The following is a 143698-nucleotide window of genomic DNA, read 5'->3' on the forward strand; positions in this document are numbered from 1 at the left end:
TACATGTCTGTAACTCCAGAAAATTACTGTGTACCTGAAGATTTGATTGCATATCGAATTTCAGAATAAAAAATCCAGGAAATTATGAAAAAAAGATAAACTCCAAAAAAATAATTAAAAGTCAAAATTATTTCCTCAACCATAGAAAAGAAAGAGATTGAATACTTTTACAAGGAAGTACCAAGCTGTAATGTATTAGATTGAAAGGACACCACTCAGTGTCAAATATAAGTTGAAATTTTGTCATCACATTCCACGAATTGCAGTCAAGCAAGGAGTATGTTAGTTTCTTCATTAGATTTGTACAATTTCAATGGGAATAGCTAGTGAGACTACAAATTATGAAACTATTGATACGTACCTAGCCCGTGTGAATACACGGGTTAGTGACTAGTATTAAGAAAGGACAATATATCACCCTTTTCATCAACATCTTAAACAGTGTACATGAAGGAAAGAAAGGCCATGCATCTAGAACACGCCATCACATAAGCTAAAATAATGGCCATCGGCCTGCCAGAACGGCCAAAGCAACCAACACAACTGGATTACAATAGGAACGCCACAAAAGAGCTAGTGAGTTAGGAAAGCTCTCCTTTGTTGATCAACGCCTTCTTAATCTTGAAGGTCACCTAAAGGGCTGGTGTTTATCTATTTTCATATATTCCACCAAAAAGTTTATGACCAACCCATCGAATTGTTTCTTTAAAGGTTTGCCTACAGTCTTCGCTGCTTGTTGCCACCATTCTATAAGGCTCAGGTAATGCTGAATATCAGACAAGCCCCTCAGTCCCATGAGGATTTTGTTTTGCATGCGAACCCATGCAAAGAATCTGTATTTGGGCTCTGTTTTTGCTTGCCAAACTGACTTCATGTTGTAGTGTTGATATGCTCCCATGAATTGTATCTTGTAGGCACTTTGAGTAGACTATTCTCCATTACTTGTCTAGCGCCACTGAATTGTATCGGTGACCTATGGTGTTAATGTCTGGTCTTGTAAATCTTCCCATAGTCAGACCAATTGGTCGAGTTCCTCTCGTGTTGATATCTAACAAAGATTTGTCATCCAGTTGTGGTTTGGTAAAGCTTTGTTGACCATGCAGTTTTTTCCTTTTGGTTTTAGCGTAGAGAGCCAGAGCAATGCTTCTTGGGGCCTGTCCATGCACCCAGCTGGAGTTCCAAAAGTATGTTTTTTCCCGTTACCGATTGTAACAATTGTTGTCGCATTGAAGAGGTCAATGTCGCCTTGGTCGCATGGTATGGCCTGTCTTTCCATGGTCTATCTTCCTCTTTCTATTTGAACCACAACCATCGTAGATGCGTCGCCCTTGCAAATTTTTGGAGATCGGAGATGCCTAGGCCACCAAGTTCCTTTGGTCGATAGACGATTCCCCAATTGACAAGTAGTGTCCCCCACTCAGCTTTTCTGGTTCTTCCCCTGCCCAAAGGAAACTCTGGCTTAGGTGATCTATCTTTTTGGTTAACCATTTCGGTAGTGGGAAGACTGTCAAGTGGAAGGTCAGTTGGAAAGATAAGACCGATTTTACCAGAGTCTCACGGCCTGATGGCATAAGGAATTTCCCTTTCCAACCCGGCAATCTGTTGCCAAGCTTGTCTAACATGGGTTGGACATCAACATGTCGGAGCTTCCTTGTGTGAAGAGGTAAGACTAAGTATTTACAGGGGAAAGCACAAAGTTTGCGTGGGAAGTTTACCATGATTTGTTCCATATTAACTTCTTGACATCGAACCGGAAAGATCTCTATTTTGTGTAGGTTCGTGATTAGTCCCGAGCACTTTCCAAAGATGGTGAGGATCTTATGGAGGGCATGCAGCTTTGTATGATCTGGGTTGGCAAAAATAGCCGCATCATTCACATATAAGGAGTAGCGAAGGTTTGCTGATCTTGGTAAAACTAGCTTTAGGATGTTATGTTGAGCAGCAAGGGAGATAATTGTTAGATTGATCTCTAACCCTAACTGGACCCAACGGCCCAGTTGGGCCCTTGATCAGCGCCCTGATCGGGGGCGCCCAGCCCACTATGGCTGGAGGGCCCCTGTCACCCTGCGCTATATAAAGAGGTGGGGGCCGGCGGCTCTTTTCACGAGGTTCGACTGAGCCGTACACCCCATCGAAACCCTAACCCTAATCCGATCTAAGAGGGGCGCAGCCAGTGACGGGAAGCCACCAGCCGCGCCGCCCTGCTCCACCACGTCGACGGCTACACCGACACCGTCCCCGACCGTCGCTGCCCGTGCGCAGACTCCATCAACGAACGTGATGGAGGCATCTGGGTCATCTACTCCGGAGGTGTCAGGTTCGTCCCTCTACCTCTCCTCTCTGTCTCTCTGTCTCTCAGTAGGTCTTTGATTCAATTGATAAGCTAGAACTCTCTCGGGTCTACCCTAGATAGATCCTTCAGTTCAAACAATAGTATCAGAGCCTCGGTTGCTAGTCAGATCTCGACAGGGGCTAGAAAAGAAAGGGAGGCTTACCTCGCCGTTGCTGACACCGCCGTAGCGCGGCTCGCCGGCGCGCGGGGAGAAGAAGGCCGAGCCGGGGCGCTGCCCGCCGGGCTCTGGCCAAAAGGGGCGCCGCAGCCAGGCCGCTCGACGGCGGCGCGCTCACCCGCTGGGGAGCGCGCTTGCCGGTGAGAGGGCCGGCGACGGCGCCGAGTCCTCGGACTTCGCTCGCTCGCTCGTGCTCCGCTGCGGCTGAGAGAGAGAGAAGAGAGAGGGGCGAGTGAGCTAGGGTTTCGGCCGTCGCCGGCCGAGCGCCGTTTTTGTTCGCGCGATACGGACGGACGATCGTCGGATCGGTGCGGACGGCCGAGATTGAACGGGCCGCTTCGCGGCCCAGGCGGGGCGCGCGGCAGCAGCACTTTGCCGGCCCAGGCCCACGTTGCGGCCTGGGCAAGCAGTGCGCGCGCGCACCAGAGAGGGGCCGGGCTGGGTGCCGAGATGGGCCGAGCCGGTTGGGCCGAAAAGGGAAGAGCAAGAGCTGGAAAATTGGAAAATGCAATTTGGCTCAAAAGAAAATAAAATAAAATAATAATAATAATAATAATAATAATAATTTTTCCCTGTGGGTAAAATTCATGAAAACAGTTCTTTTTTTTTCCGCTGCGTATTTAAAGATTTTATTTTCATTATTAAATTCGAACCAACGAGAGAATTTAATTTTGAAAAATGGATATGTTTATTATAATGTTGTTATTATTCTGACCAACGTTGATTAATGGCAATATTATAATGAGATTAATCATGCATTAATTCTATTTTTGCCCAACGGTGATGTAGATTTAATGTATAAACAGTTGTATGTTTTAATTTTGACCAACGTTGGAATCAAGGCATGCAATTGTTGTTATTATTTATGTTCTCACTGTATATGAATTGTGTTTTCAGGCGGATACAATTTGATGAGTTGTATCAAAGAGATCCCCACTCTCAAAGGTGACAACTACACGGAGTGGAAGAAAAAGATAGACCTGGCCTTCATCTTGGCTGAGGTGGACTGGGTAGTCACCTCACCGTGTCCCACTGGGCCTGTGGCACCGGTGAGGGAGACAAACGAGGCTGATGCCGCTTGGGCAACTAAAGAAAGGGATTTTGAATACCAAAAGATGTCCTATCACCTTGAGCATAGGAAGTGGTTCACTGCCAACAAGAAATGTTTGGCTGTGATAAAGAACACGATTGAGCCTGCAATTTTGGGCTCAATCCCAGAGTATCACACGGTCACCGAGTACCTCGATAGAATAAAGAGTCAGTTCACTGGCTCTTCAAAGACATATGCTACCCAGCTAATAAAGCAGCTGGTGACAGAGAGGTACTCTGGAAATGGTGGCGTAAGAGAGCACATACTAAGGATGAGCAATTTGGCATCCAAGCTGAAACCAATGGATCTGACTCTCAAGGAAGAGTTCCTTATCCATCTGATTTTTGCTTCTTTGCCAAAAGAGTTTGACACTTTTGTTGTCAACTACAACATACAGCCCGAGAAGTGGGACTTAGAGAGGCTCATGGCTATGTGTGTGCAAGAGGAGGAGAGAATAAAAGCTGCCAATGGTGGCACTATCAATTATGTAAAAGACAACAAGAAAAAGAATTATAATGCTAACTCCTCCTCAAGGTCAAAGGGAAAAGGTCCACATCAGCCTCAGCAGAATAAGTTCACAGTGGAGAAAAACCAGTGTCTCCATTGCAAGAAGACGGGACATTATAAGAAAGATTGTCCCGATTTCTTAAAGATGATCATGGCAAAGAAAGGTGAGAACATTATTACGTTCATAAATGATTCCCTGTATATACAGTATTCGAAATCTACTTGGTGGATTGACTCAGGTGCAACTGTTCATGTTGCTAATTCTTTACAGGGATTCCGTTCGACGAGGACTACGCAAAGAAGAGAAAGACACATTAAAGTTGCAAATGGAGTCCGAGCAGATGTTGAAGCTGTTGGCGATCTTTCTCTAGAGCTTGCTGATGGCTTCACACTTTTACTTAGAGATGTCCTTTATGTTCCCTCTTTACAGAGAAACTTGATTAGTGTTTCATGCTTGGACAATGATGGATATGATTGCCATTTTGGAAATGGCAAATGTAAGATAACATTTAATAATGCATGTGTTGGTCTTGCTATCTTACAAAATGAGCTTTATTTATTATCACTACGTGATGATGTGAATGTTGTATGCGATGATGGGAACGTTGCGTGCGACAATGAGAATGTATCCTCGTCTGCGGATGTAAACAGAAAACGAAAGAGAACTCACGATGCGTCGTCGAAATTATGGCACTGTCGTTTAGGCCATATTTCGAGGGGGAGAATAGAAAGACTAGTTAAGAATGATATTCTTCCTTCATTAGAGTTCTCAGATTTAGAACAATGCAGAGAATGCATAAAAGGAAAATATGTAAAGAAAATTAAGAAAGATGCCAAACGAAGCACAGGAATTCTACAGATTATTCATACAGACATCTGTGGTCCGTTTCCTGTAAAGAGTGTGGATGGTTATGATTCGTTCATAACATTCACAGATGATTACTCCCGTTATGGCTACATTTATCCAATCAAAGAAAGAACAGAAGCATTGAATAAATTTAAGATATTTAAGGCAGAAGTTGAAAACCAACATAATTTAAAGATTAAGATAGTCAGGTCCGACCGTGGGGGGGAGTACTATGGTCGGCATACCCCATATGGCCAAGTTCCTGGACCTTTTGCAAGGTTCTTACAGGAGAATGGCATAGTTGCTCAGTATTCTACACCGGGTGAACCTCAGCAGAATGGAGTAGCTGAAAGGCGCAATCGTACCCTGATGGATATGGTGCGCAGTATGATAAGTTACTCCACCTTACCGTTGAGCCTGTGGATGGAGGCGTTAAAATCCGCCATTCATATTCTCAATAGAGTACCAAGTAAGTCGGTGCCCAAAACACCGTATGAGTTGTGGACAGGAAGAGTACCCTCACTAAACCACTTACGTGTGTGGGGGAGTCCTGCTGAGGCTAAAGTATTTAACCCAAACATTGGGAAACTAGATCCCAAAACAGTAAGTTGCCATTTTATTGGCTACCCAGAAAAGTCAAAAGGTTTTCGTTTCTACTGTCCAGACAGACATACAAAGTTTGTAGAAACGAGACACGCTGTCTTCCTAGAGGATGAAATGATGAGGGGGAGCATGGTAGCTCGAGAAATTGACCTTGAAGAGAAGCGGGTGTATGCACCCACTCCGATGATTCATGAGCCATTTTTCTCACTACCTGCTGTCGCTGCACCGACAGTGCAAGATACTGTGGTGCCAGCACCTGTTGTTATTCCACCGGTGGCAATAATGAATGACGATGAGGAACCTGTTCTTCAGGATCCTGTAGAACCTATTGCCACACATGAGGGGGAGCAACAACAGCCTCAAACAGAAGATGTGCCAAATGTGGAGGCCCCTAGAAGGTCTCAAAGAGTTAGAAGATCAGCTATTCCTGCTGATTATGAAGTGTACAACACTGAAGAATTTCAAATGGAGGATGATCTCACCTCATTTGAAGAAGCCATGAGAAGTGATCATTCATCAAAGTGGCTTGAGGCCATGGAAGATGAAATGAAATCTATGAATGCCAATAAAGTTTGGGACTTGAAAATAATTCCTAAAGGAGCCAAAACAATAGGCTGTAAATGGGTCTACAAAACCAAACTTGACTCCCAAGGGAATATAGAGAGATATAAAGCGCGACTTGTGGCAAAAGGCTTTACGCAAAGAGAAGGGATTGATTACAATGAGACCTTTTCTCCAGTCTCATGTAAGGGTTCCTTCAGAATCATAGTGGCGTTAGTGGCACATTACGATTTAGAATTACATCAGATGGATGTAAAGACGGCATTTCTCAACGGGGACTTGGAGGAAAATGTTTACATGGCACAACCGAAAGGATTTGTCATGGAAGGAAAAGAACGAATGGGATGCCGCCTAAAGAAATCCATTTATGGATTGAAACAAGCTTCAAGACAGTGGTACTTGAAGTTTGATCAGACAATAAGGAATTTTGGGTTTAAAGAGAATGTAGAGGACAATTGTATCTATGCAAAGTTTAAGAATGGGAAGTTTATCTTCCTTGTCCTGTATGTAGATGATATCTTACTTCCTAGTAGTGATGTTAGTCTACTACTGGAGACAAAGAAGTTTTTGTCCTCAAAATTTGATATGAAAGATCTTGGTGAAGCTTCGTTCGTTCTAGGGATCGAGATTCACCGAGATAGAAGTAAAGGGGTATTAGGACTATCACAAAAGGCATACATAGAGAAGATCTTAAAGAAATTCAGTATGCACAAATGTAATCCCTCATCTGCTCCTATAGTCAAGGGCGACAGATATGGGGATTTTCAATGCCCCAGGAACCAGTATGAGATCGATCAAATGAAAACGGTTCCATATGCTTCAGCTGTCGGAAGCTTACAATATGCTCAAGTATGTACGCGCCCTGACTTGGCATTTGTTACTGGGTTACTTGGCAGATTCCAGAGCAATCCTGGAACAGAACACTGGAAATTAGTAAAGAAAGTCTTGCGTTATTTGCAAGGAACGAAAGGCCTCATGATGACGTATAGAAGATCAGATTCACTCCATATAGTGGGATATTCTGATTCTGATTATGCGGGAGATGATAGAAAATCCACGTCTGGATATGTATTCACTCTCGCAGGGGGAGCTATTTCATGGAAAAGCTCAAAACAAACCGTCACTACATCGTCCACAATGTATGCCGAGTTTGTAGCGTGTTATGAGGCAACGGGGCAGGTGAACTGGCTAAAGAAGTTCATACCCGGTTTGAAGGTGGTTGACGACATCTATAGACCACTTAAGTTATACTGCGATAATAATCCAGCAGTACAGTATGCTCACAACAATAAGTCAAGTGGTGCTGCCAAACACATTGACATAAAGTATTATGTTGTGAAAGATAAAGTCCGGGATCATGTCATAAGTCTTGAGCATATAAGTACCGAAAAAATGCTCGCGGATCCGCTTACAAAAGGCTTACCACCCAACGTGTTCAGAGAACATGTAGCCGGCATGGGTTTAAGGGAAAGCCTATAATTCCTGGACAAAAGAAGGCCCAAAAGTTAAGTATCTATTTCAGAACAGAGTGGTGTGTTTTAGCTGTTAAATCTATCGGCAATTGACCGTGACGATGAGACATGCTCTATGCGCTAATCTGTAATGGAGTGAACAAAAGTAAATGATATGAAAATGAAAGATGGAATGAGATCAAGGGGGAGATTGTTAGATTGATCTCTAACCCTAACTGGACCCAACGGCCCAGTTGGGCCCTTGATCAGCGCCCTGATCGGGGGCGCCCAGCCCACTATGGCTGGAGGGCCCCTGTCACCTTGCGCTATATAAAGAGGTGGGGGCCGGCGGCTCTTTTCACGAGGTTCGACTGAGCCGTACACCCCACCGAAACCCTAACCCTAATCCGATCTAAGAGGGGCGCAGCCAGTGACGGGAAGCCACCAGCCGCACTGCCCTGCTCCACCACGTCGACGGCTACACCGACACCGTCCCTGACCGTCGCTGCCCGTGCGCAGACTCCATCAACGAACGTGATAGAGGCATCTGGGTCATCTACTCCGGAGGTGTCAGGTTCGTCCCTCTACCTCTCCTCTCTGTCTCTCTGTCTCTCAGTAGGTCTTTGATTCAATTGATAAGCTAGAACTCTCTCGGGTCTACCCTAGATAGATCCTTCAGTTCAAACAATAATCTGTTGAAGCGGGTCAATGGCCAGAATAAATAGCATGGGTGACAATGGATCCCCTTGTCTTAGTCCCTGTGCATGGCGAAATGGCTCCCTGGGGTCCGTTTAGCAGGACCTGGGAGGAAGAAGTGGCCAAGAGAATGACAATCTAATCCCTCCATTTTTGGCTGAAGCCAAGCTCCCGTGGCACTTCAAGTAAATATGGCCAGTTTATGAAGTCAAAAGCCTTTGAGATATCAAGCTTTATAAAAAACGTCTGGTGTTTTGCCCGGTGCAGTTCCTTGACAACATTTTGGACGTACAAGAAATTGTTATGTATGCAACTTTTTTTCACAAATGCACTCTAGCTCTTGGATACTAATTTGTCCAATCGTGGGGCCAGCCTATTTGCAAGTAATTTTGTTATGATCTTGGGCATGCTGTTAATAAGGTTGATCGGCCTATAGTCATCCACACAAGACGCCTCCGCTTTCTTTGGCTTCTTTGGTAGCAGAACAATACTAGCACAATTCACCAAGTGTATCTTATCTGACCTTAGATGAAAAAATCGTTGATCGCCGCTGCCAAGTCCTTTTTTATGATTGTCCGGCATTTTGTATAAAAAAGACCGATAAACCCATTAGGCCCCGGGGATTTTTCGAAAGGCATTTCCATTATGGTGTCATGGATCCCCTGCTCTTCTATAGGTTCTTCAAGGTTAGAGAGGTCTGAAGTTTGATATCTAAGGTTTGCCCAGTTTATACCCAACTCCCTTCTTGCGTTTGAGCCTAGGTGGTCAATAAAATGCCTTTGTAATTCAGCATCTTTATGCTGTTGTGTTACTGCAATGCCCATGTCTGCTTGCAAAAATTGTATGAAGTGTTTTCTTCTTTTTGCATTTGCTCGGATTTGAAAGAATTTTGTGTTTGCGTCGGCTTTCGGATCCAAGTCAACCTAGAGTGCTGTCTGGCTCTGCTTTTCTCAATGACCGCCAAACTAACTACTCTTTTCATAAAGAATTTCCTAAATTCTCTTTCTTCGTCAATCAGTCCTCTAGTTTCTTGAGCTACATCAAGCTTGTAAACAACCTCTTGGGCGATTGCAAAGCGAAGTTGGATGTTGCCTATTGTGGGTCGTGCCCAAATTTTGATAGCTTTAGCTGTCCTGTTTAGTTTGACATGAATACGAAGAATGGCATCTGAACAATGTACCGGCTGATTCCAGGCCTGCTACCACTACATGAATACGAAGAATGGCATCGCGAAGCTGGACTTCAACCTTGTTATGTCCCTGCACCTCAAGGAGCTCAGGGAACTCTCCCTGTAAGTCCATATATTAATCCTTCAAATGTTTTTTAACAATCTCTGGTCTGCACTAGCTAGCAATGTCACTGGATAAATTGCTGGTTGAGCTAATGAATTAATTTCATATGAAGATGGTGGAGGGCGCTCTACAATGATGTGAAGCTACCTTACGCCCGAGACCGCATGGTGGAGATCTTCTTCTGGGCATGTGGAGTGATCCCCAAGGAGGAACACTCTCGCGCGCGAATTATATTCTCAAAGACGTTTGCACTTACGTCCCTGATCGATGACACCATTGATGTCCACGCTACCTTGGAGGAGGCCCAAAAATTCAACGAAGCTATGCAGAGGCAAGTTCTATTTACAATCAATTTAAAATTTGTTAGCAGTCTCTCAATCGACTTTTATTATATATGGAATATCCTCATCATTTGTATTCCGAGTCGATCGTCTCCCTTGCCCTAGCTCGCTCATGATCCCTTTATGTTTCGCTTAACACACGTTGTGTGTTGCTCTTTAGAGACCAATTAGGCTATAGATTAGTTCAATCAACTAATGTATATATATCATTGTTGCACGCGCAGATGGGATGAAAGCGCAGTTTCTGTCGTACCAAAATACCTGAAACTCTGTACCTAAGAACGCTTAAGGGGTTCCAAGAATTTGAGGATACATTGGAACCGAACGAGAAGTACCGTATGTTTTACGTCAAAAAAGCGGTAAGCAATAATATATCTGTATTCATCAGATGCAAAGGTCAATTAACCAGCTGCTAGCTAGATCCATCATTTAGTTTTGTTGTTCGATCGGGTCTCTTCCATGCTTCCAGAAGGGTGCGTGCTAATTCTTTATAACAATGTACACACATGCAGTACAAATTGCTGTCAGAATACTACATTCAGGAAGCCACATGGGCGAACGAAAACCACGAGCCGACCTTCAAGGAGCACGTAGACGTGTCGACCATATCGTCGGGCCTCCCGATGCTGGTCCCCGTGCTGCTGCTGGGCTCAGGCCAACAGGCAACTCGGGAAGCATTTGAGTGGGCAGATAGCGCGCCTGATATGGTCCTCGCCAGTGGAATGGTCGGCCGCTTCCTCAACGATATGGCTTCTTACACGGTAGGTGCCTGATCTGCTTCATTGCATGCATGGATTGAAAGACATGTGTTTTTTACGCACGCATGCATATCTGCAGCTGGGGAAGAACAAGAAGGACGTCGCCAACGCGCACGAGTGCTACATGAAGGAGCATGGCGTCACAGGAGACGAGGCCTTCGCGGTGATTGCGAACATGACGGAGGATGCATGGAGGAGGATCAACCGGGCGTGCATGGAGATGGACCCCGCGATGCTGCCGGCGTGTCAGATCGCCGTGGTCAACTTGACGAGGTCGATGGAGATCATATACCTCGGCGGCAGGAGGGACGCCTACACCTTCGCCAGCAACCTCAAGGATCTCGTCACCTCCCTCTTCCTCAAGCCGCTCCCGGTTTAAGCTTCTGATCGATCATCCACAGATATGCAACCATGGGAGAAATACATATCGATTACTGCCAAGTGTTTAGCTTGTGAGAATAATAATAATTAAACGTCCGTGCCGGCGTCGCCCGAGCGATATATAGGCTGTGGAGACATATATTCAAGTCACTGCTTGATTTGTGATCTTGTCACTATCGACAATATTCCTGTTGTAATCGACCTACATCCTGCAAATGACAAACATTCGGCTTCTTATATATATTTATATAGCACATATGTATCCAAGACACATTATATACATTCAGCACTAGAACACACCACTACCGATGCTGCGCTGCGCGGACTCTGGGGTGGCAGCTCGCTCTCCCCCCTACAGGCCGCTACAACCGTGATGCCAAACATTCAAACAAGTTGCTCGCTACCATGGATGCTACTGAGGCCATGGTAGCACATGACACTGCTATGCCTGCAGGCACAGTGGCACAGGATGTTGGAACACACACACAAAGGCAAGCAATAGCACACGAAGAGGAACTCACAGAGGCTTTGTGGCACAGCACAACTCGTGCCTTTTTCTCTCGTTTCTCTTTTTTTACTGAAATGAATACACGGTCTACTATTTAAACACACGTGCATACAGTAGCTGATCACCTTGCCGTATCCCACGACGTGCACATCTGGCCGTAGGAACCGGTATGCAACAGCCACTGCCTAAACTAACTCGCCTACCTGCAAGTAACAACTAGCACACGTCCAGCAATTTTACTAGGTCCATCACCGTACCAATGCATGCGTCCATGCAAAGCTCCACTTGACTTGTTCTTTCTCCTGGACGTGCGCCATGACTCGGCCTACCACGACTTGGCTGCAACACCTGACACATGCATAGCTGATTCATGTAACACACTCGTGCACTCACCTCCTAGCTGGCGATCAGCTCTCTACGCACTCCTGATCTGGCCACTACACCATGCCGCACGTATACATGTATACAACCACTAATGCAACTCGCTAACCCATGAATACAATAGCATGCAACTAATGCAAATACAATAAGATTAATCTAACAATCACCCCCTAATCTTGTTGCCTTTATTTCAGCACCTCATCGCTAGGCTTCAAAGTAGCGCTGGCTCATCGTCAGCATCTGCCATGATGAGAAACACTTCTTTCTCCTTCTTGCATTTCTTCTCCCAAGAGTAGTGTCCGTACTCTTGGCAATTGTAACAGGCACATTTGCCTTGTCAAAAGTGCCTTTCTTCTTGTTGTTCTTCCAATGTGCTTTCCACTCCTCCATGAGGAGCCATAGGCTACAACCTGTTTCAGCTTCATTATTATCAATCTCATACCTCTCCTCAACGGACTTGAGACGGCCGGTGAGCTCTTCAATGGACAACGTCTTCAAGTCAATAAGCTGCTTGATTGAAATGGCCACCTGGGTGTATTTGGGGGGACAACACGAAGGAATTTCTTCACCACGGCCTCATCTTCCAACGTGCCTCCCAAAGTACGGATGTTGTTGGCGAGGCCCGTCAGTCGCATGGCGAAATCGTACACGGACTCACCTTGCTTCATGCGGATCAACTCAAACTCTTTGCGTAGAGACTGTGCCTTAGCCTCACGCATGCGCTCAACGCCGATGCGCATTGTGCGCACCGTCTCCCACGCCTCCTTCGCCGAGTTCTTCATGGCAAGTGTCGATAACATCTCCGGTGGCACTGCTTGGAGGATAGCTGATAGTGCCATCCTGTCGATCTGGTAGTCCGCACCGCCGGGGTCGATGGCCTCCCACACTCCTTGAGCCTGCATGTTTACCTTCATCAAGAGAGACCACTCGATGTAGTTCGTGGATGCCAGCACGGGGTAACGCACAGTCACCCCCGCCTCCTTCACGTGCTGCACCACCAGCTCACGATTGCCGTCATTGCTGCTGCCGCTCTTGCCAGCACTACTGTCAACGACACGCGCTTGAGGCGAGGATGGTGGCGTCTTCTCACCGGCATCCACCATCACAGGCTCACGAATGCCTAGCTCTGATACCAATTGTTGAAACACACACACAAAGGCAAGCAATAGCACACAAAGAGGAACTCACAGAGGCTTTGCGGCACAGCACAACTCGTGCCATTTTCTCTCGTTTCTCTTTTTTTTTACTGAAATGAATACATGGCTAGACACCGTACGCATCATCCTTGCTGTTACAGCCAACCGAGGTTGGCAAATTCATCATCTGAATGTCAAATCGACATTCTTAAATGGTGAGCTCGAAGAGGAATTATACGTGACCCAGTCGGAGGGATTTGTAGTGAAGAACAAAGAGCATCTTGTGCTCAAACTCAGCAAGGCGTTGTATGGACTTCGGCAAGCGCCACGGGCTTGGAATATCCGGCTTGATACAAGATTGAAGCAACTTGGATTTGTGAAGTGTGCTCAAGATCACGCCGTATACACAAGAGGAACATGCCGACATGGAGTTATTGTTGGAGTATATGTTGATGATCTCATTGTGACAGGAGAAAATCCAGAGGAGATCATGGGATTCAAGCAGCAGATGATGAGTGAGTTCGAGATGACCAATCTTGGATTGCTCAATTACTATCTCGGGATTGAGGTAACACAGGAAGATGGGCGAATTACAATCAAGCAAACAGCGTATGCGAAGAAGGTTCTTGGTCAATTTGGTATGCTGGATTACAAACCCACAAAATTCCCCATGGAACAGAGGGCGCAGCTGCATAAGGATCCAGATGGACAACTGGTTGATGCAATTGAGTATCGTCGCATCATCGGTTGCCTAATGTATTTACTCCATACAATACCTGATCTTTCATTTGCTGTCGGGGTGGCAAGCAAATTCATGGAGATGCCCACGGTGATGCATCACAAGGCAGTGAAGCAAATTCTTTGGTATTTGAAGGGCACTGTTGTTGGTGTATGAACACCGCAAGCGGGGATCCCGAGGGACCCCCTTTTGAGATTCGGTCGGGGAGCTGATTCTGGAACCACCTCGTGCGTGGGGTTAAAGCGTGTGTATGGGACTTAGGCGGGATGGATGATCGTCTGCTAGTAGTAGTGAATGCACCAATGATTTAGACAGGTTCGGGTCACACGGAGGCGTAATACCCTACTCATGTGTGTCTAGTGTATTATCAAGGCTCTTCGAATGCCTTTCTCTGGATCTCTAGCACTATGTGTTACAAGGTGCTGTTGTTCTATCGGCTGGGTGAAGTCTTGACCTTCTTGTTGTCTGTCTCTACTTTCTAGTTCTCCGGAGGGGTCTCCAGTCCGGTCCTAGCCATCCAGTCCTCTTTCTACGAAGTGCTCCCCCCCTTTTATCTACCGGGGGAGGCTCTCCAGGGAGTGCCCAGAACGAGGGCACAAGTTCCCGTAAATAATAAATGGGAAACAACCATCATGGGTCTACAGTTGATGTTACAGAGGGTTAAAAATGCATCCCTCGGATGGTCCTATCGGTCTTCACGTCCCAGCTTTAGCAGGCAAAGAGGCGCCCACTGGCCAGCCTTCTGAGTACCCTCTCATGCTCATCTGGTCAGAGTAGGTCTGACACTGTCTGATGCAACAGGGCGATAAGTGATGAGCCTCAAGCCCATCAAAGATATCTTCAAGCCGTCCTTCTTTATGGGCCCCGCGAGGGGACATGCGATGGGACCCGCCGTATTAATGGTGCCCACACTTTCCTGCCAGGTGGTGGCAGGGGCTGACGTATTCAATATGACAGGTGTGAGGGAGAGTGGTTGGATGTGACCGTCCATGCTCCCCCTTAAATGCAGCATCGGGCCTCCCACCGATAGACACCTCATCGTGGAGTCCCTATGGGGTCCACCGGCATGGGGCTTCTCGGGTCCTCAGGGAACTCTAGGTACTCTAGGACCACTGTTCCTTGCCTCGAGCACCCCCTCCCAGACTTGGCTTCTCTCGAGTCCTCGGGGCACTCTGGGTACTCGGGGACTACTGTTCCTGGCTCCGAGCACCCACTCCCGGATCTGCTTCTTCTCGGGTCCTCGGGGCACTCCGGGTACTCGAGGACCACTGTTCCTGGCCCTGAGCACCCCCTCCCGGACCTGCTTTCCTCGGGTCCTCGGGGCACCCTGGGTACTCGGGGGCCACTGTTCTTGGCCCCGAGCACCCCCTCCTGGTCCTGGTTTCCCTCGGGTCCTCGGGGACCCCTCGGGGAGGTGGCCCCGGGGGAAGGCGCCATGTGGCACTGTGCTTTCCTAGCCTCGGAACTCGAGGACCCCCCAGTCCCATTTCACCGACAACTGTGCATTATGGTATTGTGTATACCAGAGGAGGAGAAACAGAGGTGATCACCGGCTACACAGATAGTGATCTGACTGGTGACATGGATGACAGAAAGAGTACTGGAGGTATGGCTTTCTATATTAATGATAGTCTGGTGTCATGGAACACGCAGAAGCAGAAACGGTGGCTTTGTCTTCCTATGAAGCTGAGTTTATGGTGGCAACGGGGGTGGCATGCCAAGCACTGTGCCTTAGAAGTCTGTTGGGGGAGCTGGTAGGAGAAGAGCCCAAAGCAGTCAAATTATTTATTGATAACAAATCAGCGATTGCTTTGATGAAGAATCCAGTATTTCATGGCTGCAGTAAACACATTGACACCAAGTTTCATTTCATTCGTGAGTGCGTTGAAGAAGGTCAGATTGAGGTAGATTTCATCTGCACAAAAGAACAGCGAGCTGATGCTCTAACGAAGGCATTGCCGACGGTGAAGCTAGCGGTCATGTGACATCTTTTGGGAGTTCGTGATCTAGACCCACGACAAGATTAAGGGGGAGTATGTTAGACTTAATCCTTGTCATAGTCCTCGGGGACTCGTTTCACGATAGTGCGGAAGCAAGGAGTTCGTATACGGCTATAGCATCGTTCGTATGTGTGCAGAGTTTGAATCGGAGTTAGAGTCCAGAATCAGATCATGGGATGGCACGATTTGTGTTAGGATTCAGAATTAGCAGGTCACTATAAATATGAGTTGTACTCTAAATTGTAAGCAAGACACAGAGTCATGCAAGTCACGAGTTGAATAGAGTCTAAAATTTCCTCCAGAGAGTTTTTGTCTTGTTGTATTGTTCTAGTCGAGATACGCGAGTTCGTCCTTTTCAAGTAGTACACGACTCAGGAGTAGCTAGGTGTTGCTGGTCGATCGGCGTGATCGAGAGTAGCACGTACACGGCGGATAGCCAGACTAGTCGTGGTCGAGCACGTATGACTGGTCGCTCAAGCTAGTCGTGACTGGTGGTTGTGAGTTGGCATGCTTCCATCTTTGGTCGCTCGGGTGGTCGAGAAACCTAGTCGCTTGTGTTGTTGTGAATCCGGAGTGGTCACGCATGTGATCCAATGGTCGGACCCAACAGATAGCTGAAGATGGCACTCCGGATGAGTTTATTTTATAGAAATATTTTGATCTCTTCAAGGGGCCTCTAACATAGATTGCCATCAAAGCGATCATTGCTCTATGTGGCCTGGACCGTGATATTATAGAAAAAATGCCAGTGGAAGAACAACAGGCTTGATCATCCTAAAGACAAACCAGAAGCGATGTAGTCCATGTATCCCCTTATCATCCATGTATCAGTTCTACGGCAATACTCCTCCTACTTTTGTATGCCTTTATGGGTGCGATCAAAGTCTTATGGGTGCCAGTCGAATCTGCGAGTCTTGTGTGCCTCATCTACATATGTTGTTTCCTTCCATGATGTTGCATCAGTTCTTCAAATCTGTAATGTGCAATGTGGCAAAAATTACGTCCAAGCTAGTATCCCTTGCAAAATGTGTTCTCCTTGCTCAATGTTGCTATGACATGGGTGCTAGCCGTGCTGCCATGAGTTGTTTGCTATTCGTCCATCAGTCGTTTGTAAATCATAACGATGTCGCAATCTAACTGCAAAATCCTTTGTTGGAATGTAAGAGGCCTCAACAACAATGCACGTAAAGATGCAGTCCGAGAGCTTGTTTCCACCAATTCTGCCACAATTATTTGCCTCCAAGAGACCAAATTATCCAACATCGACCGTAATACCGTTGTGCAAATTCTCGGGCCACAATTCGCTGAAAATTTTGTTTTCCTCCCAGCACAGCAAACAAGTGGTCTGCTGTTAGCCTGCTCAGAGAATAATTTTGAGTTTTCTGACACTTTGATCACAAATAATGCTATCACTGCAACTATCACATTGCGTTCCAATGCGACAAAATGGCCTTTCACCATGGTGTATGGTCCACAGGGTTATGATGAGAAAGTGGAATTCCTATAGGAGCTGCCAAATATAGCACATGCCATCAAACAGGAATGGATTATTATGGGTGATTTCAATCTCATCTACAAAGCGGAAGACAAAAATAATAACAATCTAAAATAGAAGGCTAATGGGTTATTTCATGGCGGTGATTGACGATCTGGCATGGAAAGAGATTAAACTTCACAGGTGCCAATTCATCTGGTGTAATAACCAGGCCAACCCAACTCTCACCCGCATTGATAGAGTTTTTTGCACTCCGCAATGGGAGGCTCTCTTCCCATCTTGCTTCCTTCAGCCTTTGTCTTTGCTTATGTCTGACCACTGCCCATTACTCCTTCATGCTGACATATCCTCTCAGCCTTACAAAGGCTTCCGCTTTGAGAATTTCTGCGTCTCAATGCCCGGCTTCCAGGAGACGGTAGCACAAGCATGGAATAGGGGAGTAAAGACACCAAATGGCATCAAGAGCCTGCACATCAAACTTTCTCACACAGCAAAGGCCGTCAAGATTTGGAGAAAGTCAACAATTGGAGATACACGCCTACAGCTGGAGATTGTTAAAGAGCCGATCCTCAAGCTCGACATGGCATAAGAAACTCGAATTCTCACAACTCCTGAACGACATCTCCTGTAGCGCCTCAAAGCATGCATTCTAGGCTTGGCAGTCATTGAGAAGACGAGGAAGAAGCAACGCTCGAGGCACACTTGAGCTCGACACAGCATTAGAAACTCGGATTCTCACAACTCCTGAACGACATCTCCTGCAGCGCCTCAAAGCACGCAGTCTAGGCCTGGCAGTCATTGAGAATACGAGGAAGAAGCAACGCTCGAGGCACACTTGAATTAGGCTTGGCGATGCTAACACAAAGTTTTTCCAACCCAAGGATGCAGGACGCAAAAGGAAGAATTATATACAGTGTCTGCAAACTGACCATGGGACCGTGTTCTCCAAATAAGATAAAGAACAAGAGCTTCTATCAAAATTTAGTGCCCACCTTGGTCGACCTCCGATTAGAATGTACATGCTGGACTAGGATTATCTTGGATACCAGGCCATTGACCTCAACCATCTCGAGCTCCCATTTACTGAAGAAGAGATCAAAGCTACAATATTTTCGATGCTACCAGAAAAAACGTTAGTTCCCGATGGCTACACAGGCCTCTTATTCAAAACATGCTGAGAAATCATAAAAATGACCTTTGACAGGCTTTCCAACAATTGCACACTTGCAATGGGACAAGTTTTGGTCTCCTCAACTCGACACACTTGGTGTTGTTCCAAAAAAAAACAAGATGCTATGAGGGTGGCGGATTTTAGACCGATAAGCCTTATGCATAGTATTGCAAAAATCTTCTCCAAATTAGTGGCAAACATATTAGCCCCCTAGTCTGGATGACTTGGTCTCCACTTGTTAAAGTGCTTTTATTAAGAAGCATTGCATCCAAGATAATTTCCTTTATACGCAGAATGTGATCAGAGACCTTTACAAAAAGAAGATTCTAGCAATCTTCCTCAAATTGGACATCACCAAGGCTTTCAACTCAATTCATTGGGGTTATCAACTAGAGATACTGCAGAGACTCGGTTTTGGGAACAAATGGTGCGAGTGGATCTCCATCCTTTTTGGTACTGCTTCCTCCAAAGTTTTGCTAAATGGGTCCCCGGGGCCATCCTTTGACCACAGGTGAGGGGTGCGTCAGGGTGACCCCTTGTCCCTGATTTTGTTCATTCTTGCCATCGATCCACTATAAAAGCTCATGGACCGAGGCACACAGGAGAACATCTTCACAATGATTCAGTATTGGGCAGGAAAGATGCACACCTCCCTTTATGCTGACGATGCTGTCATCTTCGTTAATCCAATCCATGACGAAATCCAAGCTGCTCAAGACATTCTATCCTTCTTTGGCCAAGTAACAAGGGTGGTTACCAATTTCTCCAAAAGTGCAGCATATCCAATCCGATGTGAGTATATTGACCTTCATGCAGTGTTGTAATCCTTTCCGGGCGAGACAAAAAAATTTCCTTATCGCTATCTTGGGATTACACTACACACCAGGAAATTGAGAAGGGTGCATGTGCAACTACTAGTTGAGAAAATGGGGGCCCAATTGCCGGGTTTGTAAGGGAAGCTCTTAACAAAAGCCGGAAGAACAACTCTAATCAATTTGGTCCCCTCCTCCATTCCAACATACCACCTAACAATCTTCCCAATTGCAACCTAGGGGGCCTTGGCATACTGTACATAGCCTAGTCAATTGGCCCACGGTTAGTAGACCGAAGAACCTAGGGGGCCTTGGCATACTGGATTTACAGAGATTTGGTAGGGCTTTAAGACTTAGATTGCTGTGGTATGAATGGACTGCCACCACAAAGCATGGACCGCACAGAATTACCGTGCGACAACACGAATAGACTACTATTCAACATGTGCACCATTGTGAATTTAGGAAACAGGGAAAAGGCAAGATTTTGGCATAGTAGATGGTTGGAGGGGGAAGCACCAAAATTCCTAACGCCAAGTTTGTATGCAATAACTAGGAGGAAAAACAGGACCGTGTGTAAAGAGCTCACAAATAATAACTGGATCAAAGCCATTCAAGGGAGTATCACTACCTCAACGCAGCTGCAAGAATTCATTACCCTCTGGGAAAGGTTGCATGGCGTCCAACTCGTACCGGGCGTTGCAGACTCCATCTTTTGGCGTTGGACAACAGATGGTCAATACACTACCAAGTTAGCCTACCATGCGTCCATGCCCAATTTTGACGATCCTACTCTCCATACACATGAAACTCATTCAGAGAGCAAGAACAGAGAACAAATATAAATTTTTTGCTTGGACTCTGATCCATGACAAACTTCCCACATCGGACAACCTGACCAAACGTGGATGGCCACACCAAAAAAGTTGCGTCTTGTGCAACGACGTACAAGAAATGAGCCTGCATATGTGCCTTAATTGCTCGTTCATGCCTAAAGTTTAGGGCCTCATCCTTTCTTGGCACAACCTCGGCATGATACTGAACACCATCATGGGTTCCCATGAGAGCATATACAAATGGTGGTCCAATGTGTCAAATTTGTTCCATAATGAAGAAAAAAGAATGCTTAACGAAATTGTCATATACACAATGTGGAACATTTTTAAGGAGCGATATCGCCGGATCTTCCAGGCAATTTCAATGACAGCATATGAGGGTGGCCATTCTAGCAAAACAAGAGATATATCAGTGGAGGAGATCCCATCAAAACATAACCACTCAGTAGCTATTTTGTTTGGATAATCTTTTTTTTGGGTTTATTTTATGTGTGGCTGGACAGCCCCTTGCTTCATGTATTTGTCTTTCATCTAATCTAATATGAGCGGTAGAGCTCCTACCTTATTTCCAAAAAAGAGCTCCCGGTCCTCATCTTTCAGTAGACCTGCCCATCTATTCATTCAGTTTATACCTATCGAAGGTCATTGCGTTTTTGATCGGTCACAGAGCACAACTAACTACCGCAAAACGTATACGTCACATGAGATTAAGTAATAATCACTTGACAAATTGGAGTATTGGACTAAATCCATGAGCAAGAATTTTCCTAGTGTGTTTTTGGTCTAAAGGGCTGCACATGGACAAGTTTGATCACCTTGTCTTCCTCTTTGAGCTAGGTTATTCCGCATAAGCATTGAATCCTTGCACTTAGATTGCATATCTTGCACAACAAGACTATTAGAGATATCCTTGTATACAACTCTAACACTTAAATGTGAGCAAGAAGTACTTGATCTTCATAGGTACTAGGGGAATGGTTCATCGCCCAACAGCCATTTGGGAGCATCTAGCGGTCCAAGGCCTTTGTCGAAAGGGAAGGCCCTTTGCTAGGAGAACAAATTCTACAAGACCTTTGTGAGGCCCAAAGAGCTCATAGATGAGTACACCTTTGGGCGAAAGGGTAAGCACTGAAGCTGAAGGCACCATATCTAAAAGACTTATACTGATTTAGGGGTAGGGAAATGTACCAGGTTATCCTTTGGTTTAGCATAGAGGTGGTAGTTTAGTAATAGCACAAGGAAGGAGTACGGTGTTTTACCTATATGCTCTTAGTCCTAGTCCACTCCTACTAGTGTAATTTTGTGATCTTCCATGGGGCGGTTTAGGCTGTAAATACCCTCATCCATGATTATATAAGAGATGGCTTTCTTCTAAGGTTTTAGCTATTAGTACAAGCATCCTTGCTAATTGTTGGTTTCTTTAATACCCTAGTCCATTAGTGTTTTGGTTTCGACCCATGTGGCATAGGTGTTCTCATGTTGTGGGATGAGTCCCACCTTGGTAGTCTATATAGGTTGGGCCAGGTTATAAGTGTTGTCATCGCTCTAAACATAGCACCTCCAAGTTTACCTTTTTTTTTTACAAGAAATGCGAATGAAACTATAAGAGAAATGCTATGTGTATGTGGGCATGCCCCACATGTGGATTAGGTAGAAGCAGATTTTGTAAGTCGGTTGTTACATCCTTCTAGCATTCGCATTCTTCATCATATCTACTTGTTTAGACACGCATGCCTTGTTTGGATGTTGCAGTTTCCTAAAACTGTAGTATTGAGAAACCATAGATTTAAAAAATAGAGCCATATAATATCATAGTATTTACAAACTAGAGTTTTTATCTGTTTTAGGAAAACCATGACGTGTTTGGCTACTTGTAGTATTTGACGGCAATGTCGCTTCTAAAAACTGGCTGGCTGTGTGGATGCGTGTACACATGGTGGGTGCTGTTCTGTACGTATAAATTTATCCCTAAGATACTAGTAATATAAAGATACGATGAGCATTCAAACTTATCCTTCTTGACCGGATCAGACTTGTTTGTGTGTACTAGTCCTACCATAGTTTCCCCTTTCGATCAGATATTAAAAGACCTCTGTTATCTCCATTCAAACTAATCACAACTATGTTTCGGTAGTGCTTCATCCATGGTGACTGCGTCCATGAGTATTGGTCCAAACATCTAAACCCCCCTAGTTCATCAATCATCACAATGTGGGGAAATTTCGTCAAGCGAAAGCAAAGAGATGACGACGAATTTGCTCTCATCAATGGCTATAATCTTGGTAGTGCTTTTTCATCAGATCGTACACCAATCCATGATTCTATTCTTATAGGAGAGCAATACATATCAGAAATTTTGAAGGGTCATGAGTTATGCTGCAAACGAGAATTTCGAATGGAGAAAGTCATCTTTCACAAATTGGTGGATTTGCTTTGAGAGATGAATCTTCTGCAAGATACAAGAGGAGTCACTGTTGAAGAACAGGTAGCTATATTCATGTATGCTATCTCAAAGAATGCAAGCAATCGAGATCTGCAATGGTGCTTCCAACATAGCGGCGAAACAATAAGTAGACACTTTTGGTAGTACTAAAAGCAATCGTCAGGTTAACTGGAAGCTTGATACAACTACCAACGGTGAATATTCCACTCAAAATTTCAAGAAATTTAAGGTTTATGTCATACTTTAAGGCACTATCGATGACATTCATATACTATCGTACATCTATTTATGTTCTGCAGTTTCAAATTTTAACCAGAGTTATATTCTATAGGACTATATTGGAGCAATAGATGGAACACATGTTCCAGTTTCCACAGCTCCACGTCTACAAGATCCTTATCAAAACAGAAAAGGGACATTGTTGTAAAATGTCATGGTTGCATGTAATTTTGATAATCAGTTTGTACATGTTAGTGCAGGTTGGGAAAGCTCAACTTCAGATGCGAGAGTGTTGCAAGATGCACTACAGAATAATTTTTATGTGCCTGGAGAAAAGTATTATTTAGTCGATGCAGGATATGCCAATACACCAAACTTTATCGCATCATATCGCAATGTAAGATACCATCTATAGGAGCAAGGTAGAAGCAACCAAAGGCCACAAACTTATTATTGGTGTCCTCAATACACAAATTATTCAATCTAAGGCATGCAGAGCTCCATAATCATGTTGAACGTATTATTGGTGTTCTAAAGATGCATTTTCAAATACTAAAGTGTGCTTCGCATCATCCTATTGACTACAAGTAGACATTTTGTTACCATGTTGCACACTTCATAATTTTATACGTAGCCATGAGGGAAGCGAGCAATGGATTGAACAACCTAGTTTGTGTATTGAGGAGAAGGAAATAGTTGATGTTCCTAGTGGAGATACACAGTATACAAATGATGTGCAATCTCTAAACCAATGAAGAGCTTTGGGCAGTGCAAAGAGGGATAAAATAGCTGATGACATGTGGAAAGACTACAATGTTTATCTACAGCTCAACAGAAGAAATGATGTATGATTTTGTACTTATTTTTCTACAATAAAGGCTATAGTCCAACCTTCTAAAAATATATATATAAATATAGTTTCCATTGTTTGGCATAATATGTTCTTTTCTGAATATGCACCATTTGAGATAGAAATGATATAGGAGGAAACAACTGAACCAATTATAAATAAGTACTGACATGATGGTACTTACTAACACAAGCAAAGTAAAAAAAAAAAAGATCCAGCGACAAGATGCGAATAAATGAATAAGAGCTAAATAGTTTTTTAATACCAAACCTGACTACTGTTTTATAGCAAATCTCACCTAAAATTCAACATCGGAAACAACTTCTTTAAGGAACTCCACAATATTATGATTACCATTTACTGTCATGAGTACCTCCTAGTTTATTTTATCCTTCTTGAGATAGTTGATTGTCTTCATCAAACAAATATAAAACTTGCCTTTGAATACCTTCAAGTACCGCTTCTTTCTTTCAAATTTAGAGGGTTGCCAACTTTTATATCATCATCACTCAATCTCTTCTTGATTCTTCATGTGATTGATGTGAATCATCAGTAGCTTCACATGACCTCGCACGGTATAGGCGCAAAGCCTTCACTCGCTCTTCACAACTGTCTTGGTCCTTTGGTGTCAAGCCATTTTTTTCCTTCACCACTGGATGGTCCATCGTAGCCGAGTCTTGCTTGCCCTTCTCCGTCTTGTCATAGAAAAACCACTTTGTATTCGACATCTTCAAGGAATTCACTTTATTATATATGGAGTCCACTCTTGTTCTTCACTCTTGGTATATATGATTTCAATTCAACTTATGTCTTCTTATGGATTCTAACCCCAACTCACTCTCAAGCATAAAGCACATGAGTTAGTCCATAAACTTAATTGATAACTTTATACCTTAAGTTACTTGATCTCCACAAGTAACTTATTATCCTTCACACATATTGTCAATCTTTATATGGAACCTAACCCCACTCATTCTCAAGCACATAGCACACGAGTTAGTCTATAAAACTCTGTTGACAATATCATATTTAGTTACTTGATTTCCACAAGTAACTTAGTATTCATATTTATTGTCAATCTTCTTGAGCTCCTCCTTCATCTCATGAGAATCACTAAGTGCTCAATCACTTTGATGCAATTCTTTGAACTCATGGCAATTCTCAACGAATAAATGCTTCATCATTTATGCATCTTTTATGGAATATCCTAATAATAATTCTCAACATAATTGTTAGTCCATAGATATTGTTATTAACTTACCTGAGCATCACTTAGAACTCATTCATCTTGATATATATCTCTCCTCCATGCATCACCTATGGAACAACCTACTAATAATTCTCAACAATATTGTTAGTCCATAGGTATTGTCATTAATTACCAAAATCACACTTAAGGACTAGATGCACTTTCACCATGTCTCGATCTCTTTAGGTATTTTTACAGAGCCAGGTTGCAGACTAGGCCGACCACTGGGAGCTACAGATTCTGCCTTCACGACGTCATCGTGGGCTCCTACCTTGAGGTGGGCCATAAGTTGTCATGATCAGGCTGGAGGTAAGAATGGTTCTATCTCAAGACGGAGGATTCCTTGGACAACATCTATGTGCCAAACAGACAGACATAGGTCTCCAAGAGCTAGGGCAACTCCCCCACGACCACTCCAGAGCTGTTGAGCCTCGCAGTCGGGGTCAAAAACCTCGCGAAATTCACTAAATTGCAATCATGGCCATTTTCGATAGTGAGATGCTACTAATAACTGATAATTTGTTGGTTTTTTCTTAATTAGAGGGGAAGAGACTGATAAGAAGACCGGATACAAGGACGAACGCAGCACTCATGGCCAGGATTCGAGCCCCCGTTTGAGCAAGGGTGAAAAACACCCATTCGAAAAAAAGGAGAGTGATCGGGCACTTAATTGGTCATAAGGGGCGCAACATCAAAGTGTATTGGCATTGGATGCATGGTTTGCAAAGAAAAATGTAGTTTAAGCTTCTTTCGGACACCTTTTGTGTCACACCAGGATTCAAGTCTGTTTTTAAGCTAAAATTCATTCTTGGGTCTATGAACCTTACGCAAGCAAAAGTTATGCCACCATTGCACTACATCAGTTATTTTGGACTGTCAAATTCGAATGTGACTACGCATCTCACTATTATCCGGACTGGAGCCCAATAATTTTCACCATGGAGTTCAACGGTCTACTTTTTTTTTTCCCCCATTATTTGTTTCTACTTTCCTTTTTCTTTTTTAGAAAACCCTTTGATTTCTATTGATAATAATGCAACAATGTACAATAGTACTCTATCTTTTACATTGAAAATCCTAGTCAAACAACTTGTTACCATCAAGTCCATGATGCCATGAACGTGTTCAACCTTTTTTTGTCTTCCTCACCAAAGACTATGGATCAACAATCACGGTGTTCGCGAGGTTTTTGACCCTTGCTCACTAGGGATATCTCTCTAGGTAACATCGTAACTGCTTCCATGGCGCTCTTTGTTTATTCGTGTGGTGTCTTAAATATCCCTCTTATGCAGATCTCTTTGCCGAGTCCGTTAAGTTGTGGGTCACCTTAAGGCGGTAGCCTCAAGGAAGGATGGCCCACCATGAGGCGCTCCTCCATTGTGTGACCTCTCTCCGTCAGAGAGGGCTCGACTTAGATTCATATGTTTGGCCTTTTCTCAGAACTTCCATCTTCAAGTCTTCTCCTAGGTTAGGGTTTCATGGTTCGTGTCACCGCAGGGTCTTCCCGAAGTTGATGTTCTGCGTCTGATAATCGATGAGATCACGGAGACCACCCGAAAAGTTGATCTTGCTACCAGCATGCCTTCTCCACCTCCCAGTGCCGCTCTGGTCAGCCACCCATCTGGTCACGATGTCAACCCAACTGGTCGAGGAGGCGACTAGACTGCTCAAAGTCGGGTAGTGGCTACAGGTGGTGGTTCTGTGGGCGGTGCCGGTCTACAGAGGGTCAACCAGCATCACCCCGACCAGGAGTGCCCCAACTAATCTTGCTCTGACTAGGCGCACTCCGGCCAGATTAGGAGCATCCAGGACACCCCTGGCCCAGTGTCGATGCAAGGGGGAAGAGACCGACGGAGGGCCCGTGTACCATGAAGGCATCAAAATATGTTCGCGGGACGTCAAGCTCCGGTGGCTCGATAGTTGGGCTGTCCTCCCCGACCAGACGACCTAGTGGCTTCACGAGGTCTAGGCTCATGCTTAGCACTCCACCGCCATGGTAAGGTTTTTAGTTAGACGTAGATACTTCGAGTTTTCTTTCTTTTACTGATTTCGTAAATCTATTGTAACTGTAGGTCTTCGACCCCGCCCACGGCCTCGGTTGTAACTCCTCAACCAGTGCCTCAGTGACATGTTCTGGCCCCCTGCCTGTAGCAGCTCTAACCTCGAGAGCATTGATCATGGCTCCCGCACTTGTTGAGCCTGTCATGGAACCCGTTTCAGCCTCTGACGCGCTCTCCCTATCCACCTGCTTCCCGACCTCTATCCACAAGTTGATTGATGATAAGGAAGCAGCAACCAGTAGGTGTATTGAACTGGAGAGGCAGTTGGCCGAAGAAAAGGAGGCACGGCTCGTGCTCCAGCAGAAGTGTGGTGAGCTCCAATGAGAAAAAGCCGCGCTCGCTGCCGAACACACCCAGCTCAGGGAGGACAAGAGCACCACTCACAACATTCTTCAAGATGCTTTTAAGGCGTTCAAGGAGCCCCTAAGGAGCCTCGAGCTGGATATCATCGAGCGGAAAGACCCGCGCACAGCCTAGGCTTGGGCCTATGCCACCAAGGTTCTCTTAGAAAAGTTTTTTGATCTCTCGGGTATTCTGGCGGCGAGGGGTGCTGAGGATGTGGTGCATGCGGTGAGGGATGTGGCAGGGTACGTCCTCCGATGCTATTGCAGTCGTGATCCCAACTTTAACCTCGACCTCATTCGGGAGGGGGTTGCAGTAGCCGGGCCTGTAGCCGATGAGAGACTGCAGGAGGAGTGCCAAATGGCGATGGACTATGTGGGATCCATCTTCTGGGTGAAAGCCACCGAGGAGTAAATATCAAACTGTAATTTAGGTTATGTATTATGTTTGGATGAACTTTTTGATTTCTCTGATGAGTTTTGTTGTCGCCACTCTGATCATAGAAGCCTTGAAATGAATGAAAATCCCTCCCGCTTTGACCCCCCAACCGCACCTACTGACAATGCCCACAACCAGTGCTGGCTAGAAGAGGCACAACCCGAACTGGCCGACTCACTTGGTCGGCTCGAACCCTTGTCAACGCTTATTAAAGATTCTGTTGACTTGTGTATCCGGGAAGCGGTGGCCGAGTGTGACCTAGGATATACGATCGAGCGAGGGAACCTGCAGGGTGATCTTCGAGGTGCGTCGGTCCTACCACCACTTAGTCACGCGTTAGTCCTAGGCTAGCCGGGTGAGACCCAATCGGCTGGCTTCTGTGTGATCTTCGACCTGTTTTATTGACTAGCTTGCTAGGAGGAGCTGCTCATGGCGCAGAGAGACTTGGAGCAAATGGCTAGAGAGAGCGACCAGCGGCGAGAATATTTCTATGATCGCCTCAGCCGAGCTTTTACACCTTTCGACTCGCTGCTGTGGTCTGTCGGTGTTCAGGTTTGCCCAACGCCTGGAGGCACCGTGATTGGTCAGGTTGACTGGTTTTTAGTGGCCTCCGAGGAGGCGAGTGGCCTTGAGGACAGGCTACGCATGACGATCAGCAACCATTTGCTGGATGTTGGAGCCACCAGCGCCTGTCTTGCCTTAGCCTATGTCCATAAGTACCTCCTGGATACAGACCTCATCCTAACAGTCTCTGAAGGCTTTGCTGACGTCAGGATGACCACCGAGGAGCTCCATGAACTCGCATACTCATATATGCTCGTTGTTCGCTCCCTTCTTTGGTCTGCCGGTTCAATCCACTGCCCTATGTTTTTGGGTCTCACGTGTACTAGGTAGACTGTTTAGATCTAGCCCTCGGGAGCTACCCCGGTGGCCGCTTTGTAATGAAAGGATCAGTCTTTATGTAAATTTTTCCTGTATTCGAGTGGCGAATAGGTTCAGGGTGCTTGCTAGCAAGGTTACTGACGCTTAGGATGGCCCTTAGTTCGACGAGCCCTTCGGAGGCGACCAACGCTCGATCCGATTTAGGACTCATGGCCTCATGGTCGTCATCACCACGACGCTCATCTGGCTTTAGGCCTTACCCCTTGGTGACTTGGTGGCTCTGTCTGGGAGCTGATCAGGAGCATATATTTGGTGGAGCTTCAACGTGAACTAAGGGTGGTAGTTATGCTATCGATACCACGAGATAAAAATCTATTGTACTGAGTTTACTCTCTCTACTTTATTTACGTTTCCGCATTTACATATTTGCAATCTACCTTTACACACTTATTTTCATAGAGGAGTTTGCTATGATTGGCTATAGGTTGCAAACATCTTTTGAGCGGTAAAGTATGCACACTAGATAAATTTGGAACACATTTAGATAGAAATTAAGATATATTTATCTTATGAAGTTTTTTTAACCATTTATGTTTTCTAAATATTATAATTTATCCTTTCTTAAGACATCACCGATCTTTTAACATATGAGTGTTTTGTTTTGTTTAAAGATGGGCCATATTATGTTCGCACTTGATAAGGGAAGGTGAAAGAATAAAAAAATGTGAAAAGTTAATAGAGTGCTAGACGGAGCAATGGATCATAGCAGTAGGATGCTATTTTTGTAAGGAAAGAAAAAATAATGGTACAAGGGGAAATTGCATCTCCCAGAGTGCTATGAGGGCTATTTTGCCATAAAATGAATCACTCCATAAAATTGTTTGGACAATTATTTGTATAACCAATATTTTTTGTCAAAATAATGTATAGTATTTCAAATTACTATATACAAAAGTTATATTAGAAAAAATAATTCTACATGTTAATTCAAACGTGTCGAACGTTGATCGGGCGAAATAAAGATCTCACCCGATCACTAGATGAGATGAAGTTCTCACCCGTTCAGCGGGTAAGATCAAGTTCTCTTCTAGTGAACTGACGAGATATTGCTGCAACCGGTTATTTAATACACTGATCATCGGGACCAATGAGATCTCATCTGTTGAATAAGTGAGATCTTATTCTCGCCTGATTAACAAACGACAATAACCTATACGTCATATTTTTTGAAACATGTATGTATTTTGTAAATATTAAAGAATATATACCCCACGCGAGCTGTGATGGGCCATATCGACACGGGCCGTCTAGCCCTGACATTTGGGCCTAAACTGTTCGCCTCGGGTTTTCCCTTTCGAAGAAGTAGAGGGGGATAGGGAGAAGCCAGGGAAACCAAGATGCTGCTGCTGTCCACGATGGCCGCCGGCGCCGCCAGGTCGGTATCCGTCCGGCTCAACGCCGTCGCCGCTCTGTCGTCCTCCACATCATCAGGAGGAAGGAGTAGGAAGGGCCAGCGGCGAGGTGATGCCAAGCCTCAGGCCCCGCCTCCGCCCCTGCCGCGGCACGGCGAGGCCCCGAGCAAGAAGAAGCCCAGCGCGAGGCCGGCCGTGGGCAAGGAGAACCGCGCGGTGGAAGAAGCGCGCGTGCCTCCGAGGCTGGAGGGCGAGGCGAGGAAGGGGGTGCAGCAGCAGAATAAGGCGAAACGGGTGGTGCGGTGGAAGTGCGCGAGCGGGTGCGGCGCCTGCTGCAAGCTGGACAAGGGCCCCGACTTCCCCACCCCCAAGGAGGTCTTCGCCGACCATCCGGACGACCTCCAGGTAGTTCTGACGCCTGCAGCGTTTTGCTGAACATCAGCAAACTGATGGAACGTTTCTTGACGAAAGTTGCAATTTTTCTGTCAGTAGAGCGGATAAATCGTTACACGTTAATCGAGCAACTGATGCCGATGATGTTGGTCGTGCGTGCAGCTGTACAAGAGCATGATTGGCGCTGATGGATGGTGCATCAACTACGACAAGTCCACCCGCACCTGCAACATCTACCAAGGTAGTTGCTAGTTACAGGCGTGGTAATCCTCTTTGCGCAATGCACGTCTAAGTTGGTGTCATTCTGACTGATATCCTGCGATTGTAGAGCGGCCTATGTTCTGCAGGGTGGAACCGAAGGTTTTCGATGAGTTCTTTGGTGTGCCACGCAGCAGGTTCGACAGGGAAGCTTGCAGGTCTGCTATTCTGTCCTGGTTTATGAATCTGCCGGTTTGTTCTTCAAGTTCAAGATGGTGATCTGATTTAATTGCTTGTTGAGTGTTGTTTTCAGTGCTTGCGTGGATAACATCAAGATGGTGTACGGTGATGACTCTGCGGAGCTCAGTAACTTTAAGCGTGTGATAAGGGAGGAAAGTAATAAGGTGGAAGCAAGCAAGAACCAAGATAAATTGTTGGATACGTAGCTCCTGGCATTGATCTGCAATAAAATCTCCCAAGTACGCCCCGTCGTATCTGTAAGTCAGATTCTGTTCGATTGTGTCAGATGCGTCAGTGTCACTATTTTAACGAGTCCCTACAGTTGCCAACTCTGCCAAAGATGGGATCTGATTAGCTTGTTGACTCACTCTGAAAAATCTTTTCATGAAAAACGAACAGCCAGTAAGGTGTTATCATGTCCATCAACACAAGTTTAACCTCAGTAATCATGCCCTTCATATCATTAGAAATTATGTGAGCTACCTCATTAATTAATATTAGATTTTCTTTGGTTTTCGTATCTCCTGCACATTACTCTTCCATTGTGGTATATGCATCATTATAATGATTTTCGGACAAACACTGACCATATATTCAGAAAAGCATCAAATACTGAAAAATTATCTCGAGCAGTTTTTGGCCAGATGGTGAACCAGCAGAAAACATTCCAATATTGAGATCTTGAACCCTGGTTGGTCCTGACTTGCCACCGTCTATCATATTCCTATAATCTAGGGAATTTCTCAAGATATACCACTCCCCCAAGTCGAGTTTCAGGATGTGCCACTCCTGTGTTCTATTAACATATCGGTCCAGTCACTCTCCTAAGTTGAGTTTCATGATATGGTCCCATGACCCACACATGTCAATTAGACATAGAGTGGCATATCCTGAAACTTGACTTAGGGTATCATCAAAATCCCTAAATCATGAGCTAATTGGTACAATTCAAGCGCTGGCAACTGGCCAATGGAAAACCTATTTGCTCAAGGAACTAATTATGTCGGTGAGAATAATATAGTGGAAGAAAGGCTATACAGTTATCTTCGTAGATAATTTTCAGCTGATTCAGTACAAGTTTCCTTTTGTTTTGCTACCAGGACTCGGTATTGATTATTCTGTTGGTTCTTATTTTACTTTTTGCAACATTACTGAGTACCCTGATTCTATTGGAATGTGTTAGATTTTGAATTTTGCATGTAGTTACACAATTAACATTAAACAGGCAGTATATTTCATACAGGAAAGAAACATAACTTATCAATCAGCATATTAGGAATGAATTGGTTTGTATTATTTTGTAAGGTGCCATATTTCTGTGCCACCCCAACATATTTTTTAATATTCCCAGATGGAGATGATTTTATTTCAACTTTTCTTTTTCCTTTTGTTTGGACAGGGGCCAGGGGCGTACATTCTTGTTAACTTAGACATGGCAGTGAAGGTAATCTTTAAGGTTCCATACAATGTTAAGCGTTTTCATGACACCTTTGCTGATGTATAATTTTTTTCAGGTAAAACTCTATCAATGTTCTTACGTTAAGATTGAAAAGTGGAACATATTGAGTGAGATACTCAGTGGAGGTAACCAAAACTGGTGTTATGGCTAGTTGGCCACTGACATGCAAATGTACACTTCAGTTCAAAACCAATCCACGATGCTTCGGTCTAGAAACCTGGTGTGTTCAGAATTGTGGTATTCACAACATTGTAGGTTGGATTGGTGTGGGATTGTTCGTCATTAAATTGTGACGATCCCATCCTAATATCGCTCAGTTTTGCTCTGCGTGACTAAGCTATTACCCTGTTTCATCTTGGACTCTAAGAATTGTTGGTTCTTTAAAGAAACATATTTGTCAATCTCTTTCCACACCATATTAGTGCTATCTGATCTTGTGCCCCTCAACATTTTCATTCGGAATCCGCCACTGCAAATCTTAACAATGGTTTGAACACTAGAGCATGAGAACCACTCGTCTTACATTCTTGTTTACACCCTAACAAAGCTTCTAAGTTTGAGGGTACCTGAACCGCGCATTGCAAATTAGTCAATCATAGTATGCTAAGCTTCTTGCATGCACCAACGCAGCAATAATTTTCGGACTTTCATCCTTTATTTCAACATATACAAAGCGCAAAACTAAAGATGCAAATAATCAAAGAAAAATGCTACAATATCAACATGATTCATAGTATGCCACTCACCACGGAGGTTTTTATATTTTAACCTCTTATCAACAAATATTTTTAAAATAACCCAGACCAACTATTTTTTTTAAATAATCTTTTTGATCATGCCAATGTGACAAGTCAATGTTGCCTTCCCAAACGTTGCACAACGCTCCTGCTTGTTACGCCACCCTTGTTGGTGTGACAGAGTTGTCTGTTGCATGATTTTCAATCCTGTGTAGTTAGTTCTTCTTTAGAACATAGAAATTTCATAGGAATTGTCCAAAAATTTTACAGGAAAAATGCAGGATTCGAGAAAAAATCTCGCGTTCCATAGGAGGCCTTAGTATTTTTTTAAAAATTTTGTTTGCATGCAATTAGTGGTCATGCATTTCAACTTTTCAGCTGTTAGTGTATTTTTTATTTAGCAGTTAATGTATGATTGTTAGTGTAATTTTTATATAGCCATTAATGTAGTTTTTTGGCTTATAAATAAAGGAGAAAATAGAAAAGCTAAAAGCAGTAGCGCATCACAAAAATTCATGCATATTCTCGCATGTGTCTTGCTGGTGTTTGTGTGTGTTTAGCTAGGGATTTACAACATTTGGTATCAGAGCCCCACCAAATTTACCATAATTCTAACATTTGGTAGTAGATCTTGTGTTATCGATCTAAATGCAGCTATGTCATCATGGGCTCCTGGGGGCACGTAGTCGAGGACTCCTTCACGCCGAGGCCGTTGTAGCTCACCGACACCTCCTCCGCACCGGTCGCGACACCGTGACGATGGTGGTCGTACAATGCGTCGTCAAGGAGGCATCGGGCTTGGTGGTCTACCCCACGCTCACACGGATGAACTACACCGAGTGCGCGCTCGTGATACGTGTGAAGCTGCAAGCGCAAGGCCTTTCGGAGGCAATCAAAACTGGCGGCGGTGACTACCACGATGATAGGCTGGCGCTGTCCGCCATTCTCCACATCATGTGTCGAAGATGCTGTCCACTCTCACCATCAAGGACACCATCAAGGACGCCTCAGACGCGATCAAGATGATGTGCGTCGGCGTCAAGCGTGTTAGAGAAGCGAACACACAGAAGCTACGACATGAGCTCGGCGAGATCAAGTTCAAAGATGGCGAGTTTGTAGACGACTTCACCATGAGGATCATGAGCCTCGTCAACAACCTCTGAGTATTGGGGGATAAAGTCACTGATGTTGAGGTGGTGCAAAAAATTCTACAGGTCATTCCAGAACGTCTCCAGTAGGTCGCTATCTCCATCGAGACCCTCCTTGATCTGAGCACGCTCTCAATCGAGGAAGTGACCAGTCATTTGCACACTGTGGAGCAGAGGTATAAGCTCGGCTCTTCGGACGGTAATGGCGAGCAAAATCTACTCTTCATTGAGGAGGAGTGGCTAGCTCGCATGAAGAAGCACGATGGTGAGGGAGGGTCCAGTAGCAGCTGGAATGGCGGCTCCCATTGTCGTCATGGCAAGAATCATGGGCGCGGTCGTGGCAATAGGCGCGTGATGGCAATGCCAACACATCTGGCCCAGGAGGTGGTGGGGACCAATGTCGCAACTATAGCAAATTTGGCCATTGGGCCAAGGATTGCCGTACCAAGTCAAAGCGGCCTGAGGCCCACCTGACACAGGGCGACGACGACGAGCCCACGCTTTTGATGGCCAAGGCTTGTGTTGCATCGCCTATCACGTCTACTCTGCAGCTGGTCGAGGTGAAGGTAATCGCATAGCTAGATCGAGAGGAGGACAACGATGATCGGATGTGGTATCTTGACACCGGTGCCACAAACCACATGACCGGGTCGCGCGCTGCCTTCTCCAAGATTGACTCGGGAATTCGAGGCATCTTCAAATTCGGCGATGACTCCATCGTCGACATTGAGGGGCGTGACACGATCTTGTTCGCCTGCAAGACTGGTGAGCACTGCATGCTCACGAGGGTGTACTTTATTCCCAAGCTCACCACCAACATCATCAGCATCAACCAGCTTGACGAGAACAACTACAAGGTGCTGGTCGATGGCGACGTCTTGCAGATCTGGAACTCAGATCAACAACTACTGGCAAGGGTGAGGTGCTCCCCTAGCTGGCTGTACATGCTCAGCCTCGACATCGTGCTACCGTTGTGTCTATCGGCAAGAGGCTCAAAGGACTCATGGCGTTGGTATGAAAGGTACGGGCACCTCAGCTCTAATCCCTATGCAAGCTCTCCAAGCAGGCCATGGTGTGAGGGATGCTGTGGATTGATCACATTGATCAAGTTTGTGATGGCTGCCTCACCGGGAAGCGAAGGTGAGCATCATTCCCAAAGCTGGTGAAGTATCACGCAGAGCACATCCTCGACCTTGTGCACGCCTATTTACTCGTCTAAACTCATCACACAATGAAGCGCTTTTGAAAACCTTCCCCAAAAAAGTGGGTAAGCGGCGTACTCTAGGGGAATATTAGGCTCTATCGAACATACAGGGAATCGGAGGTAGCATTTTACTTATGTTAAGTCATGGACTGGTTTCTTCAGCCCTTTTTCTATGTGTTGGTGTTCTATATGACCGACATAAGACTCGACTTGTTAGATATTATGGAGGTTTAGTGAGCGCCATACCGAATTTCTCTACCATTTTCTTCTTTTTTACTTTAGCCAACATGAGTTTACCCGGCACTAGCAGCTTTATCAGGGAATTTCTAATCTTAGTAAGAGCTTTCCAAAGAAATAGCTTAGTAGCCACATTAGCAGCGCTTGGGATGATTTTAGGCGCGGCGTATTCCCTTTGGCTATATAATCGTGTGGTTTCTGGAAATTTAAAACCCGATTTCCTCTATAAATTCTCCGATCTAAATGGCAGAGAAGTTTCCATATTTCTACCTTTTCTTGTTGGAGGGGTGACCGTCCGTTGAACTACCAAAAAAGGGTAAACCAATGTGATCATAACATTGTAGGTGCTTGCGATGGGACGGATGCGACTTCCCTCATAAGTAATGGGTGGCATACGGTCACCTCTGTGGGCTGATCACGCCAACGACGCCAAGCGGCAACTACTACTTCATGTTGCTGCCGGTGGATGACTTGAGCTGCTACATGCGGCTGAGTCTCCTCACAAGCAAGGACCAGGCTCCAACAACAAAGGTGGTTCTAGGACATGGTGGAGGTGGATTCGGGAAGGAAGCTCAAGGTACTCTACACCGATTATGGTGGCAAGTTCATGTCGGTGGAGATTAAGGACTACTGAGCCAAGCGTGGTGTTCAGCGGTAGTTCACGACGCCCTATTCATCGCAACAGAATAGGGTCATTGAGCGTCGCAATCAGATATTGGTCACCATGGGCCGAAGCATGCTGAACGCAAAGGGCCTCCCTGGAACATTCTGGGGTGAGGCCATATCCACCGCCGTCTTCATTCTCAACCGTGCACCGACTCGAAGTGTCAATGGCAAGACTCCGCACTTCCTCTGCACCTTCGGTTGCATCATGCATGTCAAGAATGTGAAGCCTCACCTGAAGAAGCTCAACGACCGCAGCACTCCGATGATCTTTGTCGACTACAAAAGTCGGTCCAAGGCGTACCGGGTGGACGTCTCCATCGGCAAGCGTGTGCACGTGACACACAACGTCATGTTCGATGAATTGGCACAGTGGAAATGGAGCTCAGAGGAGCACCAGGTGAACAGTGATGACCCCTTCACTTTGGAGTACATGATCACCAGGGAGCCAATGCGCGACACATGTATAAGCTCCTCGAACCATGGCCAAACACCTTCGTCGGCAACACCTGCGGCTGCGGTAGATCAAACTCTGGTGGCGATCGAACACGTCACGTCACCCACACACAACTCCGAGCTTGATGCGGCTACTAAAGAAGACAATCCCTAGCACTACCGCACCATCGACACCATCCTCGGTCCGACAACGCTCATCACTTTTCTCTGGGAAAACATGAATGTATTTTCTTTGAGTCCGTCTGATATGTCTGGGGTCCCTAGGGATGTGGTCGAGCATGAGTTATTAGTGCGACTTGACGCGTGACCAGTGAAGCAAAAGGCCTGTCAGTTCGCACCCGATCGAAAGGAAGCACTTCATGAGGAGATCAATAAGCTCCTGGAAGCAAGCTTCATCCGAGAGGTGCAGTACCCAGAGTGGCTGGCTAACCCAGTCATTATCTACAAACCCAATGGTAAGTGGAGGATGTGCATCGAATTCACCGACCTCATCAAGGTGTGCCCTAAAGATCTGTTTCCTCTGCCCCAGATCAACCAGCTTGTGGACTCGATTGTCAATAGCGATCTGCTAAGTTTCTTAGATGCCCGTTCAAGGTACCATCAGATTAGTATGAATAGGGTAGATGAGGAGAATACTGCTTTTGTAACACCCTTCGAGGTCTTTTGCTATGTAAACATATCTTTTGGTTTAAAAAGCATCGGTGCCACTTACCAGCAATGTATTCAACTCATCCTTCGACCACATCTCGGTAGAAAGTCGAGGCGTATGTTGACGACGTGGTCATGAAATGCAAGACCAAGGACGACCTGGTCACGGACCTCTAGGAAACGTTCGACAACTTTTGAAAGTACCGCATGAAGCTAAACCCATAAAAGTGCATATTTGGAGTCCCATTAGGGAAGTTGCTTGTTTTCTCATGTCTAGTCAGGGAATAGAAGCAAACCATGACAAGATCGAATCATCGACCAGATGGGATCCCTAACTAGGTTAAAGGAGGTTCAAACTGGGTGAGTGGCAACTTTGAGCAGGTTCATCTTAAGGATGAGAGAAAAGGGGCTTCCTCTCTTCAAGTTCTTGAAGAAAAGTGACCACTTTCCATAGACGCCAGAAGTGGAGGCGTCCTTCCAAGGTCTCAGAAGGTACCTCTCTTCCCTCATGTACTAACTGCTTCTCGACCAGGCGAGGATCTCTTGCTCTATGTTGCTGCTACCCTACAGGTCGAGAGCACGGTCCTAGTCGTCAAGTGTGAATGTCTTCAATGACCAGTGTACTACGTCAGTGAAGTCCTATATGACTCGAAGGCTCGGTACACATAGGTATAGAAGATGTTATACATCATACCGATGGCCTCTCGCAAGCTCGGACACTACTTTCAGGCTCACAAAATCAAGATAATCTCATCACTCCTAATTAAGAAAATCCTCCATAGTAGGGATGCAGTAGGAAGAATGAAGAAGTGGATAGTAGAGCTTGAGGAGTTTGATATTGAGTTCGTTCCCTGAATGGCTATCAAGTCTTAGGTGTTGGTTGATTTTGTAATCGAGTGGTTGTCCTTTGAGCCCGAGCAGGAACAACAACCAGAGGCGGAAGAGCACTATACCATACACTTCGACATGTCATTCACGTTAAAGGGAGTAGGGGCTAGAGTGATCTTGACCTCACCTATAGGCGACACCCTCAGGTACGTAGTTCAATTAAATTTTCATATCACTGACAATGTTGCAGAATATGAGTGCCTCTTATTACGAATGATAGCAGGCTCTGCACATGGTATAAAATGCATGCTAGCGAAAGGGAACCCACTACCGGTCGTAAACCAAGTGCAAAAAGAGTTCTAGTGCTCTGATCACACAATGGTGGCATACCTCGCTAAAGTGAGAAGACTGGAGTGACGCTTTATCGGTTTCGAGGTTAAGCATGTCATGCGCAGGAACAACTTCCCCGGCGATAAGCTAGCCCGTCTAGCTTCTTTCTCGTGCACCTATCCCGGTTGGAGACGGCATCCAGGGCTTGGGGCAGAGACGGCTGAGGCAAGGGCGGTGGCAACGCTGGCTGGTGTTAGGCGGCGGACAAGCATGGTTTGGGGCCTGGGTGGCTAGAGTGGAAGCTGGGCTAGAGAGTTAAGTTGGTCTGTTAGATTTTGCAACGCAATGTAACAGCCCACTAAGTGCTATTATAGCCTGCAAATCATGTGGACGCATCCAAACTGTTTTTTCTTCCAAGTTGCAGATTCAACAAATTACAAGATCGCAAAGATTTGGATAACAATCTCACGACACCTCCCCTCCTGTCAAAATTTCGGCAACCAAATCTGAAAGGATTAAATATTGTACTCATTTTCCATTGGTTGAGTTTTGTCTCACTGAGTTTTCTCAACGTGTGTCTTAATTGAGACAACCTGTGGAGTTATGTGTCTTTTCTTCTTGTTGTATTTTCCACTTGGCTTTCGAAAAAAATTTAACGAGACATGAACATGGCGTTATCAAATGTATCAAATGTCTAAGGGGATGTTGTGGACCCTTGCCTAAACGAATCTTTGCAGATTAGAAGAAGGAATGATTTAGGACTTGTTTGTTTTAGGTTGTTTCTAGCTTCTGTTTTTGTCAGAAGTCCAGAAGTCAGAAGTCTAAATAAACGGATTTACTAAAAAGTGATTTTTAAAAAAGGTAAAAGTCTGTTTCTGATGAAATAAACTAGAAGCTGAGAGTAGCTTTTCTGAAAAGTAGCGTGCTGAGAAGCCAATTTTTTTTTAATCCAATAGCTAATATTAAAAATAGCTTTTCAGAAAAACTAAAAATATAATTTTTCGAAGAAACCAAAAGCAGAAACTCAAATAAATATACCTTTATCCAATTACCTTTTAGCTTACTTAGTTCTCAAAGGACCCGCCTGAAGCCCCTACGTGAAGGAGGCAAGGAGACTCCCATTGTACACATAGACATTGATCAATAAAGTTGAGTCTTTATGATAGTACATTATGTAAAAAAAAATTATTAGTGACAGATAATAACTGATATTAGTGATATGTCAGGTACTAGTTACTCTTATCATATCATTAATGATAGGTCATTAATGACTATGACCCATCACTAATGATCTTATTAGTGACGGATCGTAACCGTGATCTGTCACTATTGATTGAACATTAGTGACGAGTTGTAATCTTAATCCGTCACTAATGACTGATGGACATTTTTTGTATCTATTAGACGTAAAAAAGTCAAAAAATATTTTTTCACCCGAGCCATCCTAACGTAGGCCCATCTCATATGCCTCACAAGCCACGCTTTTTTCACATTGTTTTCAAAGTTTGCGTTCTATGGGAATCGAACACACGACCTCCTCATTGCGTGTGTAGTCACTTAACACCTCTGCTATCACGTAGTTATGATAGAAACCGGATATTTTATCCTTTTAACCTTTTTTGCCGAAGGTCATTAGTGACGCGTCATAACCATGACCCATAACTAATGACTAATTTTGCCAAATTTCGTCGAGCGTTATAATTTGATAGGTGACCTAGAGTGCATTTGGTAAAACGGGCATAACTTTTGCATGCGGACTCCGATTTTTACATTTTTTTTACTCTAAGGACATCTAAAAAAGTTGCATCCGTTTATCCCCGATTTTATCAGGTTTAGAGAATTTTTTGAGACCAAAAATGGCTTGGAAGATTGAGTTCTCACTCTGAAAGTTTCTGCACCGTTTTGGAACGCACGTTTGTGTCCATAGCCGCCACACCTTCCATCAAAATTGAGCAAAAATGTACAATAATTCATATTCTAGTGTTACTGAGGTGAGAACAAATAAGAAAAAAATAAAATAAAAATAAAAAATATTTACGAATACCGTCATTAGTAACTGGAGTTGGTCATTAGTCACGGATTATAAATTGACCCGTCACTAATGACTGGCATAGGACGGCCATCACTAATGATTAGATCATTAGTGACGGGTCAAGTTGTGACCCGACACTAATGACTGGCCAAGGACGACTTATCACTGATGATCTTATTATTAGTGATGAATCACAACTTAACTCGTCACTAATAACTAGCTTAGGACAACCTGTCACTGATGATCTAGTCATTAGTGATGAGTCACAACTTGACCCGTTACTATTACTACCAATGATGGGTCATATTACGACATGTCACTAATGACCACTCGTTAGTGATGAGTCTATATTGGTCCTGATCAGAAGGGACATTAGTGATACGTTCTTATTAGATCTATCACTAATAGGACATTAGTGACGTGTATTGAGTAGCCGTTACTAATATAGTATCTCCTTTGCTAGTTTCTTACATAGGGGTATACTAAGCTTCTTGCATGCATGAGCTCAGCAACAGTTTTGACTGCCCTGCTTTGTTTCGTCATATACAAAGCAGAAAACCACGGATGCACCAGTTGGAAATAATCAAAGAAAGAGTGCGAGGACTAAAAACGTTACAAAATGTCAAAGGTTATATAAACAATGGCATATAAGGAATCGCCTTCAAAGTTAAAAGTAGACCGAAAAATGGCCGCTTCGCTATCTCATCAATGGACAGCTCTACTAATCCAGGATTCTATCTACCACAGGTGCAAGAAACACAAAGAAGCGGTCGCCAAGTTACTTTTGGTTATAAATTAGAGTCCTAAACAAAATAAGTTTATGTTTCCTAGTTAAAGTAGGAGTTGAGTACATATTCTAGTCTAATTCTAGTAAGTCTAACCTTCATATATATAAGTAGAGTAAAGGGTCTTCTTTTTTTAACCAAACAAGAGAAAACAAGAAACACAAATAAAGAAAGAGTAGGTGTGATACATACCTCTGGCAAAAGTGTGATTTGATCGGGTTCTAGCATCCATGAGTTTTACGTGAGTTGCAACGTATACGTGAGATCAGCGAGAGTTCATCAACTTGTCGTACCTTGTTGTTTTTGTTGTATTCGCAAGTGAAGCTCGAGTCCGTTATGCAAGTCAAGGCCGTGGGCGAAGAACCAACAATTAGTATCAAATCCTAGGTGGGCGAAGTGATAACCGGCAACGAAGATGATCTAACAAAGAAAGACGTCATCAAGTCTAGAGGCACCTCAGTCCCGATCCAATACCCAACGCAAAGCAAAACGAACTACAACATACGGGCTGTCAAGATGAATATAGTCTTGCATTTGCTAGGGGTATGGTCAATAATCAAAGGTGGAGACAAAGATGATGGCAAGAATCAAGGTGCCATGGTGGCCATCTCTCAAGCTGTACTAGATGACATGATGATGGCCATCACGGACAAGGAGATGGCGAAGGAAGCTTGAGAAGCGATTAGAAAGATGCGAATTGGCAAAGATTGCATCAAGAAGGCATGCACATAGGTGGTGAAATGGCAACTAAACCAGTTCCGCATGAAAGAACTCAGAGACAATCAGTGAGTACTCCATGAAGCTCACCTTGCTAGTGGGTGAGATCTGCTCGCTTGGCGTAAAGCTATACAACAACGACACTGTCAGGAAGCTATTTGGTTTGGTTCTAGATTAATTTCTCCATATTATTCAAACAATCGAACAGTTTGGTGACATTGCAGGAATGTTAGTCTAAGAGGTGATTGGCCATCTCAGGACCTTTGAGGAAGAGTTCAAGGGATGGAGACACTCAAAGGACGGAGGAGGTGGTGCCGAAGCTCAGCAGCACCCAAAACAAGGCATGGTACCTTGATACGGGCACAAGTAATTACATGACTAGTTGTATAGAGAAGTTTGCAGAGGCACGACAAGTGGGTGATGTGTTTACGGTGTATTATCCTCCCAAGGATGTACCCGACACGGAGACACATGAAGATGAGGTTGGGGGACCCAAATCCGATGCAGACTCCCCATCTCCTATGCAACATTCGCTTAGCGTGCTAAAAACATCAAACATGTCTGGGACAAGCATGGGGTTCAAATCCCTTGGATCGTCTTCACCATGCACTCTAGCATCTACATTAGGTGCATCGGCGTTGCACAGATCTCCTTCGCCTATGGCATACGAAGGAAGCTCATCGGAAGAACCATGGTAGGAGCATGACATCCAAAGTTTTTATGATGCCACATCCCCAATAACATTGAAGTATTCGAGACTTTGTTTGCTGTGTGATGAGGAGCCTACAAATTTTGAAGAAGCTAAAGGACAACCCGCGTGGGAAAAAAGCTATGGAGGAGGAGATGCTCTCCATTCAAAAGAATTGAACATGGAAGGTTGTTCCATTTCCCGATGGCCACAAACAAATAGGTTCGAAGTGGTTGTTTAAGCTAAAAAAAGGACATTCAGGGCAAGATTGTGAAGCACAAGGTAGGGCTAGTAGCAAAGGGATATGTTAACGATAAGGTGTTGATTTTGATGAAGTGTTCACCCCAGTTGCTCGACTAGAAATAGTGCATCTGCTCATTGCAATTGTGGCGTATGAATGATGGGAGGTTCATCATATGGATATTAAATCAGCCTTCCTAAATGGCGATTTTGTAATTTGCACAATGTTAAGCCGATGCCTGATTAAAGGATGGTTGAATGATCCCAAAGAACTAGAGACATGGCACAATCGAGAGGAATACCAGTAACTTATATTAGTCCATGTTTGGAGTTGTCTCCTTCCTTTTCTGTTGGAGAAAGTAAAAGCAGAAAGCCACATGTCCCTTCTGAACACACTTTTAGGTGGAAAGAAAATTTCCATTAGCCTATATGGATGCACGTCTTATAAGACTATTCTATAAGACTATTCATATATGTTAAAGGGTATGTAAAAAATAAATAAAGTAAGTGAGTGAATTAAAGGATGGATGAATATTAAGTGAGTGAAATGAAGAGACGAGATATGTCATTCGTCCACAAGTGGAGTTGCATTTCCCTTTTAGGAGAAGAAAGATAGGCTGTTCAAGCTGATTTTTAGAAAACCATAAGCTGCGCATGAAGATGCAAAAGCTCCCTCAAGCAGGGTTAAGGGGCATAAGGGCCTGTTTGGTTTAGTTTTTCTAGAATTTTGCTTCTCGCCAGAAGCTAAACTAAACACCCTAGTTGTGAGTTAGTTTTTGGAAAACTGAAAAGCTGGCTTATGAGGAAATCAATTAAGGGTATGTTTTGTTGGGTTGTTGCTTTTGGCTTTTAGGCTGAAAAACTGGCTTCTAGCTTTTAGCTTCTTGCTGATGGGTTTTGGCTTTTGTGCTAAAAAACTAGTTCCTAGTTATTAGCTTCTTGCTGATGACTTTTTACTATTTATTTTTTAATACATTTTTAACTTCTCAACACATCAAAAACTAGAAAAGATTGTCTCAACTTGCTTCTCAGCTTTTAGTTTATTCACTCAAAAAAATAGCTTTTTAACTTTTCAAAAACCAGCTCAACAGCAAGCTGTTTGGTTAGACTTCTGGCTTCTGACAAGTAAAAGTCTGTAGAAGCTCAACCAAACACAACCTAAAAGATGAAAAGTTGGTTGAGATGAGTTTTTCTGGTTTTTAATATGTTGAGAAGCTAAAAATCATTGCAAAAGCTAATAGTAAAATATCAGAAACCATAAGTCAGAAAAGATAAAAACCAAAAATTTCAGTCCAACCAAATGTGCCCTATAAATCCTATCCTCGAGAGTTTAATCGTAGTGGGAGGGAAAACATGCATATCGAACTTTGTGGGTGCACGAGGTCAGCATCGGTTCCCAGTTTTTTGGACTGTCATCCTTTTGTTTGGTCATATGTACACCACAAATCTGCCGAGGGAACCTACAGAAACAATCAATAGCATTAAGTAGGCAGAAAAAGAAATCTGCCAAGTGATAAGATTGTCAAGAGAAGTCACAAATCTGAAAGATAGAAGGAGAACTGCAATTTGCGTTAACAGAAAAAGAGAAGTTTATGTACAGAATAGAGAGATGGCGCGAAGAAAGAAAAAACAGAGAGACAATAAAACACACCATTTTTTCAGAAACTACCGATCCCTCTTGGTGAAAATGCGCGATACCCATAAAAACAAAAAAAAAGGAGCAAATGAAGACGGCAACTCAGATTATTTCCCAATGGAAGTATCTGTATGTAAATTAGATGAATAGGGAGTCACTCAAGCGTATGCTATTTGCTCCACCATTCCAATGGCTTCCGACTAATTGTTGGCTCAAAATCCTTGCAAGCGCACGCGAGCACTCCTCGTGACCTCTCGCGACCATTCACGCAAGCACAACGAGCACACACACGAGCACAACAAACACTCCTCACGACCACTCACGCAAACACAGCGAGCACAATAAGCACTTAATCGAGCACATGCACGACTACTTGAGCACTCAATGAGCACACACCAGCACTGCTCAGAACTCATGAGCAGTGCTCGACTACTACTCGAGGAGCTCACACGACCACTCGTAATCACACGGAAGCACTCAAGCGAGTGCACACGACCAGACATGCGAGTTTCTAAACCATTCCCGAGTAGTGCTCTAGCACTTGGAAAAGCTAACACTGTGAAGAGACTAACACTGTAGAGAAGCTAGCAAGCAAGATACACGCACGAATACACACACGAGAATAGTTTTGTGGCTCTGCACACCAGAGCCTTTTTCTCACTTGTATTTCACTTCACCACACTATGCCACGATGCTAATGACAGAGACTTATATAGACAGGCACGCACACACTAGGCAGCTAAGCCACGTTTGGCCACACGACTTGGCCAACCACTCACGTAGCTTGCCCACTAACACCTCTCTACATGCAAGCTGCTTTTTCTTGCATGCAGAGCACTATCTGAAGCCCACGCACAGCTTCAGAACGTGTCCACACACTGATTGTGTCCACACGATGCTTGCTCGGCTATTTGACCCCGCTGATCCGCCCACCATGCACACATACTCTTGTGTATCACTAACAGCTAATCAACTTCCTAAGCTATGCAACATGCACACTAATTTAGACTCAACTCATAACTCTGACTCAACGCACATTAAGAACACGTAAACAACAAAATTAAGTCTAACACTAATGTGTGCTAATCTTCAAGCTTCCAAATTATTTTTTGGGAACCCGTCCAACAGGGTGGTATGGGAAAGACACAACTCTTCCTCCCACTCAGCAGCCATCTCATTGTAATCTTTTGGGTATATGTTGCCCAAGTCCTGAAACTTCGACGTATTCCAATGACAGGCTACGGCTCTTCTCGATGATATATTTAAGAAGTAAGGATGAAATCCAAAGAAATGGACATGTCCCTTGGAACGCCCTTCAACCATATCTTTAGTGTCAAGAATACTATCGTCGTCGGAGTTCCATTCGTATTTCTTCTCTTCGGCTGTCCCCTCATGGTTATAATATTTACAGTAGTAAACATTCTGTAAGTTCCAGGGTCCACTAACTTGTTGATCATTGTATTCACGTGCAAACAACTTGTTTGCAAATACTAAAGATCAATGCCATGTTTCAACATCCATTCCATCTCGGGAGCATGCTCTTTGATTATTGTGTTATCTTCATGTGATAATAAGAATTAATAAAATCTCCATTATCAACAAAAAGACACCCATCCCATCTTACCGTACGACATCGAGGAGCCAAATCCAAGATCCGTCCCGAACATATGCACAATACACCCCCTTGTCTGATCTTCCCAAATGAAGCATTGTAGAATACATGAATTCATAAATTGGCAATTTAGCTATTTTGAACTTGGCGTTTGACAAAGATATTCTGCGACAAGAAAATCATTGGACAGAAAAAGCCAAACATCTGGCACAGTTATTATATCACAATTACAGGATGAAACCAATCAATATAATGCTTAAGGAGAATACTTGCCTCATAACAAAATCATTTTCCCAATGTATGTAGAGTGCTCGTTGCCAGTAGGCAGCGTGGTAATCCAGGTTCCACGGTGAACTCCTTTTCATGCCGGTGATGATTCCTGCCGCCTCCCCCGGCCTCTCGTTCAAAAGGCGTCTCCACCCATTGTCCTGTTGTTGATGAAAACACTTGCAGCATGTACAATGACGGTGGCCATTCAGATTGCAGCAGTTGGGGGTCTAGTTTGCTCAGATTCCCGCTATGGAGGAAGGGGATCAAAGTCACCTCGAAGTGCAGTGACACAGTGGGGTCAAACATGAGGTATGAAAGCTATGTATCCATGTATTTGCGGATTCTGTACCTGATGAGTTCAGGGTTGAAGCTAGATTTTTAGCTATGAGTATGACAGATCGGGTCTTTAAAATGGGTTGGGTTTTTATTCTCACCTGTGGGTGTCCACATATTACCGAAATCATTCATACATAGATGTCCAGCCCAACTTAAGCAATCAAGCTAGACCAACTCACTCAGGTTATCAAACGCACACCCGACGCCCCCCATGCGTCACTATGGCTTGCCGGCCTCCCTGCCCCGCCCAACTTCCCAGGTACCCCCTCGCCCCCCCCCCCACCGGCAACCGTGCCACCCGACCTCCCCGACGCCCCACCTAGCCTCCCTGGCACTCCCTCGGCTTCCCCACCGCCACTCCACTGCCTGGTCTCCTTGACACCCCCTCGGCCTCCCCGCGACCACTTTGCCACCCGACAGTCGCAGATTCGACCTCCCCGCCACGGCGTCACCTCGCCTGGCCACCCTACCGCCCCCTCGGTCTCCTTGACACCACTCTGTCGCATGGCCTCCCTGCCACCCGGCGGTCACAGATCCAGCCTCCCCGTCGCAACACTGCCTCGCCTGGCCACCCTGTTGCCCGACTCGGCCTCCCCGCAGATCTGGCCTCCCCACGAACATCCTTCATGCTCCTTGGGGGTCAGCAGGGGTGGATCCACGACTTCCGCGCTCGGGCTCATCGGATTCGGCTGGCACTCAGCGGATTTGGCGGTGGCACGTCGATTTTGGCTAGCTGCGCTCTCTCTAATGCTGCTCGGCTCGGTGGGAGTGAGGGAGGGGAAGGGAGAGAGAGAGACAGCATAGGGGGAGAGAGACAGTAGAGAGAGAAACCCAACGAGCACCGAAACCCGATGGGCACCCAACGGGTGTGGGTTTGGGTGCTAGCTTTCACCCTTTTTCGGGAGGATGTCCGAGCGTAGCAGCCGGTGGGCGTCGACGACGTCGCGCCACGCCCTGCAGACGCACCGCGACATGGCCAGGACGTGCGGCGGGAGGCGCCGGAGGACCTCGGGGAGAATGTCGTCTGGCAGCTCCGGCGCCATTACCATCACCATCCCCTCCCTACCTTCTTTCGTGTTCGACATCGCAACCGATCAAAGAAGGCTTGACAGTGTAGACTGTACTAGAATCGAGCAAAAAGGCTCGATTTTTAAGGAGGCTGGTGCGAGAATCAGATGGAAACCCGCACGTACTGATCGATGGACGAACATTGCCGAGCAAGTCCAGTACTCGACCAGGGGTTTGCGGCAGACGAGCAACTTTTCTACGCGGGACGGAGCAACCCGGCAAGGCCGCAAGGGGAATTGTAAACTTTTGAAATGCCGTAGAAATTGATGCCGTTCTAAAATGCCGTAGTTAAACTTTTGAAACTGTTTGGATTTATCACGTAAGATTGATATCGGTAGATTCATCATCAAAAGCTTAACTGTCACTGCAATTTTACTATTTTTGTAATAGCATATTCTTTAAAAAGCTAATAGTGAAAGCGTCGACAGACCGTGAACGAAATAGAAGTTACTAAATCAAACCCAAGAGAGTACATGGTGTATCAGAATTTACAAGAGGTGCATATTCCGAATCCATAGAGGGTAACGAGCGCATGTACGCGCTTAATCTTAAACTATCATGTGCTGGCTTTGAGCGACTCCTGGATTTCTTCCAGTGTTCTTCCTTTAGTTTCTGGTACTAGCCTTGCCACGAACAACACTGTTAGCAAGCTCGCTGCAGAGAACAAAAAGAATGTGCCTGCATACAGAAACGAATAAGAGCATCAAATAATTTAGTTAACGACAACGAAGAACTGCTATGTGGTCTTCATAAACCAAACAGATATTACAACTTCAAACCAGACATATATGTAGCTAAATTCAGCTGCCAAAAAGATTTCCTATTAAAACGTCTGTTCTTATTTAGCTGTCCCGTGAACAGATTATAAAAGAAATTTCTTGTTTAGCTATTTATTTCCTCACTGTCCTAATTTTGCAATGGTAAATAATTTTACCTGCGGAGTTCCAATCCATAAGGAAGTTGAATGAATACGAAATTGCGAATGAACCAATCCAACTAACCAGGGTCACCAAGCTTCCAGCTATTGCTTTCATGTCAATCGAGAATATCTGGGACAATAAATCAGGAGATATCATCAGTTAAAAGCATGAGTCCCATACATACCATAATCATATGATCATCATCTAAAATTAACTTCCCACTTTATTTTTCATACCTCAGACATGATAACCCAAGGAACTGGTCCCATTCCAACTGAGTATGCCGCATAATATACCTATTTTAAGAAAACAGGATCAAAATGTCAAATTTCCAAAAGTTCAAGGGTGATTGTCAGGAAGTGTCCATTTCAGAATGTAGAGGGTTGATCCCGAGTAGCAATGTTTCAAGAGACTTCTCTAAGAATGAGCTGGTAGTCATGGAAAATGTAAATAATTTTAAATTTAAATTACATCGATTGTAGGAGTTTCAGTGATTGTAATTTCCATACCAATATGCCACAAAGAGCCAAAGTAGGAACCAACTGTGAGTACAGTCCTTGTGCCTGTAAGATCATAAATCAAAAGAGAAGGAAAAGTAAGTACTCTGTTTACTACATTGTTTTCTAGACAGAAATACATGGATAGATCATGGACATTCACAAAAATGATAATTTGGTTCATATTTATTCAACTATTTGGTTCTGTTGGTTTGGTCGGTTTCATTTTGTTGATATTTCAGGCTTCCATCAGGTTATTCAATGGAGCCTCGCACATGTGAAATCGGAGTGTTTCATAGTGCTAGTCTTGTATTGTTTGTCCCATCTTCAGATATAAGCTGCGAAAAAATTAAGGCCCCGTTTCGAATGCGGTTTTTTTCCTAATCCCTATGGAAATCGAATAATTTCCTATGAGACTCCCTGCTTTCCAAATAGGGCTTGAGTAATTCAAGGTATGCAATTTTCATAATCGCAGCTACTTTATAGTTTGAGTGCAAACACTAGCACTCTCAGATAATTAAAAATTGACCAAAGAAATGAAAAACAATTTAGTATTGAAGGAAGCAATGGATAATCATGGAGGCAAACTAGAACTTGTTTGTTATGATCCGAGATCATAACGGGGATAAATATCCACCGGGAGGATAGCCGGACCGCGTCAGCTGCTGGGGATGAGAGATTTAGATTATAGATGAGGGAGATTTAGAATATTTGGGAAGATTTAGATTAATTCTCATTGCTTGCTTCGTAATACACAGTCATTGCCAACTATATATATAGCCGGTCAACTACCAAAGTCTCAATTCGAATTCAACTCTACTTATCTCCTTCCTAATTCTAAACTGAATCTAACTCTTTCCAATCTTAACTAATCCGGACTCCCTAACTTATCTCAATCTGGACTTGACTTTTAATTCTAATTTATTTCCTTCCTAATTTATCTAAACCAATTTATCTCCTACCTTACTTAACTCTCGCAAGAGAAGGGTTTTCAAACTCTTCGCAAAGACGTTGTTCATATGCACATGCAAAACTCATGTCTTCCTTAAGATCCGATGGATTATGATGCTCAACATCGGTGCTAAGAGGTTTTTCAAGTCTTATGGTGAATAAGTTGACTTGTTGCTTCGGAACGAGAAATGGAGTAACTCGAGAAAGAAGGGCCAAAAACTTCTTTTGATATTCATGCAATGAATCAGTCTTTCTAAGAGTAGCCAACTCACCCAAAGGATTGCTACGAGAGTTAAGTAAGATAGGAGATAAATCGGTTTAAATAAATTAGGAAGGAAATAAATTATAATTAGAAGTCAAGTCTAGATTGAGATAAGTTAGGAGTCCGGATTAGTTAAAATTGGAAAGAGTTAGATTCAGTTCGGAATTAGGAAGGAGATAAGTAGAATTGGATTCGGGTTGGGACTCTTTTAGTTGGCTGGCTATATATAGTTGGCAATAGCTATGTATTAGGAAGCAAGCAATGCGAATTAATCTAAGTCTCATAATATTATAAGTCTCCATCATCTATAGTCTAAATCTCTCATCCCTAGCAGCTGATGCCACCCGGCTATCATCCCGACAGATGTTTATCCCCGTTGTGATCTCGGATCATAACATTGTTATAAAAGTTGAACAGCTAACCATATTTTCTTTTTATAAATCTTAATGTCGTTTGAGAAGTTTCTTCCAAAAGTTTCTCAACTACAAGCAATAATAAATTATTGCTAGTTTCAACATTAAACTAAACAGTTCCTATGTAATTGACAGACTAAAATGTTTATGTTACCTTAAAGTAGAATGATAGTCCAGTCAGAAAGCAGCCTAGAAATGTTCCAGACGAAGAGACCTAAATAATAGAAGAATATCAGAAAACATTAATAGCACTCTATTTTTCCTTTGTGTGCATCATCTCAGCTTTGGAGTGTTTATACCAAAAGAAGGGCTCTCCTTCCACTCCTATCCATGAGAAGGGCTCCAAAGAATGTGATTGGAATCTAAAATAATTGTAGTTATTGGAAAAATGCTATAACCAGTTGCTTTCATTGAAAGAGAATGGCTTAGCCTGAACCTGAATAATGCCAATCAAGATGGTTCCAAGTTTTCCAGAAAACCCTGAAGTTTTAGGAAACAACTGTTAGATGAGCAACTAATTGTATTGCTGAGCCCCAAAAAGGATATACAGTGTATGGTACATATACAGAAAACACCCTATACTAGAGAATAAATACACAACTATGCATATACATTTAACACCCCCTCCCCCCCCCCTCCAAACTCATGGTGGATCTACAACACTGAGTTTGGAGAGGAAAAAGTTGTGTTGTGCCCTCGTCTATGCCTTCGTGAAGAAATCTGCTAACTGAAGCTCTGAAAGCATATAGCGAAGAGAGACAATCTCGCCCTGCACCCATGATCTCATATAGGAAGCATCAATCCCGATGTGTTTGGTAAGTTCATGCTTCACGAGATCCCGAGCAATACTGATTGCATCGGTGTTATCAGAGGAGAGAGAGGGGTTGGTGTAGTAACCGTCACACTGAAATCCTCAAGGAGCCACCATAGGCAGGTGACCTCAGCTGTCAACATTGCCATAGCCCGCAACTCAACCTCAGCACTCAAACGGGAAATTGCAGTCTACTTCTTGCTTTTCCAAGCAATTAAGGAGTAGCCAAGAAAGACACAATAAGCAGAGAGAGAACAACGATTAGAGGAATCGCTAGCATAGGTCGCATTAGAATACGCCTGGAGCTGGAGGGAACTGGAGCGAGGAAAGAAAAGATGATGAGAACTGGTACCACGGAGATATCGGAGTACATAAAGGTGCGTGTAGTGGATCAGAGATGGAGCAAAAACAAACTGACTCAGGATGTGAACAGAGTGAGAAATGTTAGGACGAGTGATCCCAAGGTAGGCAAGACTCACAACAAGATGACGATAACAAGTAGGGTCAGCAAGGGGTTCACCAGCAGTGGAGCATAGGTGAAGACCTAGCTCCATGGGTGTATCAACCATGATCAGTGAGAGCAGCTCGAGCAAGAAGGTCCTGTATGTACTTCTCCTGGGAGAGATATATGTCGCAGGTGTGGATGAGATCTCAATCCCAATAAAATAGCGAAGAGGACCCAGGTCACTGAGACGCAGCTTCACAAAGTCAATAAACTGAGAGTCATCACCAGTGATTATCATATCATCAGCGTAGAGAAGAAGAAGCGTGCGGCCATGAGAGGAAGTGTGAACAAAGAGAGCAGGGTAGTGATCACTAGGCTGAAAATCAGCATCAGTGACAACTGAAGAGAAGCGCTCAAACCAGGCACGAGGAGCCTGCTTGAGGCCGTAAAGAGAGCGACGCAACCGACAAACCATGCTATCAGGGACAGAGTACCCCGGAGGTGGCTGCATGTAGACCTCTTCTCGCAGCTCGCCATTAAAGAAGACATTCTTGACGTCGAGTTGAGAGATAGACCACTGACGAACATAAGTGACAACTAAAAGAGTCTGAACAGTGGTTATGTGAGCAACAGGAGCACATGTCTCATCATAGTGATGACCTTGCTCCTACTAGAAACCCCACGCCACAAGGCGAGCCTTGTAATGCTCAAGGGAGACATCAAAGCGAGTTTTGACCTTGTAGACCCACTTACAAGTGATAGGTATGACATGATGCAAAGGGAACAAGATCCCAAGTGCCAGTACGCTCAAGGAAGCGATCTCCTTAGCCATGGCATGCTACCACTCCTGGTGGATAGCAGCCTCATGATAGCTCGTGGGCTTGACAAGAGTAGCAGTTATGAAGCCATAGCGCTCGGGAGGTCGAATGGCACAACGACCACAGAGATCGTACTGAGGGGGCGCCGAAGTAGGTCCAAGAAGGGAAGGAGAGGAGTCAGGTGGTGAAACAGGGCGCTGATGACGAGTATAGTAGTGAGTGATCTCACGAGAAGGAGGAATCGCCGGATGCGGAAAAGAAGTAATCGGAGGTGGAACAGGAGACGATGGGCATGGAGATGTGGGTGGTGATGCAGTTGGTAAGGGTGGTGTTGGGGAGGAGGTAGACGACAACGGAAAACGTGAGGATGGCAGCAGAAAGGACAAATCAAGAATAGAGAAAAGAAAGACTCATCAATACTAGAGGGAGCACTAGTGGACGAACGAGGATAGTAAGAACGGGATTCGTCAAAAGTGACATCCCAAGAAATCCCCATCCGACAGGCAACATGATCGTAGCAACGATAACCCTTGTGCTACGTATTGTATCCAAGAAAGACACACTCAATTGACTGAGCAATCAGTTTGGTACGCTCACGAGGAGAAATGAGAACATAGCAAACACACCCAAAACAGCGAAGGTGACTATAAGGAGGACTACCAAAGATGCGCTCATATGGACTACATCCCTGAAGAACAGTGGACGGCCGCCTGTTAATGAGAAAGACAACAGCAAAGACCGCCTTAGCCCAAAAATAAGGGGAAAGGTCAGAGGAGATCAGAAGAGCGTCAGCAGTGTCAAGAATGTGACAGTGCTTGCGCTCAACCACACCATTCTGAGCATGAGCACCAGTGCAGGAGAACTGAGCAAGGGTACCCTGGTCAAGTAGATAACGACGATGCGCATCGGAGATGTACTCACCAGTAGAGTCAGCACAGAAAGCTTGAATGGGACAGTCAAACTGAGTGCAAATCATAGTGGCAAACTGCTGGTAAATAGAGAGGAACTAACCATGAGAAGAGATAAGATAAATCCAGGTACAACACCAATAGTTTTAAATAAAGATCACATAATAGGAGTGACCCCCTTTCGAAACAAAAAGAGCACGACCCCATACATCAGAGTGAATAAGATCAAAGGGACGCTGAGACATAGAAGCACTAGAAGGATAGAGGAGTTGCAACTGTTTGCCAAGCTTGCAACTCGTACAATGAAGAGCAGCATCACCAGAAACAGGACCTAAGACACCACTATCAACTAAAGTAGACAGTCTAGAACTTGATAGAAGACCTAGACGATGATGCCACTACACAAAAGTGACAGCAGAAGAAGCAACTGACACGGAAGCATAGGAACTAGATGACTGACAATTCGAAGGATGCGAAGGAAGACGAAGCCAATCAAGCTTCCAAAGGTGTTAGGAGTCATGACGCCTAGGACCAGTCCCCACTAGAAGACCGATACGAAGATTCTGGACACAACAAGAGTCAACCTTAAGAATGATACGACATCCATGATCAGTAATCTGCCCAGCGAACATCAACTGCATAGTGAGCTAGGGCACATGAGAAATAGTAGGAGCATGAAAGGATAAATTAGAGAGTGCCCCGGCCAGTAACAGGAAGAGAAGTGCCATCAGCTGTCTGAACAATGAGAGAAATAGGAGAGGCCAAATAAGACAGCTCAGTCGAATTAGGAGTCATATGAAAAGAAGCACTAGAATCAAGGAACCATTTGGATGGTATACCTGGGTGGTGAGAAAGGGTAGGAGGTGTTGAACCAGAATCCTGAGCAGTAGTCCTGTGTGCTGAGGTAGCAAGGCGACAAAACAGCGCGAGGACGTCCTACTCGACAGCGAACACCAAGCGAGGACTTGACTGGGTGGAGGGACCGCTAGAGCCCGACACACCTTAGCAGCATGACCCGGTCTATCGCAGCAGTCGCAGACGACTCCAGAAGGTGCCCCCGCCATAGTCGGGAAGGACGAGGGCGGTGAAGAAGGTGAGGGCACCTGGGAGGAGGATGTGAGCCGGAGACGGGACTCGGGCAACCAGAACAAAGGTGGACTACTGAGCACCACTCACACCTGCCTCTCGAAGACGCATCTCCTCAGCCCGCAGCTCAAGCATCGCCTCATCAAGCGAAAGGCGCGGACGGCGTGTCAGCACCTGTGACCTGACAGTCTCAAACTCGAGCCAGAGTCGAGAGAGGAACTCATGAAGACGAAGGATCCCCCACTAATCCCGATGGCGATCACAACACCTGCACTGCCAGTACCACAAAACTCGGCACCCAGGCTGTCAAGGCGCTGCCACAGAACAAACATCTAACGGTGAAACTCCTCCACGGTGGAGTCGACCTGGTGAAGAGACTGAGACTTCTTCACGACAGTAATGTACAATGCCTCGTTGCGGATCTCATAGCAACGACGAAGGTGAGCCCACGTCATCTGAGTAGTGGTGAGGCTCGTAATGGACATCAAAAGATCAACCTCCATGCTAGGAACCAAGATGGCACTCGCAATCCTCTCCTCACATAGCCAAGTCTCGTAGATGGCGAGATCGGATTAGTAGGTCTCCTTCTCATTCTCAAAAGCGTCGAGAAGAACAGCCTTGGCAGCATCATCAGCATCTGCCGGGTAAGCGGGTGGAGTCCGCAAAGTGGGGCAAGGCAGACGGGGCTGCTCCCACGCTCTTGAGCACCCATGTGGATCTCCATGTGCACTGCAAACTCTCGGAAGTTGGTGCCACTGAAGAGGACACCGGCGAACCGAAATGGCACCCAGTTTCCTGGAGGATGCCATGACGACCGGAGAACAAAAAGAAACACTCTGTTTTTTTTTTAATAAAAGAGGCCGACAGAGGAGGGGCGTCGGCAGAGCTCAAACGAGCAAAGTGACGGCAGGGCAAATCCAGTCGGCGTGGTGGCGTGGTCAGCGGAGGTTGACGGCGACAGCAACAGGGGTGACCGAGGGGGCAGCGGCAGCAGCGCGGATCTCGGAGGCAGCGGCGCAAGAAGAAGCAGCGGCGGCCGCTCGAAGGTCGGCAACGGCGACGCGAGAAGAGGCGGCGGCAGCCGCGTGGATCCTGTCGGCGCGGCCGGCAGAGGGAGCATGCGGATCTCGTCGGCGGCGCGAGAAGAGGCGGCGACGGGTCCCGTCGGCACGACCGGCGGAGGGCGGGTTTTAGGGAAGAGAAGAAGGAGAGGAGAGAGGGAGTTGCTCTCGCTGGTTGACGGTGATGGCTCACCGGTGACATGCTGGTGGCACACCGATGATAGTGAGGTGTGGATCAGGAGCACCATGCGCTCTGTACCATGTTAGAAATGAGCAACTAACTGTATTGCTGAGCCCCAAAGGGGATATACAGGGTATGGTACATATGCATAAAACACCGTATACTAGGGAGTAAATACACAACTATGCATATATATCTAACAAGAACAATTACAGATACCTCTTTTTCTAAGGGGCAAAAAAGATATCTAATTCAAATACCTGCAGAGGAAAAAATATAGCTTGTATAGAAGCCTAAGGCATTTATTCCTCCCAGTTGCTGAAAAATCATCAGGCCAACGCCCACCTGTGTCAAAGTTACAGAATTAGTTCTGAACTTCTTTCACACCTTTCCAAAAAACAGTGGTTTACACCATGAATTTCTGGATTTCTGATTTTAGGAGAAGCAGATAAGGTCTTTTGAAATGAAGTAACTGAAGAAAATTCTTACAGTGACTGCATATATATTTTTGCTTTGAAATAAATCTTGAATCCTGGCCTTAGGTAAGCTACGAATTGATTCGATATAATCCTGCATAATATGTTCATTTTGAATATCATATGGTCCACATTGTTTGATAAATGGAAGCTCTTTTGGGAAGAAATAACTTTAATCTCAGTAGCCTCTTCAGATATGTCAGAATCTTCCCCCCTAAGTTTTTGCAATGAAGCACGAAATTCTTTCTCTCTTCCTATGTTGGCCTGTCATCATCCAAGAATGAGCTTTAGAATGAAGGGTACAATGAGAATTCATAACTTGAGTCAAAGTTTGTTGTTCATAAAAGAGGTTATGTATCACATTTGATTATTATTTTGATATATTTCAACATGCGTGGTAATCAGAAACAAGTCATGAATGTAACAGAATCTTGTGGTTGGAAGGTAAAATGACCAAATGCAGAATTTGTTTTCATATATCCTATGGAACAAACGGAACGGGAATAATCACCCATTACATGCTTGCCATCCTCAGATGATAACCATGGAAAACAGTTATTTCCTCCAAAAAAAATTAGAAAATTAAAAGGAAGGCCATATTACACGCATAAGTAAGTTACCGTCTCACCAGCCACCTTGGAGACTCTGGAATGAAGAGAAGTCCTACAAGAAGGATAGCACAAGGTACTAATCCTGCATAAAATGCTACATCAATTTCTCTTGAATGATGGGTATGTGGACATACATATACAGATAATGATCATTACCTACTACAACCAAAGAGCGCCATGAAAGAAGTGCACCAATAATATAAGCAGCTGAACACCCTGAACAGATAAACAACTGCACGTGCAGAAGAGGCTATATAAATTCTTAAGATTCACTAATTTAAAAAAATAAGAGGCTCTAAAGCTCCAATTACTCCAACCTGGTTTGAGGTTGCAAGGCCCCCTCGGACATCCTTTGGTGCTATTTCAGATATGAACACAGGCACCTGTGTTATTATAACACAGGGAAATGTTAATGCAAAAGAATATTATGTTGATAAGGGGCTAATAGTGTGTTGCTAAAAAACAATTAGATAAAACAGTGTCTTAAAAATGTTTTTAATAAAGGAAGAATGAAGAATCAGGTTCATATTGAAAACCAAAGCCCACCACATAGGAAAGAACTCCGGTACAATAGCCCAGCAAAACTCTTCCAGCGTAGAGCATCATAGCATCCTTCATGCCATTTAAGGGAAAAATTTAATGTTAAAAAATAACATCTGAAGCAAGAAAATAGCTGATGGAGGAACATACCTTGGCTAAATATATAGTAAGCCAACCAAAACAGCCTATAACTGCTGCCAGCCGCATGGTCTGTGGCAAATGCAAATGGAAGAGATATTGTGAGGATGAATCAGAATAACAACAAAGTTAGTTACCCCAATCATCAATTCAGTTACTTCACCATTTTGCGTCCAAGTATGTCTGCCAGGCGACCGCTAGTTAGAGCGCCAATCATTGCTCCAATCGTCAAGACAGATCCAAAGACACCATACTACAGGTTGACAAGAATCAAAATGATTTGCTGTTGAAAACAACGGAGGCCTTCTGTTCAACATTATACGTTATATGTGAAAAATCGAATTTCAAGGGGGAAAAAAGACAAGTTCAAAAGGATAAGTATAACATTTTAGATCACAATATCTACTTCATCAACTAAAGTTTTGAGAGACGGTCACAATTTATTCATATTCTGCTTTGATCAAAAGAAGTTACACTTTCTGCCCTGCCATGGACATTGCTTGACACACAAATGAATTTGATCCACAGCCAAAAAGGCAAGATAGATAGTACACATGCTCTAAAAAAGGAGGATAATTGTATTCCATGTGCAAACCAGCCAACCAACCTCTGAGTTGGACAGCCCAATGTCGCTCACAATTCCGGCTTGAGCGGGTGCAGAATACCCGACCTGCATACCAATATACCATACACTAGATCATAGGCACATTTGAATCAAATGAAGAACGGCACAGGTTATGCTTCTTGAAACTTTTCTATTTTTTAAAAAAGTAATTATGCTTCTAGTTTTCAAGGGGAAAAAAGTATGCTTCTTGGAACTAGGAAATCATATGCCGTAAAATGGAGAAATCAGAGCCCTTACACAGGTGCCGAACTCGAAGGAGCCGCACACGGCCACCGCGGTGGAGAGGAAGACCATCCACAGAGACCCCTGCCCCTCGCTGGCTCTGTAGGGAGCCTCCCCCGCCGCTGCCGTGGCTCCGCGCGCGCCATTGTCTCCGGGAAGCGCTGCTGGCGCCCACCGTGCGCCCGGCAGCACCAGCTGCGCGCCGCAGGCGTCGTGCCGTGCAGCGGGGCGCTGCCAACGCCCGCGGCGGCGAAAGGAGAGGGAAGGGGCAGCGGAGCGGCGGAGGAGCAGTGGCGATGAGGCAGCGGATGAAGGGAGCGTTGCAGCCATACGTGGCGGGGCAGGAATCGTCGAGTGATGGCGCCACCCGTTTTCCGTTGCTAAATCGTTTATACAACATTTCTTTTGCGAAATCTTTTCATACAGTACATTTGGAAGAAAACCCGGAATTTTATGGTCATTTCCTTAGAAAAGCCCCCTGCAGAATAGTGTTGAAAGAACCAATGACAAACTTAGAGGACTCCAAAGATTCATGTAGATATTTCTCTTGAATATATATACTCCGTGCTAGTAAAATGAAACTTTTAAGGATGAGTAAATTTTAAAAATCTATAACTATTTTGACATATGTTAAAAAATTGTAATCTTTAGTATTTATTTCAAAAATATATAACTATTTTGACACATGTTTTAAAAAACTATAATTTTATCACCCTTGATCTACCTATCATCCTCTGGTAACATGTAGTCTCATAGTTAATCCTTCTATTACATATCATAGAGAATAATAGTTGGATGTATAGTGAGAAAGTTGTAGTTTTTTAATACGTGTCAAAATAGTTATAGATTTTTTAAATAGACATCAAGAGTTGTAGTTTTCTATAATATATGTCAAAATAGTTATAGTTTTTAAAATTTACTTTTCAAGTATCTAAATCTAGATTTTTTGAAATAATATTATTTTATTAGAAAATTACAAAAATATTATTCAAAATAGGAAATTTGTATAAATAGGCGTCAACTCTAATTGCCGACTAACCACCTACTAGCAATCAAAGTGCTGACATCCCATTTATCACACACATGGAGCCCTGTCGACACTCCAATTACCGATAGGTCATGTGTCCCGCAGACGATATTAAAAAAAAATCATAACTTTTTCATATCATATGGAATAAAGATGATCTTTATATGAAAATTGTACCAATAAACAATATATATATAACTTTTTAGTCTAGATCTAGTTTTTCAAATCTAAAATTTATAACTATCTTTTGGGCATCTAAACGAATTTAAATGAAAAGTTGTTCAACAACAAAATTGTATATATAGTTAATAGGTACAATTTTTATATAAAGATTATCTCAATCCAAGATCATATGAAAAAGTTATGAATTTTTTTTTAAATATCATCTGCGAGATACAAAACCTGTTAGCAATTAAAGTGCTGACAGGTCCATAGGGAATTACATATCACTATCTGGTTGCCGATAAGGAACTAGTCGGGTACTCCGATTTTCAATAGGTGGCTAAGTGCCGACTAGCATATATTTCTACGACTTTCCTATTTTAAATATTATTTTTATAATTTTTTAATAAAATAACATTATTTCAAAAAAAGTCTCTCTAAATCTAGACTCCTATATAAGTTATCGGTTATGACTGATCGGATAGATCTCCACCATCCATCTAACTCGAGCTAACAATCCACATGCAAAAGAATCGTTTTTGTTTCTAAAATAATCTCAATCACCCTTTAATTACCTATCATAATATCAATCACGCATTAAACACCTCCTTCCATCCTTATATACTTCTCTAAAAGTCTAAGGTCCAAACCCTAAACATCCATGTCCCAACACGCCGCCGATGAGACCCCATTTGGAATGAAAGAATGCAAAGCAGAGAAAGAGTGAAAAACGCAGGAATATAATAGAGTGAAAAGTGGAAAACTACATGAATTCAAAACACAGGAATAGAAAGTTTGGATTGTAGGAATTTTTTTAATTTTCAAGTGTTGTGTTGCTTTCTTTCCTCTCTTATTCACACACGCGGCCTCGGGTATATACCAAGAAAAGAAAATCAAGAGATCGGAGTGGATTTTTATTTTCCCGTGAAATGAGCACCTAACCTTAGTAAAACAGAGGAAAGTAATCAATACTTCCTATGTTCCAAACTCTTTAACTTCTTTTCCTCCTGTTCTTGATTCCTGTGAGTTTCCTTTAGAAATCCTTCGACCCAAACAAGGTCTGGCAGTCACTGCCTCTCTCCCTCTACCCGCTCTCCTTCTTGGTAAGTAAGGGTCTATTTGTTAGAGCTCTTCCTGATTTAAATTTTCTGTGGGGAGTGATTTTCTGTAGGAAGTGATTCTCTAATATATGGAGAAAGTGAATCTGTGCGTGAAGTGAATCAAAGGAATCTGCTTTTTTCAGCTCCCCCGATTCTCATTTCAGATAATCATTCCCACATATTTTACTCAGAGAGTTAAAAGCTGAAAACTGTTGTTTGGCAAAGCTCTCCTGATTCTAGCCGAAAAACTACTCTGAGAGCTCTGCCAAATAGACCCTAACTCTAACTTGGATTTGAAGGATTCCCAATCAAATCGAATCGTTGTTTCTCTTCATCCAGTTCATTGTGAATTCATGTGTTGTGTGATGCCCTACTAACCCAGTCCACCTATCCATGCTTCGATTAGGTTCTTCTCTTCTTCGTCAGCGTGCACAGGAGGGATTACTTGGTGCCTAATTGAGTCACTAGTGCAATCCATTTGTGGGTTGAAGTGAGCCCCAATGCGGCACCCCAAGTCCAACCCGGGTAAGAGGTGGGGCCGTGCCTCCCCGCGGCGACGCCTCAGAAGCAGCAAGCCATGATGGCAAATGTGGACCAGTACACCGGCGCCAAGATCCCCAAGAGCTTCGTCTTCTCCCGCGACTGATGTCAACGGAGGACGAGAAGCTCCTCAAGGAGGCAAAGAAGCTATCATAGAATGAACCGCTATGGCATAAGAACTAGAAGGTGTGGAACGGCGCGAACATCAAACTCACCGCCCTCTGCGACTCCATCACCGACCCCAAAGACGCTCGCCTCCGCGAGTTCAGTCAGTATGCTCCCTGTGCCCCCGATCTGCCCCTATTGTGCACTTGAATATGCGCTGTGCTCGATTCGTGCGGTTCCGTTTAGAGATTTCTGAGGACTTTTTTTTAGTTCTAGATCTGATGGGCAGCGTTTTTTCCTCTTTTCTGTTGTGGTGGTTATGGCCATTTTAGGAAGATGGTTGCGGACTAGAATGCGCCCGTGTAGGAGAAAGCATTGGACGCCCTTCTCGCATGCCAGCGAGTGGTTGATGTCGACGCGTTCAGTTGTGTGTTTTGACGCTATGCCATTGCACGTTGTGCTTCTGAATTCTGATTGTTTTTCGTTTGCAACGATTTGATTGATCTTTTCATCAATCGCGGTGCTACATGGAGCTGAGACCCTGCAAGCAGGTAACTCTAAACAGGAATAATTGAAGTGTTAAATATCTACCATTGCTAATTTTGATCCCTTTCAACAGTTGTCCTTTATGTTTAAAATTATGAAAGTATTTGTAGCCTGCAAGAATGTATGCCTATGTTAGAATATCATACAAATTTTCACCCTGTACTATAAGAATTTTATTCAATTGATTTTGAAGGTGTGATAGAAGTTGCACGCATAATTGTTTTAGCTCTGTACTACAAGGTTTTGCTTTGTTTTAACAACTTGTGTTGTGTGGGGACCTATTCTATTCAAATTAATCAAATTAGATGATCATTTAATAAGATGAGAGGAAGCACATATCCATCTCTCGACATGCCACGTGCTAACTCGCATTTCACCACAAAAAGCGCAGCAACTAAATGATTAAAACACATTCAATCTCGGCAGTCCCAATATGTGTGTTTTGATAATTCTCAGAGAGCTATTATTCACACATATATCTATCAACATGTACATCAAAACATCACAATTAAACAAGGATTTAAGTGATTACAAGTTGATAAAATAACAAAAGATAAGTGTCATCTAGCGTAAATATACATAAATTGCAGTGGAATAAACATCTAAAAGAAAATAAAGACCGGTGGCACTATTTACCCACAAAGCAACCCACCAGGGTTAGTAGTAATATAGAAATCACTCATCCCCACACCGCTCTCGGCAGTGGCGGACCCAGAATTTTTTCATAGGGTAGGTATCTAAATTTTTAAGACCATAAATTTGATAAAAGAGTATAAAATTGGACAAAAGACAATACAAATTTGGTAATTCAATATCGTAAATTCAACAATAAATCCCAAATTTATAAAACCGTAATATAAATAGTCTCAACATGATATAAGGTCTTATATAAATGGATGATTACATCATATTACAATATTATTCTAGATTCTTCACTTTGCGCTTTCGCATGGTCATAAAAGACTTGATTATGTCATCCTCACTTACCTTGGAGAAGATATCTCGCTCGATATATGTGACTAAACAATCATTCAATAACTCATCACCCATTCTATTTCTCAATTTATCCTTCACTAAACTCAATGCCGAAAATACTCTTTCAACACTTGCCGTCGCCACCGGTAGGATCAATACCAATTTAAGAAGCAAATACACCAAGTTATAAATAACATGCTTATTTATTTCAACAAGCATAATAGAGAGCTCACCAAGATTATTTAGGCCTTTGAATCTATCATCTTTCCTCATGTCATCAATGAAGTTATCAAGTTGGAGTTCAAGTCTTATCAATTCCACACTTGAAAAGTCCTTGGGATAAAACTTGGCAAGCCTAAGGACTTTATGTGCATCATAAGAATCAAAAGAATTGAAAGGATTCAAGGCTGACATGCAAATAAGCAACTCCATATTTACCTCATCAAACCGATTGTCAAGCTCTTGCCGAATTTGATCAATGACACCAATATACACTTCTCTTCTATAATGATCATCAATTGTTTGAACCGGATAAAACCGTGGGGATCTTGCATGAGGCACATATCTACCATCCAATGCAGGAATATCAATATCATGTTTAATACAAAATAATTTAACCTTTTCTTCAAAGAATTGTTCCCACCCATGAGACCTCATTTGTTGCAGTCTTCCCTTCGCCAAAGTCACAAGTGACATTGCATTAACAATATCTTGATCCATTTTTTGCAAAGATTGAGATAACTCATTTGTGTATCCAAGCATGATAAGCATCAAGTGTGCATTGAAAACAAACTCAAATGACTCCAAAACATCAACCATAGCATGTATGTTCGGCCAATCATCTCTTTGTTTGGGATCCTTTCCAAGAGTTATAAGTACTTCTCAAATTGTAGAATACATATCAATAATATGCAAAATAGTTTTGTAATAAGAACCCCACTGAGTGTCACCAGGCCTAATTATCACCATCTCTTGATTTAATCCACTCCCACTGTCTATTTCACCCAACTCAAGTGCAATCTTAAGTTTTTGAGCTCTAACATCTCGAAGCATGTCATGACATCTCGAATCTTAAGTTTTTGAGCTCTAACATCTCGAATCTTAAGTTTTTGAGCTCTAACATCTCGAAGTATATGTTCCTGGTTGGGTAATCATGGGCATAAGGTTAACATGGACCTTTTAGAATATATCCTCTCCGAATAGCATTTTGATCATTGACATTATAGCTTGCAATAGGTACTCTTAAGCCAGGATCATGTTCGAGATGATCAACATCACAAATTGGTGGTGGTTCTTGTTCTTGAGGTCGCTCTTCAGCCACAACCGGAATCAGAACATGATGTAGTTGTTCTTGATATTGCTCTTCAGCCATAGCCGGAACACGAGATGGTTCTTGTTCTTGAATTTGAATGTGCTTTTCAGCCGACTCAGCCGCAATCTTCTTTGTCTTTGCTTCATATTTCCGGAAAAATGAGACAATATATCCCTGCCTTTTCATCTGTGCAGGGTCGTCACCTAAACCTGATCATACACGTACAAGGGTAAGTGGGTAACATGGCACAAATCGGTGAACGGAGAGCTCACTGATGCTGTGAGCATGTGATGCACAACATGAAATCAGAAATCACGGATGGCATGAAAATTGAATTGTTGAAACAGGCTAGATGCAAGCTCACCTAGTCACTGCAGCATGTGGGAAGATGATAACTTGACAAGATGTATTGATGTAGACAGTACTCAGTAGATTAGACAAGTCACCCTGGGCGTGTAGCGTGCTAGTTCACTGATTCACTTTTGTTTGACGCTCGCCGCTCGCCGCTCGCCGCAGCCCGCACTCCCGCAAGCGTACTGGCGTCTGTCGTCTGGGCGTGGGTGACCGGGTGCCTGGCGCAGAGCCGCTAGCCATAGGCGTAGCCGCGTGCCCGCGTAGACGTAGGCGCAGGCGCAGAGCCGCTGGTCAAAGGCTACTCGCGTAGGCGTAAGCTCAGGCGCGTTGGCGTACCCGCGTAGGCGTAGGCGTAGGCGCAGAGCCGCTACCCGCTGGTCGCAGGCTAGCCGCGTGCCCACCGCAGCCCGCAGGTGTAGCCGCGTCCCGCGTCGTCTGCCGTCCGCAGCGGCGCAAGCGTGATGCGTCTCATGTCGTCCAGCCGTCCGTAGTGGCGTAGGCATGAGAAATCGAGGTCGCAGCCGTCCACAGGAGGCGAGGACTACGAGGAGTCGAGGAGGCGAGGAGGCAGCCGAGGCGTCGATTCTGACGTGTGACCGCTGACCGTTCGATATTATTTGGATTTTTCCGAATTTTTTTAAAAAATGAGACTAAACTTTGGGCTGGATCAGGGTAGTCCTGGGCCTACCAGGACCACCCTATGGGTCCGCCCCTGGCTCTCGGTGGGGTATAAGTAGCCAACTTCTAAACTTTTTCTGCAAAATAATCAACAAAGTATGGTGAGTATGAAGTACTTGCAAGTCTTACACGTATGGGTATATATATTCCTGACTCTAAGGATAATACATTTGGATGAATTAGCAAGGAATAGGTTATAAGGTTAAATTGAATTATGTGAAAAACAATTCAACCTACAATTTAACATGTAAGCACTTACATAACTTAACACTTAAGCTATCATGTCATGACCATAAGAACATAATCATATACAACATGTGAATATGATTATCTCAACATAGAGCATAACCAAACAATCTTATCTCATCCCACATAAACTACACACCACCAATACCAAATGAGACTATACGGTGATGTCTAATGAGCATTAAGCTTGCTCAGAGTGCAATAATTTGAATTGATTTTACACCATGCAGTGAGTGCATATTTACCCACACGATACAAGACCACTCTCCACACAACCTGTCGGTTGCAAATGGTGATTCATATGACAATCATTCATATACCCACCCGGAACCTTTATTCTCATGCCCGAGTATGCAGAGGTCGCCTAGGTTTACTCCCGGAGCAACCTCAGGCACCTCTACAAGACCTCTCGCTTACATCAAGGGCGCATGAGTCAAATGAACGTGGTGACTTACAATACTTGGCTCATCCTTACCCTATTTGGGTGTGTGGTAGTACAGAAATGTGCTTAATTAACAGCACCAACGAACAATGCTTAAACGATGCAAACAGTCTATGGTATCTAGGTTCCTCTCTTGACTTGCCCTTAACACCGTCCACATCTCATCTCATTCTCACAACTCACCATCTCAACATTGTTTTCATCGTGAAAATAATTAAGCATATAACTCGCGAACGATGGAACGTTCCACCGCACGACTTCTACAGATAACCTATGCATTGCTAAGTGTTTAGACAAAATTTAAGTTATGCATTAATATTGCTATCCACATGTTACAAGGGTGAACCAAGGTAGGAACATATGCAACAAGATAGGTTCTACCCGCTTTCTAACATCAACTAGATAAACATGCATTTACGATACATAGTAATATCTAATAAGTTGACGAATAATTCACTAAAATATAGGAGAAATATGTATCGATGTTTGCTTTGGTGCTCAGCTTCACAAACAAGATCAACCACAAAAATCTCCTCAAAAAAACTCATCACTCTCCGGTTCGTCGATCACTAAAAGAATGAAAATACATCACAATAAATATGATGAAATACTATAAAGTATGCTTTATGATGCATGAGATCTGGTGGAGATGAAGTTCATCATTTCATGATTACAATGCAACAAGAATAAATCACTTTGGGTCTTTATAAAATCCTAATGGAATTATCTAAGTTATTCAAGCTCAAGCAATTATAGCAAGAAAGGCATGCTAAACAGATTGTACATGTAAGAAATATTTTTCCTAGTTAGCACATATCATAAGAAGATTAGTAAAAAATGGTTTCACAAATTTTAGACATGTAAAGAATTAGTGGTGAATTAATGAAACTTTAACATAATTAATTTATCTTAGAAACTTAATTAATTATTTCATGACTGTAGATATTTTTAATATGTATAGAACATTATTATGAAACCAACAAAATTAGTTTCACAATTTTTTGAGCTATAAAGATTTATTATGAAATTTACAAGTTTCTGCAAAATAGTAAACAACAATAAAACGGTTCAGTCAGACCGCCAATATAGGCGGTCAGACCACTAGGAAGGGCGGTCGAACTGTGGAGAAGGGCGGTTGAATGCCTAGGAAGTGTGTCGATTTGATACACAGCAGTCAGACCGGCCCGAGGGGTGGTCTGACTCCTGGAACAGCGGTCATACCGCAATGAGACACGATCGGACTGCTGTGCTCGGTCAGTGGCACTTGGCGAGCTTGTCGATGACAATTCCGGTGACTCCTTTGGGCAAGCCGGTACCTAAATGCTCTATGCAATTATTGGGATTTATTTTAGGTGGTTTGAGCGATATGCATGGGTCAAATCTTCGGCCCTATGGATCGGCGTCCATAGTTAGGTGGAGCTCAGTTCTATGGCTATGGGAAGTGGGGGAACTGGGGGGAGGGGAGAAGGGAAAGGGGTTGGGGAGCTTTATCTTGATGTAAGGAAGCTTTCTAAAGGATTGACTAGCTCCGGGGAAGCTCCGATGTGGAGATCGACTTCGGGGTGCTCCAACCGGCTTAGAGGTGAAAGAAAGGCTTGAGGCTTGCTCCAGCTCGGGGATGACGTGGGGAACTCGTGGGTGGCCTCTTCCTTCAATCTTCAGCCTCCGTTGAATTCGAAGTGGAGGAATGGTGAGTGAGCTCTCCTTTCTCTCTCTTTCAAGTGAGGGAAGAAAATGAATGAGTGAGAGGTGGTCGATGGGTCTTAAGTGACCGCTTTGGGCCCTGACGGTCAAACCGTGGGGAGCACCAGTCAGACCGTGAGTTGGGCCCACATGTAGAAAGTTCTCTTTATTTTCTCAGTTTCTTCTAATTCATTTCCCATTCTTTCCTAAATAGTTTTGGACCATCTAAACTATTTCAAACATAAGTATATGGTGGGAACTCGCGTTGATTAACAACATAACATTTCCAAAATATTTTTGAATACTTAAAACGAAACCAAAAGCATAAAATATGATGTCATGATGCATATGCGTGCTTAATGACTAGGTTAGAGTTTTTGAGGTGTGACATGTTGCCAAACTGTATATTAGTGATACAACATGTAGATCCTAGCTAATTGTTTATTATTATTTCATTAGTCCGGTGAACATTGAGGAGGGAGGAGGAGGGATAGAGCACTGAGTCGAGATCTGCTATCCCTGGTGATCTAGCAGCAATGGAAAGGTCTAACAACAATGTCATCCTGGCAAAGCAGAATTTCTAGAGTTCTTTGTTCATGGAAGTTTTCAGAATCTCGGCCTGGTGCATTTGGAAAGTGTGAAATGAGAAGATGTTTTTAAAATGGCCGGTCATCTCAACATCTTTGGCTTGGCAACATCAAAGAAATTGTAGCCCTTCACATGTATAGAGTAAATTCTGCAACAAGAGTTGTAGTCTTCTCCAGGCTTGACACCTTATCATATTTTTTTTAGTTCTCTCTCTCTCTCTCTCTCTCTCTCTCTCTCTCTCTCTCTCATGTTTGTTTTCTTAAACCCTTCACATGTTTTTTCTATTTTATTTAATATAAAAGCTTGTTGGGGATTTTCTCTCTTCTTGTAAAAAAATCATATTCGATAGGCCTAATGAGATGTTACTTTTAGGAAGTTTCAACATGCTCTATATGTGTGAAATGTCTGTATGTTTTCAATTTTCAGATTTCATAGTGAAGTTATGGAAGTGTTGATGTGTGATTTTGCTGTACTTTGAAAATACCATTTGTCAAGCTCCCTTACATTATGCTAAATGCAAGCATTAGCTAAAACCTAAGTTGCACAATTGTCCTTTATGTTTGAAATTGTGAAAGTATTTGTAGCCTGCTGGTATCTATGCCTATGTTAGACTATCATACAAATTTTCACCATGTACTATAAGAATTTCATCCTGTTGATTTTGAAGGTGTGATAGATTGCACAAAGTATGGTTATCATCTGAGGTTCTTCCATGTGCATGGTTTCATAGGATTCAAGATAAGCTCTTTGTGATTGTTTGGTCATCTCCATTTCCATTTCTATTGCCTTTTCATTTGACTTCATCATTTAAAGCTACATTTCCTTTGTCATTCTGCAAGCTCCAATATGGTTTCTTATGGGATTCCTGACACTCACACAAATTTATATACAATTGAAAATATTTGTTTGGGTTGCGATCTTCACTTTTGTTCAAGGTTCAAGAATTTAGTGGATGAGTAGGTGAACTTTTGGTTTCGGTGAATTTGTAATGCAATACCATACAAATTACTGCACAGTACCTCACCGGTACAATTTGGTAGAACATACATCCAACACAGTAAGCATTGTGATTAGGGATGGTAGGAAGAATGCTGAGGATATCCCTTTGATCTGGGATCCAAGGTGAGGCTAATAGTCGATAATTTTTTCATCTGACATAAAAGAGTGTATAATTATCGGCTATCAGAATTTTAGCACATTGATTGATGTTTCATTATTTTCTTGATATAGAACTTGAATTTGGGAAATGTTTGCCTTTTGTGGTTGTGGATTATAATATTACTATATTTTTCCTTATCATAGTGCGAGATTGGTGTGAGACCACAATAGGTTATAATTTGGCCGTGCTTTACTAAAATTTGAACAATACATAGGACACAGCAAGGTCCGCTCTTCTGTAAATTACTCACTGTTGGTTAGTAAGTGTGCAGTGTGTGACTTTTGTGTCACAAAAATTTGTATCAAGTGTAGTTTTTTGCTTGTTTATCTACATTAAATGATGAAGAGGAGTCATCCATTTTACAAGAAAATTGTGAAGGGGTAACCGAAGAAAATTATTATCTTTATGTGTGCGGAATGGCGCAACATCTATGAAACCGCGTAGGAGACTTTGCCCCGAAGAAATTGGTATATATTTTACCTCTATGGTAAATCAGGGGGTACGGAGCAGGTAAAATGGTTGAGGTTGTTAGAGATATATTTGTTATATTTTGTGCCTGTGTAATATCCCCGTGAGGTTCTTTGTATATTGCTCACATGTGTGTGTACATTGTATATCTATTATGTGCCTAATCGCACTGTAGTTCACTGTTGCGTCATCCCGCAGTTATAATCCAAAAAAATAGTATAGTTGCGACTCACAAGATAGTCAGTTACTACAAATATATATGGTCGTAACTGGGTATCTTATCTAGTCGTAATTATGCATTTTTTGTCATGTGGTCGCAACTGGGTTACCTCTGCGCATACCCTAGTTACGATCCAAAAAGTAGTATAGTTACTATCGTAACTGATTTTTTTGTCATGTGATCGTAATTCAACTATTTGTGCTGTTGTAACTGACTATTTTCTTAGTTGTAACTGGGGGTGGTGCAACAGTAAACTATAATGCTTCTCGTAATTATACACTTTTTATCATGTGATCATAACTCACATATATGTGCCGTCGTAACTGATTAGTTTCTTAGTTGTAACTAGGGTGTTGCGAAGATGGCTACAACAACTGAAGTGATGCGACGTAGTTCACTGTTGCGGCTAGTCCTAGAATAGACTCACTGTATACACACACATATATATTCCTTAGAACATCGGTTCAATCAATTAGATTATTCAGGTAGATGTATCAATTTGTTATTTCATGATGGGATTTTGTTATTACCTTTATGTGTGCGTGGACGATTAACAACTACAACCATCAATTTGCACTGTAAGTGTTCTCAACAGGATTGTGGTTTACATTAAGTAATTGGTTGTCTGGTTGTGCACTTTTTTAACAATTACAATGATATATAATACACTTACAGAATGGCATGAACTAAGAAAGAAGTTCTTGCTTTACTTGCTGAAATACAATAGGAATTTGTTAAACGTATCAGGGATTGGATGGTTCAGAATGAGAGATTAGTTATGCTATTATTTTTACTCATGACTATTGTATCGTTTATTTTTCTCGTTTACATATTTTAAACCCATCTAAGTATATGTTAGCTTACCCAAAAATGCATAACCATATCAATTATTTGACTTCAATTATGTACAGTTATAATAGATTAGCATAAATTTCTACACTGTAGTTTACTTTTAAACGTGGGGTCTGTATACATGTGTGCAGCACACGTGCATGGTTACTAGTATTTCATAGGAATATACTAAAGGGAACATTGGTCGCAATATCATGTGACACTACGATTACATGGTATTGTAAATTGAGGTGCCTCCTCTTGCCATGCCATGCCACACTAAGGAGACATGAAGACGGGGAAGCTAGGAGAGTAAGGTAGAGTGTGTTAGAGAAGAGAGAATTGTGGACTCTTGTTTCAACTGTGATTTTTGAAAAAATTGATTCTGGGTTGTAGCTTTGGAAAACCTGATTCTCTAAAAAATATTTATAAATTAGGTTTTAATGTAAATGAAGTGTATAATGCATGTAATACCTCTAGTGGCAACCTCATAACATCATGCCGAGGAATCCACAAAAGCAACTCCACATCATTTTGTGTATTCTAGCAGTATATCTAACTTTTTTATTCTAACAATCGATTTTCAAAATCTCTTACACACTTTTTGTGTAAAGAGTGTTGTTGTAACCAAATATCTTTTCTAAGGGTTAGCCTGTTGGTTAGGCCACATAATTTCTAAGTACATAGTGACACGAGGAAAGAAAGAAAATGCATATTCTTATATCTTTTGCATGTGAAAAAGCGTATCCTTCAAGTTCTCTGGATACACACCCGCTGAACTCGAAGGCCAAACCGGTATCTACGTTTGAAAATTATTGTTCATAAAAATTCGAGACTCACACTGCAGGAACTCCATACCCACAAAACATAATTGTATGATGCAGATAACTCCTTTTTACGGCTTTGAGCAATCCCAATACTCTAAACACTGTCCCTGTGTAAAAGTAAAAGTGAACTGCAGATTAGATCGGCAGGAGCCAGACCACGCCTACAAATAAATTAAAGCATTTGCTTGTGTGTAAATCGTAAGCAATGGGATTCTATTGGTGGGATGGTGGAGGCATTGGGGCACCAATCCACCCGTTAGGGTTTAATCATAACACCTCGTTCTTCTGATCCGCTGATCACGAAGATAAAATGTTCTTGCTTCCCAGTGGAATTCCCTCATGAAGAATATAATGGCGCTTTATTTACTGCTCAATAATCTGGAGAAACATGGTACATAATCTCAGTCTGCGTCGTCCTTAACCTACATGGTACACCACAAACTACAGGGAGAAGCAATCGAGAAGGAATGTGAAGAGAACGGGGAGAAGGTGAAAATTTCTTCTTTTAATCTTCTGCAATGGGCAGAAGAACTGCAATGAAGGCCGCAGTTGAGGCGGGTAGAGGAACGTGTATATCATTTTCCTTTCCATCATTAAATTCTCCTCTAGTGTACATCCTTTATCAGTTCATTTTCTGGAGTTTAGAGAATCTTGAATCTCCTCTAGTGTTCTTCCTTTGGTCTCAGGTACTAGCCTTGCCGTGAACAGTATCGTGATCAAGCTCGCAGCAGAGAACATGAAGAAAGTCCCTGTACAGAACAAGGGGGAACAAAATGTAAGTAGGAAAGTTTACGTGCCATGCTCTCTTTTTCTCTGTTTAATTTGAAAGGTTGCCTCTAATGAGCCAATTTTCATAATTGGACTGCATTTTATTTTCCAAGGAAGGTGAAGTGAAAATTGCAAGTGAAGTGCATTACCTGCAGAGCTCCAGTCCATGAGGAAGCTGAACGAGTAAGAAATCGTGAAGGAACCTAACCAGCTAACAAGGGTCACCAAACTTCCACCAATTGCTTTGATGTTAATTGAGAATATCTGCAGGCAAACAGTTCGACAAAGGTAAATTGCTAGCATACTTGTTGTACCATTTGTCGACCACGCCATTGAATTATCGAAAACCGATCCAGATTCCATTTTACCTCGGACATGACAACCCAAGGGACAGGACCCATTCCGATTGAGTATGCCCCAATGTACACCTATTTCAGGAAGCAGAATCAGAAGACAGAACTTCAGAATACTAGTAGAAACAAAATGCATGACTTGTTGTTTATATGGGAATATATATATCTCTACAATGTACCATTGTATGAGATATAATACTTCCTTGAATGATTCATATACGGCAACTGAACAAAATGGAAGTGCAGGGATTCAGTATCTCTTACCAGTATGCCAGAAAGAGCCAACGAGGGAGCCCATTCTGGGAATAGTCCTTGTGCCTAACAGATGATGAAGCATTCACCATTATATACAGATACAAAGAAACTTTATCCTCCTTACCATACATACTCTTAGTATCATGAGTTGAAACTTTTACCAGTAGATTATCAAGTGACTGCTATTGAGCTAACTTATGACAGTGTCATATATGTTGTTAGTTTCAAAAGTATTTTTCCCAAATACTAGATTAGAAGCATTATAGTTACCTTTAGGTAGAAGGATATTCCAGTCAGGAAGCATCCCAAAAATGTTCCAGAGGCGGAGACCTAGATAATAAAAGGATCTCACAAAACATTCTACCTAACATTCTTTCTTTGTATGCATCAGTCAGCATTGTAGTGTTTATACCATCAGAAGAACCCTTCTTCCACTCCTATCCATGAGAATGGCCCCGAACAATGTAATTGGAATCTGAAATGATCATTGTTATGAACAAAATGTTCTAATTAGTAACTTTTACCAACAAAAAGCGGCTTATCTCAAACCTGAATAATGCCAATCAAGATGGTTCCAAGTTTTCCAGAAAATCCTGAAGTTGTGATACAATCAAGATATTCATAAAGGACTGTTAGAAAAAGACAGCATAATATTACAGATATTTGTGTACCTGCAGAAGTGAAGATATAGCTTGCATAGAAGCCGACACCGTTTATCCCTCCCAGTTGCTGAAAAGTCATCAAGCCAACACCCACCTGTGCATATAAGAGTTTTATATGATCAAACTCCATATACAGTGAACAAAGAGAAGCATATTTTTAACAGGACCTAGTTGAAGAAGTGGTTTCTTACAACGACTGCATATATATTTTTGCTCAGAAACAAGTCTTGAAGCCTGGCTTTTGGGAAGCTATGGAGTGATTCAATATATTCCTGAATAGAATGACTATTTTGAGCATAGTATTCTTCACATTATAAATTCCAATCTATATAATCTATTAGGACAGAAACCAACTTTAATCTCAACCGCCTCTTCAGATATGTCAGCATTCTCTCCCCGCAGCTTTTGCAATGCGGTGTGAAATTCCTTCTCCCTTCCAACACTGGCCTGTAGTTTAAATGCATAGTGAAACTCAATGCAAAGGGTTTTTCATAACACAGATGAACTTAAAGTTTCATGCTAGTTGACAAGAATTATTATGTAACTGATGAGTTCTTTTTTGTTGTGTTTATTTATCTGCATGCTTTATATTGTTAAGTAATTTTGTAAGTCCTGCTAACACAGCCCTTAATTAAAGCCCAGCGTGGGCTTCTTTTCTTCACTACTGTCACATCCAAAAAGTCATGTTTCACAGGTCATTCACCTAATGAAAAGGTGTCTTACCAGCCATCTCGGCGACTCTGGAATGAAGAAGAGACCAGCTAGCAGGAGAACACAAGGGACTAAACCTGCACAGATACTTCTAATCATTTACATCCAACATGAATCTGAAGTAGAATCGTGTATCTTACATTGATGTGAACACAACTTACCTACAAGTACCAAATTGCGCCATGCAACCAGCGCCCCTATTATGTAGGTAGCTGAACTCCCAGAACAGATCAACAACTGCACAAGCAGAAGACAGACAGAGGAAATTATTAACACTTACAAAATTAACTGCAAGTTACGGAACTCTCGAGGCTTAGTTTTCAAACCTGGTTTGAAGTTGCAAGACCACCTCTGAGATTCTTTGGTGCTATTTCAGCAATGAACACAGGCACCTGCCAGATCCAGCGCAATGTCAGCACACTAAATATGAAGTTGGTAAAGGGGAAAAGTTAATGTTGAAACTGATACAGAGAGGAAGACATAATAGAGTCAGCAGGGTAGTGTATCTGAATTAAGAGAGGCATACCGCAAAAGAGAGAGCTCCAGTACTGAAGCCCAGCAAGATTCTCCCGAAGTAGAGCATGATAGCACTCTGTACATTCAGAATAAGTTATGGATAGGAAACGGGCAGTGTTCTCACGAAGGATAAAGACTCGGCACAAGAATCATTATATCAAAGACCAAACCTTAGCCAAATGTATAGAAAGCCAACCAAATATGCAAATAGGGGCTGATATCCACAAGGTCTGTTAGAAATCAAAACAGAGGACACAGTGAAAAGGTGATCTTCAGTAATAGTATGGAAATTGGCCCAAATAACAATGGAGACACTTTACCATTTTACGCCCAAGAAAATCTGCTAAGTGCCCGCTAGTAACAGCACCAATCATTGCTCCAATTGTCAATATAGATCCAAAAATTGCAAACTGCGGGTTAAAATGTGACAGCACACGTCGCAGGTATAGGAAAGGTCAGAGCTGAACACCGTCTTGTACAATTTACTAAAATAAAATCAAGGCACTACATAGAAATTAATGGTCAAAGTTGCATTTTAAAGACCGTGTCACTGTGCATAAAAACTATTTTTTCGACCAAAGGATGTAATTACAAACCTCAGAGATGGATAGTCCAACTTCATCCACTATTTCTGATTGAGTGGGCGCTGAATAGCCGACCTGCAAAGAACCATGGCCGAGTAAATTAGGCTCTATTTGGCATTGTTTGTACTTTTGCATAATCCGCTTCCTAAAGAATCCTGTGAAAAACAGATTTTATTTCTCCGGATTGTGCAATTCATTCTCAGAATCTACTTATCATAGATGGTCAAATGGGCCATTCGGACCGGCATGGCACGGCCTGTCATGCATCGTGCCGTGCCAGGCCGATCTGGGCACGATTGCAGCCCGACGGCACGGCCGGCCCAGTGAGCACGACGGACATAGTGCCACGGGCGACCCAAAAAAATAAAAATAAAAAATAGCTACAAAATTTAAAAATATATATAGAAAATAGATAAAAATGAGATAAAAATATAGAAAATAGATTAAAAAAATAGCTACAAAATTTAAAAATATATATAGAAAATACAAAACAACCGGGTCCAGACATGCCGCATCGGATCGTGCCTGTCCGTGTCGGCTCGTGCTGGGCCGTGCCCGTGCCGACCCGACTTAGCCAGGCTGTGCCGTGTCGGCCCGCCATGCCGCACGCTCGGGCCGTGCCACAGTGCCGAGCCTCGAACCGTCCTAATAGGCACGGCCCATTTAGCCATATCTACTGCTTATTGATAAACTACTGTAGAATCATACTGTTTAACACAGCTTCTGCAAAATCCTCCAAAATCTACCAGCAGAAGCTATGCCAAGAGCCTTAGGCCGTGTTTGTTTGAGCTTCTGCTTTTGAGCTTTTCTGAAAAGCTGTGCTTTTGGCTTGTCTGAAAAGCTGCTGTTGGAAATAGGTTGTTGGTTTCTACAATAAATTTTTGACTTCTCAGCACATAGCTTCTCAGAGAAGCACATCTCAACGAGCTTCTCAGCTTTAGTTCATTTTCCTCAGAAGCAGGCTTCTGGCTTCTCCAGAAGCCACTTCTCCAAAACCTCGTTTGTTCTGGCTTCTGGCTTCTGCCAATAGCAGAAGCAGAACTAGAAGCAGCAAACAAACACGGCCTTAGTCATGTTTAACACACGCACACGCTGGAAAAAAAACCCTTCACAATTAGTACATTCTCAATGGATCAGTCACAGATAGTATTATATGTCCCAACGACATAATTGGAGAAGGAACACTTGTCCTCTAGCAAGAAACAAGGTTCTTTAGCTGAGAAACATCCAAATCTGACAAACTGTTCATGCCACTATGCTTTGTTTGTTGCAAAACAATGCAATCCATGCAGTTTTGATATTTTTACATTTCTTGAGATATTTTTTCCCTTGGATGCAGTACACTAAAACCGACGGTGACAATTGACCAAGGACCTGTAAAAATAAAGGCAGCACTAGTGCTGCTACTATAATTAGTTTTCTCTCTCGTCAGTAATCAGTTGTAGTAGTGCAGTCATGTCTTCGTTTTTTATCTATCGATTGCCAAAGTCCATCAGAACAAGGCAAATTGTTAAGCGTGTTGCAGGAAGATAACTTTTCTTCTAAAGGAAATAAGGAATAAAGATTATCCCCAGCCTCTACGTATTGTGGGAAGAGACTTATTACGAACTACGGGTTAGTGAAATCTGTGCAGGCCAGCGTTTCCTTCCCAAAATCCCAGTGCACGCCGCACAAGCAGAGTAAGAAGTTAAAGGTCTGGGAAGGAAGGAAGGTAATTAAGGCGGCGGCTTACGCAGGTGCCGAACTCGAAGGAGCCGCAGACGGCGACGGCGGTGGAGAGGAGGACCATCCGCAGCGAGCCTCCGTCCTCCCGCGCCCCTCCCCCGCACTCCTCCGCCGCCTCCACCCGGATCTTGGACTCCGCCGGCACTGCCCCCACATCCTCCTTGCGGCTGTGCCGGAGAAGCGGCGCCGTCACCTCGCCCCCGCCCCCGCCCCTGCCCCCGCCGGCGCCCACCACCCCGGCCTCCACGTCCTCCGCGACCCGCACTATCCCCATGGATCGATGCAACCAAACGGATCAGGAAGCCACACGAACTAGCCCTACGACCAAACCACGCACGGTGGCCAAGATGGGCACCGCAGAGGCCGCGCGCACTGCTCTCCGGGCTGACGAGTGGGCGATGGATGGGTGTGCGAAAGCGTTGCGGGCAGCGCGCGGTATGCATTTATACGCGGAGGCGGGGGCACGCGACGGTGGGGCCTAGCGCCCGTGGTGGGGACCCAGCGTCAGCGGCCATGGAGGTTTGGCTGGTGATACCAGGCCAGGGTAGTTTGATTTGGAGCTCGCTGGACACATTTATGGAATCATGCTGTTAGGTTACTATCTCCGCAATTTGTTACAATAAAAATATAAATATTGAATATAATAATATTAAATATAAATTAAATATATATATAGATGTATATGTGTTATGGAATGATGCCGAATGAGTATGTTATGAGCGATGTTGTAGTTTTATTTCAGATGAGATCTGAAAAATGAGGAGATTATTTGTTATTTTTTCTCTTAATCAATTTATTTATTTTTATTAGTAAAATATATCTTATATTTATAGGCAATAACGAGACGGAGAGGCTGAAAAATGAGGATAGATGATAAAAGTGAATAAATTATTTGAGTTTTAAGAGTTTTTATTAGACAGGAGGAGAGTAAAAAAAAAAGATAACATAGAAACAACTCGTGTTTTATATGATAGAAACAGAATATGCGCACATTTGATATTAGATTTCCGCTCGTTCCATTTAAACAGGGGCGGAGCCACAGATGGGTTGGCCCCTGTGGTGAGAGCTGAGATAAGCCGTGTAATACATGTCTAAGCCCTTCGTAATTTTGATATCTTTACAATTTGGAGTGGATTTTATCATTAATTTTGCAGCCTAGGAGCAGGGCTGGAGCACAACCGGCATTCCAATATAATGGATTGGGATTTGGGAGTCGGAACGAATTCGTTTGAAATAATCAGTCGAGTTAAAAAAACGGCGAATAACTAAGGCTCTGCGTCCTGCATGCACGGACGATGTCGATCGACGAGCGGGGAGTTCCAAGCAGCTAGCCACATGCTCGATCGGTGTCCTCGGCGCGCCATGTGGGGTGCCCCTGCGAGAGCCAATAATCATGTCAATGTACTCGACGCAACGCACGGCACTATCGAGTGGATGCATGGCCACAACCGAAGCGCAATGGAAATTTAGCGACGAGCCAAACGACTTATGCAATAATACTCTCCAATGCGAGCCGGTCCTAAGCTGGACGCTGGCATTGAGCTAACCCTGAACCTCTGCTCCCTTGGAAATGAATGTAGCTGTTGCTAGTACCCATTTTCTAAAAATAGTCATTCAAAATTCTTACCAACTGAGCTAACCGATGACACTCGATCCCGACCATCTCCAACGGTTTCTCTTCAGAGACTAAAATTCTTTCACGTCGGAATTTTCGTTCACTTCAGTGTTCCAACGATTTTCCTTCACAGTTCCTGTCACGAAGAAATTACCAATGCCATTACCTTCAAAACGAGATTATCTCTTATTTCCATTTACGATTCTCTCGAAAAAAATTATTAAAGATAAGAGAAAATAAAGAGAATGAGAATAGAAAAGTAAATCGAAAAGAGAACGAAATGAAGACCATACGGTTGGAGATAACCTTAAGACAACAATCAACCGATGATTAAAAAAGGAAACAAATCCCTGCCAGGTTGGCACTACAAGGATCTCTCTCAGAGGAACACCGGCATCGCCTTGCAAAATATCTCGCTGGAGCTGTGGATTATTACTCACATGTGATCATATACGATAAGGTAGTACTGTTTTGAGCTGTACCGAATGATTCTCACACGGATGTATACGGCGGTCGGTCCCATGGCCTGACCGGGCACAAGGACTGAACGAATCCGTGCATGTTACCAAAATGGGGCAGCAGAGTCCTGCCGAGTGCCGATGGTCAACAAGGTGCATGCTAGCCTTGGTCAGGTTTCCCATCTCACCAGAAACGGGTTACAGGTCAGTGGCGGATCTAGGATTTTTTCATAAGGTAAGCATCCAAATTTTTAAGACCACAGATTCGGTAAAAGAGTATAAAATTTGATAAAAGATAATACAAATTTGGTAATTCGGTATAATATCGTAAATTCAACAATAAATCCCAAATTTATAAAACCGCAATATAAATAATCCAAACATGAATAATGTGTTTTAAAATCCTCACTACATGTGTGAACAGAGGATTTAAATTCAGTTTTTTATTCGTTTGTGTTTCATTAATGTATGCAGTGCTGTGGGGTTTGTTTGTGGGCCACGGCGAGAGCACTCAGAGCAGAGCATGCGAGTCAGAGAGAGTCCACTCGGATGGTAGCAGAAACACAGAGGACAACAGAGCAGCAGTAGAGTAGGAGCTAGCCTGTTGCAACAAAACAATTACCTATGGGCTGGTTTGGGCTGTGCCAGGGTAGTCCTGGGCCTACCAGGACTACCTGTGGGTCCACCACTGTTACAGGTTACAACCATGACGGATGCACTTTCACAAAAAAATACAAAATTTGCATCCCTAGTTCGGACCGACCGCAGAAGGCTCCGTCTCCTCCTCAAGATTTGCCATGATTCAAAGAAATGATCAGACAGACAGTGTAACTGGGCTCCTGCCAGGTCACGCTCAACAGATAAATTAGGTCTGCAGCAAGAGTGGCGTATACTGATACTACATCGGCAGCGCAGCGTGCCTGCATTCCATTACACTTTGTTGATCAATTTTGAAAATTGGGGACTCCAGGAGTTATTTCTAGATTCCATTTGTACAAGATACTTGTTGTGATGAATATTTTCTTGTCCAATCTATTGAATTAGAAAGAAGGGAAAAAACAACCTTTGGATTTGCACTCAAGAAAATTTCCCCTAGCTTAATTTTGTCATCTGAAGCCAATACCGTAAATCCAAGCATAACATTCTCAATGATCACCTGAATTGATTTTACAATGGTAACAACTTGAAGCAGAAAAGCATTCTCATTCAGCATAAGCACCAAAAGCAAATAGATCCTTGACCCTGAGATGGTAAATGAAATAACAACTTGTTGTTCTATCTTTGTAGATGCATAAAGAATTCAACCCTTATTCAAAACAAGCAGCAGAGGAATAACAAAAAGAAAGGAGAGAGAATACTTCCTAAGCAAGATAATGGGGTCTCCACATTAGTTATCACCGTCTGTTGGAAATCCAAAGGGTCCATCACCCCAGCAAGAACTGGAACCGACAGCTGCTAAAAGATATTCTCCAAGCCCTCAATAATAGCTCATCAAGGAAAAACATAACTAGATGATGCCACATGTGCTGGCATTGCTGAAAATTAGAAGATAGTCCAATTACAAGTAGGCACAAAAACGTTTTTGTCATGTTTGCAATGCAATATGGACTGGGGCGCCGTCCCTAGAACTCTTAAAAAAACAAGTAGGCACAAAAACTGGAACACACTATGTGTGCCTATAGGGTATAAATAGAAATTCTTTCCTTGAAATCCGCATTATTCGATTTATAACTTGCGACGGCTACCAAAAGTTAGTAGCAGTATGCAGGAGCTAGTTCCATATTCAAAGTCATTATATCATCTCCAGCAGCTACTCAATTTTTCATCCTCAAAAATACTATTACAATATCTCATATCACTATTACAACATCTATTATTTTTTCATCTCCAACAGCTACCATACTTTCTACCTTCTACTCTTTTTTTTCTTTCCGGCTCTGCTGTCAGCCTCTGTAAACAGTGTTGCTACAGTACCCGACTCTGTTTTTCTCCCACGGACCCCTGGCAGTCTCCGCGAACATCACTGCTACAGTGCTGCTACAGTGCCCTCGAGTCTGCAGATTTAAAGGCTCTGCTGGAGTTGGCCTTACTCATAGGAGTAGCAGTATACAGTATGCAGGAGCTAGTTCCGTATTCAAATCATTACTCATTGATTCTTAGGCAGTTACTTTATGCTTAGTATAAGAGTAGAGAGCATGACAAGTACAGATGGACAATGTCTAATTAAAACCTTTTGGATAATCAATTGTGTGCAATGGAGGTCCATCAAATTAGCACCAAGCAATTCCCAAGTTAACCAGAAAACACAAGGACTCAACTAATCAGAGAAAGCATTTTAAATTCAACAATGTTTTGAGCATTTTATGCTATATCTGGCCACAATATGAAGACAGACCTTTCATGATTTTTTTTAAAGTTTGAGGAACTGAAGAAGGCATCCTATTGAACTGCAAAACCACTAGGAACCAGTGATGACGGGCCTCCATTCATGAATGCTGACAATAGGAAATATCGCTCAAAGGATCACTCATATATTGCAATAAAAGACTCTGAGCCTTGAGCATTGTTCTCATTTTGAATGATACATGGTGACAACTATTTTTTATTCTTCATGAAGTTTTTGGACTGACACTACTAGAGCTACAACACTTGACAAGCTCCACAACAAATGCAAAAATGATAGAGTCACAAATTAATTACAAACCAGCAATGACATCAAAATTTCCATCACCAGAATCTTCTGCAGAATTGCATTCGAGTATTCTCTCTGACAGCACCAGCAAAAACACCGCCTTGGTGGATGCATCAATATTGGGAAGCCAAGGAAACACTTCTATCATTTGCAGGATAATTGATTGCTGCTAGTTTTTCCACTAGTTGCCACCAAAATATCATCCAACTTGTGGGAGTAAGATACATTACCTGTGCATAGCTTATCAACAAGTATGATACAAGCAAACTTGCCTAGTTCAAATCCAACTTTGAACATTATATTCAGGACCAGCAACGCATCATCCAGTGATCCCACCTAAGAATTAAGCGTCCGTTATCGATGTTTTATATTGCTCTTCAACACACCTGCCAACCATGCCATGCCCTCATCGGATCTACCGATCTTACAATACCCATTTATGACACTATTGTTGCTCTGGACCAATGGCTCCAAACATTTACCTGCATCAACTTGATCAGGTCCACTGCAGCATCCACCTACCCTTCTCACACATGGCGTCAAATGAGCGGTGTGAAGGTGGGCACAGTTGGCTCCAAACCAGACAACAGTAACCTCACGGACATCCCTATCGCCTGGGCCAACTTCCCAACTTTGCATAGACCATGGATCAATGTATTATAAGTGATCACATCATGCCCAATCCCCTTTGTTACCATTTCCACAAACACCTCAAGTGCTTCTTCCACCCTCCTATGAACATAGACATCCAGTGGCGATCATAAGGTGGAGCATCTCGGATACCTTGGCGAAGTTACCTTCGGCCACGAAGGCCGCCATGATGTCGGCGGCGTCAGGTGACGGAGGTGAGCCGCGGAAAGCGCCGTCCCTGAGGAGGCGGAGGTCGTCGAGCGGGCGCCCATCGGCCGCGCAAGCTCGGGCGAGGCAGGCAACGGTGGCAGCGTCGCCAGGAAAAGCAGGGGAGGCGGAGAAGAGGCGAAAGACGAGGTCAGGGCGCGCAGCGCGGCGTTGAGAGCGTGGAGGGAAGGGTGCAGGCCCAGGTGGGACGTGAGGAGTTCGGCGACGTCGACGGCAGGAGGTGGAGGAGGAACGAGTCGATCCCGAGCAGCGGAGGGTAGGCGACGGGGGCTGGGGAGGAGTCGGGAGCGGGGGCAAGGAGGTGGGAGGAGAGGAAGAGGAGGAAGCGGAGGGAAGGGAGGAGGCGGGAGAGCGTGAGGCGGAGGCAGCTCGGGTCGAAGAGGACGGCGCGAGGGAGTAGGGAGAGGAGGCGGGACTCGAACCACGGCACGCGGTGGACGGTGGCCGCCGCGAGATTGGTGGCGGCGTTGACCGTGGATGGTGTCGGGGTGTGAGCAGGGTTGGAGGCGCAGGCAGAGCAGAGGCGCCTGGCGAGAACCGAGCAGCGAAGGGCAGGCGACGGGGGCTGGGGAGGAGTCGGGAGCGGGGGCAGGGAGGTGGGAGGAGAGGAAGAGGAGGAAGCGGAGGGAAGGGAGGAGGCGGGAGAGCGTGAGGCGGAGGCAGCTCGGGTCGAAGAGGACGGCGCGAGGGAGTAGGGAGAGGAGGCGGGACTCGAACCACGGCACGCGGTGGACGGTGGCCACCGCGAGATTGGTGGCGGCGTTGACTGTGGATGGTGTCGGGGTGTGAGCAGGGTTGGAGGCGCAGGCAGAGCAGAGGCGCCTGGCGAGAAAGCGTCGAGGCAGGAACATGGTGGATGGTGGTGGTGCACAGCTGGCGGCGGCGCCAGGTGCCCAGATTTGGTAGGGTACATAGCACCCTGAGACACCTCATTCTCATAATATTGTCACGGTGTCGGATCAGCTTTGATAACTACCAGCTTTGAAAAGTCATGATCCCTCCACTCTGCAGGCATTGGAGCATTACCCTCCTCGTCAGATGAATCCCCATCGGCAACGACTTCCTCCAGCTCTTGATCCTCCAACTCCATCTCTTCAATTATGTTAGGGATATGCTCCCCCTCATCGGCTATACCCATCGATTGCATCTTAGGAATATCCCCAACATCTACCCTGGTTCCGATATTTACCAGGTCTGATTCATCTTTCACTATCTCACTTGGTCACGCTACTGCTTCCGCAGAGTTTACCTCTGTTTGATCTTTTAGGTACGCCTCAGCTAACAAAATCAGAGACATATCACGTTCACAAGATATATCTATATACTGCCTCCAAGTTGATATGGCTTCGATCGGAACAAGCTCGCCAAAGTATCCCTGACTAGCACGGCTCAGGACAGCTTTCATCTTAAGATCATGTTGCTGCGGATCTAGTTAGAAAAACCGCATCAACCACTTGCACACACCCGCAATGGTCCTCCCATTAGCTTTACTAAGACCCTTCATGACATGACGAAATACAGACAAATCTACACCGTTAGGACCGTACCTAATTTCACTCTCACAATAATATATCTGAAAAATTAATTTATCTGCCATCCTTGGAAACATCCGCAAATATAACCAATGTTAAGACCGACGAACTATATTTCTGAGTATCAGAATAATTTTTTTTTACCGACACTGATTCATGCCTAACAATAGATTCTTCAATAATACACATAACCAAACTTACCTACAAATATTACTCTATACAATCTACATTTAATAGCTATTCTACCATAGCTACATTTAATAGCTATTCTACCATGTCAAAATTAATATTCACATTATACTAGTATTTTTAAACCTTAAATCATAGGTCATACCGTTAAACCTTAGGTCATACAGTGCTAATTCCTATGTCATACAATGCTACCATACAATTATTACTCTGTACAATCTACATATTCAAAACTACCATACTATAAATAATATTCTGTATTTAATTACTATCCTACCATGTTGTAAGTAATATTGACAATATTCTACTAAATACAGTATTTTCTAAACTCTATGTCATACATGTCTATACCTATGTCATACAGTGCTACTGTACTTATTAACAATAATAAAAGTATACAAGAAATTATCGAAAAGTGATATTCAAATCCGCGAATCAAATACAGTAGGGTTTCGCCGCGCTCTCTTCCTCTCCTCTCCTCTCCTCTCCTCTCTTCTCCTCTCCTCCCTCTTCAGAGTTTTCTCTTTTTTCGGATTAAAATGATGTTTTTCCCTCAATTTTAGCCCTTTTATAAGGAAGGAGGAGGTGGGGAGGTGGGCGGGCAGCCTCCTAACCGCTGCAGGCGTCTATTTTTTTAATTTTTGCGACGAGGAATCTATTTATTTAAATTTTTAATTGAAAAAATATAAAAATAAAAAACTTTGGACTTTGGAGGAGCGTAGATGGGCCGTGGGTAGATGGGCCGTGGGCCGTCGACCAAGTGGCCCATCATCTCAAGAGCCTTGTGAGGACAACTGCGCCGGAACCCCGGAGAAACCCTAGCAAGGTCGGTTGTTCCTCCCTGGCGCGGCGCATCATCCGCGACGAGACGAGCGATGGCAGGGTACCACAGCCGAAGCCGGAGCCGGAGCTACAGCCCCCAGCACCGGCGGTACAGCCGGAGCCCGCCTCGTCGCAAGCGCTATGACGACCCTCGCGACCGTTACCGCGGGAGTGGTGGCGGAAGATTCGGAGCCCGACGAGGGTACGGCCGGCCGGCCGCGCCGTCCGGTCTCCTCGTCCGCAACATCTCCCTCACGGCCAGGTGCGCCCTAGTTGCTCCCTAGGCCTGGGCTGTTGGCTCGTTTATCCTAGGGTTCGTGACACAGCGCTATTTGGTTGGGTCGATGCATTAGGCCGTTAATCCTACCTTCGTCAGCGGCGAATTATCCTGTAAATATTTACATTGTTTTGTGGTTGCTGGATGCAAGTACACCTCACTGACTCGGTTGTATGATCAAACGTCTATTTTCCTACCATATGATTGATAATTCTATGCCTATTGGCTTTCGCCCTCGAAGAAAAAATCTGTGCCTATCAGGTGTGTTATTTGACGGTTGCGATGTAAAAACAAACGTTTGTTTTGAGTATTTGATATTCAAGTGCAACCGTGGTCCAATTATCCAAATGTGATGATGGATTGTCTGGTGCTTTTACATTCGGGCAAATGCTTGCTGGAAAATGCAGGAGTGGTCTGTTTCACGTTTGATTTTTGAGTGGACAAGTGCTGTCAAATTGTTGCATCAAGAATGTTGTGCTACGAGAGATAAATCTCTTTGGAGGCCATTCACTAATATGGTTGCACATAATGATGATTAATCATGATCCTTGATGAACCAGTTTGCATTTGATAACATCAACACAATGGACTAACCTTGTTTAGACAATTTTCTTCAACAACTCTATCGCCAGTTTGGATTTCAATTGATATATTGAGGTGAAATGTTGTGAATCATTTTGGAGTTCTCTTTAAGTAGAGCAGAGGTGCATGTACGGAGTTAAGACTCATGATTGCTAGAATTATGCTAGTCCAGAAAAATGGCCTTATTGTGTCTCACTTCACATGCTCATAGATATAGTTTGATTCTTCTAGGGGTTGCTTGGATTGTTAGTTTTAACAAAAAACTGATTTCGCTAAGTCAACTTTGCAACTAACTGTCAAAAACCTTGTTTGTTTAGATTAGGATAAAAAGTGGATAATGATTTCTTGTTTCCCCAAAACTACAAATAATGAGTTTTATGAAATCCCATTCTTGGTTGTTATTCACAAAACTGAACAAGGCATAAATAAATCCCACTTTCCACCAAAGAAGGCATCCGCAAGTCAGGATCCTAACCGAGTAACAAACTAAAATCAACTTTACTAGAAATCACAATAAAACATGTTTTGATTAAACCGATCTTAAATTTCTTAATCCAAACAACCACTTGGGTTTGTTTGGTATCTGTAGTCACAACCATTGATTTATGAATCATATAGGTGATCCGTTGCTGCTTATGTATATGAAAGTTACACAGAAGCATATGTGCAAATGGCACTTCACAAGCGCATATATTAACTTAGGGTGTTTCCATGTCTGTACATTAGGGATTGCAACCTTTGATAACCCATCTATTACAGCTTGATGAACTGGAATCTCTTTTTACCTTTTTAATGTTCCATGTGCATTAATTTCGCTTTTTTGTTACTGTGTCAACGCAATGAATTAGTAGTCACTGCAAAGTAACCATTCTTATATAAATTTCACCCATTGAATTAGTAGTCAATGTGATGCAGTCTCTCTTTTTTGTGTATCCAGATGACTTTACAGTGTAAACTAATTATATTCTGTCGTTTGATTTTCTTCTTTTGTAGGCCAGAAGATCTTCGTGTTCCATTCGAGCAATTTGGCCCTGTAAAAGACATCTACCTTCCAAGGAACTTCCACACCAGGTAAGCTGATGAACAGCTTTTTGAACAGTATGAAATGTGTAGTTGAATTAAGTTAAACGCCTAATAATTTATTCCAGAAGACTGATACACTATTCTGCTTGAGTGATTATTTACAAACTTCGATCCAGGACCGAATATTGGTTTGATCCATATATCCATAACTAATAATGTAGTGTAAACAGGTTGAAATTCTCTCACTGAAGTCATTCTTTTTGTCAGAAAAGGTACCGGATGATGTCATGGTAGAGTGCTTGCTGTATATTACTGTTTTGATAAACAATTCTTTATGTCTTTAGTTGTTCTTTTTAGAGTAAAGATCAGAATGAAAAGCCAGTTGCCGGAACCATGAAGTGTTGGTTTGACTAAATCATGAATTCATGATGAGTTCCATAATCATTAGTGTAATTGGTCAATTTTTACAGGGAATTACGTGGTTTTGGGTTTGTGAAATTCCGCTACCCTGAGGATGCTGCAGTGGCCAAGCAAGAAATGAATCATAAAGTCATTGGCGGTCGAGAGATTTCTATAGTTTATGCTGAGGAGAATAGGAAAACACCACAAGAAATGAGCACAAGAACAAGAACAAGGTACATAAAGTCATAAATTCATCCTTTTCAGTTTGAACCATGTTATGTAACATTAGCATTATGGCAGTAAATTTTGAAATTGGAAGCAAGGCAATGAATTTATTTGTGCTTCTGTTTATATAGTGGTAGGTACATGGATGGGAGCTACACTAGGCCGTCACTATCAAGATCCCCGAGGTCCCGTTACCACTGTAAGTGTGAAGCTGTTTGTGAAATTCATGTCTTACGTTCTTCTATTTCATTATTAAGTACTATTCCTTTCCTGGCAGCCTATTCACCCTCACCTTCTCCAGTTAGGCGTGACTTCAGGTTTGGTCTCAATTTTTTGAATATGCCTTGCACTCCTATTTGTTATTGTTTCATATTGCTTCCTTTTGAACGCCTCCCGGCCGAGTTCATTTATCTGTGCATTGACATATTCTGAGGCACAGATGTTATTTATGCTTTTTTTCTGTTATGAATATATGATTCTGATGACGAACCTTGGGGTTATATGCTATGTTAGTTACACTGCTCCTAGTATTAGTTTTAGTACATCTAACTTTGTTCTGTTTTTTTAAAATCCCCAACATTTGCGAAGCTTATACTGAGAAAGATGGGCGAGGGATGAAATATATTTATTGGACCTCTCCTTGTCTACAGATTTTAGTTTTGAGGTGAATAAGTGAAAGGCATTAGACACCGTTAGTCCCATTCATCATCCTCACGATTATTATGCCCTCTTGAATTTTAGGTAAAATAAAATGGAGTAAATATAATATATTATGATTTCCAAAGTATATATGTTGTTTTACCACTCCTACAATTTAAAAATACATGCAGGATGAAGTGGATTTGTATCCCATTCAATATGCTTTCAATTTGATTAACAAAGTTGCTTTTTTCATCAATACATCCATAAAGTTTTATGTCCTAGAGATTCTCATCTTGATTTGATGGATAAGGATAAATGTCCTTGCTTGCTGAGTAGTTGTTTTAATTTTATTACCTCCTTAGTCATGCTCACAGAAAAGTAACTTTCGAGAGGATGTATGATTGTGTTGCTCACGTGGATTGGTAAATTCATTTTTAGTTAATGTGCTTGCAATGTCATTAGCAGTATGGTTTTGTTAAATTTTGTGGTAATTTTATGAAGTTCTGTTATCTATTTCTTCTAAGTAAGGCTATTAATGTTGCTCTAAATTGTGTTGCTTTGGTTTTGTATATTATCCAGTCAACAAAGAATCTAGAGTCTAAAAGACCAAAAGAGAACCATGATGTTTGGAGAATAAAGACCAAAGTGAAAGTATCATGACCTCCAGAGTTGGAGAATGTGAAAGGCATTACTGTTAAAGATAAAGTGGTACTGTCACTCAAGAGTTTAAAGATAATCTTGGCTAAGAAACCTGGGGGAAAGATTATTTTTCAAGTGAGCTGATTATGTTGAGCCAGCAGTGGCAACACCTTAATGCATTGCACATTGCATGTTTGGATCAAATTGGGTAGCTTTGTTGAGATGGGACAGGTAAAATTGATATCTTGCATTTCAATTCAGCTGGCTTGAAGGTAAAAGTGGGTGCTGTACTGCACTACTACTGCTATAGCTGCTGTTGACAAGTGCGCAATTGTCTAAAATTTAGTTTGCTGATAATTCTGTTCTGTTTTTTCTTATACTTGCCAGCTATGAATACGCTTTTGATTGAATGCTCCTTGCATCCTCTGTGTGCTATTCATACTCAGCAATTTGAACTCTTTGACCATTTGCAGGGGCAGGGATTGCCGTGACAATTATTCACCTGGGGAGTCGTACTCTCCGCATCCTCGCGACAAAAGGTACTACATGTCAAATAGTCGATCTCTGAGCCTGGATGGACCTGACCGTCAGTTATCGCCATCCAATAGCAGACATGGCCGGCCCACCAGTGAATGGAAGGAGCCCATCTAAATCTAGATCTCGCTCCTAAAGGTTGCTTTCTTGATTTGTTGCTTTTACACATTTCTTGTGTGAAATTCTATCTACGTGCTTATTGTTTCCTTCACAGTCCAGGATCACTAGCTGTTCGGGGAGCCTGGTTGAGGAGGGGGGATCATGAAAACTACGAGCAGTGCCTTCATTTCAGCAATTTTCACTAGAATAGATCAGTAGGTTTGTAGTAAACAGATGTTTGTATGACAGGGGATGATGTCCCTGTTCGACTGTTTCTTTTGACACTGCTTTTATGCTTTTCAAACTCATCCTGGTTTTCTTGTCAGTGCCATTTTATGAATTTTTGTGGGTTCTCGCTTGGACTCGGTTGTCTTTTTAGCAAGGGCTTGTTCAAGAATTAGGGGGCTGTTTGGTTTTTTGCTAAAATTTGGTTAGAGGCTAAATTTTGGGCTTGGTTTGAGGTCAAGTTAAAATTTAGCTAGCCAAAAAATTTAGTGGACAATTTGGTCATATGAAATTAGCGGACAATTTGGTCATGTGAAATTAGCCGGCTAAATTTTTTAGAGCATGATCAAATTTTGACTTCAAACCAAATGAAGGTTAAATTTTCAGGGTATGGTTAAATTTTAGCTTGGCTCTCTTTGCCCCCTAACCAAATAGCCGTGGGATCCAAACCTTATTAGTTCGATGTTTAACTAAATCTTAAAAAGTAAAGAGCGATCTCTCTTCTACATAGTATGCTTAGCTCACCTACCCATAGGGTTTCATATTGCTGTCACTGTGGTGTTATGGGCCTTCTTGATGACATCAATTCGCCGACTCGAATCTAAATGGAAGTATTGATATTTTAGTGCTGTACGTCTGTTTGGTGAATTGACTTGAGCTGGTGGTGGCGGCGGATCTCATAGGCGTGGTTGACGTACGGCGCTTGGCCCTAGTAATAACAGTTGATGATTTATCTAACAACACTCTGTATAGTGCTGGCACGAAGTATGGTGATGTACTGATGCCCGGCTGCTGGCACATATTCGTCGAGAAAATGTTGTTGTGGGAGTAACGCAGATCAACAGCTAAAAGCAGACTCGCGTATGTGAATCCAGAGAAAAGAGAACAAGAACGCAATAGACGCAGTCAAAAGCCTACTTCTTCCATCGCTTTTGCTCTGTGGCGTTCTGATGTATTTTTGGCTTTTATACGACTTTCGTACTGTTATGCATAGGGCATGTCTCATTTCCACTTGGGCTGAGTGGGACTTGCATTGACCAAGGGTGTTACGCACCTTTGCCACTGGTAAAGAAAGTGCCAATCACAACAAGAGGAAAGACACGTCCAAGCATTTAGATGCCAACTACTCTCTAAGCTAGGACCCGGAGTGCTTAGGTTTCCAAACAATGCCCTCTATTATTTGGATCTTCTCTACATCAGGTGACTAAGATTTTACTTTTGTTTCGGTCACTTTTTTTAACCGCTCCAACAGTTATGACGAATTACGGCAACAAACATAATGCTTATTGCAACACATAAGAAAATATATCTGTTTCTCTAATGTTGCAACAAAGACGAAGAAATATTGCAACACACAAAAATGCTTCTTTGCAACGTACAGTATACCTATTGTAGCCGATAGAAAAATATGAAAACTATTGCAACATACAACAACACCTATTGCAACATGCAGAAAAACCTATTGCAGTAGATATAAAAATACGGAGAACTATTGCAACATAAAAAATAACTATTACAACATAAAAAAATTGACTGAGAGATATGCACAATATCAGGCAACTGAGAACTAGCTACTTTGCTATTATTTACTCCCTGTTTTCTTAAAGATCGTCTAAGGGCTGTTGTTAAATATTATGAATTTAACCATTAATATATAGAAAAGGTCAGCATAAAAATGCTTTTAATAAATTTATCATGACTAATACTTTCAAAAGATTATATTTCTAATACCTTGTAGCAACCTACGTTCAAGAAAAATAATGATAAAATATGTGTGTTTAGAACAAGCTTGTACCCCACATTGTTTTAAGAAAAGACCACCTAGCCCATCTAGATAGGGTATATGCCCTAGGTGCCACCCTCCTTCCTAGCGCCAAAGTGTCGCTTGGATAGCCTAGGCAGCCGCATAGCTTGCCTGATAGTTGTATTACAAACAAACACCTCTTGCAATTATGCATGTGATCAAATATCATTAGCAATACTAACTGCCTTTCGGTTATCATCCAAAGTGCACTCATTCAGTACTGAATGGACATGTTTATGTCCTTTGAACATGTATATATATGTAAAATCATCAATCACAAAAGACAGTTCTGATTCTCTCAATCCCAATCTACTGTCTACTCAAAACACGTTATCAGCAAGCATAGATTCAACCACTGAGCAATCACTGAGCGCCAACATCACAGAAGAGAACCAAGGGTCGATCAGCCACCGCAGGCACCAAAGGACTCGAAGGTCCCTCCCAGACAAAAAAGGTAAAGAAATAAGATGGCTTCACCTTCATCTACCACTGGAGAAGTTCTTCGTTGTCTGATGAACTTGGAGGCAGCAGTTCTCCGGCACATCTCGCCGCTCGACCAACCACGTGCTCATCGCCGTCGCCACGCTCGTACACGTTGTCATCACCGTCGTGGCCACTGCCATGGTCCTCCAAGGGCTCCAGCAGCCCCTGCAGTGACTCCCGTAGCCACTGTTCCCTTCAGCCCACCACCCACGATGACAGCGTGCAGTGGCGCTACACCTTTCTTCAACAGCACTCCGGCGGTGGTGTCCGAGGAGGTGGAGGAGGATCCAGAGGAGCACATGTTGTACTCTCCAGAGTACACTCCGTTGTCTACCCCTATTCCAGTGCCACCCGCTGGCACCTTCACCGACATGGCCAACGCAGCTCCCTCTCCTGCGGTGGCAGAACCGACTCCAGAGATCTGCCACCGCAATTGGATCTTTCGGGTCTGTCGCGGCAGAAACCTCCCGGGAGCAATGTTGGACTACAGTCCAGCCTCTTCTTCCCGGGGCATCAACCTCAATTTGCTAGCCGAGTCATCTTCTGTTGCACCGGCCTTCATTGATTCCAGTTTTCAAATCGAGGACAATATCTCCGACGACTCATCCATTGGTATCTCCATGGCCGCCGCGCCGCCCATCCGAGCCGATGGCTCCACTGTGGTTGTTCCCATTGCACCGAGTAGTCGCACCCTCCGTCGCTTCGCAACAGCGGCGGCCAATCGCCATCCGGGCCTCCGCCTGGGGTCATGGGCCCTTACGGCCTCTGGCCTCCCCTCCGAGGGCGTCTAAACGCACCCAGGCGCGTGCGAGGGGGGAGGGGGCGGTGCACCCCCTCGGTCGGCGACCCGCGCGGCTCCTCGGCCGGCGAGCCTATGTACCTCCTCTGCCAGCTGCTCAGCACCGGTAGCTCGTGCACCTCCTTGGCCGGCGGCCCATGCGCATCCTCGACTGGCGGCCTGTGCCCTCCTCTGCCGCTGGCTCGGCACCGTTCCCACACCCTCCGGCGACTCTCCCACATGGCGACAGCAGCAGCCCATGGGCATGGCGGTTGTTGCATAGAGGTGGTTAGGGTTAGGCAAACCCTAACCGCCTAGCCATTTCCTTTTATATGGGGCGGGGAGAGGGGGGAATCGTATGGGCTTGGGCCGAAAGGCCAAAAAGGTCGGAGCCTAGGTTTTTTGGGCCAGCCGGCCAGAAAATGACTGTACTTTGGCTATTTTCCAGAAAACCCCCTGGGTTTGATCTATTTCATAGCCAATTCTAATATTTTATGTTTACAGTAATTTACAATTTATGTTTTAGACCCTGTCTTTATCTATAATTGTGATTCGTATTGTTTTATGTTGTAAATATATGTTCCAGACCATGTTTTCTCTGGAAATTTGTTATGTCCCATGTGTTTGAACTTGTGCATTCCCTATGATGTACATATTGACCATACACTAAGTAATACTCTAATAATACTACGGGATCTACACTATGTCTAACACATAGTGACTGTCCTTAAAGTGCGTACCCAATATTAAATTTGGAACTAAGGTCTACACCTTTTTAGGTGATTACCTTAATTCATATCTCATATTGGCCATACACAAGGTAATATCTATGTACTATTGTGGGATCTACACTATGTTTGCACATAGTGACTATCCTCTACGTGCATACCCAATTTGAGTATGAATTAAAGAAGGTATACACCAATTTTGGCGATTACCTTCATAGTGTTAACACAAGATTTGCATAACACAAGTTAATGGGATTCAAGGCATCTACTGCATAGTTACAGATTATGCCCCCACTACTGAAAGGTCTACACCATCTTGGTGACTACCTTCAATGTGTTACCAATATAATTTGAGGTATACACTATGTAATTCAAGTATTAACTTGACTTTACAATTTTTGCACTATTACAACATTACCCTGATTCTTTAATTTACCCAATGTGTAAATTCATTCAATCATCGGTCAATTTGTAGGACAAAATGTCCAACGTCGAGTTCAAAAGACTTGAGTTAGATGGCATAAACTATCTAACATGGGCAATGGACATGAAGATAAGTCTATCATCCCGTAGACTTATGACATCGATTAATCCTCCTCAAGAGGGAGATCTGCCACTTCAAGATCAAATCAAGTATGAGGCTTTATACTACATAAGGCACCATTTACATCCAGATTTAAAATCTGAATACTTGATGGATGAAAATCCACATGAACTATGGAACTCGCTTAAAAAGCGATATGAACAGCAAAATGCTGTAATACTACCTGAAGCACAACGTGAGTGGTCCAATATTCGCCTCCAGGACTTTAAGTCCATTGGAGAATACAACCATGTTGTTCACAAGATCTGCTCTAGATTGCTATTTTGTGACACAGCTCCCAACGATGCGAAGAAAATAGAAAAAACTTTATCTACAATGCTTCCTGCCCATAAGGTATTGCAACAACAATACCGTGCTAGGAACTATCAGCACTATTATGAATTAATTCATACTTTACTTCAGGCTGAAAAGTATGATGAACTTCTTTTAAAGAATCATCGCTAGCGCCCTATAGGCACTGCCCCTTTACCTGAAGTAAACTCCAATATTCAGAACACTAAGAGGTTCGATGGCAACAAATACTGCCCAAAGAGCTTCAAAGGCAAGCAGAACCATATCAAGAAGCAGAAATTTCATAGAAACAACAAGGGGAAGGGCATTTTCAAGAACAACAAAGATAAATCTGACATTTGTCGTAAATGTGGTTGCTACAGCCACACAACTAAGAAATGCCCCACCTCAAAACACTTGGTTGATCTCTACCTTAAGTCCGTCGGACAAAGCCGACCAACTCAAGGCAAAAGATTTGAAGCTCATTTTAATCTTCAACCTGACACCACCAGGACGGCAAGTTGTTCCCAAAATGTTCATCCAGAACCGAACAATATGCTTGTGGAATTTGCTTCCAATGACTTATTTGGAGACCTCAATTAGGCTCCCAATTAATTACATGTTATTATATCTATATCCTACATAGTGTTGTAATAGGTTGTTGTCATCTTATACTATATTGTATATCACAATAATGTATCAACACATTGATACTCAATAAAGCTGTATGTATTCTATATATCTATGAAAAATTCACATTAAAATTCTCTATTTCTATATATAGATGATTACGGGAGACAATCCGATGGAAGAGGAGATGTGCTTAGTGGATAGATGTACCACTAACTCTATACTAAGGGAGACTAAATATTTCCAAACTTTGAAAAAGAGTCAAGGAAATGTTTTGACAATCGTGGGACGCGATACTATGATTGTTGGCTCTGGTCGCGCCATAATCACTCTCCCTATGGGTACTCAAATTACAATCGACGATGCACTCTTGTATCCTAATTTAACACGTACCCTACTAAGTTATAGAGATATCCGTCAAAATAGTTTCTATATTGAAACCCATGATGATAACAAAAAGGAATATCTCCTCATTACCAAAAATAATAGATATGCCAAACAAATACTAGAAAAAATTTTCTCTTTATCTTCAGAGTATTATAAACAGACACCTCTTGCAATTATGCATGTGATCAAATATCATTAGCAATACTAACTGCCTTTCAGTTATCATCCAAAGGGCACCCATTCAGTACTAAATGAATATTTTTATGTCCTTATATATATATATATGTAAAATCATCAATCACAAAAGACCGTTCTGATTTTCTCGATCCCTATCTACTGTCTACTCAAAGTAAGTTGCCTATGTGCTAAGCGTCACCTCACCGCCCCGCCAATGGAATATAAGCTCATCTACATTAGTATTGTCATAAGTGGATGAGTGAGAAAGGAGAAAGAGAAAATTGTTCTTCTATGCAAGAGTCGGCCTCTACACGCACTCAAAGAAAAAGACTGTCAGGACTGAACGGAGAAAAAAAAGAGAAAAGAGAAAGAATGTGTCAATATATTAAAGACGACTTGTTGGTGAGGCTGCCTTTTAAATTATCTATAAGGTAATGTGGCATATATCAGAAACAATAGAGGGCTCAGCACCAAGATGCTAAATTAGAAAGGAGTTCTTTTTTTCTCTGTCTATATTTTCACACTGCACTCTCACACTATCTTTCTCTCTCATAGTATTTAAATGCTTAGATACAACCTCCTAGCCTTGGGGAGCATAAAAAAATTGCTTACAACCTAGGCAATATTCAAAAGCCATATTCATTCTCGTCTTAAAGGTCATGAGTGTACCACGTTATGGATAGCTTAGGACTAGGACATAGCCTGTGACAAAGAGTACAACTTGAAGGACAACCAACTATCCAATTTGGTCATAAATATTTATCGTTTTTATTAAGATCCGATCAAACTTTTTAAACTTTGATTGTCAATAACTTCTAAAATATTTAGTTTATAAACATAAAAACCACATATATAGATTTATCTTGAAAAATAATTTCATAACATTAATTTTTATTAGATATTATACCTATATTCTACTAGAAAATAATAACCAAAATTACACGTCAAAAACCGTAAAAAATTCAAAAGCGACAAATATTTATGACGGGAGGGCGTACATAGGAACAATAAGAGCAATAATGTCATTATAAACCGAAGGAGATCACGTATTAGTGACTACTATGACCTTAGATGTTGAAGAACCATGATAGGTGTATGACGAATTGTAACGCCCCGGATTATAACAAACCCGGAACGCTATCGACTATCAACAAAAACCTAACTAGACCGAAAATATAAGAAATTTCGACAGAATTTCCCCTCTATTTACTGCTTTCAGGATAAGCAAAACTCATTCATCCCAGGTAGGATATATATAAATGGAGAGTAAGCATAACAGTCTAAAACTAGTATCCGAAATAATTCAGGATCCAAATATGTTCAACCAAAACAACCACAAGCTGCTAACTGACCCAAGTAACCAAGTACAGCGTTAAAGAGTTATGGATACAACTATAACGTGATTTAAGTGTAATCACTTGCCACTACGTGATGCTATTTTCCCTTTTGAACATGCCGTGAGCAGAGGTGTCTAGAAACCAAATGAAACACAAAGTGTGAGTAAAAACACTCAGCAAGAACATTAAGAATCTAAAAGAACAGACGCATCAACAACGTCAATGAAGAACGAAAATACTTAGTTTTTTCTTTTTCTTGAAAACAACAATAAACCCTTTTAGTTTCCGTCGGAGACGGACGACCTGAATTTAACAATAAACCCTTTAGTTTCCGTCTGAGATGGACAACCTGAATTTCCTTTGCATTTACTGGTAAAGCCGAGCAAGTGGGGCCAGCACTTACTCATAGGAACCTGAACATCAGAATCAAATTGGAACAGCTTGAAAACTGGAATGCTGATATACACACATTCTTAAACTTGAATCATATGATCATAGGGAAATTCGAACATTGAATACGCACAATTGAAAGGAATGAGTAAAAACAACCAACGAACAATTCGTGCCAAAGCACAGGTTCGTCATGCACTTGCCTTAACTGTGGCAAGAAGTCGACTTCACGCCGTAATCACTGACACTCCCAAAACCTGAGGAACAAGATCGTACTCAGAAGCTGACACAAAAGGTCCACATGAATAAACGTTGGATGTCGGAACTTCTCTCTCTAGCCAAACCCCAAAATCGCGACTCTATTTTTCTCTCGGGAATTCGACTAACACACGGGGTTGCTTGCTGTCCGAGCTGAAAAGGAAAATTAAATTACTACGCCGATGGATACTTGCTAAACGACACACTTATTTAAAAGTCTCTCCCTAACTACTTATCCACCTTGAATCAGATCGGCACCACTATAACGATATTGACGAGTCTGGTGATTATCGCTTTAAACACAAAGCTGAAATTAGCACCAAACACATTTAGCTTTTCAACTAAGCCGATGAATGCCGATCGGACTAACCATCCTCAAATCCGGCGATGTAAACAACCATCAAATTCACCGATGAGCAAAAAGGACTATGAAGATGTTACCCTTGACGCGTGGATCACGAACTGACGACAGATTCGGTGAAATCCTGAGAAAAAATCCCCACCTTCCTCCTTTCCTTTTCTCCTTTCTCTTTTTCCTTTTTTTCTTCTTTTTTCTTCTTTTTCTTTCTTTCCTTTCTTCCCTTTATCTTCTTCTTTTCCTTCTCTGCTGCGTGCCTCCCTCTCTCACAGCAGCAGCACGGCACACCGATGAGCAGCAAGGGCTAGAGGTCGACGGCTCTGACTACCCCGGTGGCCGGCAGCGGCGGATAGCGGCGCGGCCAGACGGCCGAACTGCGGCACGGTGCGAGCACGAGGGGCGATGATCGACGAGCAGGTGGCGGCATAGCTAGGCGACGTGAGCTCGAGGCGACGCGACGGAAGGCGGCACGGCGCAGGCAGAGTCGAGCCGCTGCGGGATGATGGTGCTCGTCGGCAACAGAGGCAGCGCAGGGAAGGCGACGGCGGCGGCCAACGCGAAGGGCAGAGGACGGCATCGACGGCGGCCTGTAGCGCGGCGACCGAAAACAGGGCGACGCATACAGAGCCGAACCGCAGCGGGAACGGCGGTGCTCGCCGACGGGGTTGTCGGCATAGGACGGCAGCGGACGGCGCAGAGGGTGGCGACGACGGCTGGTGACAAACGACGGGAGACGACACGACGCAGGCGGAGTCGAGCAGCGGCGGAAACGGCAGCGCTCACCGGCGACGGCAGCGGCCAGGGAAGTCGGCGGTGGGCTAGGGTTAGGGTTCGGGCAGTCTGGGCTCGGGTCCGGTCGGGAGCGGCTCGGCCCAGGCTTACATAGGCAACGGCCGAGCGAATCGGTCGGTCGTCGTTTCTTTCCTTTTTTAACCAACAGTCTATATTTATTGGACTCGCTATGGATCCTAGGATGTCCGAAATGGACGTTTGAATAGCAAAATGGATTCGTTTTAACGAGATCTTCGCAACCGTGGTCTCCGATCGTTCATCCGAGCTACGGATCGAAAAACCACTTTTCGCCCATTTGGAATTCGCACGGCCGTTTCTTCCATAATTTTCGTATTACACATTGCACACTACATCTCCCAAAGCTCAGGTATTACACGAATGGATTCGAACATGATACAGGTATGAATCGAATGGATTCATCGTCTAGAAGACCACCTCCCTTAGTGGATCCTTATGGCTGAACCCTCAATACTCTAATACGGATGTATTGCTCAAGGTTACCATGTAGGAATAACATTGTAAGGACCACTGTCATGTGGCATGGGTCTCAGCCCGTAATTGAATCAAAGATGCAATGTGCCGGGTACCATAAGATGTAATAAGCTAATGTGCAATGATTTGAAATACGTATACTCTGATAAGGTTCAAACTATATATAATGTAATTTTTTTGTACATAGTTAAATTACATTGTAGAAATCTTCAAATTATATATACCAGATCATAATATCTCATATTTGCTTATCTACTTTTTCTTCGATCCACCTATATTACTCTCCTTAGTTTTCATAGCTTAGTAATAAGTATTTCCTTTCTTTCTCTACTTTTTCGTAAGGGCGTGTTTGGATAAGATATTGAAATCCAAACCATTATCGTTCAATACAAATTTAAAGCAATCCATAAAACTTTCAGAGCAGTTCTTCTGTTCTGAAACAGAGTTCACAATTCAAATCCTCATAACTTAATTCATATTTAAAATATTTTTTTAAAGATTCGTAGATCAATCACCACTAACAAATAGCTTCTCTTATTTATCATTCCGGTTTATAGTTATTGGCTTAGATGGTCCTATATTATATTGATATAAGTTATTATAATTAAATGGTTAATCTTTACGGTGCAAATTATCGATTTATTAAAAAAACGGCGTCTCAGGAGTCAGGAGGTTGTTTTGCTTTGTTTCCTCCGGCCGGCGTCGGTTCCTTCGACTGGAGGGTGAGGGGAAGAACCGGTTCGGCCGCGGCGGGGAATCGGCGGCGGGATGGAGGTGCCGTGGCTGCTGGTGGCGCACGGGTCGGTGACGGCACTGGTGGTGGTGTCGTTCCTGTGCGGGCAGTGGCCCATCTTCGAGGGCACCTTCGTCCAGCGCATCAACCACTTCCTCACCTTCGGCGCCTACCACCACCTCCTGTACTTTCTCACGCCTCCCTTCTCCTCCCCCCTACTCTTCGTCGCTGCTCCTGCTTCTGCTTAGCAAGTGAAGGAATTGTTCGCGCAGGCGGCTCGTGCAGGCGGTGTGCGGCAGCGGGGCCAGGGATCTCGTCCTCGGCGTCGAGCAGTACTGCTGCGACCGACCCAACCCGATCCTGCAGGTACACACTACTCATCGGTAGTTCTGCTGTAGGGGAGGTTTTTTCTTTCCCCGGCGAAGGGGTAGGGTGTTTATGAAGATGAGAGACTTCAGGATATGACACTCAACTTAATGCCAAATCAGGATGTAGTGAAAACTTAACTTTTTATTTTTAAAAAATCAAGAGGCTGATGTTTTGTGATGATTGATAGTAGCCAATTTTTCCTATGATAGTGGGATTGGCCGATAGGCGATTGCTAGTGTGTGCTTGCTCGGTTGCTCTGTTGCTGAGTTGAGGCAGCAAAATTGGAGCTTTTGGCACTGGAATGCGAACTATAAAATATGTTGGAGGTATTGGGGTTCTTGGTTGGTTACACACGGTTTAAGATTTATCCTGCATTGCCAAAACCCACGGCATTGAGAAGACATGTAGCTAAAATATGCTGGTTGACAGAGGGGTCTTGAATTCTTTCAACAGCATGAAACTGCTAAGGGCCTTTTGCTTCTCTGCTTCGTCCCTGGGGCAGCTGCGACATGTGATGTGTTTTTGTGGATGTTGAATTTTAGTGGGCTTAATGTACTTGATGGGTGTCTGGACCATACCTGTTTGGACTTTTCCATCCGATGCATGGAAACTATATATGAAGTGCATGGTTGGCTGCCTTGTAGATCACAAATGGTCTATTGCAGTCGTCACACAATTGTATGAAGTTCGAAACATTAATACGTTTGTATGTGTATGTTGGGGTGGAGAGAGGGCAGAAAACAGGAGAGAGGGGAGGAGAGAGAGCCAGATTTGGAAGGAGAGGAGTGAGAAAGTCTGGAAGAGAGATGACATGGGAAAACTGGTAAGAGGTACCAGTGCCTTGCTGGCGTCACTTGACATGCATAACGTCGTGCTTGAATAGTTGCTGATCTGATTTTAAACTCTCTGCATTGAATAGGGCAGAACAGCAGTTACTATGATTAGCTCTCGATACATATTTATGTCCGCATAGTCCTGCAGTTCCTTTTATCAATGTATCATCATGATAGACAAGGAATTTTTGGGTAAATTACTATTCCTCTAATATCCTTCGGCACATGAGCTGGCACAAAATACCTGGCATGACATCCTGGGTCAAATCTGAAGCTTACACTCATATGAAACTCCTACTGAGCTATCAACAAGTACATGCTGAGAGTTTCTGCTCCTATTGTGTTAGCTTAATGCACAAAAGAAAATAGATTCAACTGTAGTTCCTAATCGGTCATTTGCGATTTTGCTTCCTCAACTGCAGGTTTTTTATGTTGCCATAATTGGGGTGACATATTTTATAGTAGTGCAGACATCTTTCAAGTACATTCCTGGGTATTATGTGAGTGGATTGCACAGGTAGCTTGTAACCACATTAACCAATTTGGGGGTTATTTCATTATCCATTTTTAACAACGAGAGGTCTTATGTTGCAGATATTTGAGTATTGTGGCTGTTCTTGTTGGTTCTATACTCTTCGTGCTCACTAGCTTTTCTGATCCTGGGACTATTACTAATGAGAATGTCTCGCAATATATATCGTTCTACCCATACGACAATATTATTTATGTGGAGAAAGAATGTTCCACTTGCAAGATTACCAGGTATAATTTACTTACTACTAGCAGCTAGTCGTTTCTTGCTTAAAACATGCAAAACCATAATCTGTAAAATGGTAATTGGTTGTTTCCTTAAGTATCCTACAAAATTTCATAGACTAGTTAGCACTGAGTAATCCTGCACAAGTGCAACAGATAAAAATGATTACAATGTTCTTTTGATTTTGTTAAAGTTCAAGAGTAAATATCTACCGTTCATTAAATATTCAGCTTATCAGCTACCTTTATTTCATATCTTAGAGTGATTCATTAATCATTTATGTGCAGACCAGCCAGGGCAAAGCACTGTAGAATATGTGATAGATGTGTTGCTCGATTTGATCATCATTGTGGATGGATGGTATTTGTACTTGCTACATGATGATATTGCTTTTGCTTCATTTCTGTTCTGATTTTGTCTATGTTGATACAGAATAATTGCATTGGGGAGAAAAATACTCGCTATTTTGTGGCCTTTTTAGTTTGGTGAGTTCTGTTCCAGTTTCTTTCTGGCATGTCTTTGTGTGTCCTAAATGTGAGATCTCAAGGCAAAATATCGTTTCTCATATATAATTCTTTTACGCTATTCTATGTGTACCTGTTTTTAATAGCCTAAATAGAATTTGCCAACAGGTCAATGTAATTTCCCAAAGAAAGCTCCTTTCTTCTATTATTATGCAACAGTACCCCAGTCTTCTGGATTTTCATTGTTTCCCAGTACCTAGTATTAACCCCAAGTACAAACCAACCATGGTCTAAAGAAAAAACACTACAAACACCAATCATAGGAACATCAATCAATGTGACAAATCCCCTAGGAATCTCAAAATAGCTATATTTACCTGAAAGGTATATAGAGCTAAAACATCACAGCAGGAAATGAGCTGCATTAAGAACATGACTTATCTTGAAGATAACTTTCTTACAGTAAGTTGTATTATTGTCTCCTTTTTATATTCTTTATTTTTTTTCAATTAAAAACTTAGCCTTCTAGAACTTGACAGCATAGTTTCTGATGTATTGTCCAAAAGCAATTGTTTAGATGTTGTGTTTAGTAAATTAGTGAAATAATTCATTTGTGCTGCAAGCTTTATGACTAGATGGCTAGATTTCGGGTTTGGCTATAGGTTATCTCAACCTTTTATTGGCAAACTAATCCCGGGGGATTGATCAGCTACTTGATTGTTAAATCTAGTCAAACACTAGATTCTTTTCGTCTTATGTATCATTGTGTCTTTAGTCATAAGTAGCAACATAATTAATCATCAAGGTGACTCACTGACCCGAAATAATTCGAAAAGTTTTTTTTTTCTCGAACACACAGGGGAGCTACATGCCATTTAATTAAACAAGAAGAATGACCAAACCCCCCCCCCCCCCCCACACACACTCCAAACACGCTTAAAAACAATCGCGCCATAGGCAGGTAAGGAGCGACCTACAGAGGGACTAGGGGAGAACCTAGATTACTCAGGTAGTAGGCTGCGGAGATTCTGGGCTCCAACAGTGCACCACAACGATCCCTTGTTCACCACAGACCGCACCACCGTATTAACACATGGAGTGGTGCTATGGAAGACACACTCATTGCGATGCTTCCAGATTTTCCAAGCCACTAAAATTATGAGGGAATTGAGGCCTTTCCTAAGATGTTTATCGACTCCTTTGATCGCCCGACACCACCAGCTAGAGAAGGCGTTTGTGTCTGGTTGTGGTGCCACAATCTGTAGCCTAAGCTTCTGAAGGATGGATAACCACATTTGCCTTGAGAAAACACATGAAACCAAGATGTGTTGCATGGAATCGTCAACTTGGTCACAGAGTGGGTAGGATGCCAGATGCGGCAACCCTCGCTTGGCAAGCCGATCCACTGTCCAGCACCGGTTAAGAATTGCAAGCCAAATAAAAAACTTACATGGGGGTGGAGCCCATGATTTCCAAACACGTTTCCAAGGCGCAATTTGATCGACCTGATAAAGAATGCACCGTAGGCTGATTTGCTTGAGTAGACACCTGATTTACACAATCTCCAATTATGATGATCTTGCACTTTGTGCTGCAAATTGATCTCTTCTAACAGAACCCAGAGTTGAAGATATTCATCAAGGGCCTGCACCGAACATCCCTTTTGATATCCGATACCTACTTAGAGCATTTTCAAGAGACTCTAAAACTCACTTCCTGTATCCTCATATAGGGAGCAATACCAAAAGATTTCCTCCCTAAATCACCTTCATCTCCAATAGACCTCTAATACCTCATTCCCTATATGTCCTCTACTATATCACCGATAGATGGACTCCACTCGTCATCTCTTCCTTTCCTCACGAGCAAGCAGAGCATCCAGTGGTCATCCCTTTCCAGTCGCGGATGTACACACGGTGGGGCGGACCTCCACCTGCAGCTTCATCTCCACCCAGCTCAACCTTAGCTCCCTGCCCCACTCCGGAGGCGACGACATCTACGACGCGGCACCATCCGCCACCAAATGGGCCTCCAAGGCGGCTTCCGCAATGCCGCCGCATCCCCAACGTCGTCATGGCCAAGAAGAAGTCCGCCAACGGCAATGGCCACCACGCCGTCGCGGCCGCGGAGGCGACGCCCGAGAAGGAGGATGTGCTGAATACACGGGACCGAAGGACGAAGTAGCTGAAGGCGCTCAACACCATGCTCCTTAAGGAGGCGACGGGGCCAGGTGGCAGCACTCACCGCCCGCCTCGACGAGCTCGCCACCGATGACGCTGCGCTCGTCGCCGCCGAGCGCGTTGTGGCGCAGTCTACCCTCGCCACGCCCCTCTGTGCCGCAGTGGACGAGGTTGCCGCTCCGGTGATGGTAGCGGAGCTAGAGAGCATGAACTTCGAGCTTGTGCGGAGGTAGATAGAGATGAGCTCGAGGCCAACGGGTGGGGCTCAGGCTGTTGGGTGGATAGGGAGTGGGGGGGGGGGGGCGTTCCCCAAAAGAAGCAAGCGGGAGGGGGTTTTTAGGGCTCGGTAAGGATAGAGACTGAGATAGAGAGCCTGTTGGAGATGAGTTTAAATCCTTATATTTAGCTATAGGGAACCATTTAGGAGATCTCTTTGAGATGCTCTTACGCTGATGTAGCGTCTCATCCATAGTCCTCGCATTAGCTGTCCATCGAGGAACAAGAGCAATAAGGTTGGGAGTCACATATGCGATGGTTTTTCCATGCAGCCACCTATCGGTTCAGAACTGTGTTCGTGCCATCCCCGACCGTGGTAATAATGGCCATTGCGAAAAGTGCCCTCGCATTAGGACGAACCTGCACCAGCAAGCTAGCCCAAGGTCGAGTTGGCTATGCCTTCCGCAGCCATAACCAACGTATACGAAGGGCCCAACCAAGAGTAGGTAGGTCATGAATGCCTAGTCCTCCAAATTGAATCGGGCGGCATACCCTTTGCTAAGAGATCAAACAATTGCCGCAATTAGCTTGTTCTTGGCCCTTCCAAAGAAAACCACACCTTTTATCTATCACCTTGAGGACCCATTTTGGGAGATCCATTGCTATCATTTGTTAGATGGGCGTCGTCGTGAGAACTACGTGCACCAAAGTTAAGCTGGTAGCACGGTTCATCAAAGAGGCCATCCTGGCAAGAGGTCCGCCACCTTATCAACTAAAGGCTAAACCTCCGACTTAGTCAACTTCTTGATGGACAAAGGAAGCCCTAGGTACGTGTGGGAAGTGCTTCACTTCACATGGCAACAGGTCATTAATGATCGCCAAATCATCATCTTGACATTGTATTGGAGATACCAAGCACTTGAGAATGTTCGTCTTGAGCCCCGAAGCTTTACCAAACACATCTAGCACTTGCTTGATCAAGTCCAAATCTTCGATGGTTGGCCGTAGAAATAAAACCACGTCATTTGCGTATAGAGATAGCGGTGCTACAGCCCACATACAGAAAGTGGCTGAAGCAATCCTTCCTGACAAGCCCGTCCAATCAATGAGTTTAACACATCCATTACCAAGATAAATAGCATGGAGGGAGAGGGAATCTCCCTGCCTGAGGCCGCGGCAGTGCATGATTACCTCCCTCGGCTTGGCATTAAGTAGCACTCGAGTGGAAGAGGTGGATAGAAGGCTGAACAAGAGATTGCACCATCCATGACCGAAACTCAAGCTGCGCAACAGCTCCAATACAAATGACCAAGAAACTGAATCAACGGCCTTCGAAATATCCAATTTGAGGAGGATATGCGGCTCCTTCCGATTATGCAAACACTTTGTTGTTTGTTGGACGAGAAGGAAATTGTCCTGAATGCATCTCCCTCGAACAAAAGCGCTCTGATTAGATGAAACCATGGAGGTCAAGAGCTTCATCACCAATTTAGCAAAATTACATATCAAACTTCTAGGGCGAAAGTCCTTCACGTAAATAGCATCCAATTTCTTGGGTATGAGCATGAGAAAGGCAATGTTTAATAACCTGAGCTTGGAGATATGCCCTTGCTGGATAGCCAATAAAGCACTCATCACATCACCTTTGATATTGGCCAACATGATTTATAGAAGCGCCCGATAAAGTCATCCGGGCCTGACACCTTATCTGAGGGAAGATCTTTGATTGTGGCCCAAACCTCATCTTCGAAGAACAGATCATCCAAGGATTCCAAGTCATGGTACTATGCATGGAACTCAGAGAGGTTCAATATCTCTATGCTCAGCTGCACCAAGGAGGTTAGAATAAAACTGAAAATCGGCAGTTTGTTCTCATCATGACTAGTGACGATCTGATTATTCACCATCAAATTAGACACAAAATTCTTCCTTTTCCTGAACCTTCATTAATGTAGAGAATACGAGAAAGCAAGCGGGCAATCGTGCGCTCAAGAGAGGCCAAACCGAGGCAGTGATGTTTGAGTTTCTTCCACAACCATTCGTCAACAACGGACAATTGCCGAGAGTCATGGTCAATTTCCAAACAGTGGAGCACCTCCTTTGCCATGGCGATGGTCAGAAGCAGTTGACGCCAAGCTTTGTAGAAGTGAATCAGGGAAAATCCCCTCCTAGTTTGTTGAACAGAACGCCTTATCCAGCAAAACAAGAGTGGGAGATTCGCGTTCGTTAGACCATGTAAATATGCGGCCTAACAGGGGGATCTCCTTTAGCTCATTATCATCAAGCAATCGGCGAAATCGATCCATCATAGCCTAGTTTAGATTTGAATTATTCTTGTCCGTCGACTGATAAATAAGATTAAAATCACTAGCCACAAGCCAAGGACCATCACATAGAACCCGTAAATCACGAAGCTCCTGTGGGAACAACAATTTCTCAGCATCATCTTGAGGACCATAATCTCCCGTAAACCACCAATTGCGACCCTCCTGTTCAGCAAATTGCACTGACATGGAATGAGCATCAATCCGAGTACCAAGAGTTTGGCATATTGCCTCTTTTCAAGCCACTAGAATGCCACCTCTTGTGCCCTCTGCCGGCAGGGCCACAAACTGATCAAAATCTGACCCGAGCACATAGAGCAAGAGAAGGCAGGATATTACGACGATCTTGGTTTCTTGTAGACACACAATATCGGCATTAGAAGACAACACAACATCATAGACTGAATTGCGTTGGTCGGTTTGGTTAAGACCCCGTGCATTCCAAATTAATATGTTGGTCGGATTCATTGGGCCACATGACAAACGATGACAAAAAAATATGAGCAATTGGACTAACTCAGCGCTGTCACCTCATCAGTTGCCTTGGCCTGAACAACCTCGTTGGTTGTCCAGCCAAAAATGGCCGCGAGCGCGGTAAGATGCGTCTGGGTCAGAACCCTCCCAAACAACCTGCAATATGCATCTTGAGCCTGCTGGTCCACCTGATCTCTCTTTGAGACAAGGCCTAAAGATCTCATCACGCGCTTTTGAGCATCAGTGACTACCAGGCCGGGGGAGCAAGGACTGACATTGGCCACCCGCCGACTACGTCTCAACATTGAACTAGGTGGCACACCTTTCCTTCTACGTTTTTGGATGACGGGATGGGGCAAGAGACCGTCCATCGACTTGGATAATCTTGAGATGAGCTGATCAGGAGCCTGAGTGCACAGTGAAGAGGGATCAGGATCAGAGGGCGCCAAATGGTCTTTTCGACTTGCTCTGCGACACTGCCTGGAGTAGACCTGCTTGAGCATAGTGTTGCTCGGAGCCATGATTGTAGGCACGCCCAAAGGTGTGGGAATGGTGGTCGCCGGCTCACTCATCGATGTAGGAGTAGAGACCCTCGGATCCACTGGGGCGCTGGCAGAAGCAGAGGACTGATGCTCCGACGTCGACAAACGGCACTAGACAGACAGCTGGCGCACAACCAACCGTGAAGAACCAGCAGGAGGCACCTGCGTCCTGCGTTGAAGACGACCACGACACACCAGGGCACACGTAGGAACGATGCCCCAGGGAGAGGCAACGGAAGCAGCGGATACTTCTCCAACACCTTGCCGCACGGTGGGAAGTCGAGGAATAGTTGAAGCATTTCCCGCGAAGTTCGTCGGGGACACGACCACGAGGTTTGCATGGCGGGCGGAGTCGACTCCGCTGTGAGCGCCGATCCTCCACCACATGCCACTCATCTGCGTCCGGACTGCGCCTTGCCACGGGGGCGTGGTGTATCTAAGAGCGTATGGGGGAACGGGGCCTGGGTTGCCGCACCGTCCATCGGCCAGAGAAACGGAGAAGGGCGCCCTTACTCATAGGTGTCGCACGAGAGTTGAAACAACCCCTGCCATCAGCGCCGCAACCGACGAAGAAGAGGCTAATACTGCGTTGCGGTAGGAGGTTCTGGCCTGGAAGCATTGCCCCAGGAAAGGGTTGTCTGACACGGGGGAGGAGGGACTGGCGTCACGCCAACGAATTCCTTCAAGTGCCTTGCCATCGGGGAGAAGGGTCTGGCCAGCGGCGAGAGGGAGAGGAGGAAACCGTCGCCTGGGTGGGGTGGTTAGCCGGCTTCTGTAGAAGCATAGGCTTGGGGGTGTCACCGGGCCTTGGGCAGACGCCGGTGTGGGGCTGGGAGGGAGGTTGGAGGCGTTGGGAGGGTGGGGTGGGAGGGGGGCGAAAGAGGCCATTCACCGTTTCGAAAAAGGTTTTGTTATCGACTTATTGTTTACATCACCTCCTAACTTTTTTGTTAACTTGTTATAACATTATTTATCCTCCCTTTTCATAACAGGCACTTTCTTTTATGTTTATACGGAGCAGTAATCCTTGGCTTTATTCTTGCTGGTGAACTAAAAGAGAGGAAAGTTGTCTACATACTGACAGGTAACTCAATCCCCTTTCTTGAAGATGTGTTGCTCTATCCATCAGGAGTAACTTAACGTATCTGCACTTTAAGCCTAACCTTCCGCATAGGACAATTGAATTCTTTTTTCATTGTCACATGGGAGGATTTAATTATCTAGACCACTTTTTAGGAAATTAATCACCAGCTTGGTGAGTCTCTGTATTTTCTGATTTTATTATATGACCTGCATACAATATATGGAGGGCATAAACTATACTATATAAATAACATGTATACTTTATTACGATATTCCCATTTCATTTTCCAGAAGTACATATATGTCCTTCCTCCATAAATTCAACTTCTATTTTCCCATTTCTAAGGAACCGTCTTTTGGATTTGGCAGCTTATTATGGTATTGATAACTCATTCTCTGGCCTATTTCCGCATGTCGCACAGGTATGATTGAGGAACATATTGTATCTAAATTTTTATTTAGTGCTTTACTAAATTTTTATATTTTAACTCATGGTCAATTTCGCAGTGGCTGCTTGCTGTACACGACACGCAGATACTTCTGAGTGTATTTTTGGCAATATTGGCATTGCTCCTTGGCGGTTTCTGTGCTTACCATGCACACCTTTGTTTAACAAATACCACGACCAACGAGGTAAGACTTAAGTGACAACCACATTTAAGCATTTGAAATCTCACCAAGATTTCTTGCCCAACACGTAAATTTTGTCCCTTGTCATGGATATCTATTTAGATTAATTCTGTTTTCTGAAACTTAATCTTTGTGCTGGTGTGTTTGTCAAATATTTTAGAGTAGATTTCACAAAACTGCAGCTTTTAGAACAAGTTTCACAAAACTACCAGTATTTATGCCCATAATAACACAAAACTATATTTTTTGCGTTTCACAAAACTACAACTATTTTGCGTGTGTTCGTCAAATATTTTAGACTAAATTTCATAAAACTACAACTATTTTGCGTGTGCTCGTCAAATATTTTGGAGTAAATTTAATAAAACTACAACTATTTGCATCTAATTATCACAAAACTACAACTTTTGGAACGAGTTTTATAAAACTAATTACTTATGCTATAGTAACACAAAACTCCATTTTTTTGCGTTTTTGCAAAATAGTTGTAGTTTTGTGAAAAAAATGTAGTTTTGTGTTACTAGAAGCGCAAGTACTTGTAGTTTTGTGAAACTCGTTCTAGAAGTTGTATTTTTATGATAGTTACGTGCAAATAGTTGTAGTTTTGTGAAATTTACTTAATATTTTAACCAAAAGACTTTAAACTCCCCTTTTGCTGTTTGGACATGATTTTTTCGTTGACACAGAAATTCTTTCTAGCTGAAGCATGTTAATCAGTGTAGGTGGATTTCGTCATAATTAATTGAGGATGCCTCTCTCAAATAGACATGAAGTGCTATACTAAGTTAAATAATGAATTCAGCTTTTTGAAAAAAGAAAGGTTTCAAGCATGTTTCTAATACAATACTGCCTTTGTGGATTCTCCCCCTAAATTTTTCTCTGAAAATCCTGCAGACATTCAAATGGCAAGACTATATCATGTGGATGAAAAAAGAGAATGAAGCAAAGGCGAATGCTGCTGCATTCAAGGCCGCCATAGGCTCGGTAAACAGCGAAGCACACAAATCTCCTCCAAGCAAATGGAGGGCATTCTTCTTTAGGTCCCGAATACCGGGTGAGGAACCAGTTGTGAAAAATAACATATATGACAGAGGCATGATTAGAAACTTGGGCGAGGTGATCCTCCCTTTATCAGAGCGGAGGTCGTTTTCCCGTAGGAAATCAGATTGAAACTGACTGTTGTTTTAGCTGTTGTATCACCAAACTGTTGTATATCCGTGTAGAATTCGTGAAGCATTTTTGTCACAATACTATAAAGGAAATATTCTTGGGATCATCTTGATCAGGTCATAGGAGTTAGAAAGTGCTGAAGTTGATTTTTTTGTCCTTGAAAAAGTATATCTCCGTTCGCTCAAAAATAAAAAATAGTGATCTTCATGGAAGTCCTGGGGTTCTGTAGACTTGCCCAGGTAAGATCTGTCCTCGAAGTTAGAAGTAAGTTTTATTCCTCGGGCCATCATCCATCTTCTTCCCCGAATGGCTCTTTCTTCCTGTTGGCTGTTTTTCGTTGTTATACTTTTAGACTCACGGAGTTTGGCTCTTCATGCTTGTTTGGGGGTACTTCTGCTGGTTTTCATGTTATGCAAGTTCAAGAGAGATCGTTTTTCGGTTGCTTCAAAAAATGTGGGCTTCCTGGTCTGCTCTCTCAAGTGCTTCGTCTCTAAACACTTTGATGTTTATTTTCATCTTTGGAGAGATGGAGGGGATAAATGGGAAGTAGAAAAGAAAAAGTGGGACCAAGCGGAAGATAGAAGTTGGACTCTGGTCTCTCGGCACAAGAACAGAAAATCCAGCTAGAAGAAAGTTTCTTTCAGAAGGAAAATTGTTCAAGACTCACCGATCAAAAAGTCCAATCCTATGAACTAGCATCTGTGATCAAAGTTGGAGTTTTCTACTGTCCTTTCTCTTCTCTGGAAGATGATTTTCAGATTGGTTTTCTTTCGGGTTCACTTCAGTTTGGAAGAACTGCTCTTGCTGATCAAAGGAGTCAAAGGCAAATTCAAATCCCAGTGAACAAAATTTTTTAGAGGCTCAAAGGTAATCTTTGCATTAACTCCTTTGTTGGCCATGCTTCTTCCCCAGCGGTGTGTGCCCAATCATCTTTACAGAAAGATGGAGCTAGAGCGGCGCCAACACCATCTCCTAAGCAGCAACCAGGTCCGGGTACTATTACCAACTTATCTCCCAACGCTGCTTTAACTGTTTGTAGAAAATGTCTGTGAGAGGGCACTTTGTCAGGCAGTGCCCTTATGTTTTTCGGTGTTTATCTTGTTTCAACTATGGCCATAAGGCCAAGAGTTACTTTAAAAGATTTATGAGATTAAAATTCTATTGGGCCCCTAAACCCAGCAACATCATTGGTTCTTTTGAGCTTGCTACGAAAGCTCAGAGCCTTCACTCTGACCCCACCTCGTCAGACTCAGAACAGGGGAATGTTATCTCTTTTGACAGGCAGGTGGATGCTTCGATTTCTCTGTTTTTGTCCTCCTTCACCCCTCATAACAACACAGCAGCCACCTTTCCTAAGCTTCAGACTCCCTCTTGCTGCATTACTCTTCCACCATCTCTACACCCCAACTCAAGTGATAACCAATGCCACACCTCTATACATCCTCAATCTGAAGCCAATGATCCAAGAGTGATGGCCAACTTTGCTGTTAATACATTCAGGTTCATCCCGGGTTGGATGAATGTGGAAGATGGAGGTCCTCATTGTAAGGTCAAGGGAGTTGCTTTCGTTGGAAATGAACCAGTCAAAAACCATGAAGAGTATGCCATTGCTGTCACAGAAGAAGTCCTTACTCCAGTGCAGACACTGCAAATGATGCATCATATCAGGCATTATATTGAAGTGGAGGTACGAAAACATGTTCAATCCTGCTATCCTCACCCCCATGGTATTGCTCTGTATCAGCTCAGAAACACCTGTGAGAGAGACATTTTGGTCACTAGTAGCCCTCACTGGATTGGGGATCATGAATTTAGATTCGTTAAGCATGATGAAGCTAATAACTATAGAAGATCTCCTTTTTCTAGAAAGGGTTGGCTGTTATTCCTTGGATATCCTTTAGATTTCAAAGAATACTTTTTCTTAGATCAAGTATGTGCTAGTTTTGGCAAGCTTCTCCACTGGCATGATGAAGATACCAACTTAGCAAGAGTTCTTGTAAAGGTGCTAATCGATGATCCTTTGGAAATACCAAGAAGCATGAGGATCAAATGGGGCAATGAAATGAATGGTGATGGCCGTTCCTAAATACAGAGCTTGCGGGTGCTAAACCTGATGATGAAGACCCCCCTCCTCCACTCAATGGCCTGTACTGCCAGGAGAGCCAGAAGCGACAGCACATATGGCTGATCAGCAAATGGATAAGCTAATCTAGTTAAATTAGGCACAAGAACTACCTGAAGATCAGTTCTCAGATGCAAGCTCAGTTAATTAGCCAGCATCATCTGAACAAACCTCATTTTTTGTTCAAGGACAAGGAATTTGAAGGAAATTAAATTGAGCAATGATAAGCAAGTCTTCTCTTCATTCCAGCAGGGTGAATCATCTTAGGGGCCCCTACAGCATCAGCTGGATAGTCCAGTCACACAAAACAATGAAGATCAGCAGCAACAAGCTTGTACTGACTAGTTTGAGGCCATTGCCCAGTTTCTTGCAACTAATCTCAGAAGACTCATTGGATCCTATGTTCAGAACCCTCAAGTTAGTAGAAATAGGATAATCACTCTTCCTATTCCAGCTTCTCTTATCTATTTACATTTGGACAGAGCTGAGATTTTACAGATGGAAGTGTAAACTCTGAATGCTCACACCAATGTTCAGATGGAAGTGCAAACTCTGAATGCTCACACTAATGTTCATATAACTGAAATTGGAGTTGAATCTCTGATTTTGGATGCCAAAAGGGGGGACTTGATTGAAGAATGCAATACCAAGACAAGAGAAGTGGTAAAAACACCCATCACCAGAGTTTATTACAGAAAGAAGTATAAAATCAAAGATGATCATAGGCAAGGAAAAAATAGCAGGAACTGTACTACCAACATCTTCCCAAGTTTTAATGAAGAACTTGAGCAAGCAAGAACCAATGCCAGCTTTGTTGAAAAAGGAAAAAAGAGGAAGGGTAACCCACTGACTAATGAGGGAATAAGAAGAAGCAGAAGAGTTCAGGACAAAAACAAAGGGCAAAAAGAAAATCAATCATCAGCTTCTCAGGGAAGCCATGCTAAAGGAAGGAGGAGTAGAAAGAAAATCTACTGTTAGAGGCAACTGGCTGGTAATCTCCTAATCTCCAAGTTCAACCTAACTGTTGAATTCCCAGGGCTTTCTAATCTTGAGATTTATGATAAGCCTGGTTTAACTTATCCTGAAATCCCTATTGTGGAAATTCAGAAGGTTGCAATAGAGAAGTGTCAGCTGTCTCCTTCGGAGGTTACAGTAGAACTGCTGATGGCAAGCTTAGAGGAGGAAGGAAGATTTGAGGCTAGAAGTAGGAAGTATTCATTGATACCAACAGATGGATAGATTTATGTGTTTTGCTACTTTTGGCAGGGAATGCCCTGCTTATCATCTTTGTATTCCTAAGTTTGGGTACTTATTTAGCTCTATCAGCAACTCTAGCTGCTCTTTTAGTGGGATTATCTTCAGGTCTGATCTGAATGTTATATGTGGTGGTGATGGGATCTGATGGTATTATTGGAACCTCATGTTTATCTTGATGGAATGTGCTGGCTGTTGAAAGGATCTAATGGCCCTAGAGGGGGGGGGGGGTGAATAGGGCACTAATCAAAACACTAAACCAACTACCGAATCTAGAACAAAGAGTAACCTTAGCCTAGAATGAATAAAAGCAACTAGACGACCTAGCAAGCCAGAATTATAAGCACAAACATGCAAGCATATAGAACATAGTAAAGTGCGGAATTGAAACTTGCATGAAGGAAATGCTAAAAGCAAAATGCGGAATGTAACAAGAGTAGGGAAAGGGGACACTGAGTTTTTCCCGAAATATCGAAGTGTTGGCACTCTCCACTAATCCTCGTTGGAGCATCCACACAAGGATGCCACTCCCCCTTGAGTCACAAAGACTCAAGTGCTCACTAGTGATTACCACTTCTCCATCTTCAGATTGGCGAGCATCAAACCAAGTACACGAGCTTCCCAGGGCTCCCACAAGACCCCCAAGAGCTCACCGAGAACACCTCCAATCTCCACGACTGGCTAGGTGTTGCCAACCACCAAGAGTAACAAGCTAACTAGTTCACTTGATCCCTATCAAGCCTAAACAATAGCTAGATGCACACTCGCTACTCTTGAATCACTAATGTAGTCCTTAATCTTCAATTAAGAACTTGCAAATCACCTCAATTGTGTATGAATTCTTCTGGGTTGTAAGAGAGACGAATGAAACCAAGTGAGGGGGTATATATAGGCTAGAGGTCCAAATCTAGCTGTTGCCCAACCACTCACATTTTGTGAGTATACTTTTTCCACATGCTGGTCTGCCAGTTGTCAGTAGCCGTTGCAAAATACTCCGGTGTTCCTCTACATAGTATCACCAGACAATCCGATAAGTTATAGTCTTCTGCACCGTGACACAAGTCACAAAATGCTTCGGTGTGATATCCATCTCATCACCGAATCATCCAGTGCCTTATAATTCATTTCCTCCAAAAAATACCAAGCTTCTGTTAAATAGTCCGTGATAACTCCTTTAAGTCACCGGACAATCCGGTCAGTTCAACTCAGATTTTCTCTAGAAAAACAATCCTTCTGTTAAATAGTTCGGTGTATGCGTCCTTCAGATCACCGGACAATCCGGTGCATGTAACTTCAAATTTCTCTGAAAAATGACTCTTCTGTTAAATGCTCCGTGCATAATTTCTCCCATCACCGGGCAATCCAGTGAAGTCATTTGAAATCTTCACAGAGAGGGAAAATAGTCCGTTGAGTTTAGTCCTTCTCGTACCGTACAATCCGGTGACAACAAACTTTCTAAAACTCGTCCAATTCAATCAACTTTGAGTTCTAACTTCTCAACTTCTTACCCATAAGCTTCTTTGAGCTACCTAGTGCTAGATTTTCGCAAGTGTGCATCTAACTATGTCTAGACTTAACTAGGTCAAGCTACAACATTTAGCCCCATTTTATAATACGGTCAAAAGACAAAAAGAGACATATGTCTACTCTAAGTGTTCTTCATCATCTTGTGACACTTAGAACTGGAGGATCCTTAATCTTGACGCAAATATCCTTTGATCGACCAATAAAATTCTATGAGGGACTAAGAAAACCCATTCAATCATTGTGAACTAAAAAAATTGATTCCCTTCAAAACATACGCATTAGTCACAATGATACAGTTGTCATTAATCACCGAAACACTTACCACTTACTTAGGGGCCTAGATGCTACAACTGTTTCTGCATTTTTAAATGTCACTTTAACCCCAAAATTTCTCCTTTAGGATCTTCATTCAAAATTGGTTTGGGAAAAAAATTTTGGTTCTCAAGCAATCTTTGGTTGCCTGATAATTCTCTCTCTAGAATCAGTGTACATGGACAACAATTCCAAAAGAGCCTGGAACATCCTCAATTGGAACATTAGAGGACTCAATTTAGAAGATAAATGCAATTCTATCAAAGAGAAAATTGATGAAAGTGCATGTTCAGTTTATTGCATTCAAGGAACAAAAAGAGAACATTTTGACCACTCTTTCATTAGGAAGCTGGCTCCAAAAAACTCAATCAATTTTCCTATTCCCCATCAATTGGTAACTTTGGAGGCATTCTAGTAGGGTGGAATAGTTCTGTCTTTGCTAGAGAACCTATCCTTATAAACAGATTTGTTGTAACTGTCGAGTTCACTTCTCTTCATAATGGAAATTCCTGGAAACTATCCTCAGTTTATGACCCATGTCAAGGTCAGGAAAGAGACAATTTTATGAGTTGGCTAAACAGTTTAGAAATTGAAGAAGACAAAAATTGGATGATAATTGGATATTTCAATTTCTATAGATCTTTGTCAAACAGAAACAAGGAAGGGGGGGGGGGGGGACATAAATAACACTTTCATCTTCAATGAAATAATCAATAACCTTGGTCTCCTTGAAATTCCACTAAAGGGAAGAAAATACACATGGAGCAATATACAGGAAGACCCCCTATTGGAGCAAATTGACTGGTGTTTCACCTCTCCAAATTGGATTAGTGACTTTCCTAACACATTGCTTCTACCTCTGGCCAAGCCACTCTCTGATCATATTCCAATCAAGGTTCAAATTGGCACTTCTATTCCAAAAGCTCATATTTTTATATTTGAAAATTTCTGGGTGGATCACCCAGTTTTTTTGAGGTAGTTCAAGAAGTTTGGAGCACAGAACTAAGGACAAACAACGGTGCCTCAAGAGTCTCTTCTAAACTCAAGCTTCTTAGGAAAGCACTCAAGAAATGGAGTAAAGAGTTCTCACAACTCAACAAAGTTATCAAAGAGTGTGATGAAGTCTTACATGTTCTGGATAAACTAAAGGATTAAAGACCTTTATATCAACAAGAAAGCAACTTCAGAAAAATCTTGAATAATCACATTCTAAGACTTTTGAAATACAAGCAAGAATATTGGAAAAAGAGGTACACAGTCAGATGGACCAAGTTTGGAGATGAAGGGACAAAGTTTTTTCATGCTGCTGCAATTGAGAGATACAGAATCAACACTATTACAAGCTTGGAGACTCAAGATGGCAGGATTGTCACTAATCACTATGAGAAGACAGTCATTCTACTTGACACTTTTAAGAAAAGAATAGGAACCACAAACCATCCAGAGATGTATTTTGAGCTAGAAAACTTGGTCAACAGGCATAACTTGGAACATTTATCATCTCCCTTTAGCAGAGATAAAATTGACAAAGTTATAATGCAGATGCCTATTGACAAAGCGCTAGGCCCTGATGGATTTAATGGCCTGTTTCTCAAGAGATGTTGGCACATAGTAAAGGAAGATTTCTATGCTTTATGTGATGATTTCTTTAGTGGCTTACTAGACCTGTGTGTCATCAATAGCTCATTCATTACTTTGGTCCCAAAGAACATTAATCCAACTGGAGTAAATGATTTTAGGCCAATTTCTTTACTGAATTGTGTTTTGAAAGTTCTCACAAAGCTCTTGGTAAACAGATTGCAAGGCATCATCACTGATATAATCCATGACAATCAATATGGTTTCATCAAAACAAGAACCATACAAGATTGTTTAGCTTGGGCCTTTGAGTACATATACCAGTGCCATCATTCTAAAAAAGAAATTGTGGTTTTAAAGCTAGATTTTGAAAAGGCTTTTGACACTATTGAGCACGTCACTATTCTGAATATGCTAAAGCATCTGGGTTTTGATGACTTAAGGATCAGTTGGATTGAAAAAATTCTTGGCTCTGGCACTTCGGCTATTTTGCTCAATAATGTTCCTGGTAATTTTTTCCACTACAAAAGTGGGGTGAGACAAGGAGATCCTTTATCCCCCTTATTATTTGTGTTGGCTACTAAACTACTTCAGTACATAATCAATAAAGCAAGAACATTGAGAATTCTCAGCTTGCCAATTTCAATCACTTACATTGAGGATTTCTCAATAATTCAATATGCTGATGACACAATCCTTTTCATGAAAGCATCTCAAAAGGAACTTTTTTTTTGCTTTAAAGGGATTTTTGAAACATTTTTTCAATCGACTAGGTTAAAAGTAAACTTCAACAAATCTTGTATGGTGCCTCTAAATGTGTCAGCGGAGAAAGCTGAGCAGCTTGCAGGGGTTTTGGATGTCAAATTGGGCAAATGCCTTTCACTTATCTAGGACTCTCTTTAGGAACAACAAAGCTGAGAATTGAACATTATGCTCCACTTATGTGCAAAACAGAGAGAAGGCTGACATCAACTTCTTGTATGCTAACTCAAGCTGGTAGATTGCAACTTGTAAACTCAGTTTTATCCTCTCTACCAACCTATATGATGTGCACCCTGCAAATTCCTGCTATGGTCATGGAATACATTGATAGATCCAGAAAACACTGCCTTTGGAGGGGATCAGACATTAATGCAAAAAATAAACCTCTAGTTGCATGGAAAAGGGTGAGTAAGCCTAAAGACAAGGGAGGACTAGGGATGACCAATCTCAGAAACCAGAACAAAGCACTGCTTCTTAAACATTTGGATAAATTCTATAATCAAAAACATGTTCCTTGGGTAAGGTTGATGTGGACTACATACTACTCTAATGGGAAAATTCCCCCATGCAGTTCCTGAAAAAGGCTCATTTTGGTGGAAATATGTTGTCGATGACATGGGAACCAGGGGTCCCCGAGTACCGAGGCCAGGACAGCAGAATGCCACGTGGCACCTTCCCTCGGGGACCATCTCCCCGAGGGCCAAGAAGAGCCAGTTCTGGGAGGGGTGCTCGGGGCTATGAACAGTGGTCCCCGAGTACCCAGAGTCCCCCGAGGACCCGACAAGAGACAGTTCCGGGAGGGGTGCTCGGGGCCATGAACAGTGGTCCCCGAGTACCCGTAGTTCCCCGAGGAACCGAGAAGAGACTTATCCGGGAGAGGGCGCTCGGGGCCATGAACAGTGGCCCCCGAGTACCTGTAGTTCGCCGAGGACCCGAGAAGAGACTTATCCGGGAGAGAGTGCTCGGGGCCATGAACAGTGGTCCCCGAACCCAGAGTTCCCCGAGGACCTGAAAAGCCCCTTGCCGGTGGACCCCACAAGGGCTCAACGGTGAGGTGTCATTCGGCGAAAGACCCGATGCTACATTTAAGAGGGAGCATGGCCTGTCACTTCCAACCACTCCCTCCCACGCCTGTCGTACTGGGTACGTCAGTCCCTGCCACCGCTTGGCAGGGGGCATGGGGACATTTAATGTGATGAGTCCCATCGCACGTCATCCTGCGGGGCCCATGAAGGAAACAGCTTGGGGATGTCGCCACTGGGCTCGAGGCATATTGCCTGCCCCCTGCTGTGTCAGATCTGCTCTGACCGAGCGGGCATGCGGGGCAGTTCGGCGGCTACCCGGTGCCCCCCCCCCGCACTTGCTAAAGTTGGGCGTAATTGGTGACAAGACCGCCCGAAGGTGCATTTTCAACCCTGTAACATCAAACTGCAGCCTCATGACGATTGCTTTCTATTTATGGCTCATAGGGACTCGTGCCCCCGTTTCTGGGCACACCAAGCCTCCCCCAACAGGATAAAGGGGGGGGGGTGCACTTCGCAGAGAGGGAGACTTTGAAGAGCAAGACGACTAATAGAGGCCAAGTCGAGACAAAGCAGCTCGAAGTAAGACCGAAGCTCTAGACTTAGAAAAAAAAACCTTGTAACATAGAGATCCAGAGAAAGGCATTCCAAGAGCATTAATAGCATATCATACACACAGGAGTAAGGTATTACGCTTTATGCGGTCCGAACCTGTCTAAAATCCCTTGAGCATTTACTCTCACTAGCCGACGATCATCCGTCCCGCCTAGATCTCACATATTCGCATTAAATCCACGTACGAGGTAGATCCAGAATTAGCCCTCCGACCGAATTTCAAACGGGGTCCCTCAGGATCCCCACTTGCGGTGTTCATCCACTGACATATGTCATGAGATTGTATGACATTTTCAGAGGCATTGCCACCTGCTCTGTTGAAGATGGCAAAACAATTCTTTTTTGGATGGACCACTGGAATGGTCACTTGCTTCAGGATAAATTCCCAAGGTTGTTCTCATTTGCCAAAGACAAGTCAATTTCAATGGCAAAGTTCTTGGCCAATCCATCAATAGGGCAACAATTTCACATCCCTTTAACCATGCAAGCCCATGAAAAATATTTGCAACTGCAGGACATTCTTCAAGGAATTCAGATTCAATCAGAAGGAGATAATAAAGATAAATGGCAATACATTTAGGGATCTTCTATATATTCATCAAAACGTTGTTACAATCTACCTTACAAGTACATAAGCCCCCCTCAGCCATTCCTATGGATATGGCAATCCAAATGCTGTAACAAATTTAGAGTGTTTATTTGGCTTTTACTAATGGACAGATTGAACATAAGAAACCTACTCAGAAGAAAAAATTTCAAAATTGAGAGAAACAACTACTCCTGTGTCCTCTGTAGACATCAGCGGGAGGAAACAGCTTTCCACTTGTTTTTTGAATGCAGCTTTAGTCAATCCTGCTGGGAATCAATAGGTTTGGAATGGACTTGCACTCTGCCATTCTTCAGTATGATACAAAATACCAGACAAAGCTTCAACAAGCCTTTCTTTATGAAAATCTTCATAATAGCTGCTTGGGGAATCTGAAAGCAAAGAAATAATATGATCTTTGATCAGAAGCAGCCTTCTCTTAACTCATGGAAAAATACCTTTGCTGACGAAGTTCTACTTCAGGCTAATAGAATAAGGAAGATTTAAGAACTGAGCTATTAGAATGGACAATCTCAGTTTGCCCTAGTTTAAATCTCTTCTATTAGTGACCTGTTGGCCTCTCCTTTCCTCTGTTTTGGAGTTTCCAAACTCTTTTAGGTTTTGTATAGTCTTCCTTACTTTGTACTTACTTTTATCTTTTAATATATTTCTCAGTAGGGGCCTCTCCTGCTGAGTTTACCCCTTTCAAAAAAAATTGACGAGGACTCTACATATTCATTCCAGGGTCCAGTCTATCAACTTTCACAGGTGCATTTCTTTGCTTCTGCATCCAGGCTGGTAATTTCATTTTATTGACAATTGATAATGTGATTAGGTGCACGCATGCTTGCATAGTTGCATGTGTTGGGTTGGGTCCTTATATTTGTTGGGAATAATCATACTGCACCGACGGTTCTTAGAATCTCAAGACTGCGGCATAATCTGGGAGTAAGGCTCTGTTCCAGTAATCCGCATGCAAGTGGCAGGGTACACATTTTTCGCTTTCCCGAACAAATATTTAAAATAGTCGGTAAATGTTGTTAGTTCCAACATTTTCAAACTCTAGGTTTACGCTTCACAAACAAATCTTTAATGTACTGGAGTAAAAATGTGAGTTCCAACATCGGTGGCAACTTTAGTGAGCAACATATGTGACATTTGAAATCAATATATGCAACAAATGCGAGTGTATAACTTAGTTACCTTCTAAAACTAGTTCAAAATCCAAAACAAACAAATTTACCACATTAAAGCATTGCAAAACTTGAAACTTAATATGCAACAATTTGTGGAAGTATTTGCAAGGAAACACTTTGCTGCAACAACTGAGAACTACCCCAACCAAACAACTGTTGGGAAGGATACAGAGGATTTTAGCGAATTCATGATAAGTGTTTAGAGTAAAAGTTGGTGCTATGAGCATATGCTGAATTGGCATGTTCTCTGCTTGATTTCAAATGAAAATAAAAGGCACGAGAAATTCAATTGCAAGTATTGTCACATGGCATCTGGACATTGTGTTTTTCGTTTAAGTATTTAGAGATGGAGCTCAATTGCGAGCCACCATTGGATGGCACCCCAAAACCAGTAAACCTATACAGAATCTAAAAGAGGGGAAAAGAACACATCAATTTTTGTCATCTCTGCTTCATTCATCTTTTCTATTACATCCTGCCTACAGAAGAATGCTGTAAGCAACTGCAATCCCTCATGCTTTTTGGACGGCAAAAAGAAAAAAAAGAGACTATTTCAAACCCTTTGTTAAAAATGAAACTATGATCCATTTGACCCTGATGTAATCAGAACACGTCACTTGACATAGTCTGCATCATCAAGAAAGCGCGCATACTCTGTCCTGTTTAGCATCTCGCTCACATCCTCCCAGTTATCGACAAGGTCCGGGAGGGAACTGGTGTGGATCTTCACATGCTTGCTGGACAGCTTCCTCACTTGAACTCCAAGAAATTCTTGCACTCGAGACAAAGCCTGCATACAGCATACAAACTAATACTATTGAGCAATCTTAAGGCTAATCCGAAGTTGAGAAGGTTTATGTGTGCTCAGTACATTTGTGTCGCAGATCACATCCTCGTAATAGAGGATCATGTGGCGTGTGCTGCTGAAGTGATGCAAACAACTTCTCATGGAATGTTCAGCATGTCTGATGCTTGCAACCAGAGCTGACACGTCCATTGTTGGCTTGAATCTTGCAAGTATCTCAGCCTGCCCAGAATATAGGGTATGGACGGGATAAAGTATTTTTTAGTAAGAACCAGACAACATAATTCTCAGTGAGAACAAAAGGATTAATATCAGATCAGAATAAGGATAGCACACAATCTGAATATAGAATTGCAGTAAATTAAAGTATGCTCTATTCACGTTTTCATTTTTGTTTTAATTTCTTTCTTAAAGTAATTGAGGGTCAGTTCTTTTATTTCTTTTTTGTCAGATTGACAGCCAAATAATCACCTCTTATAGAGAACACCCTGTTAAATAATCACATACAAGAGGCCAGATGAGAATAAAATGCTGAAACTGAGAAATTTCAGCACCAATATCAGATTACAGGGAATGCGTCAAAATTCAATGGTACGCACAGCAATAATTGACAGTTACGAAATTTAAGCTGAACAAGATGTAAAGAACAGAGTCCACTTTTGAATATTATGAAGAAAAAAAACATCGCTTTCTGATGCAATGGTTTCTACTTCATTGTTTTTCTCAACATTGCTTAGTTTTCAGAAACTGACAGATAACTTTCATATTGGTCATGCTTTGGGCTGTGCATAATTTGATTCATAACTACAAAAATTACAAGAAATTATGTGATAAGTAAAATATTTCAGATATATCTGAGATTGCATATATATGAGAGTGAGAGATACCTCCTCTTTTGAGTGAATGTGTGCTTTATGTATGCCATTCAACTGCTTTGTTTTTCTATCATAGTCGTTAGCCAATACAGAAATAAGCCTCCGTAATGTATTTTTCCGGAAGAGAAATATCACCTTGGCACCTTTCTTGTTTAAATATTTGACAATGTCTTGATAATGTTCCATAAGTCCCTGCAAGTGAAATAAAACCACTTCAATGTAATCCACTGCTTTTATGCTTTATATCTAGCTTTGCTCACATCGATAGCATGATTAGTATAGCTGCATTAAATCATCAAATCACATAGTACAAGAGCATACATAAAGATGGTCTTAGGTGAGTATTGACTTGGTTGATTACATTTGTTAGCACTGAGAAATGTATCAGATAGCCCAAGGATGCACATGCATGTTTGATTTATGCATCCACACAAACATACTAAATACTAACAGAAAATTAGCTCTTCAGCATTCCTGAAAAGGTAGTCTTGATTATTGGCAAGTTCCTAACCTTGATAGCTTCACTTTTTTTATTCGTTTTCATAGTAAAATCAGTTATGTTGACCACAAGTAGGATGGTTGTGCAAGTCCCTTTTGGCGATAAATACATAACCAAAATAATTCGTTAATAGACATTACTTGTAGATGCAGACATGCAGTCCAGGAAGCACAAGAGAATACATGTGCCTACTTTAACTAAGTGGCCAAATTTATATCAATTAAGGTTCCTTGTTATTATACTTGTAAATATTCTTGCAGAATTTTGAGCCTTCCAAGGCCAAATAGGGATTAATTACAATGTGAATGTGAGATACCAGCAGAGTTCTCCATGTTTCCATCAACATGAAAATATGATCAAAGTTCAATAGCATGGAGTGAAGGATACATGCTAGGGCTTAAGGTTTGCCACTTCAGGAGCAACCAAACAATTTGACTTTAGAAGTATCTGAGTGAACCTTACCATGGACCCGGTAAAGGGGGAAATGCAATTATATCTTACCTGATTTAGCATCCACTTCAATCCAAATGCAGCAGTGCATTCATTTTTTGCTGCACTGGTGAGCAAATCCATATTGTACAATTTATCAAGAGTGCTAAAAATAGTTGAGATATTTTCTCTTCTATCTCTCACAGAGAAAATTTCACCATTTGAGCTGACATTAGGATGGCTATTCAGCAAAGTCTCAAACCAACCACTTCCTGATCTTTGCATAGATACAATAACAAAGAAACTGACTGGAGTACATGCGCATTCGCCCCTGTGAACCAGAATATGAGTGTAGAAACATGGTCAGAGAACACAACATACACATCACATATTCACTTATAGAACAAGAGAGCAGTTATCTATCTTCAAAGAAAGCTACCTATCGTAAGTCATAGGCTTTGGAAAGTGCACATATCGTATATGCTCATGTGGAATTGCAGGCCTCCTGCAGATACTTTTTATTTTCTCTTTTTCGCTGGTCAATATTTCTTCATTTTCCAAAGTTATCTGATTAAAGGACAAGTAGCAGACATAGAAGCCAAATAATGCAATGAAAAAAACAAGAATGGATCGTAGAGGAAACGCTGGTCCCTTTGAACTTTTTAATGAGCAAACACTCTGTAAATATGGAAATCGATTATCAGTGATGTTAACAATAAATAAGTGCGATGAAGAAACAAGATTCCCCATCATTACCATTCTCTCTTGCAACAGCATTTGCTACATCAACTGATTGCTTGTTTTCTTTGCGTAGCATGTGAGCAAGAAACCAATGTCTCTGTCCTCATTGATAACACACCTCACCTTTTGTGAATTAGTTGTACTGCATTGCATTTAAAGAATTTCAAAGTTAGCCCTTGAGCAAAGAAAAATATACACATTTTGGGATATAAAAAGATTCCGTTTCCAGGAAATGCAAGGACACTTTGCGCTCCAAAAAGCGTGACCAGGAACAAAATTGATCACAATATTTAGCAGCTTCAGAGCGACATGTTTCTCCATGAAGCACTTAAGAACCTATATGATTATGGGGGGGGGGGGGTGCGCTAAGAAATGCGAAGTACAGGAATCATGGGCATTGTTGTACCTTTACCAATGATTGTGCAGGATTAGGCAGAAGAATGTAATGTCAGGCTTGATTGAACCAAGACTGGCAAATAAATAACAACCCCCCTCCGGGGGGGGGGGGGGGGGGTTGTGCAGCATACACAACTTGTTCAAACTGTTCGTGAAGCAGACCAGGAAACACAGTGTCTCTTAATGTAGGATTGCCTAATACACACATTTATCATCTTTTCCGCATCTCTCTACTACAGAATTCAGCATAGTGACTAGCCCTTTTCCCCTGACGTCAACACCCAACTGCATCATGCATCACCTAGAATTTTGCTGGTAAGAACCAGCCTACTACACAAGCAAGATTTTAAAGATAGTGACGGGCTGACAGCTACACGAGAGATGGCGACCACAAGGCGAACCAACAAGGATGGCTTGTCGAAGCCAACAACTAGGAGTGGGAGAAATTCTCCAAAGGTAATCAAGACCTACATTGCACCTGGATTAGACAAGACAACGTAAACAAAATAACACAAATTTTCTTCAGGCAATGAGTAAGCATTCTAACCCCCCTTCAACGACAGCTTCAAGAACGGGAGACAATACAATAGCAAACTTAGAAACAAAATCAGCAAGATGCAAAGCTCAACAATCTGAAGAGGAACCGAGAATGTCCCGAGCAGAGGAATATGCTTCAGCGCCAAGAACAGAAAGGAAGAATAATTCCAGGTGAGAATGCTGTCAAGAGTAAACTGCTGAAACAATGCCGCCTTACCGACACCTGTAGAACCAAGAATCCCCAAGCGCCAAGAAGAGAGAGATCGCTCAGCCTAAAGATGAAGTGGACCAACAGCCAATTCCTTGCAGGCTCGCAGAAGTTGAAGGGAAATACGGCCAGCAGGACCAAGAATACCCCCAAAGCTCCCAAATTGTCAGGCAAGGCGGAAACTTGGCACCACCACCAGGCTCCGGCAATCGACAGAAAGGGTTACACGAGCATCTCAGACTTTGCGCTGCTAAGTGCTACGGCCAAGAAAACCCACCCGACATGGCTCAGAGCCTCGCCGACAGAAGTGTACTTCCGTACCTGGTTCGTCAGCCGCGGCGAGGAAACATTGCAGCGAAGAGCCCAGCTTGGTGTTCACTTGTTGGTATGCGCCTCGAACTGGGAACGCTTTGCAGCAGCCGGCTCAAGGTTCGGGGGGCGGAGGAGGAAGGAAAGCTTGGAATTCGGAGGGAGGAAAAGGACTGTGGCGTCGCTAGCGGAGCTTGTTTGAGGTGTTCGGGAGGGACAAAGAAAGCGCGGAGGTGAAAGCGAGAAGCCGAAATGACATGAGACGACGGGAGCTTGTTTGCTGTGTTTCCTGCAACCGGTGCCGATTGGACCACGAAATGCTAGGTTTCGGTAACGAATAGCAGATTGGAACTGCTCCCTCGCATTCCAAATATAAGACCATGTCCTACATTTTCCTTTCGTGACTCAGAACTTGCTTGGGAAGGGTTTTTCGTTTTTTAGCACTTTAATGATTTTTTATTATAGTTCTTTTAAAAAAAGATTTTTAAGATCATTCTCTTTGCAACGATATTTCTCTACTTTTCTTTTATAAATCTATTAGAAGATAAATTGTTGAAGATGAGAAAAAATAAAGAGATTAGGAAAAAAAAGTGAATTAAGAAAAAAACAAAATAAAAGAAAAATAATTGAGGATGATCTAAGTCTATTTGGTGTTAGACACGAGGACAAGGTGAACCAAGCAAAAATATGTATTCAAAATAGGAGTTACTGGTTGCCGGACCCGTACTACAGCTTGGAACATGTACTTCTCGTCACAGGTTGGGCCAAATAGAAATATACTACTGCTATGTATTTGGGATTAATGCAATCGTTTTTAGAATAATATGACCGGCCGTATTTCATACTTTAGGTGCGTTTGGAACACGGGAACTCCATATACAACGATTCAATGTCGGTGCGAATTGAGAGATAAAAATAGAACCTCAAAGTTAAGTAGTATAGTACTAAAAGTCTGTTTGATTGGAATAATGTTTTTGGTTTTTAGACTTAAAAGTTGACTTCTGATTAATGATTTTTTGCTGTTGGTTTTTTAATAAGTTTTTAGCTTCTTAGTACATTAAAAATCAGAAAAACTCATCCTAGTTCGTTTCTCAACTTTTAATTTATTTCCTGGTAAATCAACTTTTTTAGTTTTTCAAAAAATAGCTTAACAACCAACTATTTAGTTAGGTTTCTAACTTCTAATAAGCATAAGTCAGCAGAAATTCAACCCAACACAGTCTAAATAGTAACTATTAAAGCTTAGCCATGGTTCGCCAATCTCAAACATGATGTGTGCTAGCAATCTGGCGCGAGTAACAGCTACAACTCCCTTCCATTGCATGAGACACGAACTGCGTGAAACAGGCAAAGTACATATGAGGGCTAGAAAAAAAATAAGTTAAAACCAGTAATAAATCTGGTTTAGCTGTGGATCCCGATAGAAAAATTATTATATTTAAAGATATTCTATTTAAATTTATTTAAATTTTATTCAATATATTTGATAAATAATATTTATTGGTGATTACAGGCAAAGTACATATGAGGGCTCGATTTTATTATGATATAGTAGTACCTGAAAATGGAACTCACGGATGAGCGTATCAGATGAGCGTACTAGAAATGTTGCTGTTACCTCCAACTTCACTTCACTCACATTACGTCGAGTCACGAGCAATGTATATTGTCTTTCTGTTTTACCGGCCTTCATTTAAGAAGGTTCATTTTTATAGACCTATATATATACTATCACATATATGTATTTATATAATATCTATAAAAACCGAACGTAACTTGGTGACTTAGTGCGAGGTTATTCACCCAGTCTATCTTAGGTTCCATCCCTAAGGTTGCAACCTAGGCGTTTCATTTCCACGAAATAAGTTTCCTTTCCTATATTCCCTTAAAAATAAAAATTAAAGTTAAATAATTTAAAAATTAATAAAATCATTATATACATCTCGCTATCAATATCTACATCGTCTATCGACTAGACTAGTTTAACGTGCTAATCGGCTAGAGAGCCGCTTGAATCAGGCACCACGATTGCAGATGTGCAGATGTGGCCAAGCGCTTTGGAAAAATACACTTCTACTTCTTCCAACCTTCACACGCATCATCGCCCAGTGTAAATTGTATTATCTTGGCCGACTTGGCCAAATCTTATGCAAACCGTAGCTGTCGAGGCGCACGACTAACGCTGCAAAAAAAATTGGTCAAATTCCGCATGACTAAAATACAACAATCTTTTAATTCGACCACGACGCCTCAATTACTTTGCAGTTTGCACTATACTCACCTAAAAAAAGAAATTGCGATCTGATCCTTTTTTTTCTTTTGAATCGGACAGCTGTATCTACATCTGTGTCCGCAACATCGTTGAATTAAATAATTGAAAATGCGAAGAAAATAGTTAAATATACTTGGCGTAATGGTCTGGCCTTAAGTACGGATCATGGAGCAGGTGAAGTCTGACACTAGAGCACTATACCGTGATTTGATATGTTATCTAGATGGTGCTTATCTGCGATCGTGGTGTACGGAGCGTTGGTGCCCAAACAACCAAGGTCAACTCTCGGATCAAGCGACGGTCCTGCCTCACTGTTTTTATAGGCTCAGCAAACTGTTTAAAATCAAATTCTATATGATCCGATCTAAAAAGATTTTTATAAGATTCTATCCATATTATCTATCTTATGATTCAATAATTAAACTGAAGATAAGAGAAAGAGTAAATACGTATTATTACAGAAGAAGAAGGTCTTTTGTAAGACCAAGTACTATAGGTCTTTTGTAGGACTAAGTACTACAGGCCACATGAACAAGACAAAATATTTCTTGCTTGAGTTTCTTAGTTCTCTTGGAAAATAATTTCCAAAAAAAAGAGAGTTGTGGATTGCACAAGTCACTGACAAACAGGTTGGGACTTGAAAGAAATCTCTCATCAGTGGGACACCATGTATCATGAGTCCACGATTGACCACACGCAAGGAATTTCGGTTCCAAGGACGAAAACTCCGGATCCTAGCAACTAATATTCACTGCTGCAACACAAAGCTGATCCCGTTGAACACACATGGGACAAGAAGACCATGCAAACCTAAGGATGGCAGCTTGCTCCGTTGAGTTAGGCCTCCCTAGATTTCATACCTGATAGGAGTGGATTCAGTTGGAAAAAATAGCTTGACGGGTGCCATTGAAACCCAAACCTAGCCATCCACCACTCATCTGTGAGGAGGAAGAAGGGGCCGGAGAGAAAAATATTGGAGCTGGTGGGGTCACACCTCTCCGATTTTGTCGTCTCCTTCATGGCACTGTTTGTCCACAACCATGCCATGATCCGCGCGCTGCCCTCCCCAGCGCTACCGCACCATACACCCACGTCGCCCTCCCCAGCACCATCCTTCCCAGCGCCTGCGTCGCCCTCCCCGACTCGCCCACGCTCACTCGCGCCACCCTCCCCGACGAGCCCCACACATGCCCGTGCCACCCTCCCACGTGGTCAGGTTTCAGGTCCTCATCGGAGCCGAGGGCGGAGATGATTTTACGCTTGGTATTGATTTTGGGACCGCGTTAGGTTTGAAGAATCGGGTTTTAAATCGGGTACAATCTTACTCCACCTGACTCTGACCTAACTCGTTTTCACCCTTACAAAGACCTGATGCATAATATACCATACAGACCTGAAGTACGAACATACCTACCAAAAATGCGTGAACCACAACTCAAAAACCATCACCAATGATCACAAGATTTGACTGGAACGCAAGCAGAGAAAGGCAACATGCAGTAGCTTAGACTATGTTTAAATCAGCTAGAGTTTATACAAAGCTGACTTGTTAAAAGCTGATTAATAAAAAGCTGACTAAGTAAAAAACTAGAAGCTATTTGGATCCCTAGATTATAAGCTAACTTATTGTTAATTTTATGTGTTAATTGTCTATAATACTCTTACCTTTATTATTGTTTTTTATCAAGTTAACACTTTCTCTGTTGCTGTTGTTCGATAGTGAATCCATTCATCTCTGGTCAGTTGCCCTCAGTTCTGGACTCTCTTGCATTGCACACATGGCAAAGGCAAACACATGGCTATACTGTGCAAGCACAAGGCGGCACCTAGAGACCAGAACAACCGTACCAGAACACAACTGATCAGCATCTGGTGCTTCCAAATGCAGCGTGGCAGCGAGGTTTCAACCAAGCAATTATGGGGTAATCATGTCACTGCGAAGTGATCATTATGTTAGGTCGAAGCACTAAGCTGGTCTCACCACGCTGTTTCTACTGGTTCAGAAATTAAATAAGCAGGTAAGAGATCTGATCACCACCAAGGCTTAAACAGGTAGGAAAGCGATCGTCGGTTAGATGGTCAAATCAAGACTTCATGCAAACACGTAACAGCTGCCCAGCATCCACAGCAAGATCAGCGAAAGCATGAGAAAAAGCAACAGACGGAAAGCTGAGCCAGCCATAAGCCAGCCATAACCAAGAGAGAATCTTATGCGCTACATAATCCACAAACTGGAAATTTTGATGCCCTTAAATCCCACAGAAAGGTAGACGAGTCCGCATCAGGAGGACAACATAAGATCTTCCGGCCTTGCGATGAAAACATCCTCAAACTCGCTGTTATCGTCTGTTGAAATAACAAAGAAACAGTGAGGTGTCTATGTGGAGAGGCTGTAAGGCTGTCGCAAGCAGGAGCCGCCGGCAAATATATAGAACCCAGTTAAAAAGGATGTTCTTATTGACCGTCCTTTAAACGAACGAGTAGACACATGAAACTTGCATAGTTACGAACAGGATGCCATAACCACTGCAGAGAAAGGAAAAGGACTACATGCGCTTTGTTCAGTCCTAGGTGCCAGTGAACTTCCAGGTTTGTGTTTGAAAATGATTATGGTTATTACAACAGACCAAATGGATCGCCCAAGCACTAATAACCAAATGGACCAAAGAGCGTATTGAAAAAAAGAAAGAATTTGAGCAAAGTTCTATACCTTTTCTCAGCGTCAACGCAACGATGGAATCATTTTCAACCTGGAAATGTAGATAGAAAAAAAAAACTTGCGTGAAGGACCAGAAACAATAATCGGAAAATTAATAAATTAGTACATACTAGTGTCTATCTTGGCTATTAAGCCCCTGCAGAAACAGTTGACATAAATTATCTTTAAACATGGACGGACCTCTGAAATATGCGCTTAATTAATGGTACCTTTTGATCTGCCAATGTCTTTGAGTCATCCAATATGCTGTTTGTTGCCAATAAGATCAGCCGTTGATTACTCAGAGGCTGATCTATCAGTGAATGCAGTTTTTGTTTAATATTTAAAGTTGTCTCTGTTGGATCACATTGTATGAAGTAGGTAGTCTTGTTCCTCTTCACTCGAATGTACATTGTCTGCATAGGGGAAGATGCATCTCGAATCAGTAAACAATCATGTCAAATAATATGTTAAAAACTCTTTGCCTGCAACAATCCATCCCCTTTACTCTAAGGGTTGAATATGGCCCAGCTATGTTGTTCAGTACAAAAACATAAGATGGACATCTTAATGTAATACTAACACATCCATACTACTTTCCAGATATTTTTACCTTTCCTTCAGACACAGGATACACAAAGATAATCACAGAAAGGTATGTTGAGCAAATCATGATCCAATTATTTGTTAATATGCACCAGCAGGAGTATGATAAGAAAGCACAATATGATAGCATAAAGAGCAGAAAGTACATTCTGGTATGGTTTAGAACAACCACGTAGGATGCATTCCGGTACATGGTACACAATAAGCAACAACCATCAACAGGCATATTTATGAGATACTGGTACCAACATTGTCCCTACATACAGGACATCTCAGGGATTGGTTCTTCAAACAGGGGTGGGTACAGGAACATAGTAAAGAATAGAAGGATGCAGAACAAGCAAGGATTAGTTCAGCTTCCAAAGTTAATGCTCTGTGGAATAATGCAAGTTTGCTTCTGACATATTGTGGCCTGAAAACTAAATAATGAATTTTGAGGATACAATCTTGTGGAAGGAATTTACAGGTAAGTTTGAGTCTGAAGTATTGTGACCTGAAAACTAAATCAAGGATTTCGAGGATAGAATCTCATACTAGGAATTTACAGGAGGAATATAGGGTGCAGGATTACCCAGATTAAGCTATATATGGCATAAAGGATAAAACAAATTTAGTGCCCCGTATTTGAAGAAGATGCAAACAGATTAAAAAGATATATAGCTTGCGCAAAATAGGATCAACAACAACATTTCTTACCCACAAGTCACGAGAAGTGTTGAAAAATATAGACATGAGAATATTTTCAGGTTCTAGCAACCCATATTCTATAATTCATAAACCCGACTACAAAGTATCACCTAGCATACAACAGCAAGGTTCTTGAACTATCCATGAACTATGACCCAGCAGTACGTCAATCTGAATGTCACACAAAGACAGGAAAATACACCCCAACAATACAAATTATATAATCCATTGACATGTCAGAGAGATGTCTAAGTTATCTAAAACAAAATCATATAAAGTATCTATATATATCAAATTTTAGTTCTTTTTCCTTTTTGAGATCCAATGTGCATTATAATATTCTATAATCCATTTACACGGCATTTGCCTGCACCAGGAGTCTAGGACTGCGAACAGGGATTCATTTCCTGCTATGTTACTCCTATTCCTTTCCTAAAAACATTCCATCCTGACAAACAATCTTTGTAGAAGGTAATCCCGAAGGGTAATTTCTCTGGTTCCATGCTATTCTATGTATCGCATCCTGTTTGGTGATCTGCAGCACATTCGATGACTTTGATGATTTGATCTAGATCAAGACACTCAGATATGAGATTTTCTGTGCACTGCAAACTAACATTCCACTTAAACATCTTAATGACACCTTATATTCCGTGCCACGAACCTCTTTCCCAGCCATTACTAACTGTCATACTAAAGCTCCTACAAAGTTCTCTTACATAATAACAGGACATAGCTTCTTTTAATTCGGCATGAGAAGTCAAGATAGCAATAAGATTTTTCCCACAATTCCTTTCTTCTTACTCACGAAAGCTGACCATTTATGTGCTCACAAGACATCACTTTTGTTTAGGTTTTTGTAAGAGATTCATAGCCTATGTTATCATTTTGCATGGCACCTTTACAAATTTATCACTGATTTGGAGTAACATCAAACGAGTGGAGACGAGTGAAAACCCACGAATACCCTTAGTACCAGAGAGTACCTTGCAAATCTTTATTATATCTATGATACGAAGGGCATCATAGCCATTTTCTGCTCCTCTCAATAGGTTGATACAGGAAAAGAACTGTTTTTAAGCGCCAAAGGTGGCAAGCAGGTAACAAATGCATAGAACAGATGTATCTGGGATAAGATTAAAGAAATACAGATCACTACGCGAAAAGCATAAGATTACATGTATCTTTGGCCTTTATAAAGACCCAGAAAGATTCACATCATCCCCGTGAACATAAGAGGCATCAAAAAGCACAGTTAGTGGTTCCCAATCTTTCGTTACTAGAAAAAAAAAGAGTAACAAAATCTAATGTAAGGAGGAGTAGTAGACGACAAGCAATAGGCACACTTGCTGGCACTACTGGATACATAGCGAGCTGGTTGCCCCGTTGATAGCACTACTGCACATGTAGCAAAATTGTAACCAAGCAATTGGCTCTAGGCCTTCCTCCGGCTCCGCTACTGCTCTCAGGCAATCCAAATTCTCAAGCCTACCTCAAAACACCTAGCCCCACATCGAAATCCTCAAGCCTACCTCAAACCACACCCTGTGGTTCCTCCAGTGGCGACACTACGTTGTAGTTTGGTGGTGCACATGCACCAGGATGAATCTAAATTTTACTACTAACGAACACATATTTACCATATAACGCTTTGAAATTACATGCGTTGCTCAATGCACGATGAATTAGTGCACCACCATCGTTTTGTCACTAGCTTCGCCACTGGGTTCCTCTAAGCATACTCATCGCCCCTGTCTTTGACAAGAATCAGACGCTCCCCCAATGATCCCACCCGGTCCTGCGCGGGTGAAGGGTCACGCGAATGAAACCCACAGGAGGCGACCACCTCCTCAGCACAAGCAACCTCCTCCGATTAGCGCGCGGACCCTAAAGATTAGGCTAGGCTGCTAGGGCGAGAACTGAGGTCCGGTTGCTACTACTGCAGTTTCGACCCAAGCACGGTCGCGCGTGGCCCCGCGCTTCTTCGACTGGCGGAAGGAAAGAGAGATGGATGAATCGATCGAGGGAGGCTTACCGGGTCCTCCTCCTCGCGCGCGGCGATGGTTCTTCCGGAAGGTCGCCGGCTCGCCGGAGGAAGGGCAGGGGTTTGTTTCGTCGCCACGGACTCCGGTCTGGAGAAGGGATGGCAAGGGCCCCCGTCCCCGCGGATATTTTTTATTTTTATATTTTAAATAAAATATTTGCAAATATATATATGGCTATTTTGTAAAATTGTAGAACTAGACTGTGTCGTCGTGACAGAACATGTTGTCCGTTGAAAGAGCGTCATATTGACCGTACTACCTATAGCCTGTTTGAAGAATGACAGGTCATGTTATCCATTAAACCGGTGACATGTTCTTTTCTTTAATGAAATAAGAATTGATTTTAGTTAGGGTTTACGGTTATTAAAAGCGGTTTCAATTTGGAACTTGGATGGGTCCTGCCGCACATTGAACAGGTAACATGTTCTTTTTTAAAAATGAAATAGGGACTGATTTAGGGTTAAGGTTTAAAATTGTTAAAAGGGGTTTCAATTTGGAAATTCTTATTACTTACAACTCTATATAATAAAAGGAGTTCCAATTTAGAAACCGTTATAAAGTATGGGCATCTTACTAGACAATTGAGGTGAGGCATTACTTTTAGGGTGTTTTTAGCTTACCTTTTAGCCAACAAGCTAGGTACATATTGATAAGGTTTTCTCAGAATAATATGATGAAAAGGTAAAAATCAAATCCATATGACCTAAGGCAAGTAAGGAAAATTCATATTTGTGCATCTGTAAAATAACAGTTTATTTTGTTCTTCAGATTTATAGACTAATGTTATTTATTTATTTATTTTAATACTTAATTTATGGATATGAATTGACATATTAAATTCAGGGTCGACCCTAGAGGGGGGTAAGCAGAGCGGCCGCGCTAGCCCCCCAAAATTCAGGGGGCCTATCATGTGCATGAGCTTTGGCCTTTGGGCGATTCAAAAGAATCGTTCCTTCGCAGTAGGTTAGACGATTAGCGCTGGTATCTAATGCTCTTGTTGCAATGGAGTTGACGACAAGTCGGCGACACCACCAAAAACATCTTGATGCTAAATTTCTCGAACAAGCAGTCTATCGTCACTGTCAAGGTAAGAAAATTCTCACGAACGAACCTATTCTCGATCGAATGATCGATGCAAGCAAATGGGATTATCTCATTCTCATTCATTATTTCGTTTCACACGGAGGTGTCGAGCTTCTCCTCCATGTCGCACTTCGCCACACGGTGGGCAACGATCTCATCCTTGTAGTAACTCGAAAACAATTTTATAATGCACCAAATATTATCTTTATGATATATATTAATTATTTTTTATATTTAATTTAATGGGTCCCTTTTTAGTTTCGTCTTAGATCACCAAAATCTCAGAAACAATCCTAATTGAATTATTTGGTATTTATCCTTAATATAGGCATGTGGATTCACATATGAGTTTAATAGTCTCTACTATATAAAATACGAGTTGGTTTCGCATGACCTCTTTCCTCTACTCTCTTCTCATCTAATAAAAATCTCTAAAATTCAAATAATTTACCCATTTTTTTATTCACCCTCATCCTGTAGCATCTCTGTCTCGTTACTGGCTACGTTAGGACATAATTTACTAATGAAAATAAATAAAAAAAATTAGAAGTGAAATTAGCAGATAATCTCTTCTTTCTTTTTCGGATCCTATTTGAAATTAAATTATGGTATCGTTCTGGACATATTCATTCGACGACGCTCCTATGACACATCTATATCTTCATACCTTAGATTTATATTTAATATTACTGTGTTTAATATTTATATTTTCGTTCTACCGCTGGAGAATTTGCTAGTTCTCAACTAACCCATGACTTTGAGAAATGAGAACCACAAAAGAATGCAATTACAAGGATAAAATGAACCAGGTGCAGGTAAACTTCGCATTGTTTCCGATACCAGCGAGCCACGTGAAGGTCACTGCGTGAATGCAATTAACTCGATCCTGCGTCTCCCTTACACCTGCACGCGAGCTGCTGGCGTTTGGGTTCGGCTCACATGGAGACGAATTGAGACGTTTTTATTTTTATATTTTCTAGTATAAATATTAATAAAAATATATCTCACCTAAAAATATTTATAGAAATAGACGTCTACTATTTTTTAAAAAGACTAGTAAGAGTGTCACGGTAGCACAAATAGCGCCACCTAACTATTCCGCTCTCTAGTGGTTAGACCTTACCACCCCGAGAAAGCGATTAGTGTCCATCCCCGACATACCGCTCCTTATCGCACTCGAAGCAGGTGGTTAGGGTTTTTTTATGTAACTTTTGTACACGGTAATTTAGAAAATATTGCACATTCATTCCGTAAAAAATATCACGGACTAACCACTCTTTTAGATTTTTTAAATTGCCGTATACGTTTCACAGAATGGTTCATTTTATCTTTGATTTTGGTTCGATGTAATTTTGTCAACATTATTTTATTTAGTTGATGTAAAATTGTGTGAGTTATTTTTTTTAAAGTAACGTTGGGAGGATACAACGCTGATAAACATTACATATGACATGGGGGGTTTTTCCACTGCGCGAATGGTACGGTACGCCTAAAGACTAATCTAAGAGCATACCGCTGCTAAACCTAACATGCATTAGGGAATTAAAATAGATCGAGTTGTAATAGATGCTCTCTACTGAATGCATATATGATATTTGCCTTTTTGTAGGGCATCGGGGCCCTCCCCTTAGTACGACGGACCCTCTCTTGCTTTATTTTCCTCTCTGTTTCACGTTCTTCAACCACGGCGTGCTCCTTCGTTGCATTCCTCATACGCTCCTCTTCCTAACGCTTCAGTTGTAGTTTCTCCTACTTTTGCTCATACTCTCAGTGTTCGTAAGCTTCCCTCCTCCACCACATCTTGATATCAACATATTATTTCTGGTGCTTATTTTGCTCTATATACAATCTTTACATGAAGTCACAGATAGATGAAAACTAGATAAATAAAACAAGAGGAGAGATTAGTAAGATAGTGTATGAAATCATATGAAAAGTTCCACATGCGTGATCTATATCCTATACCGGTGATACTCATACGATCCATGTCGAGGCGTGTCGTGCTGGTAGTTAGCACCCATGAAGAAGCGACTATCATAGGTACAAGAGATGTCCTAGAACTCAGGAAACCTATAAGGGTCGTCACAAAAGTGTATCAACGGTTCGACTCCCTAGAGGATGAAAATTTTCCAATGTTTTTTGTGTGGGTTTGGTGGAGCTGAGGAAAACATTACGATTGAGGAAACTGAGGAAGAAGTAGTCTATCCATAGTTCAGAGTGAGGTTGTTTATGGCAGTTGGGGGCTGGTGTATGGATTGAGTGCATGAGCATGGCTAAAGGCTGGAGCAAGGGAGTATTCTGCATAAGGACAAATGAGTTGGAATTCCTTATGAAAGCTGAAAAATTTATGACATTGATGCTTGGTAGAGATTCCCTGTCAAAGTTGTTACTTGATGTGGTCATTTCATGCTGCAAAAGTTCAACAATGAGTTATTGTTGTGTTTGCATGGGAGGCATAAAATCCTATGAAAACAGTAGGCTTAGAAAAAATGTATTGGTATAATGATAAGTTCTGATCATTTCATTGATGAAAGTAAAGTACATCACATATAAGGGTTATCATAAGCATTCATTGTCTATCTATGGCTACGGTACATAAGACAATATGCACCAACTCGTACGCTATTCGTACATAATCTACAATAAGTTACAATGGCATGTGGTACTCTATCGCTAAATGAAGCATGCCTTACGGAAAGGTAGATTGCCGAGTGCAAGAAAACATCTGCTGAATGGGTGGAAAAGATAGAGACTTCTCATCTAGATATTCCTAGTGGATCTTTAGAAGTTGCATACATAAGGGTAGGGCTTGCTGGAAATGTACCCGTGTGCCAGTCCAAGTGCCACATGCCCCGTTATCCACGTGCCACAATGGATATTCCTGACCTCAAATTGAAATGAGACAATGACATATCCTCATCCTCTCGATGGCCCCCATCAATCCACCACCTCCACACCCCCATTTAGACGTCTATGGTAGATATTTCTAAGAAATAGCAATACTCTTCCTTGCTCGTTTTGGCTGCCATGTCGACATGGAGATGATTCTATAGTCCAAGTTTATGAGTACTTTGGTGACACGACCCATCAATTATTTCATCGCATGCACGTCAACATCGAGAAACTATAGGAACAATTACCCCCAAGAGAGGGATAGGAACGTTAGGAGATGCTATATCCCGTCTTGCATGGCGGGTTAGAGGAACAACTGGGAGCAGGATCAATGTGTTCTAGCAATCGGCCGAGGATTTGATTTGCTATTTGACATGTACTATTTTTCATTCCCTAAATGTGCAAATCCCATTATGTACACTGGAGTACCCGGGGTTTGCCTATCACGTAACGCTTTCCGTATGTATTGTAGGAGTTATGCTTTTCACATGTTGGAAAGAATTGTTCATGGCGGTGTGTAATGGTTGACAATATTCTAAAGCCTCACTACCAGGATCCGAAATATTTGTGGTGGTGGACAATTTCCTTGGGAGGCATCAGACACTGCCAAGGTAATTGCATTCTCTTAGGGGTTGAAGCAAATACCGCCAAGGATATATATATATTTTTGGGTGGGAAATAACCCCGCCAAGGAAATTCGATCTTTATCCTAGCGGGTACACTGAACCTCCAAGGAAATTGAGAGCACCTCCAGGAAATTGTAGTAATTCATGGCGGGATCTAGATAGAAATAAACAGCTTGTGCCACGCCCGCGCTTGACTGCCGCACTGCACTACTAGCAATCGTTCTGAAAATTTTCTAACTCCCGCCAAGAAATGCTGTCACAATAGATATCCTTGTCTACTAACCACCAAGCAAATGCATTTTCTTTGGCATCACATTTGTGAGTGTTTGCTTGATGGTTTGCCACCATGAATATTTTCCTTGGCGGTTTCATGCATTTCCTTGGCGGGGTTTCCTTCTCAAGGAAATTATGTATCCTGGTAGGGCCTGTTTTTGATCGTGCACTAGTAAGAAAAAATAACATAGTACGTTAATATAAGACGCTATGGTAGTGGTGTTTTGGCAGCGTGCGGCCACATCACTATGAAATTGTGTCACCGAGGGGTCACACCTCCCTGCAAATGTGGCAGTGAGAAGTGAAGTCACTCTAAAAAGCTAGTAGTGTGCGGTCACATGGGATTAAGAAATGCATTAATGACATGGCAAGTAGTAACATTTGAACATGTAATACATAGAAAGTAGACATGTATGAATATGTAGGACTAGACATGCCGTACATGCTCTTCGTCGCGTAGCAGACGACGACATAACATCGAAGGGAGATAGGAAAATAGAGCAAATGACTAGTTTGCGAATCAAACATGCATCATGAAACAAACATCTAAGTTACAAAAGCCAACATGAAATTCTACTGTTGTCTCCCCCATTGTCGACTGGTGTTCCCACCATCATGGTCCTGTCACCGCTGCCGTTGGTTCACCCACATGGCCCCTAGAGTAGGTCAGGTTGTCCAGTGGAACAATATGCCTGGTAGGCCTCGTAGTGATCACGAGTGTCGATGCCTCCACCTAGGTCTCATTCGTCGATAGTGGAGCACCAAAGAAGTCCATTATGATGTCGTACTCTGGGTTTGACCCAGGCTCATCATCCTGACTCTGGCACAATGACTACGATGTTGCCACCGTCATCCATGCATAATCAATCGAGGAGCCTCCGAGCAGATGAAATTATTAGATACAGTAAATGTGAAAATGAATGTATTAGTAGAAATGCACACATGGGAAGCTGTAGACGGCCAGAGTGAGAACGGTGGAGGTGCAGATGCAGACGTCCCAGCTTCATTACAGTAGTAACATGCAGACAAATGATTATATTAGATATATTATTGAATAAGTTGAATGTGGTAGTATATTGGTGCCCCTTACCTGAGAAGCCTACGAAGGGTGAAGGTGTCGATGCTGGCAAAGGTGTAGGTGTCTGTGCTGTTAAATGTGTAGGTGCACCTAACATATTTTTAAAATAAACGCATTGGTAAGAAAATAATATCTCTAATCGACTTATGTATGAATAAGGTGTACCTATTGTTACAAGCCTTGGAGGTCGTGGTCCAGGTCCAAGTGGTGAGGTGGATGCTGGCCTTGGTGGAGGACGTTGCACATCATACCTTCTAGACGACTCTACGTTGACCCTACTAGACCCGGAAGGGGCACCGATGACGTCTACGGTGGATCGACGTGAGGTAAGCTTCAAGGCTTGCGTGGTCTTATCGAAAACCCATTTGACAAATCCCACTACATCCGCTGCACTAAGCTGCATCCCTTGTTTGAGGCGTCCCATGGCTCCAACCACGGCCCTATGGACATCATGTATGATATCGTACTGTTGAAACAAACATGAAATAAGGTTTCAGTATATAGCGGTTCATATGGGATTATATGTTAACAAAAATTGATAAGTTACTTAAACATATCGCACAAAATAGCTTTCTCGTCCCAATGGCCCTGGTAGGCCTCCGTAGTCAAAGCGACGTGCGTCCAGACAGTATCTGGGGTGTAGGTGATCCGTGTACGTGTACACGGGATGTACCACCTTAGGTACTCCTCGTAGGTCGGGTTGGTGAAAGGATGAGGCTTCTCAATGACATGCTCAAGGGCATAGGCCCATGCCAAGAAGTATGGTGCTAAGCGATCTGCCCAGAGGTTGGCACCCAGTTGACCCTTACGTGAATACTTGCAGGTCAACCATGTTAGATAGACTATAAATGATACGAATGATATGGATTATATATTTAAGTTTACTTACTTGTGAACGTGGGGTTGAACGTTGCGAAAGTTGATGAGACGGAACACCTAGAAGTGTCTGAACTACCTCATCACGCGGTGGGGTGAGTACTCCTCGATGTAGATGTCAAAGAAGAGTGCTTCTTCGTAAGCCAGTAGTCCTCTTCACGGCTGCACAAAGGAGAAAGACCAAAAGGTGCACGACCATATATCTGTGAGTGGCTACTGGGGGTCCAGACCACCTCCTGTGGACGTAGACCGTCGAACTGTGCCCTAAAAAGCTCGTACACACTATGGGCTAGCTCGTGCGCCCAATGCGATTGCGGAGAGGAATAGTATTAAGCCCGACTAAAAATAGTAAATAAATAAAGTAGAGCTATGTTTCCTACGTAACATACGCCGACACCACATCGAGCCCATGGTGGGCCCATCCTCCTCGGGTTCCACAATGGGCCGGCCAAAGGTGAACCTCTCATACGACCACAACTGCAGCAGGAGTGGGCACCCAACAAATGTGGCTAGTGGCTCCTTCTTTGTGCACGCGTTGCACAAGGCCCGATACATTGTGGCTAGGATAGCGGAGGCCCAGCTAAACTGGGGGACATCATCGGACTCCGCATCTGCGATCCACTTCATGTACAAAAGAAGGGTCCTCAACACTAGGTGGTCTTATTTGCTGGTGAACAAAACCCAGTCGAACAACCAAAGCAGGTAGGCCTCTAGGTGCCTCATGACTGAGTACGGACCAACGTCCAGGTGGATGTATGTAGGCTTGAAGTAATGTAAATCATGATGAGTAAAATGTCTTGGAAATAGTACAGTAATATGAAGGTAAATTGCAAGGTACCTGGAATTGGAGGATCCACTTCTTCGTGGGTCCACGCGGATCCGACATGAACTCAGGCACATAGGGGGTGCGTCGTCCTTCCGCTGAACAAACCAAACAACGAGAGCATGATGTTGATCCAGTTTGTATCCATGTCG

At 42.9% G+C, this 143698-nt stretch overlaps 8 protein-coding genes and 1 pseudogene across 23 annotated transcripts; 4 read left to right on the forward strand and 5 right to left on the reverse strand.

Annotated features, from left to right (window-relative positions):
- Window positions 1–9473: 9473 nt before the first annotated feature.
- Window positions 9474–11278, forward strand: LOC133910559 (beta-selinene synthase-like). The gene is given in 6 exon segments (XM_062352914.1): window positions 9474–9556; window positions 9670–9888; window positions 10123–10163; window positions 10166–10257; window positions 10411–10659; window positions 10736–11278. Coding segments are annotated over 6 exon segments (984 nt in total). The 3' UTR covers window positions 11036–11278.
- Window positions 11279–29947: 18669 nt separating this feature from the next.
- LOC133912561 (uncharacterized) lies at window positions 29948–32687 on the forward strand. Of its 2 annotated transcripts, none has more exons than XM_062355365.1 (6): window positions 29948–30415; window positions 30566–30644; window positions 30732–30819; window positions 30915–31098; window positions 32241–32285; window positions 32356–32687. In XM_062355365.1, exons 1-4 carry the CDS (start codon window positions 29996–29998, stop codon window positions 31045–31047), a joined length of 720 nt encoding a protein of 239 aa, XP_062211349.1. In that variant the 5' UTR covers window positions 29948–29995; the 3' UTR covers window positions 31048–31098; window positions 32241–32285; window positions 32356–32687. The 2 variants fall into 2 exon arrangements, with proteins under 2 accessions (XP_062211349.1, XP_062211350.1); XM_062355366.1 differs by having other exon boundaries at window positions 30915–31080.
- Window positions 32688–48283: 15596 nt separating this feature from the next.
- Window positions 48284–59271, reverse strand: LOC133912562 (sugar transporter ERD6-like 16). Its single transcript, XM_062355367.1, has 18 exons — window positions 58916–59271; window positions 58661–58723; window positions 58217–58306; window positions 58066–58125; window positions 57922–57987; window positions 57693–57758; window positions 57532–57607; window positions 57393–57457; window positions 56936–57028; window positions 56778–56858; window positions 56549–56633; window positions 51415–51458; window positions 51278–51340; window positions 51133–51192; window positions 49365–49418; window positions 49092–49151; window positions 48870–48984; window positions 48284–48613 (listed from the first exon to the last, which is right to left on the reverse strand). Exons 1-18 carry the CDS (start codon window positions 59228–59230, stop codon window positions 48492–48494), a joined length of 1578 nt encoding a protein of 525 aa, XP_062211351.1. The 5' UTR covers window positions 59231–59271; the 3' UTR covers window positions 48284–48491.
- A 13232-nt stretch (window positions 59272–72503) lies between these two features.
- LOC133912563 (sugar transporter ERD6-like 16) lies at window positions 72504–78059 on the reverse strand. 2 transcript variants are annotated; one of them, XM_062355369.1, is made up of 18 exons: window positions 77745–78059; window positions 76025–76087; window positions 75749–75838; window positions 75599–75658; window positions 75439–75504; window positions 75239–75304; window positions 75074–75149; window positions 74925–74989; window positions 74556–74648; window positions 74393–74473; window positions 74211–74295; window positions 74089–74132; window positions 73952–74014; window positions 73810–73869; window positions 73549–73602; window positions 73300–73359; window positions 73081–73195; window positions 72504–72912 (listed from the first exon to the last, which is right to left on the reverse strand). In XM_062355369.1, exons 1-18 carry the CDS (start codon window positions 78009–78011, stop codon window positions 72791–72793), a joined length of 1530 nt encoding a protein of 509 aa, XP_062211353.1. In that variant the 5' UTR covers window positions 78012–78059; the 3' UTR covers window positions 72504–72790. The 2 variants fall into 2 exon arrangements, with proteins under 2 accessions (XP_062211353.1, XP_062211352.1); XM_062355368.1 differs by having other exon boundaries at window positions 74089–74295.
- Window positions 78060–82319: 4260 nt separating this feature from the next.
- Window positions 82320–84273, reverse strand: LOC133910560 (uncharacterized; annotated as a pseudogene).
- Window positions 84274–85870: 1597 nt separating this feature from the next.
- On the forward strand, window positions 85871–90684 carry LOC133912565 (serine/arginine-rich SC35-like splicing factor SCL28). 11 transcript variants are annotated; one of them, XM_062355372.1, is made up of 8 exons: window positions 85871–86165; window positions 87756–87833; window positions 88256–88420; window positions 88544–88611; window positions 88679–88729; window positions 90167–90232; window positions 90302–90365; window positions 90442–90684. In XM_062355372.1, the coding sequence occupies exons 1-7, from the start codon at window positions 85957–85959 to the stop codon at window positions 90361–90363; spliced, it is 699 nt and encodes a 232-aa protein (XP_062211356.1). In that variant the 5' UTR covers window positions 85871–85956; the 3' UTR covers window positions 90364–90365; window positions 90442–90684. The 11 variants fall into 11 exon arrangements, 7 of the variants coding, with proteins under 7 accessions (XP_062211356.1, XP_062211357.1, XP_062211360.1 ...); XM_062355373.1 differs by having other exon boundaries at window positions 90447–90684; XR_009908819.1 differs by lacking the exon at window positions 90442–90684 and adding an exon at window positions 89634–89924 and having other exon boundaries at window positions 85872–86165.
- A 10024-nt stretch (window positions 90685–100708) lies between these two features.
- Window positions 100709–112026, forward strand: LOC133912566 (probable protein S-acyltransferase 17). The gene is made up of 10 exons (XM_062355377.1): window positions 100709–100956; window positions 101045–101138; window positions 102397–102491; window positions 102569–102736; window positions 103019–103091; window positions 103164–103216; window positions 109924–110015; window positions 110384–110436; window positions 110522–110647; window positions 111539–112026. Exons 1-10 carry the CDS (start codon window positions 100808–100810, stop codon window positions 111812–111814), a joined length of 1179 nt encoding a protein of 392 aa, XP_062211361.1. The 5' UTR covers window positions 100709–100807; the 3' UTR covers window positions 111815–112026.
- An 11040-nt stretch (window positions 112027–123066) lies between these two features.
- LOC133912567 (uncharacterized) lies at window positions 123067–127912 on the reverse strand. Of its 4 annotated transcripts, XM_062355380.1 has the most exons (7): window positions 127600–127912; window positions 126153–126279; window positions 125836–126074; window positions 125469–125727; window positions 124481–124660; window positions 123660–123815; window positions 123067–123578 (listed from the first exon to the last, which is right to left on the reverse strand). In XM_062355380.1, exons 2-7 carry the CDS (start codon window positions 126171–126173, stop codon window positions 123402–123404), a joined length of 1032 nt encoding a protein of 343 aa, XP_062211364.1. In that variant the 5' UTR covers window positions 126174–126279; window positions 127600–127912; the 3' UTR covers window positions 123067–123401. The 4 variants fall into 4 exon arrangements, with proteins under 4 accessions (XP_062211364.1, XP_062211365.1, XP_062211362.1 ...); XM_062355381.1 differs by having other exon boundaries at window positions 124604–124660; window positions 125836–126279; XM_062355378.1 differs by having other exon boundaries at window positions 125836–126279.
- A 3998-nt stretch (window positions 127913–131910) lies between these two features.
- Window positions 131911–136028, reverse strand: LOC133912569 (uncharacterized). Its single transcript, XM_062355382.1, has 4 exons — window positions 135886–136028; window positions 132788–132973; window positions 132570–132609; window positions 131911–132205 (listed from the first exon to the last, which is right to left on the reverse strand). Exons 2-4 carry the CDS (start codon window positions 132968–132970, stop codon window positions 132141–132143), a joined length of 288 nt encoding a protein of 95 aa, XP_062211366.1. The 5' UTR covers window positions 132971–132973; window positions 135886–136028; the 3' UTR covers window positions 131911–132140.
- Window positions 136029–143698: the final 7670 nt, after the last annotated feature.

The sequence above is a fragment of the Phragmites australis genome, chromosome 3, assembly GCF_958298935.1.
Source record: "Phragmites australis chromosome 3, lpPhrAust1.1, whole genome shotgun sequence".
Taxonomy (NCBI): Eukaryota; Viridiplantae; Streptophyta; class Magnoliopsida; order Poales; family Poaceae; genus Phragmites; species Phragmites australis.

Coding starts and splice junctions, on each gene's coding strand:
- LOC133912567 (XM_062355378.1), bottom strand. CDS start 126,173: ATGCTGTTGCAAGAGAGAATGGTAATGATGGGGAATCTTGTTTCTTCA. Junction 124,661..125,468: donor TGAAGTGGATGCTAAATCAG/GTAAGATATAAT, acceptor TTTCACTTGCAG/GGACTTATGGAACATTATCA. Junction 123,579..123,659: donor ATGTGATCTGCGACACAAAT/GTACTGAGCACA, acceptor TGCTGTATGCAG/GCTTTGTCTCGAGTGCAAGA.
- LOC133912566 (XM_062355377.1), top strand. CDS start 100,808: ATGGAGGTGCCGTGGCTGCTGGTGGCGCACGGGTCGGTGACGGCACTG. Junction 110,016..110,383: donor AGTTGTCTACATACTGACAG/GTAACTCAATCC, acceptor TGGATTTGGCAG/CTTATTATGGTATTGATAAC. Junction 110,648..111,538: donor CAAATACCACGACCAACGAG/GTAAGACTTAAG, acceptor AAAATCCTGCAG/ACATTCAAATGGCAAGACTA.
- LOC133912569 (XM_062355382.1), bottom strand. CDS start 132,970: ATGTACATTCGAGTGAAGAGGAACAAGACTACCTACTTCATACAATGT. Junction 132,610..132,787: donor AGACATTGGCAGATCAAAAG/GTACCATTAATT, acceptor CTACATTTCCAG/GTTGAAAATGATTCCATCGT. Junction 132,206..132,569: donor TGCGTTGACGCTGAGAAAAG/GTATAGAACTTT, acceptor TTATTTCAACAG/ACGATAACAGCGAGTTTGAG.
- LOC133912565 (XM_062355370.1), top strand. CDS start 85,957: ATGGCAGGGTACCACAGCCGAAGCCGGAGCCGGAGCTACAGCCCCCAG. Junction 87,834..88,255: donor CCAAGGAACTTCCACACCAG/GTAAGCTGATGA, acceptor CAATTTTTACAG/GGAATTACGTGGTTTTGGGT. Junction 88,730..90,166: donor CCAGTTAGGCGTGACTTCAG/GTTTGGTCTCAA, acceptor GACCATTTGCAG/GGGCAGGGATTGCCGTGACA.
- LOC133912561 (XM_062355365.1), top strand. CDS start 29,996: ATGCTGCTGCTGTCCACGATGGCCGCCGGCGCCGCCAGGTCGGTATCC. Junction 30,645..30,731: donor CACCTGCAACATCTACCAAG/GTAGTTGCTAGT, acceptor CTGCGATTGTAG/AGCGGCCTATGTTCTGCAGG. Junction 30,820..30,914: donor TTCGACAGGGAAGCTTGCAG/GTCTGCTATTCT, acceptor TGTTGTTTTCAG/TGCTTGCGTGGATAACATCA.
- LOC133912562 (XM_062355367.1), bottom strand. CDS start 59,230: ATGGCTGCAACGCTCCCTTCATCCGCTGCCTCATCGCCACTGCTCCTC. Junction 57,029..57,392: donor CAGAGTCTCCAAGGTGGCTG/GTGAGACGGTAA, acceptor GGATGATGACAG/GCCAACATAGGAAGAGAGAA. Junction 51,341..51,414: donor TCTTGATTGGCATTATTCAG/GTTCAGGCTAAG, acceptor CAATTATTTTAG/ATTCCAATCACATTCTTTGG.
- LOC133912563 (XM_062355368.1), bottom strand. CDS start 78,011: ATGGGGATAGTGCGGGTCGCGGAGGACGTGGAGGCCGGGGTGGTGGGC. Junction 74,649..74,924: donor CAGAGTCGCCGAGATGGCTG/GTAAGACACCTT, acceptor TTTAAACTACAG/GCCAGTGTTGGAAGGGAGAA. Junction 73,360..73,548: donor TGGCTCTTTCTGGCATACTG/GTAAGAGATACT, acceptor TTCCTGAAATAG/GTGTACATTGGGGCATACTC.